Source organism: Cydia splendana, chromosome 3 (assembly GCF_910591565.1).
Source record: "Cydia splendana chromosome 3, ilCydSple1.2, whole genome shotgun sequence".
NCBI lineage: Eukaryota > Metazoa > Arthropoda > Insecta > Lepidoptera > Tortricidae > Cydia > Cydia splendana.
The window spans coordinates 10,670,563-10,783,063 of record NC_085962.1 but is presented as its reverse complement, the minus strand read 5'-3'; the positions used below and the strand labels follow the sequence as shown (position 1 = coordinate 10,783,063).

Sequence of the window (112,501 nt, the reverse complement as noted above, 5' to 3'; positions counted from 1 at the left end):
TAGGCATATTTATGTTATGTACCTAGGTATCGCTGTGCCGGGTAGGTAAAGGATAACGAAACATTGCGCCAAGGCTCTGCGGAACTGACCTAAAATGCGTTCGGCAAATGTGCGGGCCAATCAATTAGGGGCGGTCAGCGATCTGCCGGAAAAGAGGGCAGCGCGCGCGCTCTCGAGGAAAGTCGGGAAATGGCGGTGGCGGCGCGGCAGGGCGGGGCGCGGCGGCGGGGGAGGCGGGGGAGGACTTGGAGGGTGCGTGAAGGCGCTTGCATCGATCGCGCGGGGCGACCGGCGGCGGCCGCTCAGTCCGCCGGGACGGCCGGCGAGAACGCGCGTGTGATGCGCCACCGCTGAGATGGCCGGCGCTCGGGCGCTCGTGGCCGCCTGCTGCTGGTGGTGGCTTACGATCGCAGCCGGTAAGTACCTGCACACACATTTATTGCTCCCTGCTCCTTCGGCTATTGTCAGTGTAAATACTTTGGTGCCAATCGGCACCGCTCGAGGCTCATGGCTTAAGAGGATTACCACTGCGAATACGGCTCAAGAATTGAGGCAGAGGCGGCGCGACTGTCAACCGCATAACCCGATCAGCTGATTGATTGCGCGCACAATATGCCGCAAGTGATACATTTTTGGTCAGGTTTACAATATACCGGTTCTCAATAGTTTTTCCAGAGGTTCACATAAAACTTGTGTGGCGTGTGCTTTATCCGCGATCACCCCTCGTGATTAAAGCACAGGCACTTAGGCTTTACGAGTATGTTACTGTTTTAATGTAAGTCGCCCTCGAGTGTACTTTTGGGGCTCTATGTGCCTAAGATATCGCATAAAACGGTTACTATCAGTCTTGTATTTATAGAGTTGTTAGTAAAATATGGTGTTTAACAATATTTGTAGTGTTGTAAGACGTGTTACAAAACTAAAAAACTTTGCTCCGGACGGAGATCCCGACAGTGACGCCGGGGTTCAGACTTCGTCCTTGCGACGGTCGCGTCTGGACCACTGAGTAAACGTTGATATTACATAACGGCAGGCGGTGCCGGCGGCATCGCATGACACATCTGTAAATATTGATCATAATCACGCCATTGCTGAAGGCCTGGCGTCCACCTGTCCCTAGCTGCGTTTCTGGCCAATCTGTCTCACGCTAACTGAAAAGTTTTCTAAAACTTTAAAAACGCTCAATCAATCGATAATAAATCCTCTTGTTTACGGTAAACATACTTCTGATCGGAAACCCATGAACAAATATAAATCAAGCTCCAATTTGATTACTGCAATTATTGATATCTTTGTGCACACAGCTATACAAGCAGTATAATAAGGTATGTTTAAGGTCACTGCCTCAAAAGCTCAAGCCCCCTATTAAAAGACTTCAACGCGTCCAGTTCCAAAGTTGAGGTCTATAAAAAAGTTTGATTTAAATATTTTTCATAAATATATTCAAAATTTGGGGAGCTTATTTTAACGTTACTCCAAATGCAAGTCCGCTATTTAGTGATGTAACGCATTTTCAATCTGTATTCCATTATTTCCATTAAACTGAAAAACTAGTGTCCGTATCCAGTTATCCAGCAAAGTTTAAGTAACTAGGCCGACGCAAACTTAATAATAAGAAAACATTCCCTAACTCAAAGGTTCCAGTTATTTCGTGTTATAAGTTTACGTACTTCGAAGTTAAGAAAAAGTTAAATTCAATATTCGTCGCTCCCAACTTTTAACTCACTTTCTTGCTGCCTACTGATTCTACTTAGCTATCTCTATCTACTTCTTTTGGAAATTTTAGGCCCTTTAAATCGTTTAGCTCTAGCTTAGGTAGCTATCAATATTACGAGTCCTTTAAAATTTATCATTAAAATACATTTCAGACAACGTTTTGTAGAAAGTTGTAATTTTCTTTGCGCAGCCATTCTAGAGACAGTAGAGACTTTGTATCTATCTAAGATTATTAGATTGAGCTTAAGTATCTACTTATACTACGTCGTTTCTGGGGTACTTACCTATACGCAGTCATTTCATTGGAAATCCTAAGTTCAGACAGCAAAACTATTAGCTTAGCACCCGCATACAATTATGTGTAGATATACATATAGGTACACATATTTCTTGTTGAATATATGTACAATGTACATCGTTCTCAAGAGGGTACGTTAGGTACATTAAAGTTACACAGCAAAAAGCATTAACCCTTAAATGCATAGTGTTGCCAAATGTCTACAAAGCATTAGACAGCTCACAGATAAAAAAAAGGCTTACGTTCTTGATGCAGATTTTTTGACATCTGCGGATGCGGATGCGGATGCGGATATTTAAAGCCTCACATCCGCGGATGCGGATGCGGATGCAGATGTCAAGATTTGGTACTTAAAAAACGTCAAATATAACATTTTCAGCATTTTTTATTAAAAAAAAAAACGAAACGTTTAGTATTTGAGCAAGAATATAGGTGCGTTTTATTTAATAAACAGTAACTTGACCGACTTTTCGGGATCTAGACGATTTCATTATATATAATGACGAAATGACCTAGCACTTACGCCGGCGGCGCCGCCGCTAATACGTTCCTGTTACCGGCTTGGTCGACCCGCATCATGCGGATGCTCCGCATCGATTTTATGCGGATGCGGATGCAGATGCGGATGTTGAAAATAATGCGGATGTTCCGCGGATGCGGATGCGAATATTCGCAACATCCCTGGCACCTTTACACCAAACGTCAAATAGTAGGGTGATGATTTAAGGGTTAAATTTACGCAATATTTTTAATTTATAAAAATTACATTCGTTTTAAGACGAAAAGTCAGAAAGCTTGGAAAAATCCAGAAGTTGATAATTTTTAGTATGTGACATTGAACGGTCCAATCCGCATTGGGCCAGCGTGGGGACCATAGCCCAAGCCCTCTTGCGAGTGAGAGGAGGCCTGTGCCCAGCAGTGGGACTATATAGGCTGAATGATGATGATGATGATGACATTGAACGGTGTTTTCGGGGTTTGTAATTATTTTATATTTAAAAACTTCTCTATATCACAAATAGTGTACCTTTTTAATGGAAGTAACAAATTTCATATATCTATTACTTACTGAAAATTACATATTTACATAAATATGATTTAGCCAATTCAACTTCTAACACTGATTTCGCAGTGAAAATCGAAGTTATATTTACTATCTTTCCTAGAATCGGCAAACAATTATGTGATACATATATTAATTTCGGGCAAAAAGAAAAAATCATGCATTTAAGGGTTAAAGAGTTGGCATGGCTGCAATCTGTAGGTACTTGGCCTTATATCTGTTATGCACCTGAAAATCTAAAGGGCCCCACTGATTATCAGTCCGCCGGACGGTATCGGCCTGTCAGTTAGAACAAAATTTTGACAGTTCCGAACAACTGACAGGCCGATACCGTCCGGCGGACTGTTAATCAGTGGGCCCCTTTACTCATGCGTGTCATGTCATACCGTATCTATCCGCGGACGACATTAGGGTCATATGAGTTTTAGTTATAATCTGAGGATCAATAATCTTACTTATGACATGAAGAAGGGATAGGTTAATTTTAATTTTCTTTTTAATGTTGGATATGTCTCAAAGAGTAATTTTATTTTGTATTAACTCGAACTCGCGCTCCGAAAGCTACTTATGTAGGATAGTAATACTTACGTGACGTGACATTAAAATAAAACAAAATGCCAATGCCACTACTGCAACAAGCTATAATAACTATTAAATAGAAAAAATAAAAACCCCTAAGTACGCTATATGCCAATAAAATCCATTTTATGGCAAAAATGCCTTACCATCATTTTGGAAAAGAGCTGATACTCTTCAAACAGCTGGATGGATTTCTATCAAACATAACTAAGAACCACCGCAAGGAAACTCTCTTGCACGTAAAAAAAACCGCATCGAAATCGGTCCATCCGTTGGATAGCTACGACGCCGCAGACAGACAGACATTGGCGTCAAACGTATAACATCCCTCTTTTTGTGACGGGGGTTAAAAATAAGTTTTAAGTTAAAGAAGGCCCGAAAATAAGGGAAAACGTGATTTATCGGTGTTTTTAGGTACTGTCGGTACACGAGTTTTTTATCTCATGGCCTAATGGTAGAGGATAGGTTAAACCAGGTTAAACGGTTAAAATTTACACAGTGTCTTACTGCCTTTAAAAAAAAGTCATATTTTTACCTCAATTGTTCAGTGCAAGTTGCATTAAGAAATTAAGTAGGTACTACAAGTTCATAGGTACTTAATCAATCATTTTTGTAAAATACACATCTACTATATTTTACTTTTCTCATATATGTATGTATTCGAATTAGTGTAGTGATAAGTTTCAAACTAGTTTTTAACCTAATATTTTTTAAGCTAAGTCTTACTTATTACAAATTAATTAATTATCTCAAAACTTATTATAAATGGATTTTTATGTATATGGAGTGAGTACTCTGTTTAGGTACTTTTATTTGTCTATAATTACAAAATTCGGTTGAAATACTAAAATAAGTAATAAGTAACTTACTTATTTTCATGTCGGGAGCAATAGATTTACATATTAACTAAATCGTATGTGTATGGCCAATATGATTAGCATAGCACTTAGTGCATAACTTATCACAAATCTGTGTGTGAGTGTAATCCATTAGAGATAGCGGCATGTCACATTCGTTTGATATTGATAACGATAACATTACAAGCAAGCGAGTGTAAACGGTTGTAAACACCAAGCATTGTTACTACACGGATTCCACCTAGATAAGTAGTTACTTTTCACCAGATCCATTAACATTAAATGTCACCATGCCATTAACACTAAATCAGTGGTTCCCAAAGTTGACTGGGCTCCGACCTACCTAACAAAAACTGCCAAATTCAGGACCCACCCCTCTTGGCTATTTTAAAAAGGGGGCATAAAAAATATTTGTAACGCTCAGATGCCCTAGTAGTTTCGGGGCCCACTCAATAGTTGGGACCCATTCAGGACCCTTAGTTTGGGAAATGCTGATCTAAATAAAGTTTTATTTATTTAAGGGTGATGAAAAAAGTACTCGTACGATTGGACTTTGCAGGTTAGTGTTTTTATCCGAAAATTTTTGACATTTTTGTTTGAAGAAAGTGTCGTTTTTAGTTAAAAAATTACATTTTTGACACTGACAGGCCAGTATCATATGGAACGAGATCTAATAACTAAAACTCGAATTGGCCTGTTCCTAACACAAATGCTTAGAGTGGGCATTAACTAATGTGATTAATGTAAACTAGAAAAAATGTGTAGATTAGAAAAAAATATTTATACGTTTACAATTCGTAAGTATAACAAAGAAAGTAAAGAAAGAAAGAAATGTGCATAGGTGACACGATTGATATTTTTTCCAGTTAAACATTTTCTTGGAAGTGGGCCGGCGTGAGAACGCTGGGCTGTCGAAACAAAATAAATACAAATACAATAATTCTGTCTCAGCCGCTATTGCCGCTATCGAACTATTGACACTATCGTGTCTCTCGCTAGCTGGGATTATGAACCGACACACGAAATAACTTTATACCCTACCTATTTAGATGTTCTTCGTCAATTCCACATCACCAAATGGTGCTTTCCGAGAAATAATACACGAGTACCCGAGTTTTTATAAAAAAAGAAAATCCGTCAAGTGTGAGTTCGTTATAACTCGCACCGAGGGACCGTACAAACTTTCAATTACAGTAGGTATGTAATTGAAAGTTTGTACGGTCCATGTAGTTTTTAAACTTGAATTGAAAGTCTTTATTAAGTTTTACATTCACGATTTTTTTAATAGTTACTTTTTGGACCCATGGTTCAAAAGTTGTGTAAGGGGGAGGGGACGGATATTTTTGTTTTTTGATAAATTATTAATTTATCTATCCATGCCAAATTGCAGCTTCCTAACACTAACGATAACGGAGCAAAGCCATGGCGAAACTATAGGGGTTCCTGTTCCTATTTGACTACGGAACTCTAAAAATGGGCAAAAAAGTAAATACAGAGTGGGGAGGCGCCATTTGGGGTAATAAAACATGCGTGATCGATTCGCGAATCTAGGTGGTTGTAAATATGGAATCGTTTCGTTTGTTGTGGCCATAAACGATAAACAATTTCGATGCGTACGTAAGCTATATTTCAACCGTAATGAGTATTCAATGACTATACCTATACAGTCTACATATACATACAGATAAACATATCTGAATCAGTTTACTAATGAATAATGCAATATCACTGCGGTGAAAGAATTTGGATCTCTTTAGGGTTACATTATTACAATTCACTTTACAAGATTTTGTTATGTCCAGCCATACTTTGATAGGTGAATATGTAGGTAGATAATACCGATTTTTTATTGTGAGGCGACCAACCTAATTCGCGAAAAAATACCCAAACTGTGCTTCATACATATCGGCGCGTCGTCATAATTGTCATAAATCATATTATGTCGATGTTTCATGGCTCAATTGATTTCGGGGTTGTTGTTGAAAAGTTTTTCAGTATGCCGTACATATTCACCTCTTTGTAATATTCTTATTAGATTAAATAGAAGTCGGTTTTAATTTTTGTTGTGAAAAGTTTTTCTCTCTCCATCTCCATATTTTGGTTAAGGAATTGTTAAAACAGCTTATGAGTGATGCGACACATAAATGAAGAACGTATTTTTAACACTGGATTCCTAAATTTTCTTAAATATTTAGGATTTCCTCCAGTCCGTCTGGGTAAACATTTCTGTCACTAATCCCATCCTCTGCCCCACTATCCCTCAACCTCTCAATCCCTAAATCTCACAATCCGTCAACCCCCGATCAATGAACCCCTCAACCTTGGACCCCCACCCCCTCAACTGCAAATCCCCAACCTCTAAACCCCAGACCCCTTAAGTTCTTATCTCCGACCCCTGCCCTCTACTCTCAACCCTCGACCCCCAAACTCCCAACCTCCTGACCCATCTTTTCCCGACCCATCAACTCAGCGACCACACAACCTACCAGCCCCTCAAACCCTGACCCGTCAAGCTCCAAACCCACAACCCGCACCCTCAGACCCTCAACAACTACCCTCTGCCTTCACCTCCCACGCCTACCCCTCAGCTCTCAGTCCCATTAGTCATTTCCACTACTACCTAGGTACATCTAATATCATAATACATCCACTTATGCAAAGGAATATTCCACATATCATCTCTGTGGTCTTCATCATCTGGTCCACTCCTTTAAATTGGTAGTTTTCGAGGGGAAATGCTTGTTGCTTAAGAAAACACCCAAAAATGTATAGCCGAGCAAGCGAAAAAATCAAAATTTTAAAGTTTCGATCATTTGCATCAAATTACTTTGCCACTCTTGTAGATAAAATGCAATTTTCTCGTCAGTTTTTGAAGAATACAGAGAGCCTTAACGAGTGTAGTGAAAACAAATTTTTGAAATCAGCTACACGAGCCTTTGTCACTGACTTTCAACAACGGAGTGGTCATTAACAGGCGTTCCCCTCTGTCGAAAATAGGCGGCCAATGGTCAACGACATGTCAACCACATGTATGGAATGGACTGACGTTTATCTGACATGGCTATGTTGACGTTACGTATACATTTGATGTACCCCTCCCCCGCAAAAAACGGCAGACTATTTCGTACCGAAAATTATAGACATGGCGTCTCCGTCAACAGGCAACTAGGTTGCGTTGTTTTATCACATTCCAACATTTCCAACTAAGTATGTAGGTACTTAATTGAAAACATTCTAATTTCTGATGTCGGTTAAAAAGTAAAGAAAGAGGTTAAAGTCATTTTGCTTCTATATTAAGTGTTTATTCAAAAGCTACATTAGCATAGGAATTGTTAATGCCACTATGATATTTCTAAGAATATACAGTACCTAAGTCAGACAACGCAGAGGGAATGTAAGAAGTTCGACGACCGAGCATTTGAAACACAGAAAAGTAGTTCGCGTGTTATGGCACCCGCCCGCCCTCGCAACGCTCGAAAACGAAACCTTTACAGACAGTGTTTCGTCACTATTCAAAGTTTAAAAAACGCAGTAACGGTGTATGTAAGTGATTAAATAGTCAAGTAAGTACTAAGTACAATATTATTCATTTGGCTGACAGCATAAAATATGAGTATGCTAGCGACCCGTCCCGGCTTCGCACGGGTATATAAAACCTTAACAAATTATGCAACTAAACTTTCCTCAAGAATCACTCCTCTGTTGATGTTGATAGGTGAAAAATGCATCCGTTTTGCAGATTTTGACTTTATCGCGAACATACAGACAGACAGACAGATGCAGCGGGGACTTAGTTTTGTGAGATGTAGTGTTTTCCAAATAGGTATCTATACTTTATCTTACTTGCCTACTCAAGATTTATAGCATATTTAAAGACATGGGATGAAAATAGGTCTTATGTAAAATGCATAGGTAAGTATTATATCTTAAATCTTTTATAACCCACCCTCCGGTTGCGTGAACGCGTGCGATGCCCTTTTCGCTTCCCCTTTAAAGCTGAGTTGGTATTTTATACTGTAAAGACGCCAGTCGACTTTCTGTCGACTATGGAAAAATTTCGTATCTTATCCTTGCCCACCTGAATTGCATGCAAAGTGACGAATCATTTTGATCGTTCACCTAAAGGCAGACGCCATTTTTCAGCAGGCGTCCGCTGTCTTATAAATTATTTATTTGTTTTTCTTTACTGTCAGTACCAAAATAATGTTTATAGAATTAGGCTTGGATTAGGCGCTATTGTATTCAGAATGTAAATACATATGTTTAAATATTTCGTAATGTAATGTGCTTTGTAAATGAGAATACCTATTTTATTAGGCTGACAAATTTACAATTTTTTCAAGGAAATGTAGTAAACGTAGTAGCTACTCGGAACTGTAATTAAGAATGCATAATTTCGAGTTACTCGCTCGTAAAAACCCCAGCCGGATTAGGGGTATTATGTAAGCGTGTATGTATGTAAAGTTATGAAGGGGCATAGAAGCCGAAAACATATTTGGTTACAGTTACAACCAATGTTACAAAACGTAACATCTTCATCATTAGTTAGGCTCTGTCTTAGTTTACATATGTGTTACCAATACCGCACGAGCCCAATGCCTGAAAAAACGTAATTTCATGCTGAAAAACATAAATAAGTTCCTTATGTTAATTTTACGACTCTTAGATATCTTATTAGAGGCATGACTCCGGAAAAGTAACGCCAAAACTTACCTTCATAACAATTTTGATGATATCGTAACATTCGTAACCCGATTCTGAGATGGGAGTTTTACTGTATTCTCTATATCAATGCTGCTTATTGACGCCCGGCATGTACATAGAGTCACGCAAATATCACTAATAGCTCACAGAACAGAACTAATAGGTAAGGTAAATAGGTACCGTTGGTCAGATATTCGTAAATATTTTATAGTTTGGGTCATTTTAGGTTTGTAGTTTAGGCTATATTTAAATAATGACACCTGCAATAGGTAATAAGCAGGTAGATATTATTTAGGCACAGTATGCAAATAGGTAATTGAAAAACTTTGTAGAGCAAGTTGACGCTATCCCAGAACCTCGAGTTTGAGTAAATTTTTCCCTAAACATACCCTTTTTAGAAATTGAACGTAGCTCTGTATGAGTACTAAGATTATTTTTCTGTTATGCAATCTACATATTGAAATTAAGACAATTTGAAGTTTTTGTTGGAAATAAATGGCGTTGAGGCTATGACGTTGTGATGTGACATAGCGTCTTCTTAGCGACGTAAACTGAATATTTTCAATTACATATATAATCAGGGATGACGCAAATCATGTACGATATTGAAATAAAATGAAGTGTTAATGTATAAACTAGAGGTAAGTACCTTATATTATACATGTTTTACAATTAAATATGTACTTACTCCACTACTTACTCAGTATCTTTATAATATAATACTTACAACAATTTACAAGACCACATTATGCTGTCCGATCTGAATCGGATGTCGGATACGACCCCAAAGAAGTAAAATATAAAAAGTGCCTTTTTATATTTATTTAGTTGATAATTTTGATTTAAACTCCCACGATATTTACACATTATTAATATTTACGAAGATGTCGGAGGTAATTTTAAAACTTCCGTACCTAAATAATAATGTAGTTAGTAATTAATAATTATTGTTGACAATAAAGTGTCAATGTAAAAATAAAACGAGTTAATGACACAAGGCACTATCTTTTTATATGGGTCATCCGTTATCGGATCGGACAATGTGATTAAGGTACATTTTAAAGACTCGAGAAAGCTTTCTTTCTTTCTGCTTCAAAAAGGCTTGAAGCCTCGAGCAAGGCTTCGCAACACTACTTCATACGCTTCACTTCAGCGTAGGTAATGAAGTGCAACTGTCTCACCCAATTTAAGAGGCATGATAAGGATTACCTCAAAATATAGTTCGATATCAATTCATTGCCTGGCGAGAAGTATATTAAAATATTTCTCGTTGATATGAGATAAATTGTAGCTCTTATATCAATGGCATCAGTTCAGAGACGTCCTGCGAGAAAATATTGTTGTTTCAACCTTGGCATTGACAGTGATTAGTTTAGCGAACCTGCTTATAAATAATGCAACTGCAATATTTACATTCGATTCCAATGGGAATGTATCGGGAACTCAAATAGTATATTTGTCTGAATTGCTAAAGTTAGCGATGACGTGGATAGGTGATCTTAAATTTATTCTCTATTTCCAGACACGCAAGCAGGTGTCTGTCGGGACCTTGATCGGTGACAACTGTTACCAACGGCTGATGACGTGTATTTTGCATATCGAATGCTTTATTGGAGCGCCGATGAAAGTGGACTGGTTCCAAGTAGTGGTGCATTAGTAATGTCCATATTGACTGCACGTGAATTATTGTTTACATCGGCTTTTCACTTTCTGATAACTGCAAGCAGATGTTATTTATTTATACATCGATACATTGGAGCGGCTAAGGTGCTCAAAAATATCTCAACAGCTCTTTTTGACGTCTTGATAATAGAGGATTTGTTCAGATGTTCGTGAACACATTGGTCGCTCCGGTATATCTGAGTAATTTTACTGAATTCAATTTGTCAAAATTTCTAGACACAGGTGAAAAGACTAAAAACTGTCATCAATTCATGCTATTCCCGAACTTCATTTCAAATAATTTCATTTAATCTATTCGAATCGAATTCGAAAAGCAATCAGAGCGGGATATCTCTCGAACAAATCAAGCTCAATAAGTAATCTAGTGGAGATGAGGGCTGCAGGTGCGAGTGTCGCAGCGAGCGCAATGCGGCGCCTGTACTAAATCCAGACCGACCTCATTTCACGGCCACGGCTACTCAAAACTACTAACCTAACACTAATAGTACCTATACGTACGTATAGGTACATAAAAAGATCAACATTCAAATTTGAAAAAAATATTCTGCAAGTTCGGCGCCTCAAGGGCTCTTTTACAAGTCAACATTTATCATAAAAAGGGTTGCCATGCGTGCCGAACGTATTTTTAAAAACTCAGCATAAATTATCAGCTGGTTAGAGACGCGTGTTGCTGGGCGACTACGTATCGGCAACCGAAAGAACGATATCGATTAGTGAGTACCCACCCCAGTCATGTAACCGTACGTGGTAGCCCGTGTACGTGAATAGTACAATAGCCGTAAATTATGGACGCCTACGACCCGCAATTAGGTCGTCTTAGCACTCGCCCCGCCTCGCGGCCGGGCCCCCGACACCCGGTTTGTCATTATTAATTGGCTCAGGACCACTTTAAAGCCTTAATGATGTGCTTAAAGCGTCGAACCCTTTATTAATAGGTACTGCGAAAACATGAATGTTCGTGTTTAGTGTTAACACTTAATTCGACGTAGATTAATAATTTTATATCGGCTTGACACATAGGTATTTAGCGAATCCTAAAAATAATTATGTTTAGTTAAGTAAGAACTTAAATGCAATTCACAAAGGAATATTTGACAGTCAAAAAGAGTTTCAATGGACTGTTAGTATTTAAAATAAATAAGATATTTGGATTTAGCTAAGTAGCAAGGGTGAGCCGTGTAGCCATGTCAACTGGACATAAATTATTTAAATAGTAATTTCATTTAGTATTCGGCCTTCAAGGTCTACTTTGCTATTCCCTACTATATGATAAGTATGTCATAATGATGTAATATTGAATACTGAGGCTAGCTCCCACGGGGAATAGGAAATGAGACCTTAGGGACTGTCACATTTGTTTACCGTCAACCTCCCCTATCGTACCTACCTATTACAAGTCGGGATAAAATGCGTGCTAGCATAGTCTAGTAACTGAAAGTATTGTCATTTTTTTAATGCAGTCTTATGCTGCGCCAGCCAGAGCGTTTTCAGATTGTCCGATCCGATTTCGGCTGTAGGATTACATCCGCGTAGTCAGCCCGCGGGGGCGCCGTCTTTAGCGGTCACGAACACTACAATAAACATTATGCCTACACATACGCCCACAGACAAATATTATCGGTCCGACCGCTGACGGGTGGCTTCGACATGGCTGAAATTATCGGAAGTGCCTTTCTGATATCGGATGTCTTTAGTACTTAATAATGATTTATTAATTGAATAAATAAATACAGGAAAACATATATATATCTTACATTTTACTTCTATCCGACATTCGATATCAGATCGGGCAATGTGAAAACGCTCTAAGTGAACGAGATCGACATTACACTCCTCCTTTAAGTGAAAGTGCTGAATCAACTGAATCATTGCTTTTCCCCCTATAAAGAGGTTGCAAAAGTTGCATTAATGGATGGTTAAATTGGAACTTTTAATTTAGGTAATTTGTCAGGGGTCTCTGGTCACGAAGGGTGGAAGCAGAGACAGGTTGTTACGGCTTTTACCATATTAAACCGTATGTACCTATCTATCGCAGCTTGGTCGATACAAATTTTTTTTTTCATTTCAACGGCGATGCTAGTCTAAATGGCATTTTTAATTAATTACCTTTGTTTTTTTATCTTTGTAGATAATATAGTCACGCTTCGACTTCGACAGTAACTAGAAATGTACATATAAACATGTAAAGAAAACCTTCTTAATCATTAAATACATAGTTAGTATGTCCGCGAATAATATTTGTGACCAGCAGGTTATAATTTTCAATTTGTAACAGTGAAAAATGTTGATAATAAATAAAAATAATAAATAGGTAAATATTACAGGGCATACATACATAAATTGACTGTCGATGTTTCATAAAAACATGTTATTCCATCAATTCGATTATTACAACCAAAAAAGTCAAATGTCTTATCACATGTTCTCTCTGAAAAAAAAGGTAATACTTATATTAAGTACCTAATTTTTAGCGCGTGCCTGGGGTTTATGTGTTTAATAAGTCAATACGTATTAAGTTTATGTCGGTGTCTGTATGTTTATGTATCTGTTTAAGTAGTAAGATTTTTTTTGATCTTCTTATCTTAATGATATCATTGCTTATTAATAGATAAGACGATAATACAGTCATTGGTGGCGAATATAATGATCGTCCATATTTATCAGATATTCCTGTAGGTATTCTGTTTTTCTGCAAGTAAGCAATCAAGTGTGAACTTTGTGGTTTTAATAAGTTTACCGTGTCCACAATATCTGTGCACACACGTGCTCCGATAACGCATCTTATCTCGCGTGCTGTTTGCGGGCGCGGCGTCCGCGCACCGCCGAATGTCAAGTTCAAAGTGTCAAGAACTGAAAATGGATTGTGGCCGTCGATTGCGCCAAACATATACACATACGTATGCTTTTACAAAATGTGTTTTTATGAATGCAAATTACCTACATTTGCATATACTTATTAATAGGCATACTTATTAATTCTGCGAGGAATTCTCATTGAGGCTGAAATATACCTAGGTGTCTATAATTCAAAAACAATTCAAATTCAAATTCAAATAATTTATTTCAGAATAAAATTCCATATACATTCCATTTACAATAAAATTAAAAGTAACTAAAACTATAATTAAATTAAATATGTTAGTAACATTAGGTAACAATATATTACCTCCTTAATTATTAAAAAAAGTAAAAAATTTGAAACTGTATAAAGCATATTTTACTTATGCTGTTTTTGCTGTTTATAAGATATTTACCAGGAGCGGCATTCAGACTTTAAGAATATATTTTTGATTTGATATTGATATGTTTTCTCATTATGTTACTCTTGTATCGAGTTCGTACCAACAAATAAGTGCGAGAAAAAATCACTCATCACCAGTGATCGTACATTTTCCAGCATTTTTGGTGCAGCAGAGTGGTGTTAACGGAATTGGTATAGATAATTTCAACTGGAATGGTAAATTAAGGTTAATATTAACGTAATTAACGCTAATTAATCATTAGGGTTGAAATTATTTATACCAATTCCGTTAACACCACTCCGCTGCACCAAATCGATTCGCGGGGTGTTAACGGAATTGGTATAGATAATTTCAACAATATGGTAAATTAAGGTTAATATCAACGTAATAAACGCTAATTAATCATTAGGGTTGAAATTATTTATACCAATTCCGTTAACAACACTTCGTGCACCAAAAACGCTGGAAAATGTACGATCCCTGCTCATCACTAACTTAATAATATTGATTTAAAATTATGCAATGGAACTCCAGTAGAGTTTACCATACCGTTAAAATTAAGCGACTTCTTAAATTTAGTTACAATAAATTAAGACCCGAGTTAAAAATATATTTAACATACCTTATAAAGTAAACACATTACGTAAATAATAAATGATGGTATCTATATATCTCGTCAATAAATGTGTCCTTTAGTGTCATGTTTACCTTAATGAGTTAAATATGTTGAGATCATTACAATGAATGTTTCCGATATGGTTGCAGTTTAAAATCATAACATTTAACTAAGCAGCAGGTGTGCTACCTGCTCCGGAATCATACTTATAACATTATTACATATAGCTTTTATCTACGTCTATTCCACCATTTGCACACTTAATTAACCACACATTTTTCAGTGACCTCTATTTTTTGGTAACTACAGTTGCCAAAAGCATGTAAGTGGTTAAAGTTCTGAACCTAATTACTTATAGTATTTTGTAAAAAGTAATATGTATAGTAATTAAATATAATTTTCATATCTCATGCTCTGAAAGTGGGTCGTTGTTGTTCTAAAAGGTGCGCAGAAAGTGATACGTTTATGCTCTAGCGCAGAAAAGTGGTGTACTCCTCTGCGTCCCCGTCCCATGAACAACTGGGTGGAAACAAAATGGAAAAATAGTGTCTTTATTTCCTCGTCTGGAACAATTGGTAATTCTTTAATTTTACAAATCCCACGTTGATCCTTTTTTTATAAAAAATGATGTAAGTAATTTGTTAAAAACAAATTATTCTTGATTTCTTTCGTTGAATTCTATTTACTATGTATTTACTCGATTTCATAAAGCGGGAACCAAAAGGAATACACCAAAAATATTTTTTTAAACCTTACGCTTGCGTAAATGAGCAAAGGCAGAATCTTATACAGCCACAGTTAAACGTTTGTACGATATTAAATTGGTTTTTAAAGTTATTTAGAACTATATTCATTAACTAACTAACTAAAGTTACTAACTAACTAAACTAACTAAACTAGTTAGTAATGAGTTGGAATAAAAGGCTTTTTTATTTTATTTTATTATATTCATTAAAATAAAATAAAATACAAGATAAAAGTTTCTTATAAGTATTATTAATTAAATTGTTATTTAATATTAAAATAATACTTTTATTATATTATTACGTGGTGCGGCGCACCATGGTCGCGGTGCGGTCCGGTAGTCTGTTGCGGCTTTTAGGACGAAAAAGTATAAAATTAAAAAAGTACGAGGCAATCCCGCTGATTTTCATACTATAATGAACAAATTATTTTAAAATTGTTGTAGTTTGTTAAAAAATGTGTGTTTTCGTAAATATTGCAATCTAAATGATTTTCGTTAGGGGTGATTAATCTTCACGCATGTAAAGTCTCCGATTGCAAGTAAGTCCTAAGGAAAAAATCACGGCCGTAGGTCTGTTATGTACTTCAATTACTGATTTTGCGAAATTGCCTTGTCTTTTTTGGTTTCCTCGCATTCGATATGAAAAGTAGAGTGTTTAACTCGGGTGAAAGGCACCGTTTCTGTCTCGGACTATTGGCGCTCTCACTGCGTTCGAGCGCCAAACTACCTCGACAGAAATGGGTGCCTTTCAACCCTTGGTTAACATTCTACTATTCTTTAAGCAACTCCCAAAGGCTGACAAAACACTAGACAGGGAAAATATAGTCAGATGACAACCAAAACTTACTAACTACCACAAGTTTAACCCTTCAATTCGCAAATAACAATTTTGATCCTCTTTTTGCATTTTTATTTGAGCAATCTTGTTTTTTTTTAGTTTTATGTAATAGTTTCTTACTGAATTATAAATAATAATAAAAGAGGCCCATGTCGCAGGCCGAACTGGGGCGAGACATTTTTTTGGTTTAGGGTCTTATAGGTTAATTTAATTTTTATAGGTAAGTACCGGAGTTTTAGGTAAGTAATTTATTTAGTTTTAAAATTGTATTTTAATTTTATAATGATTAAAAAATCGGCATAATAAAAGAGGTATAGTTTTTCCTAGTTATTAAACATTAGGATATGTGAATAGAATAGAATAGAAATACATTTATTTATGATAAACAAACACAGACAAAAACATGTTGACAAATATACAATGTATAACATTTAGTGAAAAATGCCATAAAAGGGTCACAACTCAGCATGTAGCTGGCAAAGCCAGCGCTGCAATGTGCAACTTTAAAGTTTAAATAAAACAAATATGAAATTAATGAAAGTGCACGGCATTATTATTATTGTTCACGTTAAGTCAACACATATTATAAAATATCCACGGGATGTTTACGAACAGAGGTGGACGGTAAAGGGTAAGCGAAGGACAAAATCTTATCGGAATTTCAGATCAGCCGTTAGAATTGGTATGATGGAGTAAACATGGGTGTTGTAGCTGTCGCAGGTTTTTTCTGATCCGAATCGTAATGCTGCATGAAATCAAAATGCATTATAAAAGTCCTTTAATAAAAACGAATCTAAAAATAAATCTCTCCGCGACACGAACACGTAAAGAAAACTTGGTCTTGCATTTTCCAATGTATCGCAATTGGTACTTATTTGTGACCAAGTGACCATTTCATAAAGTTTACTAATTATCAGTTAATTGAGTACTAATGCGTCGGGTGAGAGAGCTAATACCTATAGAACTCATATGAGTAATTAATTTTTTACCGGGCAAAATCAAAGGGAAAGCACTACTGCTATACTATACTATTTAATTATTACCTATAGGTATCTACAACTAAATACATACTCGTACCTATATTTGTATCCATGTAAATTACTCATGAGTTAAGGTGGCCACTGATGAGCCTTCCAACAGTCCAAATAGCGTGGCTGCAATCCAAAATCGGTCCGTGAATGTCAAAAACGTACAAAGTTTAATATTAGGATGCCATCCATTTGGATGAATCCATTGTAACGGCATCCATTTGGGAGGCTCGTCAGTGGCCTGCTTTAGTATTCATTGGATTTAAGTATAGTCTACCCTGTCGTCGGAACTACTGAGTCAATTAAATGAATTTTGCATTATTTAAGTTTTTTTTGTACTCAAAAGTACATAGGTACCTATTGTATGTATTAGTGGGTTCGGCACTTTATGTCGTAACGTAACATTTTACGGTTGTCATAGTTTTTAATCTGTTTTATTTTTTCCTTCTGGACGTGTTTTTTTTTTGTTATTTTGTTGAGATTGAGAGTTGTTAAACACTTGGAATACAAGAATTGTGCGTTGCCGAAACGCGTTCCAAAACGAAACTCGAACATGTGTCTAAATTAGTAATGTTGGTGTCGCGCACCAGCCGCGTACGCAGTTCGCGGGTACCGTGCGGCGCGGCGTGCGGCACGATATGGCACGGGGGCCGCAGCGGGCCGTGACCGCCACCTGCCAGGCACCGGGCCGCGGCCACCCTCTTACTACTTCTACCTTATTAAGAGCCAACAGGAGTGGTCATTCCTCCATACAAACGTAGTCCTCGTTTTCCTCCGTGGTTTTTGAAGCTAGAGCAATGATTTTTTCAACACAGATTAATATTGTCAATATCTGTGTCGGACCGTTTTGCTTTTTTTGATATTTTTGTTTTTTAAGGCGCTAGAGCCCTTCAAAAACGGCCAAAATGGCCTAATAGACTATGCCGCAATGAGAGGCGTGGTATTCAAAACTGATATCAATTAGCCAAAAAAGCAAAACGGTCCGACACAGATAATTTCATAATCATTTAGATTTCCAAATTTGGTTACGATTGGTTAAGTTTTGGGGGAGGAAAAAGAGGACTACGATACCTCGATTTTTGTCATTTTTACGCAGGATTTTTCGCCTCAGCTGCAGTTGTCCCTATCGCACTAATTTTAGGGGCGGAGTCAAGTTTCTAAATACGTACACAGCCAGAAAAGTGATGGGCAATAGTCGACATTTAATGTCGATAATCTAGTGATGTAAGAAGTTATCGATAAACCGTCTTGTGTGAAAATATCTAGATCCTAAGATACAAGGGGTTTTGGGTTGAGAGTAGGGAACACATTTTTGTAGTTATGATATACAATCTATTATGAACTTTTTGATTCTAATATTTCAAATTAGAAATCAAAATCAAAAATATTTTATTGCATGGTTAAAATGGTTTAACAAAATTTTTAGGTACCTACAGGCACGCTTCGTAATTGTCGAGCAATTTAGGGTCCTAGCTGAATTGGTTGTTCCATACTTACTCGTGCTCTATGGAATGTCCAATTTAGCTAGAACCCTAAATGGCTCAACAATCACGGAGCGTGACAGTACTAATGATTCATGTTCTGTATATCCTGCCCTACAATGGCGTTAATATTTGGTTGTCATGTCTATACTTCGTTTTTAAGCATTATTGAAAAAAAAAATAGTAAATACTAATATTAACCACTAAGTACATAACTATTACAAAAAAACCGGGCAAGTGCGAGTCGGACTCGCGCACGAAGGGTTCCGTACCATAATGCAAAAAAAAAAACGAAAAAAAAGCAAAAAAAAAACGGTCACCCATCCAAGTACTGACCACTCCCGACGTTGCTTAACTTTGGTCAAAAATCACGTTTGTTGTATGGGAGCCCCATTTAATTCTTTATTTTATTCTGTTTTTAGTATTTGTTGTTATAGCGGCAACAGAAATACATCATCTGTGAAAATTTCAACTGTCTAGCTATCACGGTTCGTGAGATACAGCCTGGTGACAGACGGACGGACGGACGGACGGACGGACGGACGGACAGCGAAGTCTTAGTAATAGGGTCCCGTTTTACCCTTTGGGTACGGAACCCTAAAAAGCTAAATAATTATACGATTGCATGCTTAAAAAAGACACGTCACCTTCACTCTAATGCTAAACAAACGAAGAATAAGAACTAACAGCGATAAGACCGCCTGTTGCTACCTTTATCTACATTGTAAATCGGTTTTAGGGTTCCGTACCCAAAGGGTAAAACACGGGACCCTATTACTAAGATTCCGCTGTCCGTCCGTCCGTCTGTCCCCAGGCTGTATCTCACGAACCGTGATAGCTAGACAGTTGAAATTTTCACAGATGATTTATTTCTGTTGCCGCTATAACAACAAATACTAAAAACAGGATAAAATAAAAATTTTAGTGGGGCCTCCCATACAACAAACGTGATTTTTGACCGAAGTTAAGCAACGTCGGGCGGGGTCAGTACTTGGATGGGTGACCGTTTTTATAAATAATGGTACGGAACCCTTCGTGTGCGAGTCCGACTTGCACTTCGCCGGTTTTTTTTAAATTTGTTTTTATGTTTGTGGTGTAATAAAGAATATTTTAGAGTCAGACCAAGAAAAGTCTACAGCAATTTTGATAGCACACGCAGTGCAAGTGTTATTTATATGTCATAATTTCATAGAAGCGACGTTTGAAATAATACTTGCACTGCGTGTTCTATCAAAATCGCTATAGATTTTTCTTGGCCTAACTCTACTTTAAATTACAAAGTAAGGCCTAAATTATAAAATAAGGCCCATCAATGTTTTTTTTTTGTGTTTATTAAACTTGATATTTTGTCTATAGTATTAGCGGACATGGCCTCAAAATTTAAACCCGCTTAAGAATCGGGCCTTATTTCGTGCATTATATACAATACTACCCATTTTTGTGTAGTCATTATTTATACTATAGAAGCATTGTTTGAGTAGCCAATTATTTAAACAGTATTTTTTTAAAGGGCAACGGTGGCAATATTTTAAGGTCTGGATAATAAGATACAGATCTTAATAAGGATATCAATGTAAGTGAATGTTACCATGACTACCAAACAAACAAATGTGATAGAATTTGCCAGCTGGCATTGTAACATTCAGACAGTTACCTATGTACCTAATCTGAAATATGAATAAATTAGTAATATTTTAAACAGGAAAGTAAACCGAATTTTGGCCTTTTGCTGGACACAATCACAATAGTAATTTGTTTTACAAGAGGGCAAAGTTTATCGCCACCGGTTGATGCATTTGCAGCACCAATGGTAGAAAATGCAAGCTCATCATCAACTGCATAATCGACGTTTGATATGACTATTGAATCCGAGCTTTTTGATCATGAATCATGATAAAACAAAATTTTAGAAGGTCGCAGAATAGTGGATTTAAAATATTTATTTTCTGTGATCTCAAATATCAGGCACGATCATACAAATTGTACATTTGCTGATCTTGCCTTTGTCATTGAAAGACGTAAGGGTTTACACAGAGAATATATATTTAAGTGTAATATGTGCAAAAAAAAGGAAACGATACACTCTGAAGACCCAAAACGAAAATGTTAGTAAATACTGCTCCTCCCCATGGTTACTTGGTTCCTTATTCAACCTACCTGAAATTAAACGAGTAGGTTAGTAAATTATATCATTTTACATTATAAAGTTAAATGTTTAGGTATCTCAATCACTAATAATACTCAGAATCCTAATACTCAGAATATCCAAAAGATATTCGCTGAAGGTCATTCAGGTATACGCACCGACCTCGTCACACTCCGATGATGAAGTAGAAGCTATGTATGAGGACGTAAGTAGGGCCATACATACTTCTAAAACCTACTTTACTGTTGTTATGGGGGACTTCAACGCAAAGTTGGGCAAGAGAAGCGGGGATGAGTTGAGAGTGGGGCAATTTGGGTATGGGCAACGGAACCCTAGGGGTCAGAGGCTGGCCGACTTTCTGGAGAGAGAGGAACTCTTCATGATGAACTCTTTCTTCCAGAAGCCGCCTCACAGGAAATGGACCTGGATGAGTCCTGACGGTTCCACGAGAAACGAGATAGACTTCATCATGACCGACAAGAAACGGATATTCAGTGATGTCTCTGTGATCAACAGGGTAAAGACCGGTAGTGATCACCGAATCGTAAGAGGCACACTGAATATCAATATTAAACTTGAAAGGTCCAGCCTGATGAAGTCTACGCTCCGACCTACTCGAGCCTATGTTCAAAACCCCGAAAGCTTTCAACTCGAGCTCTCTAACCGCTTTGCTTGCCTAGAGAACTTGGCTTCAGTGGACGAAATCAACGACGGGCTAGTGGAAACTGTCCACACAGTAGGGTCTAAGTTTTTTAGATCCCGCCGTAAAGATAGACCTCAGAAATTGACCGAGCAAACCTTAAACCTCATGGCTGAACGACGCTCGCTACAGTTGCAGTCTCCCGATGACGCGGAGTCATATAGGCAGCTCAATAGACGTATATCTAAGTCCTTGCGACATGATCTGCGTCTCTTTAATACTAACCGTATTAAAGAGACTATTGAGCGAAACCAAGGCTCCAAAGTGTTCGCAAAGGACAAGTCTATTGGGCAAAGCCAGCTGACAAAGCTGAAACGGGAAGATGGCAGCATAGCGTCGAGCAAAGCGGAGGTTTTAGGTGAGATCGAGAGGTTCTATGGACAGTTATACACTTCGATCGCAAAGCCCGTTGACAGCTTGGTAGGAGATCCAAGAGCCAAGCTGTCCCGACATTATACCGAAGATATCCCGGACATCAGTCTGTACGAGATTAGGATGGCCCTGAAGCAGCTTAAGAACAACAAGGCGCCGGGCAAAGACGGAATCACTTCAGAGCTTCTGAGAGCGGGTGGAACACCGGTACTTAAAGTCCTCCAGAAGCTCTTTAATTCCGTCTTGTCCGAGGGCATAACGCCTGAAACATGGAATAGAGGCGAGGTGGTGCTGTTCTTCAAAAAAGGTGATAACAACCTATTGAAGAACTACAGACCCATCACGCTTCTGAGCCATGTCTATAAGCTGTTTTCAAGGGTCATCACGAACCGTCTCGAACACAGACTTGATGACTTCCAGCCTCCCGAACAAGCCGGTTTCCGAAAAGGCTATAGTACCATAGACCACATCCATACGCTGCGGCAAGTTATACAGAAGACCGAAGAGTATAACTTGCCATTATGCTTAGCGTTTGTGGACTATGAGAAAGCCTTCGATTCGGTGGAAACATGGGCGGTGCTTGAGTCTCTTCAGCGATGCCATATTGACTATCGGTACATCGAAGTGTTGAAGTGTTTGTATAGTAACGCCACCATGTCGGTCCCAGTACAGGAGCAGAGCACGAGGGCGATTCCATTGCGAAGAGGCGTAAGGCAGGGAGACGTTATCTCTCCGAAACTGTTTACTGCCGTAATGGAAGACGCCTTCAAGCTCCTGGAATGGGAAGGACTTGGCATCAACATCAACGGCGAATACATCACTCACCTTCGGTTTGCCGACGATATCGTAGTCATGGCAAAGTCGATGGAGGAACTCAGCATGATGCTCGATGACCTCAACCGAGTTTCACAACGGGTGGGCTTGAAAATGAACATGGACAAGACGAAACTTATGTCAAATGCCAATGTTGTGCCCATCCCAGTCTCTGTTGGGAACTCGGTACTCGAAGTTGTTGACTCGTACATCTACCTAGGACAAGTAGTCCAATTAGGTAGGTCCAACTTCGAGAAAGAGGTCAACCGCCGAATCCAACTCGGTTGAGCAGCGTTCGGGAAACTACGTAATGTCTTTTCGTCCGACATACCTCAGTGCCTCAAGACGAAAGTCTTTAATCAATGTGTGTTACCAGTGATGACTTACGGCTCCGAAACGTGGTCTTTCACTATCGGCCTCATCTCAAAACTTAAAGTCGCTCAACGAGCTATGGAGAGGGCTATGCTCGGAGTTTCTCTACGTGATCGAATCAGAAATGAGGAGATCCGTAGACGAACTAAAGTCACCGACATAGCCCACCGGATTAGCAAGCTGAAGTGGCAATGGGCAGGCCACATTGCACGCAGAGAAGATGGCCGATGGGGTCGAAAAGTGCTCGAGTGGAGACCACGGACTAGCAAGCGCAGCGTAGGACGTCCACCCACAAGATGGACAGACGATCTTGTTAAGGTCGCCGGAAGACGCTGGATGCGGGTCGCTTCCAACCGGCACGTATGGAGGTCCAAGGGGGAGGCCTATGTTCAGCAGTGGACGTCTTATGGCTGAGATGATGATGATGATGATGATCTCAATCACTTACTCACTGGTGGACATGGACGCAAAATTTTTGCCCATCTACTTATACTATCTTATAAAAAATGAAATTTTGAAAGTTAGCACGCTTAAAGTTCGTTTTTAGGGTTCCGTACCTCAAAAGGAAAAAACGGAACCCTTATAGGATCACTCGTGCGTCTGTCTGTCTGTCCGTCTGTCACAGCCTATTTTCTCGGAAACTACTGGACCAATTAAGTTGAAATTTGGTACACATATGTAAATTAGTGACCTAAAGATGGAAATGTTTTTTTTATAATTTTAAAATACATAGGTTCGAAGTTATTTAAGAAAACAGCCAAAAAATGACCATTCACCCCCTTTTATCTCCGAAACTACTGGGTCTAAAATATTGAAAAATACACAAAATAGTTCTTTACCTATAGATGACAGGAAAACCTATTAGAAATGTGCAGTCAAGCGTGAGTCGGACTTATGTACGGAACCCTAGTTTTTGCATTAAGGTAACAGATTTTGACATGTCTTATTAAAAATTACCATTGAAAAATAAGTCATAGCAAATATGTTAGAATTATAAATCATATTAATCATATTAATGAGCAAGAGCACCCTAAACCGGCGAGCGTGTATGAGGAATGTTATGAATGTGAAGGAAGCGAAAGTGGTATGTCAGGATCGTAGCAAGTGGAAATCCGTGGTCTCTGCCTACCCCTCCGGGAAATAGGCGTGATTGTATGTATGTATGTATGTATGTATGTATTAATCATATACTTTTTTATATTCTTTTGCTTTCATAAGTAATATAAACTAATTTTTGAAAGCGTTTTTCAATAATTATTAATAAAAAGACACGTCATGATTGTTTACCTTCTTTCTAATGCTAAAAAATTACGAACTATAATAACCGGGCCTTATTTGGTACAGAACCTTGATTTGATAGGTACATCGGATATTCTGGGCCCCTGAGTTTGTTACGTAAAGGACAAAATGGTGACATGTGCTTAGAGCTGATACTGTTAAACTAGTGGTTCTGTGCGCTAAGTATAAAAAATAAGCTTCAGCGAACTCATTAAGCCTAGAAAAAACCCTACACCCTACTGCCACTTAAGTCAGTCTTGAGTCTTTGAATCAATTTCCGTAGTAGTACTAGTACTAGCTCGGATTCAATAGTCATATCAAACGTCGATTATGCAGTTGATGATGAGCTTGCATTTTCTACCATTGGTGCTGCAAATGCATCAACCGGTGGCGATAAACTTTGCCCTCTTGTAAAACAAATTACTATTGTGATTGTGTCCAGCAAAAGGCCAAAATTCGGTTTACTTTCCTGTTTAAAATATTACTAATTTATTCATATTTCAGATTAGGTACATAGGTAACTGTCTGAATGTTACAATGCCAGCTGGCAAATTCTATCACATTTGTTTGTTTGGTAGTCATGGTAACATTCACTTACATTGATATCCTTATTAAGATCTGTATCTTATTATCCAGACCTTAAAATATTGCCACCGTTGCCCTTTAAAAAAATACTGTTTAAATAATTGGCTACTCAAACAATGCTTCTATAGTATAAATAATGACTACACAAAAATGGGTAGTATTGTATATAATGCACGAAATAAGGCCCGATTCTTAAGCGGGTTTAAATTTTGAGGCCATGTCCGCTAATACTATAGACAAAATATCAAGTTTAATAAACACAAAAAAAAAACATTGATGGGCCTTATTTTATAATTTAGGCCTTACTTTGTAATTTAAAGTAGAGTTAGGCCAAGAAAAATCTATAGCGATTTTGATAGAACACGCAGTGCAAGTATTATTTCAAACGTCGCTTCTATGAAATTATGACATATAAATAACACTTGCACTGCGTGTGCTATCAAAATTGCTGTAGACTTTTCTTGGTCTGATTCTAAAATATTCTTTATTACACCACAAACATAGAAAAAACCCTACACCCTACTGCCACTTAAGTCAGTCTTGAGTCTTTGAATCAATTTCCGTAGTAGTACTAGTACTACTAAGGTACTAGGAGGTAATATTAAGGCCTATAGTAGGTATAATAAGGCCTACCTGAAAAATAATGTTCTTACAACAGTGTAACCGTGTTAGTTATTTGAGTAACATATATGTAAAGTGATACAATTAAAAGCTAACAGCAAACCAGTACATAAATTATATCTTATGTACTTCTTATGAATTACACTCTTATAAAGGTTTCGGCTAATTACGCTTAATTACTTGAATAAAGGTAGATGAATTGCGTGCGGTCCAATAGGTAACCACAACTCATGGAGTCCAAAACAATAAGCTGATCAGCAAAGTCAAGTAAACAAAGCCAAGTCACAGTAGTAGAAAGATTATCGAGTTCCGTAAACGTAAGCCGGGTCAAAAAATTCAATCGCAACACAGTAAGTAATAAGTGAACGCCTCGTGGCAGTAACGCACGAAAAATAACATTGCAAATTGTCGGCAATGAGGCGCGCGCGGGTGCAAGCGTACGCATCTGTGTGCGTGCATTACACACACAAATACAGTGCCTCACGCCCCGTCAGAGCGACGGGTATATTCAGCTTGAAATCTCAAAATTGACTTTTAGCTCAGCTCCCGTTTCGTCTTAACGGACTTCATTATTCCTAAATCCCGCATGCATAATATGACACCAAATTTACACAACACTTTCATCTTACTTGGCTTAAGTGATTAAATTTACATATGTATTTCAACAGCTTTTCTATCTAACATTCACTTTGCTCGCACGAGCTTTTTCATTTTCAAATGTAGGTACGAACGAATTTTTATAAGTTACATTTCATTTTCTTTCTTATTTCGTAATTAAGTATCATAATTAAAATAAGTTAGGTCCCCACTGAAAAGTTAGGTCCCCACTGCGGCTTACCGTAGCATTTACGCTGAGTGGGGGTCCCTTTTAACGTCCATCTGATCTATGTTTTGTATGTAATTTAATTGGTTTGACGTAAATAAATGTATTTTCTTTCTTTCTTCTTCTTTCTTTCTAAATGCCTAAGGTTAGAAATTTGTAATAGTAATAGCAAAACGGAGTTTAAACCCTTTGTCAATCACAATCACTAACTAGTACGTCTACCATCAGTTTTGACATTGACATATACGCTCACGTCTACGTAACTTACTTTCTATGCATCTCGCTCGTACTCGCATATTAGTGCAAGCGAGATGTACAAGTACAAACTGGTGGTAGACGTATAGATTTGAAATACCGTTCGGCGTCTTATGCTGACGACGTATCGTGTCGCGAGATTCGATTGTTTCGCAACATCGCGCGATCGTCACTGGACACCGTTCGTTCTTAGATTTGAGGTGTGATTTCATTAAGTGTTTATTTTCATGTACAGTCAGCAGCAGAAGTTGCTAAGCGGGCGAGGTGTTCAAAATTACCTTAACACGCTCTTATTATCTTTACAATAATGTCGCGTCAAGATCATTTTGAACAACTGATCCGCTTAGCAACTTTTGCTACTGACTGTACCTAGTGGCCTGGTTGGCGGTACATTTTACTTAAGTACTTATATTATAAGTATTACCTGGTATTACCAAAATACAATGTTTTTATCATCCCATTGAACTTTTCTTTGACTACTTGGTGGGAACTATTATGCATAGACCGGACTCGTCCTGAGCACCCTCAGGTCGCGAAGTTGGAATCGCGATACAATGCGAATTTTAATTCGTTTGTGCTGAGCGTTCCGACTGAACGTCTAGCGTCCTTCACCAAGGAGGAGTTTTGGCCACAGGTTGTCAAGTTTCGGCGGTTCCGCGGCCGGCTCCCTGACACTGCGGGGTTGCGTAATGCATCGCAACCATAATGTGATTTGTAGTGTTTAGTTTGAAAATATATTTTTTAAATATGTATGCTAGTTTTAAGGTAAATATGTATGTATGGGCCACTAGTTGCCTGAAATAAAGATTTTCATTTCATTTCATTTCATAGGCCCGATACAGACGGACTGCAACCCGACTGCAACTACAGTCGGCGTACAGTTCCCATATAGAAGGCCTACCGCGAACCACGTTCGAAGTGTTGCCTCCCTGTCACACTTACGTACGAATTTACAAGTGCGGCAGAGAGGCAACACGTCGAACGTGGTTCGCGGTAAGCCCTCAGGTTGCACTAGTGCCAGCGGTACGCCAAAAAAACTCTGCAAATTGTGTTAAAAGCATGAAAATCGGTACGATTGATCTTTAGGCCATTTGAAGAAATTTGACCCGTAGCACCAAAAATAAAATAAAAAAGGAGAGGAGTTATGACGACATCATTTTTTTGTATGAGAAAATATTTTTTTGTTCAGAAACCTATCGTGTGTGGTATTAAATGAAATACTTTATAAGCCGATTCTAAAAATATATCACATCATTAGTATCATTACATTTTAGTTATTTTTAGGGTTCCGTACCTCAAAAGGAAAAAACGGAACCCTTATAGGATCACTCGTGCGTCTGTCTGTCTGTCTGTCTGTCTGTCTGTCTGTCTGTCTGTCTGTCCGTCTGTCACAGCCGATTTTCTCCGGAACTACTGGACCAATCAAGTTGAAATTTGGTACACATATGTAAGTTTGTGACCCAAATACGGACATGTAACGTAAACAAATGAATTTTAAACATGGGGGCCACTTTTGGGGGGTAAATAAAAAATTAAAAAAAATAATTTTTCAAACTATATCATGTTACATATCAAATGAAAGAGCTTATTGTAAGGATCTCAAATATATTTTTTTTATAATTTTCGAGTACACAGTTTAGAAGTTATTCAAGAAAATAGGCAAAAAATGACCATTCCCCCCCCCTTATCTCCGAAACTACTAGGTCTAAAATTTTGAAAAAAATACATAAAATAGGTCTATACCTATAGATGACAGGAAAACCTATTAGAAATGTACAGTCAAGCGTGAGTCGGACTTAATTACAGTTTTTGATCCGACCCCTACGGATTTTTTAAAGAGATTTCACTCACGTTTCACATAAAAAATACATTGTTAACAGTGCCGGATTACTTAGAGTAGTAGTTTTCTTAGAGTAATTGGTGATAATTTTCTGATAAGATAATCATTTTAAATATTTATTTTATTTTATTTTCTTTATTGGGGAAAAAAACAGATACAGGCCATTAATATTTACAGGCAAAATTACTAAATTTAGATCTAGCCTACATCCTAAGACAATTCCCACTAGGATGTACGACAATAGTTTTAGGATAGCAGTGTGATCGGGACTAAACAGACTTATACTATACTTACACTAAAAATTTACATAACGACACTTAACACGTTCCAAGTATAAATATGTGAACGCATACACACGCATAGTTTTATCATAAATATAAATTACATTTAACGGTCTTACCTACTTACGAGTAATTGTAAGGTCAAATTAAAAATAATGTTTAAAAAAATATGTTAAATTGAGAGCTAGCTCAAAGTTTTTTGTACTCGTCGACTTTAATGGTTGAATTAATAAAGACTTTGTAACCAATAAGCAAAACAAGCACGTGCTTACGGCACCACGTTCAGGGAGGGCACCAAAATGCCAGGTTGAAAAAGGTGAACAAATTTTAAAATTAGGGACAGACACATCGTTTTTACCACACGATTTTTTTAGCTGTCCAAAAGCTAATTTGCAAAAATAATGGCGCGTAATTCTTTGGGAAACAATCGGTAGCAGTAGAAGAGTCGTGATTACATGCATAGATTCGATTTCAACCCACTCTTTTGCGGTTCGGCGTTAGGTCTTATGCGAGGCCTTCTGCCTTACGGCAAAGTTGATCTTCTGCCTTAATTACACTTGGGCGTGGATCCAAATCCAAGCTTTCCTCTTTCGCAGCTAGGCCTACTGCCTTTCTCACACTTCGCCAATTCAATTCCAAGCTCTCTGCTTTCTTGCATATTTTATGCATGAAAACAACCTCGCTGAGACCCTTAAATATCGAGCCCTATGCGAAGCTAGGCTGATAGAAAACTGTCCCATCCCTTCTCTGTATGAAATCCTGGATTCGCGCCTGGTTGGGACTAAAACTAAAATTGCGTTTTTATATCGAAAAATTTTCGCGCTCGCTTCGCTCGCGTTTTCAATTACTTTATAAGGTATGATAAAGGTGACATTCGGGTGGCGACTGCAGCAACATTACTCTGTTGCAACGTTACTGCTGCAGTACTGTCAACTTCCGTGATAAAATGATGTGACTGATTTCCATACTAAAAGTAAAAATGTACAACTGTCTATCATATTGCGTTTTTATATCGAAAAATTTCCGCGCTCGCTTCGCTCGCGTTTCTATTTCTTTCTACGCTATGATAAAGGTGACATTCGGGTGGCGACTGCAACAGCATTAGGTACTCTGTTGCAACATTACTGCTGCGGCACTGTCAATTTTCGTGATAAAATGATGTGACTGATTTCCATTCTCAGCTGTAATGCGGCAATGAACTTCTCTCAATTTACCAAAAAATCAATGTAATCTTGATGACCCTAGGGAGAGGGGGCACCTAGAAATGCTTAGGGCATCAAAATATCTTAATCCGGCACTGATTGTTAAAAATTGTGTAATATACGGAACCCTTGGAACGCGAGTCCGACTCGCACTTGGCCGGTTTTTTTTATTGGAATAAAAATAATTTTCAAAAGATACCAAGGTTGGGCTTCGCTAGATACGATATTACCGTTCAAAATTTTTTTGCAAAATATACCTCTAATTATACCTAATATCCTCATATCTAACCCTAAAAAAGCAATTTTGAAAATATTTACATTTAGTATTTTTATTTAATTTTTCATTATTACAAGCTATCAATTAAATATTTAACATTCATATACTCGTATCTCGGAATCTATAAGTTGTAGTAAAAAAAAAACCATACAAAAAAAGATGACGTCTTAATTCCTCTCCTTTTTTTGTTGGTGCTACGTCAAATTGATTCAAATGGTCTAAAGATCAATCGTACCGATTTTCATACCTTTAACACCATTTGCAGCATTTTACTGAATCTCGGGGTGTACGGTACTAACACTATACCGGCCCATAGAGTTTGCCGCGCAAGGAGTAGCTGTCGGGCATAAAAAATGTATTCGAAGGGGCGCGCGCGTTTGACATATGTCGCGAGACTCGCCGCTATTAGCTTTCGATTAGGTTTTTATACGTGTTCCGAGTGAGTAATTCTTTCTTGTAATTGGGACTAAACCGCTTACCCGTTGACATGTGTGACAGATAATTAGCATACCCTAGCGGTACGGCACATTTAGCTGTTTAAGACGTTTTGGAAAAATATTGCATATTTTGTATTCGAGTACCTAGGTAATTTTTTGGACTTTCGGAGCGATTGTTGTGTGTTAACTCAGTGCATGTTGGTCTGTTGTAGGTATTAATGCTTTAAGGAGTACCTAGATCATCACAGTAGGTATTTTAACCACTCACTCACGCTTGAGCAGTTGTTATTAGGTTTGTGCAATGCAGTATATTTTTCACATCAAGTTCGATTCATATTATACTAGCTTTTGCCCGCGACTTCGTCTGCGTGGAATTAGTGACAGCAGCTAAAGTAGGTATGGCGCCTGGATAATTCTAATAGCAATGATTCAATTCGCGCATTGCTTGCTTCAATTATTAGGCAATTCATTAACTCTTTCAATTCCACCCCCCTTTGCACTCTCTTCAGGGATGATTTCCGACATCAAAACTATCCTATGTCCTCCCCGGGACTCAAACTATCCCTATACCAAATTTCAACTAAATCGGTTCAGCGGCTTAAGCGTGAAGAGGTAACAGACAGACAGACAGACAGACACACTTTCGCCTTTATAATATTAGTATTGATTTAGCGTATTTAGCCATTATTTCGTGAAGGGGTTGGGTTGGAAAACCAAAATAAAAAACATTTATCCCACCAAAAACATTTTCATGTAAAATGCTGCCAAGACGACCATATGGCTCGGACTGTCAAAAAGTTATCAGATCTCACATAGAGCCAAACTTCTAACTCTACACGCCCTAACGCTACAAGCCCTAACTTCACAAACTCTACACCTTAGTCGAAATATATGGCTTGACCGTTTCGTTACTACGAGTACAAGAATATTGTATTGGTAATAGAAAAGTAATGATCAGTGAATACATTTTCACATCACCTAATCAGAAAATGGATTTTTCTTCCCTGCTAGGAGGGATCAAAGTGGCACTTTTCTGTTCAAGGACATTTCATTGCCAGTATAAAATATTAATATAATTAACTATGAACATCGTATGTACAGCCTGGCAAAAAAGAGTAGAAATTAAAAAGTGGCATCACTGTAGTGTCAACACTGAGATTTTTTTATTTTCCTCATAGTTGATGTGAAAAGCAGTATGTGTCACACGGTATCAAAATTATTTCGTCTTGGGCGTTAAGTCTTGAATCCCTCATTACGCTCAGGATTCTACATTAGAATCCCGAACGTAGTGAGGCATCGCTTCATTCAGGATTCAATGTACGCCCTTGACGGAAATATATCATTTTGATCCCTTGTAACACAAACTACTATTTTCACCCTAGCTCCCGTGTGACGTAATAAAACGACTCCCTAGGGAGTTATAGCTTTTTTTCACAATTCATAATTCCCGCAGGGACAATATAGGCCTGTGTCCTTCAGTAGGTAGTTAGTGCATGAAATACGATCTTTTTCGAGCAAGTGTGATGAAAATTAACAGTGTCTTCCTGACTTTGTAAGTGTCAATTTTTGGCATGAGTTAGTTAAAGCTTATAAGTTATAACACGCCTGTAGTGTTAGTAGATAAGATGAAGCAAACGGAATACGACTGATGTCATTTGGTAACTTTGTAAATGACCTAATTCCGATAAGGTATAAATATTGCCCTTTAAGGCTATCTATATTCAACAAATCTCACGCTATCGGCGAATATGCGGTAGGTATGGAACGTTATCGCGGCGGTTGGCACCTGCGTCTGACCTGTCATTCAAACGTACAACTGGGCAAAGGAGTAGGTATACTTAGGTAAATACATGTAGCGCCAGACGCGTTGGTTAAATTAAACATTAAACTCAGTGGAAACTATTTTTAACACTTTTCTTGACAACGATACCTACGTAATTTTACACCCTCTTTTTTTTCACGTTTTTTTTTAATATTTCAAGAAAAAGGGTTAGTAAATATAATTAGTGAAAAATTTATGATTTTGATTTTTTAATATTTCAAGAAAAAGGGTCGCGCACGAAGGTTTCCGTACCATTAGGCAAAAAACGACAAAAAAAATCACGTTTATTGTATGGGAGTCCCACTTACCTATTTATTTTATTCTGTTTTTAGTATTTGTTGTTATAGCGGCAACATAAATTACATCATCTGTGAAAATTTCAACTGTCTAGCTATCACGGTTCATGAGATACAGCCTGGTGACAGACAGATAGACGGACAGACAGACGGACAGAGGAATCTTAGTAATAAGGTCCCGTTTTTACCCTTCGGGTACGGAACCCTAAAAATACGGTCGTATTGATAATCTCCTCCTTTTTAAAAAATCTGTGAAAATACTTTCCAACCGAATTGACCACCTCCTCCTTTTGGAATTTCAAGTCAGTTAAAAATTAGTTTTGACTAACGAAAAGTAGCTTTTTGTCTTTACCCTGTGTGACAGGTGGACGGCGTATGGTCAGTCCGGGCAGGTTTCAGGCACGCGCCCGCTCGGGTTACCACAGGGACTTCAGTTAATTGTTATTAACCCTTGCTACTCGATCGCCTTCCACTCCAATGCCCTTTCGATATCATATCGGTTTCATTGCGTAGGTACTTAGCTTAATATCCTCAAGTGTTATGCTTTTTTAGGTTAGGACATTTTTACATTACCAGTATCGATATTTTAATATTACAACTAATATACGATGTCGGAGCCGTGTTTTAGAACCCTTTTTTTTAGGTAGAAGTATATTCTACCAGTGACAAGAAAATCTAATCAGAATATTACTTAATTCATTTAGAAAAAAAAGAACAGTTTTACTTATAACTTATAAGCACTGCATTTTTAGGCTGCTACTAATATTAACGCTAAGTGGACATGGTTATTTTTCATGCATAGGCGCGTTCTCTAAAAACAGGAAAAAACAAATTGAACGACCTCTACGTCGAGAGTATAAATCTATTTGACGAATAGAAAAAGCCTTTTTATACTGTGGGCCTGTGGGGGTGGGATAAAATGCAGTGTAAGGGATTAGCCCTTACACAAGAATTGTAAGGTTTTTTCACTGTACAGATTTCTTCCGTGGAATAAATTACTAGAGTAAATGGCGAAAGTATAATGTAATTTTAGCTCAATCTGATACCGGGAAGTGGTTTAAATGTATCTTAAGTAGTTAGATGATTTGTATCGAAAAATATTCCGTCAAATTATTCGTAAATATTATGCCATGTAAAAATGTTCACAATATTTGCCAATATATTTACGAGTATATCCAATACTTATCCAAAAAGAGATACAGTCTTAATGTTCTACATACTTTAATGCTGACGGTACATGTGGGTACAAATTTAATTAATCATACACATCCATGTGTATGAGTTACCGCTCGCTTGAAGAGCTATTAGAGGCCTCACGCCCTGCTGAAGGCACGAGTTAATTAATCACGCAGTGATGGGCTCCGACGGCGGCGGCGGGTTACCCGTTGTTCCGCCCAAACTCCGCGGAACTGCTAATTACCCGCCTTCAGCAGTTTTGATAGATTGCCTCCGCTATTATTTTCATCCAATAAAACCTTTAACGCTGCCACTTTCATGCGCCACATTGCGTGACACAGACGTAATAAACTGAAGGATTCCGACCTCAAACCAATTAAATTACCGTAACTAAATATTTCACGGAATTGTTTTGTAGGTGAAGCACTAAAATACTTTTTCTACCCATTAAATGCGGGAATGGCAATGAAACTGCAAACGAATTAAAGTCGGCTTCGGCTTTAACGACGGTCGTAATTTTCACGTTTTCCGACCGATAAATTGCATTAATGCAACACAGTACACATGCATTGCGTTTGCTCAAGCTAAAATACGTGTTACGCGAATGCAGATCTTAAAACTACAATGAAGTTATAAATGTCGGTAAAAAGTCTGGATATCTTTTCAGAAGTCGGCGTACTTTGTAGTTTATGGGTAGGCACTATCAAAGGCGAATGTGGCCGAACGACACTGTTTACGATCGCGTGAAGAACACTATTTAACGATCCGTATTCTGTAACTCGCCAGTATCGCCGCTTGATAGCCGATACACAGCGTCTCAGATATGTACTAGCTTGGTAAAGGAAAAAAAGCTTTAAAGGATTGTAACATCCAAATGTTTGTTACGACGAAGTCGAAATATGTAGTCGAATGACGTCAACTGCTGAATTATTGCGATAGATATTAGGGGTCACTGAAACATATTAATGGAGTAAAAAAATTGAAGTTGAACTCGTGTATACCTAGTACCTTTGCTAGTACATACAACTTTTTATTCTTATTAGGTTTCGCAAAAGTTCACTACCTTGACGAGGCGGTCTTTAACGTTAATTAAGACGCCTCGTTAATATGTTTTTTTTTTTACTTTTTCATCAAACTTTTAATAAAGGGTGGAATTATTTAAATGAGTTATATACCTACTTTTAAATTAGGAATCATTTAAAAGTTCTCTTTCTTCAAAAACTTATGAAAATGTTGCATTTTATCCTCAAGAGTGGCAAAGTAATTAAATGCGAATTTTTAGTTCTTTCGTTACGTTAGCTGGTGGTTTAAGCGATGATTTTGAAGCATACTTCATTTCATTTGGACTTAAAAGTTAGTATTTACCCCGCGTTGGTGAGGTGAACATTTTTGTGTTACACACGTTTGCAAAGTTTGTTTAAACATCTTGCCTTCTTACCATCGCAGCGCTCACTTTTGAAATCTTTGGTTTGCTTGGGTATTAATATTAGCACGATATTGCCCCCCATGTTAAACAACGACTTTGCCCCCTTGTAAAACAAATAACAAGCTATTTCTGATGATATCGGTCGACATGCAGATAAAAACCCATTTGCTCTATTTAAAAATGGTTTTTACATATAATAGTGCCTTGATGAAAACTGTTGGTACTTAGGTAAATTAAACCTGTGATGCACAATGCAATAAATATATATAAAGTCGCAGTAATACTGATTGACAACATATGCAGAGACGCATAGTGACTGTAATCTGGAGCAGCGACGTTACAGTTTCGTCGGAGGCTGGGGAGGCAGACGCGCCGTCGCCGGCGAGCCGCCGCTGCCGCCCCACTTCGCGATACGTAGGGCTCCCAACACGGATATCTTATTAAACTAATATAAAACTCTTTGCAATAATACGAAAGCAGTATTTATTTTCAGGCATCTGAGGCCCCGTATTACAGTATACTTTAATATAATATAACGGTAAATACTATTTTGTTTTCGGTAACACAGCGGCATCACATGGTATGGCGGCGGCATGGGCAATGCTTAGCGGTAATTGATTATGGTTTTAGCAGTATAAACTGTTTGGATAAAGGTATCGAGATAGTTTGAGTACCGGGAAAGAACGTAAGATAGTTTGTACCGCGTTAATCATCATTCTACCCTAATCCTTATCAGAGATACGAGGGAAGATATATGTATTGATATCCAGCGAGGGACAGCCCTGAGTGCTGTGGCGGCGTAAATTGGAGCTACACTTCTGTCGACAGAAGTGCTCTCGCCGGAATCTGTGACACTTCCTCGTGAAAGACAGATTAAGAGCGAGCTTTGTATGCACTTCATCACTTACTAACACACCTAGCTCCTTTACAGAACTAGTCCACTGTTTTAAACATTTCGCGTAAAAAGCTTGGGCGCGCAGCTGTCAACAATGAGTAGGTACGAGTTACGAGACGTTTGAGTGGTGTGTGTTAATGACTTTTTGTCTATTAAAACTTTTATAATGCTTAGGTATAATGTTTTGATGGGGAAGTAATAAGTATAGTAAGGGAGAGCAAGAATACTTAACAAAGAAAGTTGGTATTTCAAGGTGACGTTCGGACGTTTACTTACTGATGTAGTGCGGTCCACTTACCGGTAACATCGCAACAGTGGTGCAGTGCAGTCAGAAATGGAATGTCACCTTTAAGTTGTATCCGCCGCTGTATCTGTCAATTTACATGATATAATCTTTAATAGAAAAAAACCGACTTACAACCGAACCGGGTCATGGTCCGGGTCTGGATCCGAGTCCAGGTCCGGGTCCAGAACCAGGTCCAGGTCGAGATTCAGGTCTAGGTCCTGGTCCAAGTCCAGGACCAGGTCCGGGTTCAGGTTCAGATAAGAGCCCGGATCCAGGTCTAGATCCGAATCCGGGTTTGAGTCTAGGTCCGGGTCCGAGTCCAAGTCCGGGTCCGATACCGGGCCCGAGTCTGGGTCCGGGTCCGGGTCCCAGCCCCAGTCCCAGTCCAAGTCGAAATCGCCAAACGTGTACTATGCGTCATTGAAGAGTTCTGTTCTGATCATCATCAGCAGTTCCACTTCATCAAACGCGACAGTTTTTAATGAAAATGCTTGATTTTCTGATGAAAATACAAAAATCTCTATACGCATGCCTTTAAAAGTTGAGGAGTTCCCTCGATTCGTCGTGGATCCCATCATCAGAACTCGAGCTTGACAAAAATGTGGCTTAAAAACTTAACTTGCTTAACAAACATAACGAAGAGGACAAATCGCCAAACGTGAACTATGCGTCGTTGAAGCAGAGTTCCGTTCTGATCATCATCAGCAGTTCCACTTCATCAAATGTCACTTTTTTGAATGTATATGCTTGATTTGTAAATAAAAACATAAACATCACTATATGTATGCCTTTAAGATTTGAGGAGTTCCCTCGATTCCTCATGGATCCCATCATCAGAACTGGGTTTTAACAAAAACGGGACCAATTTGTATGCATATACATACAATCAAAAAAAGAATTTTCAAAATCGGTCCAGTAATGACGGAGATATGGAGTAACAAACATTAAAAAAAAAAAAAAAAAAAAAACATATAACCGAATTGATAACCTCCTCCTATTGAGATTTGGAAGTCGGTTAAAAATGAGTTTTGTTTGCCACCGGCGCCGCCGCATTATTGTCGCAATTATAACGTTATTCCTTAATAACTCATTTTATCAAAGAAATTGACAAATAGGTACTGCGGGAGCAACAACGACGCCGCAACAGTAACGCAGCTGCAGTTGATATTCGAACGTTACTGCATTTACTGCAAGACACAAAAATAGTTACAAATTGTTATAATAACGTTGATAAGATGCGAAATAAAATTTGGACAAAGTTTTAAATATGTAATAGGGTGACTGGTATAGTTCTGTTATTGGCCACTACATAGTACTTGGTCACTCCTAACAACAAGACTTTTTTCGCTTGTTTCTTTCCGATTGGTAAGGAGTGGCCAATTACTATGTAGTGGCCAATAACTATACCAGTCACCCTAGTTACATTAAAAAAATTAAACTGAATATATATATCTAACTGTCAATTTAACGTCTATATATATCTGTCAATTCGGTATCTTGCTGTCAATATATTCTGTCGGTAAGTTTCATGGGCATGAGATTTCTTTAAATTATGGTTATTAACTCGTACTAATCACAAATCAATATGTAAACAGACCCGACACGTTCGTAGGTACTTGTCAAATAAAAATAAATTATTGATTATCTCCGAAATGAAGTTAATTAGAATAGAGTTGTTTTCTTTGAGAAAGTAACTTAATTTAAGCTCAGGAAAACGCACCCTTAAACTTTATCTTGCATTTACGTTAACGTGAATATTTACTTCAAACGATTTAAGTATTTCAAACCACATTGAATTTTTTTAAATTTCATTCAACATACGGTAGAAGTGAGCTAAAGATAATAAAATGATAAATGGCGGCGTTGATCTTCCAACTCTTCCAAGTGTCGTAGCATTTGCTACGCGCGCAGATACTGCTACGCCTCGCTACGTGCCTCATGACAATTCACGTTCCAGGAAAATCTATTATTTTTACCGAGCAAATTTCATAATTTATTATAGAAACAAGAATTTTATCAAGAATAAATGTGTTTTAAATAATTCAGACCTAATTATTTACTCTCGTTATGAGGTCATACTCATGTGGCACATGTTGATGGGATAGAGTCAGACCTAGAAAAGTCTGCAGAGATTTTGATAGCCCACGCAGTGCAAATGTTATTTATACGTCAAAATTTGATAGAAGTTTGACGTTTAAAATAACACTTGCACTGCGTGGGCTATCAAAACGGCTGCAGACTTTTCTTGGTCTTACTCTAGCTACCTAGAGCAAAAATACACACAGCTGAACGACAAATGTTTAAAAAAATATATTCATACTTAGTGTCAAAAGTGACGTTTTTGTTTGATGAAACGTCACTTTTGAGAGTGATATATCTAATCCATATCGTATCTAGACGTAATATTTGACGTATATTAAAGTCGAATCGGGCCGAAGGTTTAACGATGAACTAACGTGCAGTGGTGAACTCGTAAGAAACAGTTTCTTTGAGCACGGATCAATACGAGGCCGAGTCTGCGACTTCTCCATTTTTCGGACTCTATTGACTGTCGTAAAGTAGGACACCACGTCTGTTGAATCGTTAATATTTATTGCACGGACCCGGCTATAATGATTGATTATTTGAACACGGACACAATGAATTAAATACGTATGCCTACCGTATGATAAGACCTGTCGCGCGCGACTCCATACATGTAGCGCGACTTCAAGTATGGCCTCTCGCCGCGAGAACGCAACTTATGCTAGACCGCCAGGTGAGGAGAGCTGTCTCAATTTTGATTGATTAGCCGAGCCTAAGCAAGTGACCTAGAGCTAGATAGATACTACCTTGTGTGCACAGATAAAGATGTGTTATATTGTTGTTGCAGCCACCGAGCTAGATCTGCTGGGCGCTCTGTCGCTGCACAACACGTCGCGCGCCGGCGTGAGCGTCGCGCCGGGCATGCAGCCGCAGCGCACCGCCTACACCCTGGAAGGTAAGGGATTACATGCTATATGCACACACATGCACACATACTTCAATTTTACTTAATTAATAGGTAGGTAGTCTATTTGTAAGATGTCTATTTGCAAACATATATTTTGGGTGAAAAAATGATATTAATAAATTAAAAAAAAAATACCGGGGAAGCTTTTCCTTTCATAGTAATCAGCATTTATTTATTCAAACAACCTGCACTAACATTTAATTTATCTAGGTTACGCCATTCTCTACAATCTTAAAGGTTCCAGCTGTTTCTAGCCAGGCCGACATTTTCTAGGCGGGTCAAAGCCCTGAGCCGTGTGCCCTGGTCGCCCTCAGCAGTTTGTTTTCCTTCTATCTAGATCGGCGGTCGGCAACCTGCGGCCCGCGGGCCGCATGCGGCTCGTGAAACTGTCACTTGCGGCCTACGAGCCTCTCTGGCTATGTAATATTGAGAAACGACAATGTCTGATAAAGTCATAAATATTAATAAAGTGCGGCCCGCGTCAACGTACTCATCGTTAACTACGCTACTAAAACTACGCAAAAAAAGGTTGCCGACCGCTGATCTAGATTAAACTCGGGTATTACCTTCAGTCAGGTCCCGCTTTGATTTATTGTAGCCATTGTAGGCACAGGTTAGTAAGTGTTTTCAGAATATTAATATATTTACTAAGTTGTAGCCCACGACTTCGTTCGCGTGGATTTTTACATTGGTTGGTAATTTTTATTCCTATGCTAATACAAACTTTCGACCCCTTTTTAACCCTATTTATAGTGGATACATTTTCAAAAACACTGTATATTCTTTTCTTCCTGTCTGCTATTATATATTTTGTCTTCCTACGAATTTGAAGTCCCTGACCTACTAACAAACTTTCAACCCCATTTTAACCCCGTTAGAGAAAGAATGTTTAAAAATGCTGAAATTACTTTTCTTGTATTTTATTAAAAACAAAACCAAAATGGGGGTTGAGTTTCACAAAATCGCTTCGTATTTCTTTTACAAAGAGATATTACGCCTAGAGAGTGGAACTTGATGTGTAAATTTCAATTTAACTTTTATAGTTTCGACTCTGCGTTTTTCAGTTAGTTAGGACATACGCAATGGCATATTAGACGCATTAATATGTATATATATTTATTTATATATAACTTATATAATAACCCCAAATTAATTATTCTATTAGAATTATTTGAATAAACTTATTTCTAATTGCGTATTGTAAAAGTTTTCCTACGGGGTTTGGCATTATTAACCAAGTAGTAATTGATTGATTTGATGCTTGGAATATAATGATACGTTGTCGCGTCGTATCCATGTCGTATCACAAAGGTACTCGTTGCGTAATGGATCGTAAACACGGCTCGTATTGGTGCAGTGCAATCCATTTTAGGTGCAATTCCATTCCACTTACGTGGAACGAGTACGGGCGGCGCCCATTAGCGAAAGTCTACGAAGGCGTGCCTATTTGCCTTTTTAATGCTACCTACAAGTTTCTTACATTCCAAATTTATACAATTTTAAAATATATTAGTTTATTGTTTTTGTCGCTGAAAAAAAGAATACCTATAACTCATAATACAGCAATTTTATACATTTAGCGTTTGCGTTAAATCCGGTAGTTCTGATTTTTTGCAGACTTATTTATGATGTTGGTCCAATGAATAATCCAAGTTTGAGACCTCGAGCTCCGAACGCAACTTTGTCAAAAATCGAAAAAACCGCGAAATTTTCGGAGATTTTTAATATTTGGGCGACTATAACCATAAAGCACTAGTTTTTGATAGTACCTTCTCAGGAAGTTTTTAAAGTAGACTAAATTTGCTACAATACGAGACTAGAATTGTCTCTGTAGATCTAGTAGTTTCCGAAATACAACCTTTCAAAATTTATAATTTTTTGAAATTGTATTCGTAGGGTAAGTAAGTGCATGAGTATGCACTTTTATCTCAGGCGATGCAGCGTGGCACGATTTTTCCTAAGGTCAAACAACGCTGATTTGGCCAGGTAGCTCGAGATAGTAGATTGTACCTGGGGAGCCGACCCTTTCCCCCCCTTTTTTGTGGGGTAGGCACGGTACGATCTCGTGGCTACCGGGTCAAATCAGCTTTGTTTGACCTTAGAAACAATTGTGCCAAGCGGCATCGCCTAAGACAAAAGTGCATACTCACTGCACTTACTTAGCCTACGAATACAAGTTCGAAAAAATTATAAACTTTGAAAGGCTTTATCTCGAAGACTATTAGATGTACAGAGACAATTCTAGTGTCGCACTGTATTAGCCAATTTAGTCCATTTTAAAAACGCCTTGAAAAGTACTATCAAAAATGAGTATTTTACAGTTATAATCGCCCAAATCTAAAAGAAAACCGAAATTTTCGCGGGTTTTTCGATTTTTGACAAGGTTGCGTTCGGCGCTCGAGGTCACAAGCTTGGATTATTCATTGGGCCAACATCATAAATAAGTATGCAATAAATCAGAACTACCTACCGGATTTGACGCAAAAGAGCCAGGTTACAAAATTCGACAAAGTTACTGGATTATCTTTTAAACTAGTAGGTACACGTCGTGTAGCCTTGTTGCGTGAACAGAATGTGAGATTGCGATCCTTCACTATTTACATTGATGGATCACAGTATTTATTGGACTTACGCCTAACCTTCACCATAGGATAACTTATTAAGTTCGATGAAATTTAAATGACTTTTAATTGGATCAGAGTTGCATTTGTTTGTTTCGTTCAATTTTAAAACAAAAGAAAAACTCTATTCCAACAATATGGGTTCAAATTTCTCTGGCAAATTTTGGATTTTATTCTTGTATGGAGGATAGCCCTAACCCAGAACAAATCAGTCACTCACAGCCAAACCTTCAACCACATCGTAATCAACTGGTTAATTATAGTAACTTCTTCCCAACCGCCTGAGTTAGCGGTAGACCTATAGCCATTGCCTACAGCTACTTGTTTTATTCCAGGGTAAACTTTTTTTCGGGTAATTAAGAAAAACATAAATTTGCAAGGTTTTAGTATACGTACGAAATTAGTTAGTATTCTATTTTCGTTATTATAATATCAACCATAAGTTTACTTAAATGTGACATACATGGCAATAGGTACATACATTTCTTTATCTACGTAAATAACTATGAAATTACCATATATTTTTCAGAATGAGCTCATTTGATGCGAATCTTGGGAAATTAAGCCATTTTGCTGTGGACTGTGTTTTACATCAAATCAAATATGTAAATTGTTCTCAACTTCGTTTTTCTTTCTAACCACTCTTCTAATGATAAGAATAGCTATAGCTTTGGTGGATAATGGGTTCGATTTAGTTATAGTGATAATTGTTAAATCTAAAAGCAATTTTGGTGGTTGCACGTAGGATCCAATCCGAACTTTGACATGTGAACCTCTTTAGATCACAAGGAATAACTTTTTAAAACTTTAAATAATCTCAGAGAAATTACGTAATTTTATAGTTTATACAAAACTGCATTTACAGTTTAAAAAATGAAAAATGGAAATATGTACCTAAGCTCTCTTGAAAAGACGCTCCTCAAATGCAGTATGGGCAGACCCTTCCAAATGTCAGGACTTCTTTTGTAAATTATACGCGCGAATAGAAAGAAAACGGACGTTATGGCGTGTTTTAAAATTTTAATTTGCATGTTAGCGTGTTCGAATCTTTTGCTCCGACCGATAGCGAGGGTCGACCGAGGGGGCTATTGTGCTTTCCCTTTCGCTCTGACATTTGCAATTTGACGTTGAAAAGACGATGGAGATGTTGTGGTGAAGGAAATTGCTCGTGCGGTTCACTAGCTAGGGTGCTTTTGTACTGGGGAGAAAAAAACAACAACATTGCCTACTGTTGTATTGTATTTTTATTATTCATCAAAACTTATCCCAGTTTTTCGAGAATACGCGGAGCTTTTTATTTAAGTTGCGAAAGATATGTTAATTACCTACCTACTTGCTGAATAATCGCTTTCAAGGTGTCAAAATTGGTTTTATTGGTAGATCGTGTATCTTCGCAAGCGGATTGTAAGTTATATTTAAGATAAAAACGTGTGGGATGCTACCTGCGTAGACACACTGGCACCGTCCCACCTCCAACGGACTACTGTAAAAGCGGGCGGAGCGGCGGAAAGCGCCGAAATTCTAAAACGTAACAAATATAAGAGCCTCGGTAGAGAGTACCATTTTGTACCATTTGGAGTTGAAACTCTAGGTCCATGGGGTCCCAGCGCGCATAAGTTGTTCGCAGAAATCGCGAAGCGTCTGGTTGACGTAACTGGTGACCGACGAGCTGGCGGCTACCTCGCACAACGTATCAGCATTGCGATACAGCGAGGAAATGCCGCCAGCATCCTTGGTACAATGCCTCGAGGGCCTATTTTAGATTTAAGCTAGTTATTAATTTAGTTTAGTAGTACCACTGTATATATATTGTATGTAAATAAATGATCAATAAGTAAATTAAAAAAAAAAAAAAAAACATTTTTACTAAGCAGCGGATCAGTTAAATCCACTCGGGTGGTGTCGATTTGTCGCGCGAGCCCGTAAATGAAATGTAAGTAATCCCTCGGGTTTACGTCGGCCCGTCCCGGGTAATGATCCACTAGGAAATACACGGTTCCTCGGGTACTGGCAGTGACGATAATTGTGCCATCGTGTTGCCTGTAATTATTATATTTAAGGCTAGTTAAAATGACCAAATCAACAAATACAGTCATACACGATTGATTTATCCAAAATTACATGTTTCCCGAGTCATTGCTATTTTTAAAATAATTTAACAGGTGATGTCTGTAAATACCATTAAGTGTAATGAATTTGTGTTTTTTTCTTTGATGTTTGTATTCATTGCTACCTACACGCGTCAATATCGTCAGTTCTATTTGGGTATCAAGGCTATCTATCGAGTTTCTTTTTATGGCTACCCTATCGATTAGAGGCCCTAATGCATTTCGACTTAGACACCTAATTATATGAACGTTTTAGCTGAAAAGCAGCTGTGTGTCAATGAATTAAGGGTTACATTTTAAGTGACCGTAAGATGAACACGATAAGGCGACTCGTCAATTTGTCTCGATTCACTTACGTGTAACGTAATCCGCACCATTAGGTGCGTTGAACGCACTCGCATAATTGTTGAAGGGCGACGACGCTGCCACTAATTTGGGGGATCGAGTCTAAGCCATATTGTTTAATGTTTCGCCTCGAGCGAGTGTCAGATGTCAAAAGCAGCGTTGTCTGGTGCAGAAAATAGGGCTTAACGTTTCGCAATGAATTAGTTTGTGGATGGATGTTTCATTTTAAGGCAAGGAGAATCAATGGTTAGAGGTATAAACGTCCTTTTCATAAGTATTTTACGCTTGTCTTCATGCTTTTCTTTATGTACTTATCTAACATATAATCTGATAATAGAAATGTACTCACATATAACGGACCCTAATATTGTTATATTTTTGCCTATAAACTTTCTATGACGGCCTTTAATAACCTCGTCAAACAAACGACTTTCAATATGGTGGCCCTTATCGCACAATAGTCAGCCATTTCTTGCCCATTCAATTGTCGTTTGGTTTATCGAATCGGGCAGAAGATGAACCATAACATAGGAGTATGCTTTTGACATGATAGAGCAATATTAATGTTTACACGAGCGCGCATTGTAGAGCTGTCAGCGGCCGGGCCAGATTATGGAATGCTCGCGTTGCGGTGGCAGGCGTGACAAGCGGCGCGCCGCTTTGTGAACGAGGCGGCCCACTGTTTGGATTCCAACGCCGCAATACATCATGTGTCACTGCAGTAACTATTATGGGAGCAGCAATATATAAGTCCAGTTGTGAAAGTTTTGCAATTTATGCAATAGCTCATGATACCGACAAATATGGGAAAAATAGGTATAGGTATATAGAACATAGAACTTTCTTCCTTATTTTAAGATAATAGAGATGTTTAGGTACCGTATTTAAAATATGTTATGTCACACCATGTACGAAATAAAGCAGTGAAAATGATTAGAAAATAGAAGATAGCAGTTATTTTAGACGCAATTTCTATTGATAACTTGGATAGAACTATAACGAGTAGGCCTGTACTAACGTAACTTGACGGTGACGACACTTGTTCTGTGTTTCATATAAATTCCATAGTTGTCCACAGTTTGAAAAAAAATACTGAAATACCCTATTGAAACAAAAAAGCCAAATATTATAATATTTATAATTCACAAGCCTACTGAAGTAATGACGCCTCGATCAATTTACAAAAATAATCGCACTTTTTATTTCACTGTAACAAGCTGGCTTCGTGAATATGAAAAAATATTTTTTCCACAAAGGGTTGCCGGCAATTATCTTTATCTACATAGCCTTTTGCCCACAATGTTCACGCGCGTCAATGGACATCGGTGATCTCGGCTCTCCGAGCTCACTGTGAGATCACGCGGAAAACGGCGCACCCCTACGATACCCCTGTTTAAAATGATCGCCTCAACAACCTAATTCTATTCACTTTACAATTGAAATTTGCTATACTGTACCTGTGCCACAGTGCATTTGTGACATTTCAGTTTTCTTTTGGCACAGCGCCAATAAGGGGTGTAGGGGATGAATTGTTAAAGTGAATTTTTAGACGAGACTCGCCGAGATTTTATGCGGTGAGAGCCAACTAACTTTTACAAAGTTATATTGTACTTATACAGTTTTATGTTAGCAATTTTCATTTATTATAACTTTGGTTACGTCATCACTCATTCTCTCGATTGAGAATTGACAAATTGAATAAGAGATATCATCTCCCATTGCTTGAAAAAAGTATTCTGGTAAATATTGATAGAGTATAGGAAAGCGACACAGTTGGATTTATTTTATAGTATCGTAACCCTATAATAACTAGTTCCATTATAATCTTCTCGTCTCACACCAACACCCCATTTAACTGTCAATAGTGTGTGCAAGTCTTAAACGATTGGCAATAAATAAATTCTCCGCGGGAAGTTTGTTGCATGTGTTGACACAAGCTGAGCAAATATTTGCCGGATTGATATCGGGGGCTTTAATTAAACCAAAACACGGTGGGGTCGGCTAAACTTTAATGCGCAGTTTTATTGCCCCATGTTAAATACGGCAATAAATGACAATTTGTTATGATTTCATTTTGTGCGATATAAATTATCTTCTTTCTTTCTTTCTTTAAATGATTAAAAAAATCACTCAAATCATCAATCTGCACTGTCTGTTCTGTTTATTGTTTTAACCGATAGGCGTCCACTGCTGGACTAGGATTTCCACAACAATAGGTCATGCGCCGCCATGCGCCGCCCACAAGCAATTAAGCAACGGTTTTCCCGAGATCTTGACCAGATCGTCGGTCCATCTAACTTGGGGTTTTACCGCAAAACGTCTTATGTTTTTACGTCGTAAAAATTCCGTAATCTTTTGGAATAGGTACCTACTTTATTTTAAGTCACCATAAAAACGCGTAGAAAAATATTCCCGTTTAATAATAAATCTCTCCTTATTTAGTTTTATAGCGGTCGCAAGGTAACACGCGCGGCTATTGTTAGTCACCCCAAGACTATCTTAGTCCAATATTATTCAACCAACAGTCAAGTGAAATATGAAACAATTTCATATGAATCTTTTACCCCTCGACGCATCGTTGGAGGGTGGTAGATACCATTCTACAAAGATCCCTCACTTCTCTAGTCATTGTATAATACGCTTAGAAGTTGTAGCTCTTCAGATAATGGTAACTTGGCCTTATTCTCGTGCCACCCGCGCAAACAAATTGATATTAAATATAAAACTAAAATTGCCAAGGGGAGATGTAGAAAAACGCTAGAGAAGAGTCTATACACTTTTATCTATTATCCCTCCGCTAACATCAGGTTCAAATTAAATTTTTACCATTATTAAAATTTTGCGGCCCCAAATTTACATTTAAATAGCATTTAGATAAAAAAAATGATAATGGGGTTTTATAAATGTATTGAGTAACTATTAATTAAGTACATATAACAATTAACAAATGTAAATTTGACGTATGGGTATTGGTTTTATTCATATAAATAGGTTTTATTGGCACATGCACCCACTAACTAGAAAACTATTTTAGCCCTAACGACCACTGAACAATGTCGCGGACAGACAGACGGACAGACAGACATGACGAAATTATAAGGGTTCCTAGTTGACTACGGAACCCTAAAAAGGTAGTATAAACTGATTGATTAAATTGATATACTGAATGATAGATTAAATTATCGGACCGGGACGGAGACTGTAATAACACTGAAATTGATATTGTAATGGCTTACGCAACTCCGTATTTGCTCAGTTCCCGAAATTTCGCGGTTTTCCTCGAACCCCGAATGTTGCGTAGGTAGAGGTATATCGCAGTGTCTCATGGCTGTCCGGAGTCATCGAACTCTAGACGGGGAAGTTGGGAACTATGGGCCCGATTCGAACTTTACGATACGTCATTTAATAGATCTAAAAACGAAATGGATTAGATATGTCAGTGTCAAATGTGACGTTTCTTCAAACATAAACGTCACTTTTTACACTGATACATCTAATCCATATCGTTTCTAGATCTATTAATTGACGTATCTTAAAATTCGAATCGGGCAGTATGTCGTCATCTACTGGAATACGTTGTGTACTGTCCTGTAGATAAATAGTGGATGAAAAAGTGCCTGCTACGCAAAGTATCCACACGCATAGTGTGTTATGTAGCGGCTCTGACTAGACATGTTCTGCTACGGCCGCTACGGCGTAGCCTCAATTTTATTCAATTATTCTTGGACACGTTGTTCTTATCACTGTAAAGGCTTGTATAAGTATTATAAATTCATTATACGCGATATAATCCGTTTTCATAGTTTTATTTCATGATTTAATAAGTTATGTAGGTAGGTAAATGTAACATACAAATGCTAATTTAGGGAGATACCTATTCTTGAGATTTAACCCGTCCACCATACAACAAATTGATGCAAAGCAATTTGACCCATATTGATACTAACACACGTCTGATACTGAATCGCTACGCCCCAAATTTAGTTAGTGTCACACGTGTGATACTAGGGCGCTCCACGGGTTAATTAAATCACCCAGTTTCAGAACCTGTGGGCGCAGCACGGTTCCATTTTTATCGTCTATCACTATGCGCGTCCCTTTCGCACTTACGTACTTGTTAGAACGTGACAGGCATGGTGACAAGGGATAAAAACGCGACCGTGCTAAGCCGCCTGGTGTTAGTTTAAAATAACATACTAACGAAGAAGATAACGCAACATACCGAGAGACACGGCAGTGTACTAAACTATTGTCCACGTCCTGTCTTATCGAAACTTTAACTTTCGGATGACATGAAGTAATTATGATAACACTACATAGGAAAGTCACCCATCTATCAGCATAATCGCTTGCAATGAGGGAAATTCAAAGCCAATTCAATAATCCCTGCATCGCGTTAATAGGAAGTCGCATAAGTGAAATATATAAGTCGTGAAATCAACTGCACTGACCGCGTTTAGCGGCTCGTCCCTTCCGGGCGATTACTGTCCCTCACCCGTGTCGTGGGATAAAGTTCACTTCTCCCCCGTGATTTCAACCTCTATATTGCGCACTTTATTACGAGTACATGCTCGTTGAAACCGTCGCAGGCGCGTGCCAGTAAATATTGGCGATGATATGAATCGTAATAATCATAATGCAGAAATATTCTGGGGATGAAATATTGAAAATAAACCCTAAGTTATTTTTTATAAGTTAAGTCTATTCTGTCGATTCCAAACCATATACAATTTCGAAGCATATTTTATTTTTCTTTTAATTATATTTTTGTCAACAGGACAGTTCTTATGATGTGGTCCATAAACATAGACGCCATTTAGCGAAACTTTAGAAGTATTTTAGGCATATAATAATGATGTATTCGTATAGCTATGTATTTTAGTATATTTTTCCACAAATTAAGCATTTGCTTTGAAAAAGTAACATTAAGTGAAGTTGAATTTGCAAGTAGGTAATACGCAGTATTCAGCACAACCATCTTCGTTAATTATTATAATTTCGCAACAACGCTTTGGCGGCAGCTTTATTGCAGGCATATATCGATTTAGATTTAGATCTAATTGGATTTAAAATTTAATCGTTATTTAAGTCGCAAGAGCCAGCCCAGTGCGCATTGCAGATGTTGTTTTCGGTCACTGCAATGAGATAGACACGTAATTTTGGATTTGGCACAGATTTTATTTCTTCGGATGTGCACATTAAACTTTGCTTTCCAGTGAAACTGGATACCTAACTACATGCACACAAAGTTCTATAAAAAATTTAAACCACTTCGTCGAAATAATCTGACTATAAAATGCTTATGAAGAGAACGTAATTAATAAGTACGGCCAAGAACTTTATTACCATTTATAGGTACCTTCCTGTAACTTGTCACAGTGAAACAAATAAATAAATATAAACATATATTTATTAACATTTTTATAACATAATAAAAACACTATAAACTAATACTATAAATAAAAAAAATTACCTAAGACGTAGTCGCTCGGTAGGGTGCCCAGAAGGTTGGCCGCATTGCCCCGCTGGATAGCAATGCCGATCCGTTGGGCAAAATATTGGCCAGCCCTCTGGTCACCGGAAGCCTCTATGAGGCGCTTTGACAGCTCCTCATAGAGGCGACGCGCGCTAATAAATAAATAATAATAAATAGGTACCAATTAAAATAACGTTAACTCGTTCATATTTACAAATCTCACTGAGTTACAAAATACACAGTGTCTCTGCGTTACGACTGTAATATAATTCTCCGGTAAATTCGTATCATGCATTTACACCTAATAAGACATTAATTAACATAATTCCAGTTCGCATGCAAACTAAGACAATTCGTAAATGGAATAGTTGGTGCTGGCGGGCCGCCAATAGTGAACGATCGTTATGAGCCAAGGACTTGCTGATCACGGCAGCGCGGCGTGCGGTGTGCGGCTCCGCTCCGATCGTATCGCGATTTATTGCACCGCAAACCGGGCCTAAGGTCGAAACCAACCAAATTATATTATATGACTGGAACCTACCTAAAATGCTGAGTCTCTGAATAATACGAGTATGTGTATGCGATTACTTCTAAACATTAGCAAGAAGGATACCGCATTTACATTATCTGAAATAATGAAAAAGATGAATATCGTTCCGATTTCATACTGAATATACTGATTCATCTATAACTTATTCATTTCAGGGCATTACCCCCCTCTTCCTATTCAATGGATGAGTTTTGATGAGTATATACATATAGCTAATAGCTTCTTTTCGAGGTTTCATCTGCGGACAAAATCCAATTATCGTGATAAAACTATCCTAAGTATGTGGATTCATATTATCTCCATGTCAAATTTCACCTAAGTCGGTTCAGCGTTTAAAGCATGAAGTAGAATAGACAGACAGAGATATTATCGCAGTTTTAATATTAGTAGGGATTATAGCAGCTGTCGAATTATTTTGTCATTACAGTTACTTATTACTTAATTAAAACTTTGTAGGTAATGTAAACAGAGTGCTTGTAGAATAATGTGTTATACTCGTATGCTGAATTTACTTACATTGCAGGGGATTCGCGGTCGCTGCAGGTGGAAGGCGCGGCGTTCGAGCGCGCCGCCGAGCTGCTGCGCAGGTCGCCCGAGTTCACGGTGCTGGCTTCCCTCAAGCAGGAGCCCGCCAACTCCGGCACCATTCTCTCTTTCTCCCACGGGTACAACAGGTACGACCCTTCTTCCTCTTAATGTTACCTCTCTATCTCTAAAACAAAACACACACTTACGTACAAATTTACAAGTGCGACAGAGAGGCAACACGTCGAACTTGGTTCGCGGTAGGCCCTCTGCTCACTACTCTGCCGTCAACGGCCTAATGTAAACGGAATTATTACCTAGTTAGCTTCTGAATGGACGCGACCGCATCGTCTGCGTGGAATGATGATGACAAAACTATCCTATCTCCTTATCCCGGGCCTCAAACTATCTCTATGCCAAATTCCATTTAAATCGGTTCAGCGGCTTAAGCATGATGAGGTAACAGACAGACAGACAGAGTTATTTATGATATTAGTAGGGAAGTAGGAGATACATTATAATGATCCGTAAACAAATTTAACAGAGGCGGTCACTTTATTATATTATGTATGTATTTCTATTTAATTATACAAGTGTTAATACGTCGCCGAATATACCTATAATATCTAGAGGTTACGCCTGACCTGCGCCATTTGCTAAGATTAAGAATGTTAGACAGTAACTTTGTTGATGTTTTTGCTAGAAATTTGATTCCCTTAATGTTATTGCCATGATTACAAAGAGTCACGAAATGCAGTAAAGCAATGATTGATTTGCGCGTTGTAAAGACAGCGATGCGTGTCGCGAACGGCCGGCGTAGCGCCGCGCCAATCAAGGGACTCCCCGCTGTGTTACATGCGCGTGATTGATTGCTATGATTTAATGACGCAATTCGTTTGATGTCGGGTAGAGGGCCATGAAGCACCGGCACGAACGGGGCGCCGCGCGCGCCCGGCCACGGCGGAGCGGACCACGGCGGGCGCACTGACGGTGAGTTCTAGATCTCAACATCGCTGCGCGCGCACGCATCTCGCTTCCCCGGCGGCATTCGTGCGCGCGCATAGGGGAGTATCATGTATCTTGGAATGTCCTGTGCCTCGGAATGTCCTCCTCGATCCATCCGTTGACCCCATTGCGCTCACTGTGACCTCTGCATGGCCGTAATTGTGCGGGGCGGGCCGGCTTGCATGCGTCCGCCCGGGCCCGTGTTCCCGCCGACCGTCTTGTGTTCTGTGTCTTGACGTGCTGTGTTCTGTATCTGTCTAACCCTCACGCCCGACTCTCTGTTTACTGGCTGTTGATGTTTGTCGTGCCGCGCTCGCGCCGAGGGGACGCCGCCGGGCTCGGCCGCACTTGCATTCCAAGCGACATGGGAATCCATATTGTGCTTCTCGTTCTGTGTCCGACGGTAACCTCGGCTCACGCCCGTCGCGTCGGCGCACGGGCGTCCACAAGGCGCTTCTCCGCCGGCCGAGGAGAACCCCGTGAAAGATATCGGACACATGGCGAGAGTTCTGTTTCTTTGTAGCAGTGCTATGAGACACGTCAGCTAGTCGACACGATCGCGATTAGTTCCGAGGTACATGGTCCCCTATCCTGGCCGAGCGATATTGAGATGTAGAGCGAGCCGAGGTCCGCTCGCGGTCGTGCGCCGTACGCTGTCCGAATATTTTTCTTGTTTGCTTTGTTTATGTGTACCTCGGAACAGTTCGCGAGAGAGCGGCGGAGACATTCCGAGCGATGTCGCGGCGCGACCTCAGGTCTCGCTGAGTAGAGTTGACGCGGTGTGCAGGTACCTGGAGGTGCAGTCGAGCGGACGCCGGGACGAAGTGCGCCTGCACTACGTTGCGGCGGGAGAGGCGCGCGAGGCGGGCGAGGCACGCGTGGAGACGTTCCCGTTCCGACTCGCGGACGGCGCGTGGCACCGCCTGGCGCTAGCCGTGTCGGGCGCGCAGGCCACGCTCCTCGTCGACTGCCATCCACTCTACCGCCGCCTCATCGCGCCGCCCGATCGGAACTTCACGCAGCCGCAACTCACGCTCTGGGTCGGACAGAGGAATAGCAAGCATTCATTATTCAAGGTATTATTTTTGATTCAATAGTGTTGACACAATGTTAAAATTGATAAGCTGTGATTGCCTTTAAGTGGAGGATCAAATTTAAACGACTATATATTATAACGAATCCCTATCCCTAATGCCATCAGTCTGTTGGTGATCCTAATACATAAACAAATCCGATTTAGCTGTCACTTATCTTTTATCTTATTTATATTAATACAAGTAATTGTCAAAAAGAATCGTGAGCAGTGTCTAATATCATGGTATAATAATATACTCCGCCTGGTACTCCATTCCCGTCTTTTCTAGGTCACCTAACTGACACGGGCCTACGTCATCATGCGACAGCGCTATATGATAATATGCGATAGCGCTATATATAGCGGCCATGTTGTTGTGACGTAGGCCCGTGTCACTCTGGGAATGGAAGACCATGTTTTATTAGACTATGTCTAATATGAACTAACAAATTTAAAATTTCACATACAACTACAAGCTTAATGTAACTAAAATTGCGTACATTTCAGGGTACTCTACAAGACGTGCGGCTGGTGAGCGGGCCGCACGGCTACCTGGCGCAGTGTCCGGGGCTGGACTCGGAGTGCCCCACGTGTGGCCAGTTCGCGCTGCTGCAGGCCACCGTGCAGGAGCTCACCACGCACATCCATGACCTTTCGCTTAAGGTAGGCCTGATTCGTCGCTAGAGAGATTGAACCTGAGACCTGATCTCAGTATAAAGGTACTCGCCCTTCGACCTCGCAGCTATGATTTTAGAATGTTGGTTGGGTTCCTATGGGGGGGTATAAGAGAACCTCACGTGTATTTTTCTACAGTGCACGAAACTAAGAAAAAAAAAACCTACCACATGAGTAGATACTTTTTCTCGGTTTCGTTAAACATAAATCTTCACTCTTCATTTCAAAATAGCGAGTCTATTTAACGAAAATAGAAAAATAAACATTTTCTGATTTTATATATACAATTAGGTCGAATGAAAATAAATCAAAAAAATACACGTGAGGTTGTGTGGGGGTAGGGGGGTAGCCAAAAACCTCACCAAATATCAGCAAGGGGGAGGGTGAGGGGGGGTCAAAAAGTAGCTGAAAACTAGTGTCCGACCGAAACATGTTTTTTTGCCGAAACCGAAACCGAAACCGAATGTTCGGCTTTGGCTCTAGTTTCGGCCGAAACCGAAACCGAAACCGAACCTTTTGTAGACTTGTTAAAATCGTTGAAAAATTGTCATAAAACCGCTTTTACACACATATTATGGGGCTGTCAACACCCAATGCCCTTGAAATTGATGTTACTTAAGCAGTTTTTTAAGAAAATTACTAGAGTTAGACCAAGATAATTCTGCAACGATTTTGATAACACACGCAGTGCAAGTGTTATTTTAAACGCCAAAACTTCTATGAAATTATGACGTTTAAATAACATTTGCACTAGTTGCACTGCGTATGCTATCAAAATAATTGCAGAATTTTCTTGGTCTAACTCTATTCATTCACCAGTCAAGCCAACATGATTGCAGATACAGGTTGAAACAAAAACGCGAGCGCAGCGAGCGCAAATTTTTTGTTGACAGTATCGCAAGGCCGGGTACCGATCTTCACCTGGGCCTAAACGTCCGAAGTGCCCCAGTGAGGCGAACTTTCATGCGAAGTCAAAGCCGTGCTTCAGGCTTCAGGATAAGTAGTTGAGCACAGACTCCAAGCAATGTCCATTGTATTAAAAAGCGAGTCCTGGTGCGACTTTCAATCCGAAGGTCGCAAGGTACAAACCCCGGCCACGTACTCTTGACGTACTCGTACCAATGAGTTTTTCGGAACTTTTATACTAAATATAATTTTGATATTTACCTACTATTTGCATTTCGGTGAAGGAAAAACATCGTGAGGAAGCCGGACTAGTCCCGATAAGGCCTAGTTTACTCTCTGGGTTCGAAGATCAGTCTGATGGCGGTCGCTTTCTTAAAAACTAGTGCCTACGACAATTCTTGGGATTAGTTGTCAATTGGACCCCAGGCTCCCATGAGCCGTGCCAAAAATTCCGGGACTACGCGAGGAAGATGATGAGTTTTCTTATTATTCCTTTGCCCAGGCCCAGTAACATGCGACAGTGCTAATCTCATTTACTCCGATACAATTAGACAGTGTGCGCGTTATAGGTATTAACAGCCTCTTAAGTCTGCGTCAACCGTCTAGTGGCGCCCTCATTAGTGGAATTGTGTTTTATAATAAACCAATTAATTTCTGTACCTATACATGAATCAGTATATGTAGGTACATCTTAATAAATATTGTTGTCCTACTTATTCCCCAACTTTTGGTCTTTGTCACATAGTTTAGTTTCATAGTACGAAGTACCATTTCGTAAGTTTCGGCCCGGCCGAAAGGTTCGGCCGTTTTTTGGCCGAAACCGAAACTACAGCCGAAACATGATTTTTTGGCCGAAACTGGCCGAAACCGAAACCGAAACCGAACCTTCGGTCGGACACTACTGAAAACACCTCGGGTGATTTGTGCACAACCCCTTACTTCGAATCTTATCGTAAATTATTAAATACCTACTTACGCAATTTCCAGCTGGTGGGCGCGGAGGCGCGGCTGGCGCGGCTGGAGCAGTGCGACTGCCAGAAGTCGTGCTACTCCAACGGCTCCGTGCACGCCGACGGCGCCACCTGGAAGTCCGGAGACTGCAATCGCTGCTCCTGCGTGGTTCGTTCATATACAACCTTCATTTATTTCGTGATCAGCAGTTCAATAGTTATCTTGAGATCCGTTGCAAGATATTTACCCTCGTCTGTTATAAAATTCAGACATTTTAAGTACCTACATAAATAAAACATCGTACACGTGGGTAAATCATCTATTTGAAGAACGTTTTTTTCCTTGGATGGGGAGGGACACTGTGTGTTGAAATATGGCTGCTGTCATGTTACGTCCTTACTTGGTTCATTAAATTATATGTTCTACTTTCAGCACGGGGAAATAACGTGCAGGCCAGTTGAGTGCGAAAGGACCGACTGCAAAAACCCAGTGCTGCCTCCTGGAGCATGCTGTCCAACGTGTTTAAGTAAGTGTTGTACCTACAGTCAGCATCAAATATATCGTAAGACGCCTTTGTTACCATAAAAATAAGGATGGGTTTCGTTCGATATATTTATTTGGCTTCCTTTGCAGTCACTATTTATTTTGTTATTTTAAGCCTGGCCAAATCAGAATGAAAACAAAATCATTTGCTTCGTTTCCCCGGTCAGTCACATTATTATTTCTTAGATACATTTAACTACTTCTGAGATGAATGGCACTTAACCCGTAGTGGGCACATTCATTATGTTGCCCGTTGTGGCATAGGCTACGGCATATACCTTAATATCATACGATAAACGTCAACTGAGGGAACTTTATTAATGAAAGGACGCTTAGCACGTGGCATAAGAACAAGCGGGTCAATGTACGAAATTCCTCATGCTAATCGTCCTTTCTTTGCCCATTTTTTAGGGTTCCGTACCCAAAGGGTAAAACGGGACCCTATTACTAAGACTCCGCTGTCCATCCGTCCGTCCGTCCGTCCGTCCGTCCGTCCGTCCGTCTGTCACCAGGCTGTATCTCACGAACCGTGATAGCTAGACAGTTGAAATTTTCACAGATAATGTATTTCTGTTGCCGCTATAACAACAAATACTAAAAAGTACGGAACCCTCGGTGGGTGAGTCCGGCTCGCACTTGTCCGGTTTTTTATTTTTGTAACAATGTAACAGTACATTAAGGGTCGGTTGCACCAAAATGTTCGCATCGTTAAAGAGTTCGCAAAATTTTTATGTATGGAAAGTTTCATAGTAAAGCGCCGGGGCGCGCCGGCTGACGTTGATCAGTCTGTCAAATGTGATTGGTGCATCTGGTCCTAACTCGTTGCTTCACCGCACTCAAAACGAAATACGTTTCGTGCCCAGGGCACTGCTTGCTGAAGGGTACGCTATACGAGCACGGTGACCGGTTCGCGCCGAAGGAGTGCGCGGAGTGCGTGTGCCACGACGGCAACATGCAGTGCACGCGCGTCGACCCCGACAGCGCGTGCCCGCCGCTGCCCTGCGACCCGCCCGACCAGTTCACCGTGCCCGGCGAGTGCTGCAAGTTCTGTCCGGGTGAGTTCATCTTCATATTTCATTACCAGCCATTGGATGTTAAGATGCATACTTACCTAAACTTTTACGGCGCACTTTATGGTCCCCTACCTGAGAATGTCGAAGATCGTGTGCATCTCCTTGATACGGAAGGAATAGCTACAAAAACAAGCATTAAGTATTAACGAAAGTCAGTCGATAGGTATCAGATACCACACATCTCTTTGAGTTCTTGATCCTGTAGGCGAAGAATTTATTCAAGCGTAGATACGAGGCTTGTCAGGCTGATCATGCTTAGCAAGGCCAAGGCCCTAGAAGTCTTACTTGTATAGAAAGTTCGACCCCACCTCGCATAACAACCGTAAAGCGTAGTAGGTTAGCAAGAACTTGCTGCATGCAATTTTCATTACATTGCGGTATCTGATCATTTGATCAAACTTTTGAATGCAGTTATTACTAGCTCGTCTACGCCTCGCCTATGTGACATCAATTTTAATCACCTTGAAATTGAATGTTCGAGAATACCTACGAGAAACAATAATGAGTTCTTGAACATCACATACGATTGTTATCTATGCGTGGTATGGCAGAATTGTACCAATCTCTTAATTTTACCTTCGTGTTGACAAACAGCCTCACAATTTAATTTGTTCCATAATATATGACTCGGATTTCTCAATTTCAGGAGTGGACTACTGCAGTATGGGGCACACATGCGACGAGAATGCGACCTGTATGAATCTCAACACCAAGTACACTTGTAAATGCAACCAGGGCTTCGAAGGCGATGGCATTACTTGTGAAGGTAAACTCACTCAACCCACTGTTGGGCTTATAGGATTCTGGTGGACTGCAGCTTCAAAAACTAAATTATTTTAGGGCAGAAGTTGCGACCTATGAAAATGACGGCTTTTATTAATTGAATCGAGTGAGTGCACGTAAATTTTGAGTAAAACTGTTACTTATGCTATTGCTGATTGTCCTATATCTAGATATGATTAAAACTTGAGAACGTGATGGTGGATAAGAACTATTACGAGAGGTACCTAATTTTCTGTAGAACACTATATCCGAATTTGTTCCTTGAAAAACTGTTCGGAAATTAGTTTCAATTTGGTTAAACAGTACACCGTAATATTTCAGATGTGGACGAATGTAGTGAAGCCGGCGGTCTGTACGGACACCACTGCCACTCCAACACGCGCTGCGTCAACTTGGTGGGCGGCTACGTCTGCCAGTGTCTGCCCGGATATACCAGGAGAGACAAGTTCAATTGCGTCGAGGTAAACTTATTGATAACAGCTCTTCCAAGCAGCAGCTATACCCATAAGGGCAAGCAAGGAATATATATTTGTTCATATTTAACTGTGTTTTGATACGAGTATATACATTATACGATACGATATTTCAATAATCGCGGTTCGAAAGATTCTAGACACCATGGTAGGTATCTGTCATCAGCATTAACTAGGCATTTTATCAATACGCATATTACGCTTTGAACCATGGAACCATGGAACCATGGAACGCGAACGTGAGGCATCAAACTAGCAACTGTCGGTATTTCTATGCGTTTGTGTAGATGCTTGTTTGATAAGGGCAGCATGCGGTCGATTATGTGGCGGTCAAACTACAGAAGAGAAGACTTTGGACTAGACAAATATCTCCTGATAATCTTCAAAATGATCGATGCGTCGCGATCGATTTACTTACCTAAGCGTTGGATATCGGGTGCTGCAGGTGGACGAGTGCGCGGGCGACACGCACGGCTGCCACGAGGCGGCGGAGTGCAGCAACACGCCCGGCTCCTACACGTGCCGGTGTCGCGACGGCTACGAAGGCGACGGTTACACCTGCACGCGTGAGTCTCATTCATCTAAATGCACGTATCTTAATCTGGAAAAAAGGGGGTTCTAAAGAAGAAGAAGAATATGTATCTACTGCCACTACGGCCAATTTAATAAAAAACACACACAAAAACTTACCATAAAAATAATATGTCACCATCACCCATATAGGTATCACCTTGCTTTCTTTAACTTATACCTAAAACAGACAGCTTTTAAAATTTACAATGTGACCACAATTAATTTTTCACCTCAGCAGCTCGAACAAGGGTACTTTGCTTCTTAAAAACGGTGAGCAAAATGCGATTTTGCTCACTGAGTGAGACAAAATGACATTCAAGTGACCTTTATAGTCAAATGTCATTTCAACATGCGGGGTCTAATACAAGTTCGATATACTTGGGTTCTATTATCTCTGTCCCTCTAGGTATGTTCTCACTGCTTAGGGTGAAAAATTTTGTGTACTACACGAGATCAAAGTTATTTACATCTCGTGCGCTTTTGAATCCCTTACTACGCTCAAGATTCTAAATTAGTATTATAGAATCTTTCGCTTGCACGGGACTCAAAATAAGCACTCGAAGAAATATCAAACTTTGATCTCTTGTTGTACAAATAACTATAGATACCGAGCTACATAGTTCTGTGATGTGTACTGGAGGATTCCCGGTTGCAGCGATCTGCACGGGCGGGTGCCTGAACGGCGGGTCGTGCGCGGCGCCGGAGCGGTGCGCGTGCGGCGGCGGGTTCGGCGGCGCGCGCTGCGAGCGCGACCGCGACGAGTGCCGCGAGCCCGACGTGTGCGCGAGCAGCGCCGACTGCGTCAACACGCCCGGCTCCTACTACTGCGTGTGCCGCGCCGGGTACCGGAAAGACCCGTTGCGGGACCATTGTGAAGGTGACTCGTTTTTGTTGGCTATAAGGGTACCTACACTGTGTGCATGACGAAAAAATAAAGTTTAACATACTCGCTGATCCGCTTGTAAATTCCGAAATGTGCTCGATTTTAGAAAATCCGTATACTGTATATAAGGTTTTCTTTTCTCAAAATTTGACAAATCCAATAAGGAAATTTTCAAGAGCAAATTCTGCTAATTAATCATAACCACAAATATATTTGTATACTGATATTCTTAATTCAGCCTGCCCTGACGGGTCGGCTATCATTGCTCGGAGCAATGCTGAGCCGGACCGAGCCGAGTTTGCCCGAAGTCAGGAGGGTCTCCCCAATAATTAAGCAAGCACTTGAACATTCACCTTGATGTTGCAGATGTAGACGAGTGCGCGCTAGGCGAGCACACATGTCCGAAGCACGCGCGCTGCGTCAACACCGACGGCGGCTTCAGCTGCGAGTGCGAAGTGCCCGACTGCGAGTTAGGTCAGTACGTCAGCGTACCACCGAAATAATTATAATGCCTATAGGGGAAGATTATGAATTAACACCGGGGTTTTGAAAAAGCCACTTGCGAAGCGAAAAAATCCAAAGGGCTCTTTCTTGCTTTTTCATCCCAGACTTCCCCTACACAGATGAAAAGTAATGATAATGAGTGAGACATGTCGCAGGATGCTGGTGGCAGGGCGAGATGAAGCGGGACGGGGCGCACTGGAGCGAGGCGGGCGGCTGCCGCGCGTGCGCCTGCAGCCGCGGCGTGGCCGCGTGCCGCCGCGCGCCCTGCGCCTGCGACGACGCTAACTCCACCGCGCAGGTAACACTGCTGGCGGCTGGTGGCTGGTGGCCCGCTGCCAGACCCAGACAATATTCATTACTAGATTGTGCAACAGAGCAAGACTTGCAACTTTAATTGCCTCGGACAAAATGTGTATATTTAGAGTAGAGGTATAGGTACCTACATTCTCCTTAGATTGCTAGGAAAATGTTAGATATGTACATAAATGGAATTTCTGGTGCTGAATCCAGCTGCACTCTATTGTCAAGTCAATAAGGGTCTTAATTAGATGATGTCACTTTATGCACTAGAGTGTTTACACAGCCAACTTACTCTATCACAAACTAGAAATACCTAATTTGGTGCGCATTAAAAATACCTAGTGTTTACTGAATCTTGTGTTGTATTTGCCAGGTGTTGGGGTTCGCTCCGGCGGCATGCTGCCCGCACTGCGAGCCGCGGTTCCACTGCCGGCACCAGGAGATGCACCACGTCACCTTCCGCAGCGGCGAGCGCTGGCTCTACCAGTGCCAGATCTGCGAATGCCTGGTTGGTATCACTCACTCACTTAAGTACGGTCAGCCAAGAAAGTGGTGGTCTTTACTTTCTTGACTGACTGTACCTATTTCTTTTTCCGCTTAAACCAGTCGTGCGGTTGTCAGGTTTTTTTGGAAGTACATATTGAATAAACTACAGGTCATATAGTTATTTGCAAACATATTGGCACGGGCACGGCAGAAGTCTTACGCTGTATCCGCGGCAATATGACAACTGGCCTAGGACCGACAACCGGCGCTTGACTCCACGTATACATAAGTAGAAGTAGATACATAAGTAGAGCAGGTTTACACGTCCCGTTATCAATCGATTCATAGTTTCGGACCAAGCTATTCTCCAGGGTGATGACAGTATTATATTATGGCACTTCCAAACTTTGTTACGCCTTGCTTGGTCGAGTTTTGCGCACATTTAGTGTAGTAAACGAAGCAAGTTGTTGTATGGAGACCCATGCATTAATTTCTCAGTCGATGAAATTTTGCTTGGTTATTGTATAGTATGAGCCGAAACTAACATATAAATATCAAAAAAAAAAACCACTCCTAAGTTAGGTATTTATACGTAAAAATACAAATCTGTTTATATATTGAACCGAGTAATTCCTCCATCCAAAATTATTTTACGAAATAAGTTATTTGTATCAGTATGTGATACTAGAAAAAAATCTAAAACTTTTGTCAAACATGAGAATATTTTTTTTACGATAATTCCTTTTTTGGCGCTCATTTTCATCGGAAAATTGCTCTGCCATTTTTTCCTTCTTATATGATCTTAGAATATAATTTGGCGTAGTGGGTAAGAAAATCCAAAAAAAAATGCATACCCAAGTTTATGTATTTTAGAACTATGTATAAAAAACTGAGAGTGGAAAATTTCTCAGCCTGATTTCTTTTTAAATATATACTAAGTAGTCACGTATATACTTAAATCCAAAATATCCAAAAGAACTGTCATCCCTTGTACACCCCGCTCCCTATACTGTACACTGCTCCCGATATGTTTAGTTTTGAATACGCTCGTTATTTTTTTGGATGTTTTTATAGTTGAATGGAAAGAAAACTGTGAACTTAATTCAATAAATAAAATGGATAGAGAAATTTTCCACAGCGAGTAAAAAGGCAATTTCTGAAAAAAAGTATAGTTACATGGAAAATATTTTAGATTTTCAATTTGTATGTATAAATCGGCAATAAAATGGCATTCCAGTGAAAAAATTAGACTGAGCAATTTTCCGGTCCAAGCCACGCCATAAAATTATATTTTGTTAATATTGGTATTTCTGCGGGGATTTTTTTTTTGATATTTCATATATTGTTGCAATACGTTACATGAACATGTCCGGAGAAGAAAGTTTAAACGGAGCAATTTTCCGTAAAAAGATATTAACGATTTAAGACTTTAGGTATTTACTTAAATACTATTATTATTATTCTTTGGAAATTTATACAATACTTTTTATTTATTGATACTTTATCATACTGTAAAGCTTTTTCTGGCTGAGGAATTACTGCGGGGTCCACTACCTTTATTTACTACACTAATTAGCATATAATTACATTGGGCTACCGCGTAAACGATGCGTGGTAACCTCCAGTACGGTAGGTCCCTGACATGTCGCATGTTGCAGCTGGGCGAGGTGGACTGCTGGGAGCCGGCGTGCGAGGAGAGCGGCGCGTGCTGCGCGCGCGAGGGAGCGGGACAGGGCGCGTGGCGCGCGCACCGCCTGCAGCTGGCCGGCTGCCAGCTGCCGCACTGCCGCGCCTGCCAGGTGCCTACACACACGCCCGCCCCCGCCGCCTGCCCGCGCACACATATACACACTCTTCTAACTCTAGTCGCGCCAGAAGCATGCTAACGTTTGTCCTGAGAACTCTTCAAATATTTTATGCGCCAGCCAGTATAAGTTTTTCTTACCGTTCCACGGCCTGAAGCTCTTGTAACCTAGCAATTTTTTATTGGCCAAAGAATTTGACATATTCTACTCATGTGGGAAATGGAACGTGTGAAACAAAATGAATAAGACTGAAAAGTATTGAACTGTCATTAAAATCATCAAAAGTACCTAAATAAGTGGAGCGAAAAGAGCTCGATTTTATCATTCGATGCATTCCGATCAACTTTCTTTCTGGCCTAAAGAAGATGAACTTAATCAATAACAATAATTCCTACAACGTAGGTACTACAACTAGTGGAAGGGAAACTCTCAGATTATTTGGCACTCTGACCTCCACCGATAAATAACTGCCTGTGATAAAGACAATATAGCAAGCTAACTTTTACCGGGCCTATAGCTATCTATTTATAACAAAGATAAGACAGTTTTCTGAGAAGTGAGAACTGAGTAAGTATGCAGGTTATCAAACTAATGCTAATATCACTTTCAGTTGTACTCGTACAAACGCTATTTCTCTCCCGCAAACCGCGAAAAAAATGTCAGATGCTGCCAGCGTCTGAGTCAAACAAATAGGGAGTATTACTGCAATGTTCTTCCGCCAGAGTGCAGCACTAATTTGTTTAGTAAACCATAGAGTAACTTATACATACTAGGCCTTAAACAGTTTCTTGACAAGTTTTCACTATGACATTTATGCACCAAGGCGGTTTGTTTACAGGTGGCCTACCGCGAAACGCGAAAATCGAAATTTCTTTATCTGCCTCTCTATCGATCGAATAAGCAAGAGAGATAGAGAGGCAGAAACCGAACTTTCGTTAGTCGTGTTTCACAGTAGGCCATGTGATTGACCTAGTGACGCATGATGTGTCATTGATGATGTCAATGAGGTTTGTTTACTGTATGTGCTAGTGGTGCCACCTACGCAGAGCTTTGCCTAATATTCCCTATTAGCTCGAGACGTTATTTTCGCGGTCGCAACATATGGCTTCCTTTCCGCTTCCACGTGGAACTCGCTTGATGTGTGTAACTGACCTGCGTTGACAATGCCCCGGCTTGGGCTGACTAACCGCGAGCAGCTTGAGATGGTCGTGTGATCGCGTCGTTTCGCTTGTTGCAGGGAGGCCAGTGTGCTACTTTGGTGAGCAATCTCGCGTGTTGTGTGCATCGGTAACCACCCCACTCTTTTATTCATTCATACATTGCTATATTAACAAGTGTTTATTTGTCGCTCGTGTTTAGGTTGGATTTGTTAAGAGGCGCCCAAATATTAGCTTTTGTACAGTCAGCAGCAGAAATTGCTAAACGGCTGAGGTGTTCAAAATTACCTTGAGACGCTCTTAATCTCTTAACAATAAAGTCGCGTCAAGATCATTTTGAACACCTCACCCGCTTAGCAACTTCTGCTGCTGACTGTATAAACCTCCGACATCTTGATTAACTGACTACTTAGAAAATTTTTAGTTAAGAATTTACTTCATACCTACCGATAATTATGATGCTTTATTTTGACTTTTTGAACGAACGTTTTATCAAGTAAGTAAGAAATCGTGCCTATAATACTTAACAAATCACAGTCAAACACTCTTCCATTCCAGGTATCATTATGTTGCATGTCTATTCATTTTAATCATCATCATTTACCTATTGAGCATGGTGATATTGGTTTTATTTTTTCCGATGCAACAGTTTTACGTAGCATGTTTCGAAAACAAAATATCTACATGGCGCATACAAGTTTTATTTATTTTATCGCAATCTTTCACTAGTCTAGAAGTAGAAATAGCATCCATCATGATTATAAACACAAAAAAATCACTTCAGTAAAAACTTCTTTTGATAATTGATAACTTAAATAAAATACCAATTGTGGCGCCCAACGTGGGGCTACGTAAGTAGTTTTGTTTTGAATGCGCTGACTAGAAATTGTTCAAATATAAATAATCGCTTTGGTGTCGATTATTGTCAATCTGTCCATGTAGTCATCATTATTATTCATTATTATACCTAGTTCTCTTTTTATAAGCATTTCTCATACAAGTCTGATGTGTAGTATCTCCAACCCTTACAAGAGACGTAACTAATAAGTAAATGCACAAAAATGTTGTTCTACCCGGTTGCACAAACACTGATAATGATAATTTTAATTAGGATGCGCAGAAATCATAGTAGCATTAAACGGAATGAAATATTTGTGTAAGTGATTATTATAGTCAAGAGACACGACGGCGAATGCATTATGTCGGCAGCAGAGTTGAGGTGAATGATTACATTGATTACACACACAACTATAGTATTTTTCAAATAGCTTGGGTACGGTGACAGATGTCATTTCAATACAATTTTGTTATATAATAGTTATGCCTTAAGGTTGACTGGTGGAAGATGCCTTATGGCATTAAGTTCGCCTTTGGTTTGGTTATCTTTTGTGCTATAAACGTTAACCTTTTCGACGCCGTGTCAAACACAAAAGCTGTCACTCAGACGCCACGTCACCCAAGTGTCAAAACTGAAATTGAACTTTATGCATATGCACGTAGATCTATGTTGCTCTGTGGTCTGTGACCGATTAATCGGTATTTGGCGTTGAACCTGCGGTACGGATATATCGGTCATTGGCGTCCAAAAGGTTAAATAAATATATTTTGTGAGATGCCATCTGTCATCGTACCCAAGCTATTTGCGTGCGTTGTTGTTGTTGCGTGCGTCATGTGCGTGACCTCATCTCTGGTGGCAATATGTATGGTCGGTGGGTTAGGGTGCACCTGCAGTCCTACACGTACGCCGGTACCGACAGTGAGGTGTGTGACATGCGCGTGTTGTAGAGCGGGGCCGGGCTGGACGCTGGCGCTGGCGCTGGCGGCGGCGTGGGCGCGGCGCGCTCGGGCCGGGGCGCAGCACCGCAAGCACCGCGGCGCGCGGCGCTAGAGCTGGAGCCGCCCTGAGCCGCGCCGACCCCTGACTATTTATTCTAGATAGACCTAATGTTAACCAATTGCGGCGGGCGCGCGCACGCCGAGGCCTTAACTTAGCGGCGGCGGCGCCCGCCCGCGGCGCCCGGAACCGCCATGTGATACTGTATTATAACGCGCGGTTGCGATAGTGTCGAATATATCAAAGTATTTTATCTTCGTTATAGCAATATTATAGTGTTATCGAGTAGTTAGGTTATAGAACGGTGTGCCGCGAATCTTGATCAAATGCCTTTATTATAATTAGTGCGGCGCGTGGAGCGAGCGGTTCCGGCGCCGATGTGTTTCGTGCTCCCGACTCGCGTGACGTTCACCTAGCACCTGGACCCGTACGAGCCGGCCGGGTGCACTGGGGTCCTGAATACGTAAATCATTGTTTGATATTCACCTTATTCTATTAAGGTTATATAGGTTAACCTAATGTAGGTACTATAGTCAGCTGCAGGGAAATGTGACCCCTCCTGCATAGAAGTTTGTAAGCAAAGGTGCTAAGCAATAGTATTACTGACTGTACGTATTTTTATGACAGCCACTGTCTGGCCGGCTTTATTTTTACTGTCTCGAGTGTTTGTTATTGCAAAGTTTGTAACACTTTAGTCGCGACGGGAGCGTTAAATAATTAGTAGGTAATAGAAGATTTTCGCCTGTAGAAAGTAAGTTCGTGGGTGTCGATGTGTAGGGTGTAAGGTCACGCGAGAGGCGCATGCGGCGCGGCACGAGGTTGTGATAGAGCGAGTGCGAGTGTGCTCGTGCGGCGCCGAGCCCTCCGCCCGGTGCGTTCTCATCGCTACAACTTAGGTACTCTTCGAATTCTAAATTTAAACAATACGTCGATCGCTTCAAATTATTATACTAGACTTATAACGGTACTATTTAGCTATTGTTGTGAATATTGTATAGTGTCGCTACATTTGCTGTGAACACGCCGCGCGGAGGGCGCGATTACTGATTAGTGTAGTGTAGGCTGCGGGCGCGCGGCGGCGGCGGCGGCTCGGTGCCGGCGACGCCGCGACGCCGAGCGCGCGCCGCGTCGGGCGCCCGCGCGCCCGCGCGCCGCGCCGATCAGACAAACGGGCGCGAGCGCGCGGGTGACCCGACGTGCTCGATAGGCCGCTGTTGTACGAAATTTTTCATAATATATTATAGTTTTTATTTGTCTTTATATAGATATCGTTTTCTTGAATCATTTTGAAAATAACCAAAAATAGGTACCAAATATAGAAAAGACATTATTGTTTCTTAATTTTCATAAAGCATTTTAATGCTTGCATGTTGTATTGTGTTCAAAAAATTACAATTAAAAAGATATCCTCAAGGTTGTATTTTTTTCATACCTACTCTCCTAACCCGTGCCAAATAAAAAAAAACTGAAATTGCAGGTTTTTAATTTATTGTAAATAACAACGATGAAATTTATTTCATTTTGATACATTAAATAGGTAAGTACATTTGTAATAGACGGTTATTATAAGCGATTATCTTTTTATAGTAACTATAGTAAAAAAATCTGCATAAAATTCCCCGCAGCCTTAAATACAGAGTAGCTACAAACTATGGTGCAGAACTGCAGACAAGGTGGTGCAGTACCTTAGGGAAAATCTGAAACAATAGAGATAGGTAGCTAAATTTGTTCTTAGGAACCACGTCCTAGAAAATACCCAATGCATTCATAAGTATTAGTAATTACAGTGTTACAAAAAATATTTTGTATTTATTACTACTGGCCAGAAGCGGCCTATTGGGGTAGTCACCTAGGCCACCTAGGGCATCGGTCTTGCAGGGGGCTCGCGCAACAAAAATAAATAAATAAAATAAAAATTATGAAAAAGTTTTGGCTGATGGCTCCTTCTTCTAGTTCCTCAAGAATAGGGTTTTAAAGTAGGTTACTAAAGTGGAGTTTAATAGAAAAAAACAAATAATGTAACTAATAAATATGACAGATTTTGTTAGCATTTAACTTAACGTATAAATACCCAAAAAAAATAAATGTTAGGTTGATACGTAGGTGGTGATAAAAAATTATAAAGCCGGAAGCAAGCTAAATTGGAGAAAGTTAAATAAAATACTTTTTCAAAAAGTAAATTAAGTTTGGTACGTACTAGGATAGAATGATATTATATTGCTCAAACATTTTACTAATCAATTTCACGGTACAATTATGGTGCTACTTTATTTTTTTAATTAATGGTTAATTAGCACGTGCCTATGTCGAAAATTTAAAGGACCATACGTAGGCATAACTACTGTAAAACGTTGTGCGATACACGTGCGAATAGATAAATCGCAACTCCTTCGGTCGTGTTTTAGTTAATCGCCTCTCGTTGTGAATCTCCTACTTTTCGCACTTAAATCGCAACTCCTTCGGTCGTGTTTTAGTTAATCGCCTCTCGTTGTGAATCTCCTACTTTTCGCACTTGTATCGTAATTTACTACTACTATACTAAACGAAAGATGCTTCAACAAATACGTTTGTGACATTACATGTTAGGGCATTGTCGGGGCGGGCACCGCGGGCGGAGGAAGATGGTGCGGGTAGCAGGCAAGCGAAGCGGGCGGCGGCGTAAGGTACGCCACTCGCAGCGTCGACTTCTGGCGCTCCACCACGCCCGACGCCAGGGTGTACGCCGCCGTGAACACCGTTACCGCCTACACCACACCATTTAAACATAAATACCTATCTATTCATTCACAATTTTTTACTAAATCAGAAGCGAATTCTTTAAAATAGCCTAAGCATTTAGTTTCATACAATACAAACGATAATGTTGTTATAAAAAACGAGTACTAATAAATATTATTTTATAAGGCGCAGCATGTGGTCCCATGACAGAAATCACAGTTTTATCGAAGCGCTGGAGGCACTCGACACGATGCTTTGATTTTATATCTTTGACTGCGACATCCATTTAAAATCGTTGAAAGCTGTCGTAGGCATGCTAGGTATCAACGTTTATTTGGAATAGAAAAATAAAGTTATTTCAGTTCCGATTACCAAAATCATGATGATGGCGGAGGAGAGCGCAGAGAGGGCGCTGGCGTAGTTGCGCAGCTCTACCATCGCGAGCCGGAGGCAGCCCGTCTGCGGCGACGGCAGCTGCGACGCTTCGCACAAAGCCTCGCGCTGTACCAACCAACATTTTTAATGTAAATAAAACAGACTTACCTACCTACAAAGTAAAAGTTTTTGGCAAAAATTTCATTTTTGGTACAAGCTTTTATCACTGACTGTACTTTTCTTACGACAGACAACTAATACTCATCGAGACAATTCTAAAAACCCCTAACACAATTAGGTTGCGCTGTTTCATCACAGAGTTCCTATGGCCACCTCCTGTCTCCATCATCAGATCAGCTCGATGGTACCATAATATTGCATTGTCATCCGATTTATACATGCATGCAGAATTTCAGCTCAATCGGAAACCGGGAAGTGGATCAAATTTAACTTGCAAGATTTAATTACAGACAGACAACGGTCAGATGAAACTAAATAAAAGCTTGTAAAAAGTAACAGATTGAAATGTCGTTAAAAAATGCGGTTAATATTCTTTACGACCATACTGCATCTCATAATACTTGTTACAATGAACGAAGAAGACATATCGTCATGGAATACCTACGTGTCTTTAGGGTGTCCTTTCCGGTAATCATCAGCAGTTCACTTTTTCAACCGACGAAAAAAAAAACGGAGGTGGTTCTCAAGTCGACGCGTATATTTTTTTTTTTTAATGTAATTGCTTTTTATTTTCATTCTTCAATTGCTTGATTTGTTGATGACAATACAAAAATGACTGTACATAATATGTTGTATGCCTATACGCTTTGAAGAGTTCCCCCTTTATGGGCTTTATGCCCTGGCCCTGCCCTTTATGCATGGATCCTAATTTAATCAGAACTAGTTTTTGACAAAAGTGGGACCAATCTGTAAGTATACCTGATATACCTCTACTATCAGCCAAAATAATAGGTTTCCAAATCGGTTGAGAAATGACGGAGTTCTGAGGTACCTACTTAATAACCATAAAAAAAACATGGTACAACCGAATTGAAACCCTCAGCTCCTTTAGGAATTTTGTAGATGGATAGAAAGTAGCAGTTTATGTCGGAGATACGAGTAACCTAATAGTTGCATCTGTCGACGTTGTAGTGTTGTAGCTTGGCGAACACATACGCATAAAAAATAGCTGAAATAATATGAAACAAAATACTTTAACCCTTTGACCGCCGTTGACATGTATACAAGACAACGATAGAACGATACACTGGCGCCGCTGTCTTGTATACAAGACAATAATTCAACCGCTCGGTAAATGTGGAAAAAATATCAATTATACATTTTTTTACACTCATATTAATGATTTAGGTTATTTGTTTTAAAAAAAAATGCATTTAAAGCTGCTATATAAATCCATTCTTTTATAATAAGGCTATCAAAATAATCGCTCCAGATTTCAACTTTTTTCATGTTCCTCGTCGCCGTTGTCTTGTATACAAGACAGCTAGGGATGGGAATGTTAACTCGATATGAGAATATTCAAAATAAATATGAAATAGCAAATCTGGTTTTATTTAAGCATTTGAACACTTGTTATATGCCAATTGGTGGTAACTAGTACGAGCCCCGATGCAAATTATTTCGTCTAGTTCCACGCAACAATTTTGTTTTTTTTTTTAGTTTTGTTTATATCTAATATATTTTACACATGAACATAAAATGACCCAGTAATGGGAACCATAATAGTAATGTTTAATGTAGTTTATTTTAATCGTATAATAAAATTGTATGAGACTTTTATTGCTGAAAAAACGTACTTTTCAAAAACGTTGTCCAAATCGTATTGTCCTCTCCTACAGCACTGCTGCATGCATGGGCTCGAAACAAAATTGTCAATACATTGGTACTAGTAATAGCCCTTTTCACATATGTTGCAATCCTACCCGTCAATAAAAAAAAAACTCGTTATTTTTTTCTTTCAGTACAAACGGTATTTCTTGTATTTGGATTTAGTTATTGCAGAGTATTACCATTTAAAATTAAATTACATTAGTATAAGCATTAAATATTAGTAATTTTAAAACTAAAACATTATTTTTGAACAAACGCGAGAACCTCAAAACATGGTCTCACTAAACGAAAATATGTGCATCGGGGCTCGTAACTAGAATACGTAAAACGAGACGAGAGAGACAGGCATAACTATAGCTGAAGTTCAGGGAGCTTCTTCAGCCGTTGATAGTAGAGTCAGACAAGTAAATCTGTCCTTGTGGTTTATTTGCAGAACAAAAGATTCATTTTAAGATGATAATGTAGCGGGGAGTGATACCCTGCAGTGACCGCTTCGCACAAGAATGGTACAGGCGGACGCTAGGACTAGTCAGTGTCGCCTAACTATGAGAATGTTATATATTTGAAATTGACGAAAGATTGACATGGTAGGGAGGATGTAATACGGGAACTGAGAAGCTAAGGAACATGTCGAATGTGAAACATGCATTCCCGACCATTTCCGATCCCCACCCTTTTCCAATGTTATTGTTCTTCACTCATTGACAATTCAATTAACCCACGTGTAATTTTCCCCAATGCAGTTCCGGTACTTACATTTATATTATCGACACACGATGCGCGGCTCTAACGTTACGCTTATAAAGTTTACGTACCGACAAACACTTACGCCGTTGACCTAGAGACTATTATTACTTAATCCGCGCGGAAACAGTCCTTGTCGGTCTGCACTGCGGACAGTCCATGCGCGCCGTTGTCTTGTATAAAAGACTTCTCTTACAGCCTAGTGCGGTGATATTACGTCATGAATCGATATTGTTTAGTGCTTGTTTTTAATGATAAAGACCTTTATTTTTAACATTGTCGTGTGTAAAAAATATGTTCATTTTTGGCATTTTCGAAATAAATTAAAGTTGGTTAAGAACAAAGCCAAATTGAGAAGATTTTTACCATAAATTGTAAATATCGATATTACTATTTGCAATCCCTAAACTTTTTATTAGTTGTTTACTTAAAGTTTGCTCTGGCGTGTGAGTGAGCGTCTTTGCGGACTAGGTCCGGCGGCCAAAAGGTTAAATTATAAACTAGAAAACTAGCGCAGAAACATCAACAAATATCACCTATAAAATCAAACACAAATGGTATAAAGGACATTTCTTGCAGCAGGTAACAACTTAGTGGTAACAGATGGAAATAATACGGATCGGAAATAGTTATTTGATTTACAAGGGGGCAATGTTGTTGTTTAACCGCTCGTGCTAATATTGATACCCGAGCAAGCGAAAGATTCCAAAATTGAACCACGAGCATAGCGAGTGGTTCGAATAATGGAATCTTGAGCATTGCGAGGGTTTCAAAGCACGAGGGTGAAACAAAATTTACCCTCGAGTAAACACAAAATTTTTCACCACACCAACCCAAAGCAAATATTAAAGTAAAATATCAAACAAAATCAAATCCAAATGAATGTTATTAAATATTTATCATCCAAAATCATTACTTAAAAGTCAATTCTACCAGCAAACATAAGAAAACAACTCAAAATTTGCATTTGATTACTTTGCCTCACATATGAATAAAATGCAACTTTGCTATCAGTTTTTGAAGTGCAAAGTAAGCCTTTCCGAGCTGGTGTGGTGAAAACATTTTTCCAACAGTCCTTAAATAAAACTTCAACCGCTTTTAAAGTTACCTTTAAATTGCTTATTCGTCCGCAGCAGGACGGCGGCAAAGCACGACCGTGCTTGTACCAGTCGGAGTGCTCCTGCACGCCGCAGCATCGCAGCTGCAACGAAAATAAACCACATAACACGATTTATTACACTGATGCAGATCGTCCGGACGTACGGCACACCGCAGCGGCGTGTGGATTAGCATCCAATGTAAAGGATTAGCCTAACCTAACAGATTATATAGTTCCTAACACGGAATCTAGTAATAATTACCTATATAATAATATGTACTTATAGACTGTCTGTTATCGATTTGTGATCAATATTTAAAATAAATGAATATGAAGACTTAATATCTTAAGCCGTTACATCAGATAACCGATGATCGCTGATGGAAGATTTTTAGAATTTAATTTAGATTTAAGTATATTTAGGCGTTCCGTGGCAGAGGCGTATGTATATCTTAATTGTCCACTTGTCTAGTCACAATACATATATTATACAACAGAATGCATGAGAACGAACGCAGCACACGTTGAAACATAAAGTTGGTATTGTTCCTTTACTCATTGTCAGCATGACTATGACCTTTAAGCCTCGGCCAAGACAATCTCGGCGTCAGTGTCGAGCGAGGCGTTATAAATGCCTACCTCGAGCTGCATCGCGGCGAAGGCGGTCCGCATGGCGGAGTCGACACCCTGGAGGCTCATGGCGCGGTGCATGCTGGCGTTGAGCGCGGCGGGCTCACGCAGCGCGCGCGCCAGCCCGCCTAGCGAGCACTGTCCCACCGTCAGCATCAGCATCGCCATCATTGCCACGCACAGCAGCTATACACAGTATTTCATATAATTTCTAGTATAATGAACACTATATGTTAGTTAAGAAACCGATGTAGGTACATATTTCTTTTTCGGCACGTTCTTGTTATGGTATTTTTAGGGTTCCGTACCCAAAGACTCCGCTGTCCGTCCGTCCGTCCGTCCGTCTGTCACCAGGCTGTAGTATCTCACGAACCGTGATAGCTAGACAGATGAAATTTTCACAGATGATGTATTTCTGTTGCCGCTATAACAACAAAAACTAAAAACAGAATAAAATAAAGATTTAAGTGGGGCTCCCATACAACAAACGTGATTTTTGACCGAAGTTAAGCAACGTCGGGCGGGGTCAGTACTTGGATGGGTGACCGTTTTTTTTATTGCCGTTTTTTGCATTATGGTACGGAACCCTTGCCCTTGCCCGACTCGCACTTGCCCGGTTTTTTTAAAGGAACTATGAGACTTCCTAAAGTTCCTAATAAAATGGCGTGACGAAAATACAATCTGGTGAAAATATGAACTTTTGTAGGACGGCATTTTCATACTAATTAGCAGCTGCCAACTGCCACATAAGCAATATTGTCCCACACCGACTAAGGGCGGCGCCGCACAATAGTCAAGTAGTCTACAAAATTTACCGTAGCGAACAGCGGTTGCGACCTCGGATGGTAAGGCACTAGCGTGGCCAGCCAGCAGACCGGCAGGCACAACAGCGCGCCCGCCACGAACGCCACGGTCGACGCCAGTTCGACGGTCAGGTCCGAGGTCCAGAAATAGTACGACATGCGCAGCAAGCTCCACGCCGTCGAGCCGCCCAGGATCGCTCCGCCGCTCTAAAATCGTGTTCATTTTAGTCTTCGTTAGGTAGGTTAGGTAGGTACGTTAAAAATGAATTCTGTATCTTAGTGACCAAATTTTTGAATCGTTGTATTTTTTATTTGTATAAATGGAACTACATAAGGTGTCATCTGCTAAAAACTGCCGCGAATCACTTGGGATTCACGGCTATGTATCTAAATCTGTAGATTTCTTCTAAATGGTATAATATTTTACAAACGTTTGCTGCGTTTACCTCCTACTTCTTTTATAGCGAACTGCCGAAGCTTGAAAAACATTTGGTACTTATACTCATCAATTATATGTTTATACAAAAATTATTGAAGCTTTAGCAACATTTTGAACATTTATAGGTACTTACCAGGAGCAGACCCGCACACATGAATAAAACTATACCACTATTTCTCATATTGAAAATAATTTAAGGAAGCATTAACTAAAGAACTTTATAAATTACGTTTTGTCATTTTGTTAATTTTCAAATCGACATTTAAACCAATTTTGACGCAACTTTGTTTTTTTTATGCACCTAGTCATTTTACATGATTGTATGATCATAAAGAGGTTCCCTATTGGTAAGATCCGAGAAAAGAAACAAATAAAAAACAAATAAAGAGGATTGTTGCTATCTTCCCGTGCCTTTCATCCATCATAATCAGTGGAATGACGATAGTGTCAAAATGGCTTCCACAACAATTGTAATGAGCTAAATTTTAGAGTTTATGAAATACATTAACTTTTTTTACTTCTTTGTATACAGAGGCTTCATGCAAAGTCCTGGTGTATCTAAATATCTAACAGAAGCGCAACTACATACCAACCCCCACCTGATTATCGCTCGTGTATAGAACCGAGGTAAGTCCAAAGAGTATAGTAAGTATATTGGTAAGTCCTCCCAAATAGTTAAGTACAAATGCCACTAGATAAGTCGTGCAATACAGCTTTATTTAATAACTACCACCACAGCATATACATTTATTCATTCGTATAATCCGATTTGCTTCAATTTTTCTTCTGGAAGATCGTTACAAGCCAGGTTCCAAGTAGCTACCTGTAGCAAACTCCTTGAGCTGTTCCTTAATGACTGGAAACAGTCCAAAAGCACAGGGCGCAAGATTAGGACGTTCGTACGTACAAAAGACGTTCAACCAATTTTACTCCAATATCTTGTAAAACGATCACAGTTTCACGCGACCTAAACGCAGGAGCATTATCGTGATGTGAATGCCAACTACCGAGTCTTGGCTTTGGACGGAGCTCTTTGAGTTTTTGGATCACCATCAGGCAAATTCTTTTTTATGTACCTACCAATAGCCCATAACTGATGTACAGTCAGCAGCAGAAGTTGCTAAGCGGGCGAGGTGTTCTTAATGATCTTGACGCGACTTTATTAAGAGAATAAGAGCGTGTCAAGGTAATTATGAACACCTCGGCCGCTTAGCAATTTCTGCTGCTGACTGTACGCTGACCACAAAATTACTCTATCTAAAATTCCTCGTCTTGTGATAAATACAACTATCATCTTCATTTTATCCTGATGAGATTTACGAACTTGAATTTCAGTACGCTCATTTTCAAACAACCAAATTTTTTTCTTAATTTTGGAGGGCCCGTCAGTGTGACGATATTATTTACGTAGGTAGTTGGTAGTTAGAAGTTGCATTTTCATACTAGTATCTATAAGTATGTATTATGTTATTTTCAAGTTAGCAGCAATGGATATTCATAGCGCAAGTTCTGGGCAACCTAATTGACCCTGAATTACCTGAAACTCATGCCTGTATTGCTTATGTATGCAGATAGAGTAAATACACGATGCACCCGCTACGCGAGCGCATCTGTGATGAGGTGCTACAGAACCCGCTGCTGTCGTCCCCGCCGCCCGAGCCCGTGAAGCCGCGACCGCCACGCGAGCGCCGCCCACGACAGTTCAAAATTGTAAGCACAACAAAGGATGATGTTCCGCTCCCATACAAGTTTGGCCCAACACTCGCTAAACATGGGTGGTAAATTGTTAGGCTCCAAACATGAAATGAAAGTCCCGATAGTTATTAGAAATTCACGGACACTTCACAGAACATTATAAAAGCGGAATTTCTCTACGATTTTGAGGTTAGGAATTCTGCCTAGTATCGGGCCATGTTAAATATTATTATGCCTTATTAGTCTTATTACAAGGAAATAAGGTGCCGTAATAGTGTAAACATATCGAAGATAAGGCTGTCAAGGAACAAAAATCGAATGAGTTGGTATTAGGTTAATACATTTTTTTTAATAATATACTTAATACGACTTCCTTAAATGAATAAGACATAGCATGCGAACCGAAATAGACTATAACAACTAGAGCTGTTTTATAGTAAAAATAGTTATAGCATCAAATGGAAAACCAATCAATCAATCAATCAATAGAGAGAGAGAAGAAATACAGTAACAATCACAGGATTGTTATAATGAATTCGATAAGTAACTCATTCCAAAAAAGAATTTTTCAAAAACCAATGTTTGCCTAAAAGTCACTTAATAATAAACTTAATAGACTTGTTGGGGCTACTGAAAACCACCGAAGTCTTCAGTAGTGCCATCCACATGGAGTTTGGTGTCGATAAATGTGCGGTTATGCATGTACAGCGGGGGAGGGTTGTAAATTCAACAAATTTACAACTTTCTGAGACAATGTCTTTCAGATCTATCTCTGAATCAGAAACCTATAAATACCTTGGTATGTCACAGTCGTTGGGTATTGAGGACGAGGGTATTAGACGGTCGGTGAAGGAGCGCTTTTTCAGTCGGCTCACAAAAGTCCTTAACAGTCTTTTGTCAGGAGGCAACAAAGTGCGCGCCTTCAACGCCTGGGTAATGCCCCTACTCACATACTCCTTTGGCATACTAAGGTGGACTCAGACCGAGCTGGACGCCCTGGATCGGAGGGTCCGATCACTGCTCACCGCACATCGCATGCTACACCCACGCTCGTCAGTTATGAGATTGTACATCCCACGGAAGTGTGGAGGCCGAGGCTTCCTAAACGCCAAGGATCTCCACAACCACGAGGTGTACAATCTCAGGAACTATTTCCTTAACAACGAGTGTGGGATGCATCGTGATGTGGTGGCAGTAGATAGGAACCTCACGCCGCTTTCCTTGGCAAACGAGAACTGGCGCAAACCTGTGGTACTAAGTACTGCGGATCGCAAGGCGGCATGGGAGAGTAAGGTGCTACACGGGCGGTTCTACAAGGCCCTCACGGGACCCGATGTGGACCTGCTCGCGTCGGTGAACTGGTTACGATTCGGGGACCTCTTCGGAGAAACCGAGGGTTTTGCCTGTGCAATTGCGGACGAAGTGATGATGACGAACAACTATCGGAAATATGTGACGTTCCACGGAAAAAGGTACCTTACGGCGGCCGGCGCTTACGTCGCATAGCGCAGCAATAATATTGGAGCGGCGTTAATAATAGCGTAAGCGCCAACCGCCATAAGGTACCTTTACCCGTGGGACGTCACATATATCCTGAAGGACGGTACGGTCGACATCTGTCGGGCATGCCGCCGTCCCGGAGAGTCACTCAGGCATATCATTTCCGGTTGCTCTCATCTTGCTAACGGCGAGTACTTGCACAGACATAATCTCGTAGCCAGGATTATTCACCAGCAACTTGCTCTTCTATATGACCTTGTGGACCGCGAAGTACCGTACTACAAGTACTTACCTGCGCCTGTTCTCGAGAATGGTCGTGCCACGCTCTATTGGGATCGATCTATCATCACTGACAGGACTATTGTAGCCAATAAGCCTGATATTGTGATAATAGATCGATCGCAACGTCGGGCCGTGCTCGTTGACATCACCATCCCCCATGATGAGAATCTCGTGAAGGCCGAGAAGGACAAGTCCAGTAAGTACCTAGACTTGGCTCACGAGATAACCGCCATGTGGGATGTTGATTCGACGATCATCGTCCCGATAGTCGTTTCAGTAAACGGTCTAATAGCGAAGAGTCTCGACCAACACCTTGAGAGACTCTCGCTAGGTGGTTGGATCAAGGGTCAGATGCAGAAGGCGGTGATCTTGGACACGGCGCGGATAGTCCGCCGGTTCCTCTCTCTGCAGCCCTGACCACCGGTAGCTTGGGCCTTGCCCCGCTGCTGGCGGCACCCTAGGTTAGGTTTTTTATAATGTGTTTATATTAATTTTTATTGTTTTGTAAGTGTTTTTATATTTTACTTTTATATTCATATTATAAAATAACCTAACTTAAGATGATTAATAAATAAAGAGAACAAATAACTTAATTTATTTCAAAGAAGTTAGTATTCCTATTTTGTAGGTTTTTTTGTATTATCATATAGGTAATTTATAAAATAAAGTTAGATATATATTTTTCCCTTTATTTTAATGTATTTTTAAGTTTTAACCTATTTTCGTGTTATTTATATTCATACCCTGATATCAGATAAGGTTTTATTAAAAAAGTTAATCAATTTTAAAGAAGTAAACGACTTCATTGGGGAAAACCGGTGAAAGCTAATTGTAAATTGGTGCTCTTCTAGATTTTATACAATACTATCAGATAAATATGTAATAATTAATATGAAAACACAATCCACAGCGACTCTATTCGTTCCATATTCGTTCGCTATTCACTTTTGACGTAAGTCATTTGGGTATGTTACAATTTAAGTCAAGTCATTGGAATAAAAAGTTTTTACTGTATCGCAGTTCTTTTTGCAATTTTGATACTTAGTGCTTAAAACAGTATGTCGTTAGTGGTATGAATGTTTTTAGAAGAGTATTTTGCTGCCATACTTTTTTGTTGGCTGCTATTTAACTGATCACCAGATTTAGTAAAATTTAATACCAAAAAAATCTATTTTACCACCCTAAAATAATGAATGATCACCAAAATTATAACACCATTTTAATGTGAAATGATTACCAATTTTATTACACTTTACTATCCTTTTAAAGGAAATGACACCAAACTAATCATTATTAACCCAAAAATACTAAATGATTACCAAATTTCAAACCCCATTTTAATGTGAAATGATAACCAAATTTTTACATCTTGCTATCCTATTAAAGAAAATGACACCAAAATAATCATTGTAAATCCAAAAATAGTAAATGACCACCAAAATTTGAACTCCATTTTAATGTAAAATTATAACCAAATGTTTAAATCTTGATATCATATTAAAGCAAATGACTCCAAAATAATCATTGTAAACCCAAAAATTGTAAATGACCACCAAAATTGTAACCACATTTTAATTAAAAATGTGCAAATATTTAATATAATTACCGTTATCCTATTAAATTAATTAATCCACTTCGTCACCTTTTTCTAGTAGCATTTTATTTCTGTAACAGTCGCAGTTCTAACCTAACCTAACCCACTTTTCTAGTAGCATTTCGTTTCTGTAAGGGTCGCAGTTCAAACCTAACCTAACCTAACTCACTTTTCTAGTAGCATTTCTTTTCTGCAAGGGTCGCAGTTCAAACCTAACCTAACCCACTTTTCTAGTAGCATTTCTTTTCTGCAAGGTTCGCAGTTCAAACCTAACCTAACCCACTATTCTAGTAGCATTTCGTTTCTGTATGGGTCGCAGTTCAAACCTAACCTAACCCACTTCTCTAGTAGCATTTTTTTCTGTAAGGGTCGCAGTTCAAACCTAACCTAACCCACTTTTCTAGTAGCATTTCTTTTTTTGTAAGGGTTGCAGTTCAAACCTAACCTAACCCACTTTTCTAGTAGCATTTCTTTTTTGTAAGGGTTGCAGTTCAAACCTAACCTAACCCACTTTTCTAGTAGCATTTCTTTTCTGCAAGGGTCGCAGTTCAAACCTAACCTAATCCACTTTTCTAGTAGCATTTCTTTTCTGTAAGGGTCGCAGTTCAAACCTAACCTATCCCACTTTTCTAGTAGCATTTCTTTTCTGTAAGGGTCGCAGTTCAAACCTAACCTAACCCACTTTTCTTTTCTGTAAGGGTCGCAGTTCAAACCTAACCTAACCCATTTTTCTAGTAGCATTTGGTTTCTGTAAGGGTCGCAGTTCAAACCTAACCTAACCCAATTTTCTGATAGCATTTCGTTTCTGTATGGGTCGCAGTTCAAACCTAACCTAACCCACTTTTCTAGTAGCATTTCGTATATGTATGGGTAGCAGTTGAAACTTAACCTAGCCCACTTTTTAGTAGCATTTCGGTTCTGTGAGGATCGCAGTTCTAACCTAACCTAACCCACTTTTATAGTAGCATTTCGTTTCTGTAAAGGTCGCAGTTCCAACCTAACCTAACCTACTTTTCTAGTACCATTTCGTTTCTCTAAGGGTCGCAGTGCTAACCTAACCCACTTAACTGATAGCAGTTTGACTTACTTTTCTAGTAGCATAACGAAATGCTACTAGAAAAGTAGATTAGGTAAGGTAGGTATGCGGTGCGGGGTACGGGGGGTTGAGCGGGAGGGGCTAGTAATTTTGGCATCAGTTTACTTTATTAGGTGAAAATATCGCATTAATTTGGTCTTCAAGATTTGGTGATCATTAATGATTTTTGGTGATCATTCAATATATTTGGTATTTGAATACAATTTGAAGTGCAGTCGTAATTAAAATGGTGGTACTTTTGTATTTTTAGGCCTTATTTTTTTGGTGTTCAGTAATTTTTTTTGGTAAGCATGATTTTTTTATTTAGGGTACCAAAGTATTTTTTGGTGGTCATTATATTTGTAGCCTTTTTTGTTTGGCTCTGGACGTCCATTTATGAAATGTCATTGATTCTATGTAATGGCGTGGGATGTATTTATTTGGTTTAATTACTCTTTAACTTATTTTCTTTACTAAAAAGTGTCCGTTGGAATCTAATATATATGTATGAGATTGTAAGAAATATGATTAAATTTATCGTATATATAAGTATATATAGCATGCTATCAAATCGTAGGCCAAATTCGGCATGATCCTTTGGAATCTAAGTTTTAATAGAATTTATTACTAACATTTATTTTTAAGATTTTTAAGACACTAACCAAAAAATGGATCATTTGTTAAATCTGACAATAAAGAAATTAAATTTGTATTTTTATAACGCCTAGTAGGCCAATCATCGGTGATTTCGCCCTTGAAGTTTTAAAGTTCAAATTTTGGGGATTATACTATCGTACGAAGACTTGCTGCTAGTACAGGAGTGGCATTCCGAATTTAAAAAAAAACTTTTGATTTGATATTGGTAAATTGGTATGATCATACTCTTAAACACTTAGACCACTTAGTTCAACTCACTCAAATCACTGTTTATGCTATGGATTATGTATTTGTCGTGTGCTCGACTGGTGTCAATCGATTCGTTTCTCTATCTCCCAGGTTTAACATACTTAAGTAGGTAATTAATAAAAATCCAAAGATTAGCAAGATGGAATGCGATGTTTTTCATCTTGCGGTATGGATGTAGTGCATAATTGTGCCATCGTATTTTCTCGGAAACATTAATTACTAGGTATTTGTCATGCTCTCATCATGCTACTTCAGTAAATCTCAGTACTTTTTGTACCGAGACTGACTGAAATAACAAGACACTTTCGTACGTTTCCGTCTTTCCGTGAAAATACGATGGAAAAAAAATATACACTACATCTGTACCTACAACTATAGGTAACACGTACCTAGTACTTACCTACGTGTATTAATAAGCCTTTTCCAGGCATAGTGCACCTAGCGACCACATACTCGCCAATAGAATTTCAACCTTAGGAATCCGATTTAAGGTTCATATTCGATAGGTCTTTCGGGAAAAGTTACTTATCATTAAATTAATCATAAAATTCTGCATAAATTTTAATATAATTTGCATTTTTTGGGAAAAACCTTGTAGTTTGGTGCGGCCTGGAAAAGGGTTAAAAGCGAAAATTACCTACACATAATAGGTACCTACAGTCAGCAGCAGCAGTTGCTAAGCGGGCGAGGAGTTCTAAATTACCTTGACAGGCTCTTATTTTCTTTTGCAATAAAGTCGCGTCAAGATCATTTTGAACACCTGGCCCGCTTAGCAATTTCTGTTGCTGACTGTAGGTACCTAAATCGCTAGTAGATTTCGTCGCCGGTTAGAACATTCCTTTCGGCTCGATTCGGGAAATGAATTAGAGACTCACTAGATATGAAATAGTAAATATATGTGACGTTCCACTACAAAAGGTACCTTATGGCGGCTGGCGCCGCGATTCGGGAAATGAATTAGAGATTCACTAGATATGAAATAGTGAAGATAATATCTTTACTATATCGTATCTAGTTAATGCCTAGTTCATTTCCCGAATTGCGCCGTTTGTCGCTTCGTTCGTTCTTCCTTTCTTCGTATTTACAACTTGTTCTATTTCATAATACATATACATATATTTAAACATTTTAAACTAACGCGATTTTCACTCATACTTTTATAACTAACACGGGACTTGTTCTATTTCAGCCTCCAAAATTCTTCTTGCTTACTGATGACTTCTATGAAAAATGGGTCAACCATGTGAAACAGGTAATACCCGTTATTTTTAAATTGCAAATGTAATCCTTATTGTACGAGAATAAGTAGGCAAGTTTCGCCAAGAGCTATCATGGCGCAGTAGGGCTACCGCCAATACCGAAAATCGTCAATTGCGGGCATTTTTCTCTGTCACTCTAATTACGCCTTCATTGGAGTAAAAGAGTAAGATCCCCGCAATTTGCGAATTTCGGTTTTCGCGGTAGCCCCTCAGTTTGCGTACATTTTCTTTGAAGTAAGGAGGTCCCTGATGGTTCCATCCCCAGTAATTTTTTACACTTTAATTTCGTATTGTTTTTATTTATTTTGAAAAGGGTTAAGGATATTCGTCTCATTTTACGAGCTTTTATTTAACTAGCCCTAAAAAGATATGTTTTTTTGTCATTTAAATTTTCAAAATTAGGTATTCTAAACGGCGGAGCCTTTATCAGCTTTAAGCTATGCTCGCGAGGCCTACAGCTCACAGATCCACTAGTACATAGTTATTCGGTATCGTCGGTGGGTTGCAGCTTCAAATGATGCAGCACATCGTGGACGACCACCCGCCGGAGCTGTTCCCGGACATGTACCTCAAACCGCGCCGTCTCAACTACTACGCGCGGCAGCTCGAGCAAAACATGCAAGTCAACAAGGATCTGCTCAAGAAGATCAACATCATACAGAGGACTGGGGTACTTACTGAAACTGGACAAATACGGGCTAAGATGCGTAGATATATCTGGCTATATAGAATCGCTATTATTATAGCTTTTGCTGATTGCTGTAAATTCGGCTTTCGCATAAATATCTCATTGAGCTTTTCGCTGCCATTGACTTCATATAAAGTCAGTACACTTCGAGCCCCACATGCCACGTTTACGTACAATTTATGGCTTGGCGTTGATGACACTTTATTACCTGCCTATTTCATTGACGTGGCGGCGAAAAGGTTAACCTGACAATCGAATAAAAATAAATAACAAGGTCATCATCAACCTCCACTAACCCTTTCATAAATCCTAAACATAATTCTACACGTAATGTACCTACGCAACCGGTGTGGCTTAGTCTTTAACCTGTTGAACGCCAAGAACACATAAAGTCGTCGTGACTATAGTCTTGCCCAGTTGCCCACAGCGCCAGGGACTATAATTGTTATGGCAGACGCTGTCAAAGTAACCTTCACACTTTTAGTTTACATTTACATTAGCTCGCTTGCGCCCGGGACCTAAGCGTGTCAGTGACGTTTTTGTTTATGACATAAAGTGTTCAAAAGGTTAAAACGAAGTATTAATTAGTCAATTTACTAACTATAACCGATGCAGGGCTTCGTAGACTGCTGGGCGCGGCCACAGCCTAACAACAAGCACAACAAGCTCATGGTGAAAAAGCGACAACGCGACATGGACGCAGTTCTAGTTACGAACCAATACTTCTACAATAGGCTGCTCATCGCTGTACGTATCCTCGTAATATTAATTTGCACTTATACTCTACATCGGTGTCAAGTTAGTCGATATTGCCATGGAATTGAAAGATTTTAGCAGCGACGTCAACCGAAAGTGAATTCTTTAGCTGGGCTGGGTAGACATGTCTTAAAGTGCAGTCATCTTAAATTGCAGAAATGGTACCGGTTTTCCAACTATTACAGTATTGCTTTCTTGCAGGTTTGTCGAAGTTGATTCAACCCTTTATGCCAAATAAATAGATAGGTGCCTATACTATATACGTGAGAAGTTGTATGTTTACACGAGATAAAAGTTAATCACATTTCGTGCTTTTTGAGTCTCTCGCTACGTTCAAGTTTCTAAATTGAAGTATTTCGCTTGCTTAAGTAAATTCAACTTGACAGCAAAATACCACTTTGCATCTTGTTGCACATAATATTATGTTTTTGTTTATATATCCAAAATTTTAATTCTTATAGCGATCAGAACAGCCGCTGACAAAAGAATTTGATCACATGTGGAAAGATACGAAGCAAAAACTGATCCTTGGGGCATCGTAAGTTTTTCACGGTTTTTCTCCTACCTAATCTCGATATAGTTAGAGTTAATAGTTTCTAAAAATGTGGTAGGTACGCAATTTGATTTTCGTTCCTAACTCTCATAATAATTTAACCTTTTCGACGCCGTGTCAAACACAACAACTGTCACTCGGACGCCACCTCACCGAAGTCACAGAATAAATAATAGTACTGTAACTCCCCCCTTACTTAACTAACTTACCTACCTTAATATAACATCCCCTTTCGATTTACCCTTAAAATATGGCCATGTGATCGTCTAGCTAGTGGTTAGGACCCCTTGAAGTGAACCGCGGGAACCTCAAATTCTTTAATGAGTATCAGCTAAATTTTGGACTCTGACTTTATTTATTATTACCTAGATTTTGAGAACAGATATTTATGGTAATAAAATAAGTATTTATGCAAGTAAGAAATAATTTAAAGAAAAATGAATTACAAAAATAGAAAATTATTAGAATTTATTAGTGCAATGTAAATGATGGTGTAAAATTTACTATAATGTATTTAAGTATTGCAGCATATATGATGATATAAAATATATAAAAATGTTGTTGGTAAAATCCTGCCACACCTATTAAGCTTCCGGGATAACATAGAAGCAGCACTCCTGAGATAAGCTCTTTTACACCCTAGCATTTCAAGGTTAATTATAATTAACTATCATCTTCTAAACGATGTGTGATTTAATCACACGTGCTGCTCCGTACGTCCGATGCAGGTCTGGAAGCTCTTAGTCCGATTTGCAAGTATTAATCGGAACACCTACCCTACCAGTTTAGCCAGACGGGCTATGACCAACACTTCGTAACCTAAACGCACCTAGATGATGATGAAAAGAAGTGTCAAAGTATCCATCAATCATCATAATTACTTATCTTTTTTATGTTCAAAAGCTAGGGATGCTAATCCCATAGTCCCATTCCCCAAAGCTGATAATCTAGACAGAATTCCTAGTTCTCTAGATGTATAAACGAAGTACCGAGTTTATTCACTAATTATTATGTTTAATCGAGGCCGAAATTGAGTATTCACTCAATTTATCCTTTGTACTGCTCTTGCCTGACAAAGGTTCCCTAAAGCAAACCGTTCTTCAATCACAGAATAGTTTGCGTTCCTAAATTCAGATTGATAATTAAGAGATTATGTTGTATGTTGTTGTATGTATTACCTGATTATATTACTCAGTACCTCGTCCCTACACCAGACAACCAGAAATGAAAAATAGAAATAAGAATTTATAGAAACTTTGGTTCTTTCCCCATATAAATGAGAAATTAGGAAGATTTAGGCAGATGAACCCTTCACCTTTTAAACACTCGTATTTTAGGATTAAGAAACCATATTTTTAAACCCTTAAAGAGAAATATATATCAACCATATCAATTGTATAGACCAGAACTAAAAAAGAACCCTAATAAGCAATAAAATGAGTGTGTGATTCTACCCTAACTCTACCCATTGTCCCTAATCTAGTACATTCAAAGCATAGTTCGTTCTTACCATCGACCTAATGCTTTGTAATATACGCAAGTGTGGTCCCTACGAGAAGCTGTAAAGTTCGGCAGGCGAAACCGAGAAGGCAACCTACAGGCCAGTGTATTTGACTCCCTCCTTATCGCCCGCGGGCATGGTGGATAAGAATAAGTCGCCCTATTCCGTGTATATAAGTGGATCAGTACCCTAGCACACACACGCACTAATCACGAGGGAAACTCTGCCACAACAAAGACTAAGTGTAATATCAGTCACGACAGAAGTCTGCCCCCGCAACCAGCACTAGCATGAACCGGAGCACCGAAATATATAAATAAATTTAATAGGAGACCTAGTCTCAATTACTGTCAACTTCAGTGGGCCCGGATGACGCGCACGTGACGTCCCCACATCCATCTAAACAGCTGGGCCTTGAGACTAGTGAGATAATTCGTCTCTTATGTTGATATAAAAGAGACGCCAAGTCCTCTCAAACTTGGAGCAATAGACTCCTAACCATCCAATCCTTTGGCACCGTTAGGCGGAGTGAATGCTTAGCTGGACAAACTGTCAGTCCAAACAATGATCTGGCTTTTAAAATAGCAAAAATACCCCATAGAAAAACACTAAAATAACTAAGTTATCACTAAATTAAACTAACTCAACAGAAAAGTGAAATTCCCTTAAACACTGTCATCTATATTTAACGTTACGAGAATTTCTTCCCGCAAAACCAAACACAGACACTATTCCTAGCCCCGGCTATGCATTGACATTGTCCCTGCATAACATGACGGCACTTAGAACACACAGCGTAGAGAAAACCTCACAATAACTAAAAACCCACACATGGTAGTAAAGAATCTCCACAACAGTCCAAACTTAGCGTTACGACGATTAAAATCCCCGCAAAACCAAGCACAGACACAAATTCTAAGTTTAAATTCACTAGGATAATTCCAAGTAAAAAACAAACACAGAAAAAGTCGCGGAGAAACTTCACCTCCCCGCACTAAGTTACACCCGAAAACCAGAGTCACTGCTAGCCCGGTCGAAGAATGAATCCATCCCCAACGCTCCGCACCGGCCTTTTATACCTTTTTACTATGGCGACATAACGGCGACATAACGGCGACATATTGGCGACATAACGGCGACTTAATGGCGACATAACGGCGACATATTGGCGACATAACGGCGACATATTGGCGACATAACGGCGACATAATAGCGACATAACGGCGACATAATAGCGACATAACGGCGACATATTAGCGACATAACGGCGACATATTGGCGACATAACGGCGACATAATAGCGACATAACGGCGACATATTGGCGACATAACGGCGACATAATAGCGACATAACGGCGACATATTGGCGACATAATAGCGACATAACGGCGACATTACGGCGACATTACCTAGAAAGACTTAATGGCGACATAACGGCGACATAACAGCGACATATTGGCGACATGAATCAAAACAAAGACAACTGGCGACATAACAGCGACATAATAGCGACATATTGGCGACATATTGGCGACATAACGGCGACATAATAGCGACATAACGGCGACATAATAGCGACATAACGGCGACATAATAGCGACATAACGGCGACATATTGGCGACATAATAGCGACATAACGGCGACATTACGGCGACATATTGGCGACATAACGGCGACATAATAGCGACATTACCTAGAAAGACTTAATGGCGACATAACGGCGACATAACAGCGACATAACGGCGACATATTGGCGACATAACGGCGACATAATAGCGACATTACCTAGAAAGACTTAATGGCGACATAACGGCGACATAACAGCGACATATTGGCGACATGAATCAAAACAAAGACAACTGGCGACATAACAGCGACATATTGGCGACATATTGGCGACATAATAGCGACATAACGGCGACATAATAGCGACATAACGGCGACATATTGGCGACATAATAGCGACATAACGGCGACATAATAGCGACATAACGGCGACATAATGGCGACATAATAGCGACATAATAGCGACATAACGGCGACATATTGGCGACATAACGGCGACATATTGGCGACATAATAGCGACATAACGGCGACATATTGGCGACATAATAGCGACATAACGGCGACATATTAGCGACATAACGGCGACATATTGGCGACATAATAGCGACATATTGGCGACATGAATCAAAACAAAGACAACTGGCGACATAACAGCGACATAATAGCGACATATTGGCGACATATTGGCGACATATCGGCGACATATTGGCGACATATCGGCGACCTAACGGCGACATATTGGCGACATAATAGCGACATAACGGCGACATAATAGCGACATAACGGCGACATAACAGCGACATAACGGCGACATAATAGCGACATATTGGCGACAGAACGGCGACATATTGGCGACATAATAGCGACATAACGGCGACATATTGGCGACATAATAGCGACATTACCTAGAAAGACTTAATGGCGACATAACGGCGACATAACAGCGACATATTGGCGACATGAATCAAAACAAAGACAACTGGCGACATAACAGCGACATAACAGCGACATAATAGCGACATATCGGCGACATATTGGCGACATAATAGCGACATAACGGCGACATATTAGCGACATAACGGCGACATAATAGCGACATAACGGCGACATAATAGCGACATAACGGCGACATATTGGCGACATAACGGCGACATATTGGCGACATAATAGCGACATAACGGCGACATATTGGCGACATAACGGCGACATATTGGCGACATAATAGCGACATATTGGCGACATATTAGCGACATAACAGCGACACAACAGCGACATAACAGCGACATAATAGCGACATAACGGCGACATAATAGCATAAACATTATTCCAAAAGTACCAGGATGGCAGAATTGCAGAAGAGGTCGTTTGCCTCGGGCGGGTAACCGACAACAGGTGTCTTATTGAGACAAACGTTTACCAAAAGTACCAGGATACCAGAACTGAGGAAGATGTCATTAACCTCGTGGCGTGTAACAAGGTTTGATTCAAGAAGAAAGATCATAAGTTCCAGGTTGTTTACTAAACCATATGTCTTAAATATTAAGGTTCACTATTGCTTACTTCAGAATATAAATCATGTCCTTTTTACTCACGCAGTTTAGAGAAAGACGGAGCTATTTTTAATGACATCTACGCACACATTCATAGGCAATAGTCGAGTAGTCAGTTGGAGTAGACTAAATTATGATAAAAGGGAACGTTCGAAAACTCATCACGTACGAATTTGTAAGCATTATTTTTCTTTGAGATATTTTTTAGTTTACTTCTGAAAAACGTTCCTGTATTGAAGTTTTTTTATGTTTATTAGTATCTAATATATTATTTAAGACATCCGGAATATAGAGAATTAATTATTTTAATATTTTTATTTATCTTATGAATTTTTAGATTTTATGTTTCGAATTTGTACTAGAGCATCAGCGTAACGGAACGTCGAGCTGTCTTCATCAGTTTTATTGTCAACGTCAATACCAATTTGTTGTTGATTATTTCCTGAGGGTTTATTTTGTTTATTTCTAAGTTAAAATAGAGAATAAAAAAAAAAAGAAAGACACGTGATAAGTATTATGGATTACCATGGAATTGCTTCAAGTTTCAATTGTTAGAATATTCGATGGAATCATGAATGAAATATGCGACTGAAGAGGTCTTTAGTTTTACAAGGTATTTCCTTTTATTTTCTGTGTTTCAATGAAAAATGTGGTTAATACTAGGCAATAGGCATACGACTAGTCACAGTTCGCCCCCGATTTAAGTGTTTTATGAATTACTACAGTAATTTGTAAAAGACTTCAATCTACTCTAGATTAGTCGGATATATCCCCCCTTTTCTATACGTGTAGTGTGTGTCTCAATACTAAGTGACCGCTAATGACTCAGCTCTGAAATTAGTTCATCAGAATTCCGTCAATGAACCATGATAACTTTTTCCCCAGTCACCTCGCTCCACCAAAGATATTAGGTTGTGAATCTAATAGGCTACTAGTTAACCCGTCCTTGCCAGCTCAACCCGGCCGCGTCGAGTATTACTCTTGTCTCTACCCGAATTGCGCCGTACACTTCCGTAGAAGAGCATCTGATGAGACAGCAAAAACTCCCCAAGCAAAACGAAGAGACCTTTAATTTTTATAAGTACGAAGCTTTCAAGTTCCATCGCCAAAATTCGAACCAATTTCATTGCCTTATCACCCTCAACCACGTTTTCTTGGCGCGTGTCTCATACTTGAATAAAATATACCGACGTTTAAGTTTGTTTGGATGTGTATTTTTTTTTTTATATATAAACAAACTTAAAATTGACATAAGTATATACCCCAATATGGTATGATAAAGATATTTTTGTTTCAAAAAAAAATACCAAAATAAACAAAATATTTGCTTATTATTATTATACCTCATATTGAAAGCAACATAAGATATGTAATTGTATCTAATTAACCTCTTGAAAAGAGCCTCGTCCTTTTAGACGCTCACGGCTCTTAAAATATGTCGAGTGTCAGATATATCTCACCCAATATGAGTGTGTGGGTTTCGTAAGGGTCTTATTACCTTGTGTAGTACTAGCCATAAAAACCTACCCTTGTGAATGGGTCGAAATTTTAACCTACCGATAAGATTTTTCTGGCTAGTTGTGTATCCCCGTCCCTCCCCAGTTTGTTCCCCTGCAAATACCGACACATCTAGTTTGATTACCCTCCAGCTTTTGTCTATCTGTATCAATCCAATCTTTCCAATAAAAGTACATACGTCCACTTAGCATCCGTCATCTCATATCATACATCTCTTTCATAAATCACCACAAAGTCATAACTATAAACACTCAATGCACACACATTTTCATTCCTCCTCTTTTACACTTTCACACTGATTTCTACAGACAGCCAACGCGTCGATTAGTAATCAAAATGAGAATATATAAATTTATATTTATAGCCACATAATCATTTGAAAAAAAACTTACTCATTTTGTCCTAACCCCATACTAGCCCAACATTTCTAGATGATTCCCAGATGATTTTAAAATCCCTCAATTTTCCAATAAATTATTTTATTTTATATTTATTTATTTAATAATTACTAGTTAAAAACACTTGACTAGGTATTAAAATCAAATGATACGCACATAAAGAAAAATCTGCACTTTTGTTGTTAGATTTTATGATAACGCTCCACGATTAATTTCTCTATAATCCCTATCTTTCGCTCACTTACTGTCGCTCAACGCGCAGCATCGACAACCTACTATGCAATAAACCACCGCGGAAGTATACAGACAAAGAAGAGTCGGACTTGAAACGCGCTTAACCATTCCGCTGCCAAACCCTGGCAGTTCACACGGCTGCTTGTAACATCTAACTATTGCTCATAACCGTACATTGTATAGCCTTTAAACGACCTTAATCTCACTACTCCAAAACCCACGCACAGCCACGAATATATAAAAAAAACTGACCTAAAGCGATTATGCGATTAATACATTTAAAACCATAATGAAAGACTCTACTTGTACGTTGTTTTTATATAATTAGCCCATTGGCCAGCCAAAATAATGCAAACATGCTCACAAATAAATAAAAATAAATTTTATAAGACATTTATAATGATGATTTCTATGAATGATGATGATGATAAATCAAAAATTATAGTAGCGACGAATCATAAAGTATAGTAACATAAATGCTGCAAAACATATTTAAATAATTTTTTAAAATTTTATAAAATTATTATCCGTTTTAATGCATTTTTACCAGCCTATTTACATTATAAAACACACACCGTTTGACTTAACGTACCTATAAAAAAAATCCAAATCATAATATTATTAGCCATGATATTCAAATTACTATTGTGAGATGTACTAACTCGTTTATGCACTGTTAGTGTTAGTGCTTAAAAATGGAGGCCTAGGCACCCTAAAACATGCCGCGCGAGTGATTAAAAATACGTGAGTTAACATCTAGGTATTTTAAGAACTAAGTACCCAGGTGCTCCTAATACAAATACAACTGCATTGGAAGGGTTAGGTAGGTAATGAATCCATCTTTGATCAAAGAGTAAGTAGGTAAGTATTTATCTAAACATTGTGCAACAATTAGTTTGTGTAAATAATTTAAAAAAAATAGCCTACTGAACATAAGTTTATTCATAACTCCAGTTTATTTTATAACGCTACTCGTAGATACATATCCAAAATAAATTTTATTTATGCATAGTTTTTAAGAATTTCGTAAGCAAACAGACCACAGGACAAAAATAAATAAAATAAAATAAAGTTCTAAAGGGATCCTAAATATATTAATAACCTTGCAAACCTGTTTAATAAATTAAAACGAATTATTAAAAAAAAACTAAACAAAAAAAACTTATTTGCTCGCCGGGATTCGAACCCACTCCACGTTCAAGTAATCTTCATACATTTGCCCACCTTGATATCCACTAGACCACGGGAGAGTTACAAGTGACGACAAATTTAACAATGGCTTTCATAACAAAGTGTTTTATTGTTTTGTTTTATTTTTCAAGTGTTTTTCGCACTAAATGACTAACAAAGAATTTTATTTATCACATGAAAACCATGTAAAATAATGCAAATACCTATGTATATACCTACGAACACATTATTATGGAATCCATTGAAAATGTGTTACTAACCGAATTCCATTTAGAAAAATCAAGAAAGCATGTGATTATATTCATATTGAAACGCTTGAAAGATCTGAACGTCAATTTAGTATTATTGCATATAATGTAAACAAGCTATATGCGTTTTATATACTAACATATTCAACAATTGTTCTAGGCTTGCCAAAATTTCTACTCACGTGTTTATTTGTTAAACGCACGTTTCTTGCAGATGAATACTATTTTCACCACTTTATCACGTCACTAATTTCACCCACTACACTATTCTACTATTTCAATATAGATTTACTACAGAAAACTACATGATTTTTGTTATTTGTTTTCAAAATGCACTCGTTACCTGCGTCCGCAAAATGCACGTAAAACTAACCATTTCTCGCTCAAATACACATTTGCACTCAATTATGGACCTTTTCCGGGTTAGTATCTAAACACTGTCCATTCTATTTTATCACTTCTTAATAACATAAATATTTCCGTTCAAACCAAAGTTGTTTCGTTTACGAAACCGCAATATTTTATTTTAACACGTTTTGACCAGACAACATGGCCCCGGTTTGTTGATTTGCACTTAAACTAAACCTCACAATGATTTTCATTTATCTGACATAAGAATTTCCATTATTAAACCATCTACAGTCTCATTTTACGATTAGAATAGGATCCTATAGAAATGCGAATAAATTTAACTATAACTCTTCAATAATTGTTTTTGTGAGTAGCAACACCATTACGACTGTCATCCATTATCTTCCGACATCTATGATCTTCCGTCATAGATGGTAGAATCCTATAGACGTGCTATACTCGCGCGTCCGTGAGGGACAAAACATACGCAACTACACGAGACCGTAACAAGGACAACCAATAATAGCGCTTTCGCTGCCACTCCTACCGAAAGATACATAAGACTGTCCCGTTCTGTCACCTAGTGAGGGGCTACCATTACCATCGCTATCTATTGATTTTTGCAATTATTATCAATACTAAACGAAATCGTTCGTGTGAACAAGTTTTTACGCATAGACAAAATACTAATAACCAATTTACAATCGCGTACAAGACAACCGGCGAGACGAGCCGCGAAACGAGACACGGAACGAGAGTGTAAACGGGTGCGCGTGCGTCCATGCAATGCGACAAAATCAAAAACACATTCTAATACTCCTGGCAACATAACAAGCACAACCCACTCAATTTGGTCGGGTTCTTAGTACGACTTCTTAAGTAACAATTCCGATAGATGGCGTGAATAACTAAGTGGTTTTGAATAACTATTCGAGACTGAATTATAAACGTTCAACAGTGAAACATGAGTGAAACGAAATTTTGTCTTTGGCAAATTATAACTGCTGTCATTTCAGATTATGCTTATTTTTTGAAACGTAATTAATTGGCCTATGTTCAGCAGTGGACGTCTTATGGCTGAGATGATGATGATGATGATGAATTAATTTATCCTTAATACAAGTAAACTAATCGTGATGTTAATAATTAAAATTACCTCAGTTTCCGGTGACATTTTGATTAAATACCTAAACATCTGACAATCGCTCAAAACATTAAAACGCCATTTTGAATACAAGCCATTGCGTTTGTTTCACAATGATTTCCTACAGTAAAATACCACGACGCAAGCTTTACCCGATGTAGCGAGTAAGGATTGCCTCCAAGAATGCCCTAATGGTTTCCAAAATATAGCCCCTTGAAGAATTTACTATAAAACGAATGAAGTGAAAGTTCTGTTTCGTCGCCGCATGGCTGACCTTTTCCCAGCTTGCGTCTTCTATTTTTCTGTGAACCTAGTGCCCATAACTATGACCTAGTGTTTGAACTATCTAGTAAAAAGGATGTGTAATGAGTCTAGCTGTCGATAGTACGAATGGAATGGACTTAAATGTGGAAACTGTTGCTTTGAGCAAGGTAAGATTTTATTCTTTTTCCTTCATTAAACAAGTTGCTCCTATTCAAAAACTGTCTCGCTTATTAGAATATCAACTAGTGAAAAGTAATTGATCACAAATTGACCTATCTATCAATAAATCTGCTTTCTATTTGGTCTTATCGAATACAGACAAACATTAAGGTTTCCCTAATTTCATATCATTACGCTTGTAATGTTTTTATGTGAGTTGCCTTATTTTTATTCTTTGTTCAGCAACAAAACACATTTTTTCTGCAAAACTTGAAAGTGATCAAAGTAAAAATCAGTATTAAAGGAATGACATGTTGATTTTTGATTTTATGCTGTCCGTCTAATGTAATATTTGTTCTTCACTACATGTTTGTTTTCTGCTGCAATAAGATTTACAAAGTATATTTGATTTTTCAGCAAGCTGACAACTTTATTAGAATGAACCCCGGTATACATATATCGTTATCGAAAGAAAAGAAGTTGAAATTTTGCTGTGAAGACTCCCTTGCTATTTTCGATGAATCAAAACAACTGTGAAACGTAAGTATGATATTTCTACTATTAGACATTTACTCACTGGTTTGACCATACTGCTTTTGGAATTTGAAAAATCTTGTCGCTCTAAAAAGATGACCCGGGTCAATTTCTTTCGGAAATACTAGCTTCCTAAATTTGGAAGTGCAACATATTATAAAAATCATAATTATATGATAATGTCAACTAAAAATAAACAGGATTTCTTGCATGGTAATGAAAATTTGTTAATAAATATGTATTTTCTTTACAAAAGGATCCCGCAGTCTTCCGGTAAATTTGATACAATTTGTGGGCCTAACCCTAGACCTGTCATAAATATTCCTCTTTTTGCAATACATCTTACAATATATGCTGTTATTTTTCAGCAACCGAAACCCAATATCTAGTTGTCAGTGAGCGGAGCAAATTTCCATTGATGCCCTCATGGGTTCTTCCGAGCCTTTCAACAGTCCCCTAGTAAGTATAACACCCATGCTACTAAAAAGCTACTGTAACATATACATATGTACCTAGAAAAACGAACTTCAAAATTTTTCATCGCTCTCAAAAATAAAATAAAAATTGATTTTATTTTTATCTTGACTGTAAAGACCCTACTTGTACTAAATAATAAACACTTTTAATGACACTTATAAATAGGTTCTCTTAAATATACCCTACTTTAGCTAACTTTTATACTTTATCAATTTCAGAGTTCCCGGAGAAATGGCATCGCTCCGCAGTAACAATATGCCTGCCTTCAATGTACATCTATAGACTGTCTCCAGTCATGACAGGTATTTTATTTCATTATATAAATACCAAACTTATCATAAGCTATAAAAACTCTTAACTTATGTCTGACTCTAATATTTCAAAATAATGAGCGAAGAGGTTCCGGATGAAAGATCAGAGATATGAAAACCTCCATTAACCTTACATCCTATTATGATTTTGTTGACTAAGTAATTTAATCTAGCTTATTTGTGACCTCACTTTATGGAAATGTGCCCTGTAAGGCAAAGATTCTCAAAATTTTTTGGATTTTGAAGAATTTAAGTACTGTCTAGTCTACTTTTGTGAAACCTAATATTTCCTATGAGTGTATTTGACAATAAAATAATGACGCGCCCCCTCTAATGAATGACTGTTGATATTTTACTACTATTACTGTACTTATTCAACTCTTTTCTCTGAAGTTTCCTAATACTTGCCTAATTTATTCCAGGCTACCAAGAACCTCTGACTTAAATACTTCAACACTCCTGTTTGATGGCCGTATCTCAAGAATTTGCTGCTAAGGTCGCTCTAGTCTTCAATGAATACAAGAAAGAAAATAGCAAACGTGTTGCAGAGCTTAGGTACTAGCGTGCTAGCTTACCGACTAAGTATTACTTGATCGCAATCAGAATACAATAAAAAGTACCGTCAGCAGAACTGTACTGTAATCCTAAGTTAACAGGCTACCTTCATACTACAAATATGTCTTTGTATGCACGCTGTTCGTCCAACTAATTGGCGTGTTGCATTTCTCAATTGATTTTCATGAAATTATTTGAGCGGCTTTAATAATGACAATGAGGTTCACAAGGCAGCTCGCAGGAGTCCTTGTAAATAATAGTAATAACTATAACCAGTAAACTATACATATCTCAGCGCTGTTCTCGATAAATGTTGTGACTCTTAGGGTTCCGTACTGAAAAATATGTAGATAAACTTTCATACAAATGTGTATGTTCTACTTATGCTCCAATAGTGATTGCAGCATGTACTATTACTCTTTTCTTAACCTAAATATCTATAAATTGGTCTAAAAATAGTCTTAACATACGATTTCCTATTCAAATCCAAGCTCATGCATACATATATGCTCATTTTTCTTATCCTACAGTAGCAAATGTATGATGTTTTCGTACATTAATGAAATTTAAGCTTATTACTGGCATGTGTGGTTGTCATTCGGACCCACACGTGAAGCAAATAAAACCTAACAGAATTATCTGTAATATCTGTTTCTTACTCTTACTCTATGATCGACAGGCCTATCCAGGACCGTACATACATATTATGCAATCTGTAACTTAACTAGTTTATTATAGTGACAGCTTATCAGTAAACAAAGCATGTAACAAAGATGGAACTCCAATGTTATCTATCACACACGAGTACCTAGCAATTTTTTTTTATGATATAGAAGGCAAACTAACAGACATATACCCGGTGATTAATGATTACCGTTCCCTCACAAAACCAGAGTGGTTTTAAGTGCGTTGCCGACTTTTAAGACGGGAGCATAAGAAAGTAGTGAAATACGCCCCCTATGCCTTAGTATTCCTGCGTGTAAATGAACAATTACACGCCCCCATAATTGTACAACTAATGTATATATTTGTAATACGCCCCCTGTTCTGTAATATTTCAAGAAAGCCTAAGTGAAGTGAACAGTTTCACGCCCCCATGATTTTTCGACTAAAGTATATGTTCTTACACAACTAGATATCTTATCTGACCACATCCTAGGCTAACTTAGGTAAACTAAACTTATCTCTAGACTATGGTAACAGCCTCCTAACCCAAACTGAAGTACCCCTGTCTACAAATGCTGCCTGGCAAAGGCGCGTCTACCACGAATATGCGTTTCCAAGTAATGGCAAAGTTGATATGTGAAAGATAGTCCCTAAAATATTTATTTCATTATTATTATTATTGGTACCTGCAATGAAGCTAATTTCTTAATGAATCTATGGCGCACTAGAAATAAGTCTGACTGTTTGCGCTTAAAATAAGTGTTAATAAGTGCTAACTACATGGCTTTAATTTTGCAATTTTGTTACTTTATTTTTCAGATATCAAAGACGCAAGAACATGGATCTAAAGTAGATATTTGTGAAGACACACATCGTAACTCAGAAATGTGAAAAGGAAATCCCTAATTACGGCGAGCCGAGAACGAGTAAAAATGTAGTACCAAACTCGTCAAGAGATGGCGCCACCTCCGAGATAGAACGCGCCAACGATGTGTCGACGTAGAATCTTGATATCCGAGATGCAAATTACCGATCGTTTTTAAAGTTAGGAGAAGATTAATGCTTGGTTGGCTGCATAAGTGCATACCCCTGCTGAGGTCATAGCAGCCACGCACAAGTTATGAGTAATTGTACATAGTTAGTGTTGTAATAAATAAACCGATTGAGATAATTACGTTTTTTCGCCTGCGGATAGTAACCCTTACTACAGTAGAATAGTAATAGTTTTTTTTTCCAACGTGTACATAGTAACTATTGAACAATAAACTTAATGTTTCATGACTTTTATATAAGACCTTTCTACGTGTATATAATAACTATTGAATAATAAAATTAATGCTTTATGACTTTTATTTAAACCATAATAAAAACAGAGTCCAAAATCAAGTGTACCCATTCCATTTCACGCCAACAAAATGTAGCCTGAAAGGCTACTTTTACATACATATACCTTGAAGAACCGTAGTAACCCAGGTAAACTACATCCTGCGTCACGGTTTCACCAAAATGTAACTCCCCCCTTACTTAACTAACTTACCTACCTTAATATAACATCCCCTTTCGATTTACCCTTAAAATATGGCCATGTGATCGTCTAGCTAGTGGTTAGGACCCCTTGAAGTGAACCGCGGGAACCTCAAATTCTTTAATGAGTATCAGCTAAATTTTGGACTCTGACTTTATTTATTATTACCTAGATTTTGAGAACAGATATTTATGGTAATAAAATAAGTATTTATGCAAGTAAGAAATAATTTAAAGAAAAATGAATTACAAAAATAGAAAATTATTAGAATTTATTAGTGCAATGTAAATGATGGTGTAAAATTTACTATAATGTATTTAAGTATTGCAGCATATATGATGATATAAAATATATAAAAATGTTGTTGGTAAAATCCTGCCACACCTATTAAGCTTCCGGGATAACATAGAAGCAGCACTCCTGAGATAAGCTCTTTTACACCCTAGCATTTCAAGGTTAATTATAATTAACTATCATCTTCTAAACGATGTGTGATTTAATCACACGTGCTGCTCCGTACGTCCGATGCAGGTCTGGAAGCTCTTAGTCCGATTTGCAAGTATTAATCGGAACACCTACCCTACCAGTTTAGCCAGACGGGCTATGACCAACACTTCGTAACCTAAACGCACCTAGATGATGATGAAAAGAAGTGTCAAAGTATCCATCAATCATCATAATTACTTATCTTTTTTATGTTCAAAAGCTAGGGATGCTAATCCCATAGTCCCATTCCCCAAAGCTGATAATCTAGACAGAATTCCTAGTTCTCTAGATGTATAAACGAAGTACCGAGTTTATTCACTAATTATTATGTTTAATCGAGGCCGAAATTGAGTATTCACTCAATTTATCCTTTGTACTGCTCTTGCCTGACAAAGGTTCCCTAAAGCAAACCGTTCTTCAATCACAGAATAGTTTGCGTTCCTAAATTCAGATTGATAATTAAGAGATTATGTTGTATGTTGTTGTATGTATTACCTGATTATATTACTCAGTACCTCGTCCCTACACCAGACAACCAGAAATGAAAAATAGAAATAAGAATTTATAGAAACTTTGGTTCTTTCCCCATATAAATGAGAAATTAGGAAGATTTAGGCAGATGAACCCTTCACCTTTTAAACACTCGTATTTTAGGATTAAGAAACCATATTTTTAAACCCTTAAAGAGAAATATATATCAACCATATCAATTGTATAGACCAGAACTAAAAAAGAACCCTAATAAGCAATAAAATGAGTGTGTGATTCTACCCTAACTCTACCCATTGTCCCTAATCTAGTACATTCAAAGCATAGTTCGTTCTTACCATCGACCTAATGCTTTGTAATATACGCAAGTGTGGTCCCTACGAGAAGCTGTAAAGTTCGGCAGGCGAAACCGAGAAGGCAACCTACAGGCCAGTGTATTTGACTCCCTCCTTATCGCCCGCGGGCATGGTGGATAAGAATAAGTCGCCCTATTCCGTGTATATAAGTGGATCAGTACCCTAGCACACACACGCACTAATCACGAGGGAAACTCTGCCACAACAAAGACTAAGTGTAATATCAGTCACGACAGAAGTCTGCCCCCGCAACCAGCACTAGCATGAACCGGAGCACCGAAATATATAAATAAATTTAATAGGAGACCTAGTCTCAATTACTGTCAACTTCAGTGGGCCCGGATGACGCGCACGTGACGTCCCCACATCCATCTAAACAGCTGGGCCTTGAGACTAGTGAGATAATTCGTCTCTTATGTTGATATAAAAGAGACGCCAAGTCCTCTCAAACTTGGAGCAATAGACTCCTAACCATCCAATCCTTTGGCACCGTTAGGCGGAGTGAATGCTTAGCTGGACAAACTGTCAGTCCAAACAATGATCTGGCTTTTAAAATAGCAAAAATACCCCATAGAAAAACACTAAAATAACTAAGTTATCACTAAATTAAACTAACTCAACAGAAAAGTGAAATTCCCTTAAACACTGTCATCTATATTTAACGTTACGAGAATTTCTTCCCGCAAAACCAAACACAGACACTATTCCTAGCCCCGGCTATGCATTGACATTGTCCCTGCATAACATGACGGCACTTAGAACACACAGCGTAGAGAAAACCTCACAATAACTAAAAACCCACACATGGTAGTAAAGAATCTCCACAACAGTCCAAACTTAGCGTTACGACGATTAAAATCCCCGCAAAACCAAGCACAGACACAAATTCTAAGTTTAAATTCACTAGGATAATTCCAAGTAAAAAACAAACACAGAAAAAGTCGCGGAGAAACTTCACCTCCCCGCACTAAGTTACACCCGAAAACCAGAGTCACTGCTAGCCCGGTCGAAGAATGAATCCATCCCCAACGCTCCGCACCGGCCTTTTATACCTTTTTACTATGGCGACATAACGGCGACATAACGGCGACATATTGGCGACATAACGGCGACTTAATGGCGACATAACGGCGACATATTGGCGACATAACGGCGACATATTGGCGACATAACGGCGACATAATAGCGACATAACGGCGACATAATAGCGACATAACGGCGACATATTAGCGACATAACGGCGACATATTGGCGACATAACGGCGACATAATAGCGACATAACGGCGACATATTGGCGACATAACGGCGACATAATAGCGACATAACGGCGACATATTGGCGACATAATAGCGACATAACGGCGACATTACGGCGACATATTGGCGACATAACGGCGACATAATAGCGACATTACCTAGAAAGACTTAATGGCGACATAACGGCGACATAACGGCGACATAACAGCGACATATTGGCGACATGAATCAAAACAAAGACAACTGGCGACATAACAGCGACATAATAGCGACATATTGGCGACATATTGGCGACATAACGGCGACATAATAGCGACATAACGGCGACATAATAGCGACATAACGGCGACATATTGGCGACATAATAGCGACATAACGGCGACATTACGGCGACATATTGGCGACATAACGGCGACATAATAGCGACATTACCTAGAAAGACTTAATGGCGACATAACGGCGACATAACAGCGACATAACGGCGACATAACGGCGACATAACGGCGACATAATAGCGACATTACCTAGAAAGACTTAATGGCGACATAACGGCGACATAACAGCGACATATTGGCGACATGAATCAAAACAAAGACAACTGGCGACATAACAGCGACATATTGGCGACATATTGGCGACATAACGGCGACATAATAGCGACATAACGGCGACATAATAGCGACATAACGGCGACATATTGGCGACATAATAGCGACATAACGGCGACATAATAGCGACATAACGGCGACATAATGGCGACATAATAGCGACATAACGGCGACATATTGGCGACATAATAGCGACATAACGGCGACATATTGGCGACATAATAGCGACATAACGGCGACATATTAGCGACATAACGGGACATATTGGCGACATAATAGCGACATATTGGCGACATAGTAGCGACATTACCTAGAACGACTTAATGGTGACATAACGGCGACATAACAGCGACATATTGGCGACATGAATCAAAACAAAGACAACTGGCGACATAACAGCGACATAATAGCGACATATTGGCGACATATTGGCGACATATCGGCGACCTAACGGCGACATATTGGCGACATAATAGCGACATAACGGCGACATAATAGCGACATAACGGCGACATAACAGCGACATAACGGCGACATAATAGCGACATATTGGCGACAGAACGGCGACATATTGGCGACATAATAGCGACATAACGGCGACATAACGGCGACATATTGGCGACATAATAGCGACATAACGGCGACATATTGGCGACATAATGGCGACATATTGGCGACATAATAGCGACATTACCTAGAAAGACTTAATGGCGACATAACGGCGACATAACAGCGACATATTGGCGACATGAATCAAAACAAAGACAACTGGCGACATAACAGCGACATAACAGCGACATAATAGCGACATATCGGCGACATATTGGCGACATAATAGCGACATAACGGCGACATAACGGCGACATATTGGCGACATAATAGCGACATAACGGCGACATATTAGCGACATAACGGCGACATAATAGCGACATAACGGCGACATATTGGCGACATAATAGCGACATAACGGCGACATATTGGCGACATAACGGCGACATATTGGCGACATAACGGCGACATATTGGCGACATAATAGCGACATATTGGCGACATAACAGCGACACAACAGCGACATAACAGCGACATAATAGCGACATAACGGCGACATAATAGCATAAACATTATTCCAAAAGTACCAGGATGGCAGAATTGCAGAAGAGGTCGTTTGCCTCGGGCGGGTAACCGACAACAGGTGTCTTATTGAGACAAACGTTTACCAAAAGTACCAGGATACCAGAACTGAGGAAGATGTCACTAACCTCGTGGCGTGTAACAAGGTTTGATTCAAGAAGAAAGATCATAAGTTCCAGGTTGTTTACTAAACCATATGTCTTAAATATTAAGGTTCACTATTGCTTACTTCAGAATATAAATCATGTCCTTTTTACTCACGCAGTTTAGAGAAAGACGGAGCTATTTTTAATGACATCTACGCACACATTCATAGGCAATAGTCGAGTAGTCAGTTGGAGTAGACTAAATTATGATAAAAGGGAACGTTCGAAAACTCATCACGTACGAATTTGTAAGCATTATTTTTCTTTGAGATATTTTTTAGTTTACTTCTGAAAAACGTTCCTGTATTGAAGTTTTTTTATGTTTATTAGTATCTAATATATTATTTAAGACATCCGGAATATAGAGAATTAATTATTTTAATATTTTTATTTATCTTATGAATTTTTAGATTTTATGTTTCGAATTTGTACTAGAGCATCAGCGTAACGGAACGTCGAGCTGTCTTCATCAGTTTTATTGTCAACGTCAATACCAATTTGTTGTTGATTATTTCCTGAGGGTTTATTTTGTTTATTTCTAAGTTAAAATAGAGAATAAAAAAAAAAAGAAAGACACGTGATAAGTATTATGGATTACCATGGAATTGCTTCAAGTTTCAATTGTTAGAATATTCGATGGAATCATGAATGAAATATGCGACTGAAGAGGTCTTTAGTTTTACAAGGTATTTCCTTTTATTTTCTGTGTTTCAATGAAAAATGTGGTTAATACTAGGCAATAGGCATACGACTAGTCACAGTACTACCATACAGAAAGGACACTTCCTACAAACCCGAAGTTTGACAGCGATTCAGGGTCGAATCATGCTATCCCTTTCTAATATATAGCACTATTCCTTTCGGCTATTTAGGGTTGTCAAAATTCAAGTGATTATCTTATCTGTGGTCGTGCACGCAGAAGGAAGTCAAGTGGTGCCAACCCTAATAATTGCTCGGAGCAATGCTGAGCCGAACGGAGCCGAGTTCAACCGAAGTCAGGACTGTCTCCCCACCGCCGAAGTGTCAAAACTGAAATGGAACTGTATGCATATGCGCTTAGGTCTATGTTGCTCTGTGCATCTGTGGTCTGTGACCGATTAATTCGTCTTTGGCGTTGGACCTGCGGTGCGGATATATCTGTCATTGGCGTCCAAAAGGTTAAATATTGAAAAAAGTCAAACGAAGAGGCATTGATTACACAAAAAATTGTGTAAAAATATTTTGCATATTTAATGTCAATAACGTCAATATATCCAGGGAGAAAAATTGGGACTAAGTTTGTCTATAGAATCGGTCGTCCACTATCGTTTAACGTTCTTAACGTTCAAAAGTAATTCGATGAAAATGTTATGTTGTTTCTGCACCTTTACTTGGCTTCTAGGTTGAAGATTAATAATTATGTTTTCTAATTATTAAATTTTAATTGCATTAATTTGAATTTGCTCTACAGTTAAGTAGTACTTAACTCGAGAGTAAAGTTTGTTTGCATCACCTTGAAATCCTGTTAAATAAGTACCTATTATAATTTTGGAATCATTCGCCCGCTCAGGTTTTAATATTGGGCATTAACAAGAGAGGCACCTATACAATATATTTGTCGCTTGCTTAACAAATAACTATTCCATCCTAATACGTCAGTAATCATTTCAGACTACCGTTTATATTATTTAAGACTGAAAAAATAGATCGCGGTGTCCACGATCCCGCTTTTGACAAGCCTATGAATATATATCGAAGCAAGTAAGTTTACTAACTTTTACTGAAACGACTGATCATAGTAGTCTGCGCATAAAGTGAGTCGGCCGTGACCTCGGCCCGATTCATTAGGTAAGATAATCTAAATAGGTAGATAAGTAGGTAGATACACTCTTCATCAGTACGGCTACCACCAGTTTTGACATTGACAGATTAGCTCGCGTCTACGTAAATTACTTTCTATACATCTCGCTTGCACTAATATGCGAGTACAGTCACCTGCAATAATATGTTACTCTTCGAAGGCCGCAAAAATATGTGACACGCTCTTATGGCTCTACAAATAAGATCGTGTCAGATATTTTTGCGGCCTTCGAACAGTAACATAATATTGCTGGTGACTGTACGAGCGAGATGCATAGAAAGTAAGTTACTTAAACGTGAGTGAATATGTCAATGTTAAAACTGGTGGTAGTGCTTCTGATGAATCGAAAAGAAATCAGAGGAATCAGTGGATGCAAACCGATATAGGGGTATCTTCGTCTTGACCGCTCTGATACATCATGGCATCTGGACAATACGAAAATTAAGTTGTGTTAGGTACGTGTTGTTTTCTTCTTTTATTCTGCCTCGAATAAACGCTCTCTATTCTATTCTCTAAATGCCGGTTGATTAACGTGTAAATTATTTTTGATGTGAAGGGTGGCCCTGGACATACGGGTGCTGAATGGCTCTAAGATTGGCAAGGTGATGATCGAGCTGTTTTCGGACATAGCGCCGCGGACGTGCCAGCTGTTTCTAAGCCTCGTGAAAGGTGACAAACGCGGCTTCGCTTACACCGGCTGTAGGATCTTCAGGTAGTATGAAAGTATACAAATATATCAGGTTGTATAAAACTTATAATTATTGAAAAAATCAAATGGGTTAGAATAGAATACATACATGTGCATCTTGCACACATTAACCTACACTATAGTTCGTTTTTTTTAGCATAAGGTAAACAATCTTGATGTGTCTTTTAATTGAAAAACACATTTTAAAAATAAGTTACGGCAAATATGTAACAAATATGAATCTAATACGATCATTTATATTCTTCTGCTTTCATAAGTAATAACTAAGTTACTGATTTTTAAAATCCGTTTTTCATTTAAAAGACATGTCAAGATCGCTTACCTTCTTTCAAGTTCTTTCTAATGCTAAAAAAAACGAACTATAAGGCCCGACAAACCCGTAGTTCAAGGTGGTTCAAAATTGTGTAGGTATTTTATAAACTCTTATTGTTTACCGTAAATATTTAGAAAACTATATATAAATGCCTATTTTAACAACACCTATCGAAATAGTCTAAAAATTGACTGTTACTGGCAACAATATGTGCTTTCTTAGATCAGTGACCTAGTGGGGGTCAGATTTTCCTACACTAGCTATTATTTTCGCACTATTCATTCCCTTGTTTTCTCTCTTTAACGTCACTAGTGCTGATTTAGACGACGCGCGAACTCGCATGCGATTTTAGTTACATTGCGGACGTCCAATTCAACCGACCGATCAAAACCCACAATATATATGTACTCGCATCGTCTAACTCAGCCCTTGTTCTCTGGGTGAACCAGGATCGTGCCTGAACTTTACTGCCGGGGAGGAGACGTGGAGAAAGACAACGGCTACGGCTGCTTCATACCCGAAAGCGAAGTCGAGCCCTCCGCCCCCGAGAATTTTGAGCTCAAGCACACCGTGCCAGGTCCGTGCGCATACGCACCTAACGCTTTATAACATTGACGTATTATATTTCAGGACTGGCCTTACGGGCAGTAAGAATGGGGCCAGTACAGCGGTGTGACATCGCTACAACGCGATTGGTTGATGAGTTCACATCACGCGCGCGATTGGTCGCAACTAGTTGCGTTAGACTGCACGATTGGTTCGAATTCGTGAGTGACACCGCTGAACTAGTACCATTTTTAGTGCCCGTAAGGCCCGTCCTTAGATATAATACGTCAAAGCTTTATAACAGAAAGACGAGACCAAACAGAAACTATAGTTGGAAGCTTAGCACTGTAATAAAATTAGAAACACGAAGGCCAATTCTTACTTTCACTTTAATATCAAAATGATGTCATTTTGTTATCATTCTCGTTCTTGTTCATACGACATGTATTAGTACAAATGTAGAAGTTCCTGACAAAATTCCTGATTTCCGAATATTTTTCCTGCCCTGGGGGTGGGGGGAGTCTAGCCGTTAGCGATGGCCACCCGATTGAGCCATTAGCCGCGTTTTATTAATTTAAGTTTTATTAAATTTATTTTTTTGTATTGATTTAAGTAAATAAAAAGGTACTTTATAAAAAAGTCTATCAATTCAAAAAAAACCTGACATTTTCGTGTTCCGTCCCCATTCCTGACATGTCAGGAAAATTCCTGTCATCTGGTAACCCCAGACGCATGGGTGCATGATAACAAAATGACATCAAAATGTAGAGGTACCTATGCTCGAATTGACTTCTAGGTGTAAGGTAAGTCTTAATAACCACTAGGAGCCTTCGGACATAAATGTTGACTTGCCTAACTATGTATTCCCATTTGTATGATGTAGGTACTTACTAGCCTCCACCACTAAGTTCACCCGAATAAAAGTACCTACAGGCGACAATACTATTCGCTTTAGCACCTTTGTATTTCTCTGCAGCTAACTATACCTAGATAAAAACTTTCTTATCGGAGCTCTACCAACCTATTGTTCAGGTTGTGCGCCGTTTGTCAATAGGTAAAAATAAATGGAAAGATCTGTTTGTGGTTTTAGATATATGTAGATGAATATTTATATGAATTTGTATAACACTTCACAGGTGTGGTGTCTATGGTCGTTACCTCGGGTAACGAAGTGACCGGCCAGTTCAACATTATTTTTAAGCCATTGCCGCAGTTAGATGGAAAGCATGTAGTGTTCGGAAGAGTAAGTTTTAATAAGATATTATTTTTTGTCTACTAAGGCTCTTTCTTTCTTCTCCTTCAAATCTTTACAATCATCGACTGAGCCAAATATAATAGAGCATTAGCTATACTTAAACTTGCCTACATTTAGTATTACGATATAGGTGTAGGTACTGCGAGCCGGTCAAAAACTTCAAGTGGGAAGATATAACTTGCGTCCTAAAATATTGAGAAACCGCTCGAAGTAAATTCTTACCACGATAGCGGTCGCTTTTCATTCATTCGCAAATTTAAATAGGACGTAGGTAGCCACGACCGTATTCGAACAATGTCAATGCTTATAATTATAAAGCTGTCAAGTGGCACGTCTTCAACCAACACGTCACTTTTAACACTGACAGATCGGTATTGTATCGCTGTGATATCTTATAAGCAATTTTCGAATACTAAGGCTGAGCAAGATTAAAATTGAAATTGAGCCGCTCAGCAGCGTGCGCAAGGGAAATACGAAAGAGAATCAAGTACGTTGTAAATATATTAATAAAAACTTGTTATGTATAGATAGTAGCAGGCCCGGCGCAGTTCCTGGAACGGATCAGCGCGCTGGGCTTGCCGCTGGGCACCACCACGTCCGACTGCGTCGTCCACGCCTGCGGTGCCTACTCGCGCAAGGGGCAGTACCGCGCCGGCGCAACCAACACCAGGACCTTCCCGCCGAGGCGGAAGAGGTGAACACCATATTGTCTGAAACGCTTTGGATTAATAAAACAGGCTTATGGTAAACAATGATTTAAACTTATTCAATTTGTATAGGGACGGGAAGGGGTAAAAAGGGGTTGTCATTCTTGGAAACCTCGAAGACAATGCCGTCATTGAAACATCGGAAGTTGTTTTCAAGCTTAATTAAGTACGTTCTTCATATAGCACAGGAGCACTGCGACAGTATCTCGCACGCGAGATAAACTACCCGTCATTTCTACCAGTATTAATAAAAGGTAAGTAGGTAAGGGACTGGCTTTACGGGCAATAATAATGAGGCATGACAGGGGCCAGTACATCGGTGTGCCACCGCTACAACGCGATTGGTTGATGAGTTCGCATCATGCGCGCGATTGGTTGATGAGTTCGCATTACGCGCTCTATTGGTCGCAACTAGTTGCGTTAGACTGCACGATTGACTGGAATTCGTGAGTAACACCGTTGAATTAGTACCATTTTTAGTGCCCGTAAGGCCCGTCCTACGAGGGTAGTCCCAGAAGTGACCGACCTGACAAAGAAAACAAAAGAAAATCTAAACTTTTTTTTATTATTTTTCTACATAATCTCCTTTTAGTTCCATGCACTTAGCCCAGCGATGTTCGAGAGCTTCAACACCTTGTTTGTAGTGAGATTTGTCGAGGTCTTCAAAATACCCATCAACCGCAGCCTCCACTTCATCATTGCTGGCAAATCTTTTACCACCAAGACATTTTTTTAAATTAGGAAACAAAAAATAATCGGAAGGGGCCAAATCAGGCGAATAGGGTGCATGAGGAAGTAATTCGAACTTTAACTCGCGGATTTTGGTCATGGCCTTGGCACACGTGTGTACTGGTGCATTGTCTTGGTGAAACAAAATTTTTTTTTTCGCCAGATGTGGTCGTTTTTGACAGACTTTTTCACTCAATTGATGCAAAAGGTTGGCATAATACTCGCCATTGATAGTCTTTCCTTTCTGAAGATAATCTATGAAGATTATCCCACGGCAATCCCAAAAAACGGAGGCCATGACCTTTCCTGCTGATGGAACTGTTTTAGCCTTCTTTGGGGCCGGTTCTCCTCTTCGAGTCCATTGCTTCGACTGTTCTTTCGTCTCTGGTGTGAAATAATGCACCCACGTTTCATCCATAGTAATATAACGCCGCAAAAACTCCGCTTTATTGTTGTGAAATTTTGCCAAACACTCGGTCGAAATATCTTCGCGATGTATTTTTTGTTCGTCTGTGAGCAATCGCGGCACCCACCTTGCGCACATCTTTTTCATATCCAAATTTTCAGTTAATATGCGATGTACAGCACTTTTTGAAATACCTGCCATGTCTGCTAGCTCGCGTACTTTCAATCGACGGTCATCTAATACCATTTTCTGGATTTTTTTAAAAGTTTCTGGCGTAGTCACTTCATTTGGTCGACCACATCGATGTTCATCTTCACAACTAGAGCGACCTCGTTTAAACTCTGCCACCCAATATTTTACTGTTGTAAACGATGGAGCAGACTCCCCCAAAGTAGAATCTAGCTCCGTTTTAATACTAGTTGGACTAAAACCTTTCAAATGAAAGTATTGTATCACATAACGATGGCCAATTTTCTCCATGTCGGAAAATTTGTTCACAGCGTTCACTATTGATGGCTACTAAACAAAAGACAAACGACGCTATGTGTTCGAATTTCAAATTTAAACTTTATAAAGAGGTATTCTGTTTTAAAAAAGTATTTACTCAAAATAAAAACCTCTTTAAGTGTGTCAGGTCGGTCACTTCTGGGACCACCCTCGTAGGTACATCTCGCGCACGCGATACTGTTTGTGTGCGCCTGTGCTTTTTGGGCACAATGCGCAATTGGACATATGTATATCTAGTGTAATAATTGGACGTGCCCATACCCGTGGACGTGGTATGAAAACAAATACCGTAAAGTCGGATTACTTTAGCCCTGGAGAGTAACTTTGGCCATTGAGATTTACTCGATCCAGGTTATATTATTGCGCTATAATTATGGAAATATGCCATGAGGTTGGTTTTAGCTAACCTTTGACATTTTTATGTTTTTTATTAGACCCTTTTAAATGAGGTTTTCATGTGGGTCAAAGTTACCCTCCATTGGGTCAAAGTAACCCGAGTTTACGTTATTTAGGATTTAGGTACTTAAGACTAATATACAAAAGACATACTGCATACTTTTACAATGTTTATTGCACAATTTAAAAAAAGTACAAATAGTGGACGTTATTTATCTCTATACCTACCTCAAATAGACGGTTTACAAGACTGTAGGCCAGATACAATACAACAGGCCCGTAAATAGCTTATCGCGAAAAAAGTGGATCTAATAAATATACCATAATGAATAATAAGCAAAGAAAATTAGGTCATATTTGTAAGACTGTATGTGCATGCATGCACACAGTTTGTGTTAATTTTACTCATGTTTTCTGACGATGTCATGCATTGTATACTCGTATAGTAATTATAGTATCGTATCGTATCGTATAGTTGTCGTATAGTATAGTTGTCAGTCTGTGAGTCACTCGTATGTTATGGCTATGCGCTTCGTTTAGCGAAAGGGAAATAAATGAATCCCTCCTCCTTGCCATACCCATATTAAGGATAAGGTGGAAATTGGTAGATCGGAGAGCTGGTACTTATCCCGGAGTCGCGATTCGAGTCTCGCACGAGACAGTGAATATTTCCATTTCTAATCTTTATTTCTCATTGTGGCATCATTTGTCTGCTTAATAGGGGATATTACTGCAATGTTCTGCCGCCAGAGTGCAGCACTACCGACTCAGTAAATTCATAAACTAACTTATACATACTGTGCCTTAACCTGTTTTTTGACAAGTTTTCACAGACAATAAAATATGACATTGATGCATCAAGGCGGTTTGTTAACAACCGGTACCGGTAAACGCGAAAATCGAAATTTAGTTATCTGCCGCTTTATCGCTCGAATATGCAAAAGTGATAGAGATTAGATAACGAAATTTCGATTTTCTTGTTTCGCGGTAGGCCACGTGATTGACGTGACGTGTGATGTGTCAATGTGGTTTGTTTACTGTATGTGCCACAAAGGTGCCACCT

The 112,501-nt window shown here is 39.1% G+C and overlaps 3 protein-coding genes and 1 long non-coding RNA gene across 6 annotated transcripts; 3 read left to right on the top strand and 1 right to left on the bottom strand.

The window, feature by feature from the left end:
• The first annotated feature begins 204 nt into the window (after positions 1-204).
• LOC134806790 (protein kinase C-binding protein NELL1-like) lies at positions 205-67,809 on the top strand. 3 transcript variants are annotated; one of them, XM_063780145.1, is made up of 18 exons: positions 205-416; positions 39,626-39,733; positions 51,369-51,519; positions 53,163-53,451; positions 53,958-54,113; positions 56,019-56,150; positions 56,415-56,508; positions 57,389-57,580; positions 58,245-58,364; positions 58,703-58,842; positions 59,300-59,420; positions 60,083-60,304; positions 60,677-60,784; positions 60,970-61,112; positions 61,488-61,622; positions 63,259-63,399; positions 64,643-64,692; positions 66,348-67,809. In XM_063780145.1, exons 1-18 carry the CDS (start codon positions 356-358, stop codon positions 66,448-66,450), a joined length of 2,466 nt encoding a protein of 821 aa, XP_063636215.1. In that variant the 5' UTR covers positions 205-355; the 3' UTR covers positions 66,451-67,809. The 3 variants fall into 3 exon arrangements, with proteins under 3 accessions (XP_063636215.1, XP_063636216.1, XP_063636217.1); XM_063780146.1 differs by having other exon boundaries at positions 206-416; positions 64,643-64,663; XM_063780147.1 differs by lacking the exon at positions 64,643-64,692 and having other exon boundaries at positions 206-416.
• Positions 67,810-67,867: 58 nt separating this feature from the next.
• LOC134806879 (uncharacterized) lies at positions 67,868-75,345 on the bottom strand. The gene is made up of 7 exons (XM_063780295.1): positions 75,189-75,345; positions 74,629-74,823; positions 73,823-73,999; positions 73,193-73,285; positions 69,487-69,615; positions 68,976-69,140; positions 67,868-68,093 (listed from the first exon to the last, which is right to left on the bottom strand). Exons 1-6 carry the CDS (start codon positions 75,234-75,236, stop codon positions 68,979-68,981), a joined length of 804 nt encoding a protein of 267 aa, XP_063636365.1. The 5' UTR covers positions 75,237-75,345; the 3' UTR covers positions 67,868-68,093; positions 68,976-68,978.
• A 1,258-nt stretch (positions 75,346-76,603) lies between these two features.
• On the top strand, positions 76,604-109,446 carry LOC134789385 (uncharacterized). Its single transcript, XM_063760017.1, has 10 exons — positions 76,604-76,765; positions 83,297-83,359; positions 83,875-84,036; positions 84,670-84,801; positions 85,272-85,348; positions 105,681-105,770; positions 106,427-106,582; positions 107,342-107,469; positions 108,575-108,681; positions 109,221-109,446. Exons 1-10 carry the CDS (start codon positions 76,643-76,645, stop codon positions 109,389-109,391), a joined length of 1,209 nt encoding a protein of 402 aa, XP_063616087.1. The 5' UTR covers positions 76,604-76,642; the 3' UTR covers positions 109,392-109,446.
• On the top strand, positions 95,911-96,803 carry LOC134806270 (uncharacterized). The gene is made up of 3 exons (XR_010146492.1): positions 95,911-96,029; positions 96,392-96,482; positions 96,719-96,803. It is a non-coding gene; the product is annotated as an uncharacterized LOC134806270 (long non-coding RNA).
• Positions 109,447-112,501: the final 3,055 nt, after the last annotated feature.

Bases quoted from the DNA above. Each gene is read 5' to 3' on its own strand.
- LOC134806790 (XM_063780145.1), top strand. From the start codon at position 356: ATGGCCGGCGCTCGGGCGCTCGTGGCCGCCTGCTGCTGGTGGTGGCTT. The intron at 61,113-61,487 runs GTAACACTGCTG...TGTATTTGCCAG, and splicing joins ACGCTAACTCCACCGCGCAG to GTGTTGGGGTTCGCTCCGGC. The intron at 61,623-63,258 runs GTTGGTATCACT...CGCATGTTGCAG, and splicing joins GCCAGATCTGCGAATGCCTG to CTGGGCGAGGTGGACTGCTG.
- LOC134806879 (XM_063780295.1), bottom strand. From the start codon at position 75,236: ATGAGAAATAGTGGTATAGTTTTATTCATGTGTGCGGGTCTGCTCCTG. The intron at 74,000-74,628 runs GTAAATTTTGTA...TACTGTGTATAG, and splicing joins CGCAACCGCTGTTCGCTACG to CTGCTGTGCGTGGCAATGAT. The intron at 73,286-73,822 runs GTAGGCATTTAT...TTTTCGTTGCAG, and splicing joins TCGCCGCGATGCAGCTCGAG to CTGCGATGCTGCGGCGTGCA.
- LOC134789385 (XM_063760017.1), top strand. From the start codon at position 76,643: ATGCACCCGCTACGCGAGCGCATCTGTGATGAGGTGCTACAGAACCCG. The intron at 83,360-83,874 runs GTAATACCCGTT...GGTGGGTTGCAG, and splicing joins GGGTCAACCATGTGAAACAG to CTTCAAATGATGCAGCACAT. The intron at 106,583-107,341 runs GTAGTATGAAAG...TGGGTGAACCAG, and splicing joins ACCGGCTGTAGGATCTTCAG to GATCGTGCCTGAACTTTACT.